The following is a 143,030-nucleotide window of genomic DNA, read 5'->3' as shown; positions in this document are numbered from 1 at the left end:
TAACCCCAGATCTGGGTCAAAATGGTGCATGTGTGTGAAACCCATCCTCTTTCTGTTGCAGCCGCGTCTGAAGGTGGCACTTCCAGAGTCCCCTCCCCAACCCTCCTCTTCCTCCAGGCCGCAGTTGACGGCGGCGCCTCTCTATCTGCGATGTCTATTTCTGTTTCCCCACCCCTGCCAACCCCCAAAGCGGCCCTCGGCCTCCCCTCTCCGCCTCCAGCTGTGTCTGGACATGCCCCCCTCCCTCTCCACGGCTTGGCCGACTGGAAGCAGCGGCGGCAGCAGGCGGCGCGCAGGGGGGAGAGGAGGAGGAGGAGGACACCCCAAAGCGGGGATGATTTCCCGGCGCCCAGCCCTTTTGGCAGGGGCACTCTTGTACAAAATTCAATCTCTCTTTTTTATGAGGAGTAAACCGCCTAAATAAATTTTATTAGGGGCAAGCAATATGTTCCCTGGTCGTTCCCTTTGTTCCAGTCCTACGTGTGTGTAACAATCTAAAACCTATTTATGGAGGGAAAATCGCCGGATCCGTCATAGAAAATCCTTTTACTTGGCTCTGAAGTGATTTTCTGAAGAACACTCTTGTCATGGTGGAGATTTTGGGGGCCATTGTGCTAAGCCGTGCCTTGTTAGGGACTTCACTTTGCCTGATCAGGTGGGAAATACCTTCCATTATCCAAGGAATGGGCCTGACTGGCACTTTTCTGGCTTGCTGGGGGGGGGGGGTGAGGAAGTAGAGAAGAGGGAGGGAGGTGGGCGGTGGTGGAGGGGGGAAAGATGACGAGGGGCTGGGAGATCTTTGTAAATACATCTCCGGCTCAGCCCAGGTGGAATCCAATTCTCCTCCAATACTCTTGGATCCAAGAGGCGGAGGAGATGAAACGTGTGTGTGTGGGCGCGCGTGTTTTACATAGAGAAAAATCAAGAATATTTTCACTCTGACAAGCGTCTAGTCCCGGTTTCCCCCTCCCCTCCTCCTCCTCCCTCCCGATTTCCATTCTTTTCTTCCCTTTTCTCCCTCTCACAGCCTCCTTCTCTCTCCCCTCCTCCCCTCCCATGAAGCCCCCCGCAAGCCCATCGCGCTTTGAAGCCTCGGAAGGAATGATTTAGTTTGTTTATCCTGCTATAAAAATCAAGAGCAATAGAAAAGTCATAAAAGGGAGCGCGCCATCCATCACGCCGCAGCCTTGTTTTCCCGCGGCTCCTAAGCGAGATGGATAAGCCGCGGGTCCCAGCCCCTTGTTAAGCGCGATGATGGGGCTGCCCATTAACTATTACGCCCTTTATTTATCGACTTGAAAGGCGCACGCCGAGCCAGCCGAGCTCAGGATCTGGTGGAAGTTGGCAGATTTTTTTGGGGGGGGGGGAACTGAAGGGCAGAGAGATATGGAGCACCCCCACTTCCCAAAAAGACAAGGAAGGGAAGCCACCCTTGGAAATGTGCTAGGCCACTAGAAACAGGGCGAGGCGAGGCAAGAGGGCACTGCGGGGTGTGTGAGTGTGTCTGAGATCAGCTGAGATCTTGGGGAGAGAGAGAGAGAGAGAAAGAGAGGGAGAGAATTGGGCAAAACTATTCCGGCTCGTGAGATGCGCTGTCCAAAAGGTGGAGTGTGTGCCGCCCAGCAAGACTGAGACTCCCGGGGGTTAGCTGCCCAAAGTGGCCACCTGCCCTTTCCACTAGGCAGGCAGGCAGGCCACTCGGTGGGGGTAGAGGGGGAGCGAGCCAAGATCATCGGCTGCCCCTTCCACAACCCTCCTGCAGGCTTACTCCCGCATCCCTTGTAAAGTGGGCATCGCGGGGAGCTTGGTCTGCTTCTTTTGTCTTTACCGGCTGGTGATGGTTAGCTACTTTTGGGAGATTGGAGCAGCAGGGCTTTCTCTCTCCCCCCCCCTCCCGCGCCCACCCCTTTGCTCTCGGGCTGGGCTTGCTGCTTCCAAGTCTTCCAAACAGGGCCGAGAGGCGGGCAGCCCTTCACGCTCTCCAGCCTGACAGCGACCCCTTGAATGGGATCATCGACGGGCTCGCCAGGCGCTCAACTGCCCCACAGCTCGCTCCGCCGCCTCCTTTGTCTCCCCTTTTCAGTGCCAGCCCGAAACCCACCACCCCTGCGTTGCCAGCAGGAAAGGAAAAGCGGGGAGGGAGGGTTAAGAAACCCCAAACACAAAGGCCGAGCAATGTGTTGTGGGTGTCCGTCGGGCGGCGAAGCAGCAGCAGCACCAACAATAATAATCAAAAAAGCCATTCGCCCGGTTATTACTGAGCAGAGAGAATCTCCCAGGTGAATTCCCCACCCCCACCCATCTTCGCTTGGTGTGTGTGTGTGTGTGTGTGTGTAAGCTTTATTTGCACTACATGAATAATCTTAATTGCATCACTCTCGAATTAAAAATCAATGTTAATCAAGCTGGAAGAAGGAAATATCAGTTTTCATTGTGCCTGGCCTAGATGGCAATTCCAGCCCCCCCCCCCTTTGGAGAATGGGGCGGGGAGAGAGAGAGAAAAAAAGAATCAAATAACTTTAAAAGGCCATTCTGTTCTGCTACAAATACAATTGAAACGGATTGTTTAGGAGCGGATCAGAAACGGTACAGAATTTTGCACTTAATTTCCTCCGTTATCATTTACAATAAGAACCTCTTGCCTTGACAGCCAAGTCTAAACAGTAGTAAATTAGTACAAATTTATACTGATTTTACTCTAATAATCGTAATAAAAGCTTATAGATTTGGCACTAATTACATAAATGCCTAATGATCTTGAAAATTACTCTGGTTAGAAATATATTACTAATCTAAACTTTGTTGTTGGCTGGCTTTGAAAAATCAGAACATTAGAAATGGTTCGCTTCCCTTGTGCAAAGCACTTGAAATTGTTGGGATAGTTTAACATATTCAAGAGGAAAATAATGTTTTGTTTTGTTTCTTTTTGAAAAAAAAAAGCATTCAGCTTTATTTACTGTCTTAAACTGAGTTTGGAGACAAGCTGAACTTAGAAACTTTCTCACACGCCCAGGTGAATGAAGGAGGCGCCTGGAGGCGCTGCCTTCTCCTTAAACCAAGTCAACTGCTGGAATTATTCCTGTTTTATACAAATATGTAATTCAGCGGATTGAGATCCTTGTGGGGATTTGGGGGGCGGGCGGGGAGGAGGAGGGATGAGGAGGAAAGACTGCTGCAAAGATCCATGTTACTACAGACGTTTCATTAGGGTCACACGCAGCTTTCCTCTCTGCTGCGTTTTCCAACCATCCCATATTAGTGGCTGCACTTAAGTTTATACCCCACATTAGAAATCCTTAAATAAAGCCATCCAACACAATTTATCCCCAGAACAGATACACCTCCGCCACTCCACAGCTGTGCAGAATCTCTGTGTCCTCTTTCCCTCCCGCAAACCCCAAAGCGACGGCAAAAGAACAGCAACAACACACCACAACGAAGACATTAAAAAGTGTCTGTGAGTGTAAGACGGTGCTGGCGATGGGGGAAAGGAACAGCACAACATACCAGCCATTCACTTCTGCCCCCCCCCCCCCCCAGCCACCTATATTCCTCTTTTTATTGGGTTGGCTTTGTCAGTCATTTTCAACTAATTTGATCAGGAGGTCACTTTTGTTAAAAAAAGAAAGAACGAAAAAATAAGAGGGGGGCGGGGGAGGCTGCCTCTCCGGCAATTCATCAGCGCGGGGCGGGAGAGAAGGCGAATGGCGACGGGGGCTTTAAAAGCCCAGCCCGCGCGGCTCGGCGCTGCTGCTGCTGCTGCTGCGGCTGGTGGTGCTGAGGCTGCGGGCGGGTGGAGCGGGGACTCTTTGGGTGCTGACATTTGCAGGCTGCCCTCCTGATTGGTCCCTTCGCTGAGCTGCTCACGGGTTCACTGAAGTGTTAAGCACCTCCCCGTCTCTCTAAAGGACATTATAATGCAAGAGACCCCCTTTTTAACCACACACCGAATTTTCTTTCATTTAGGCGATCTATATATAAATATATATCTATAAGCTTGAGAGAGAGCGAGATCCGGTGCAACTTTTTTTTTCCATAAAAAAACCCACCACCAACCGCTAAAATTTGGGGGGGTACAGCTTTCGCCCTGGAGCGGTGCGCGATGCTCTCTCACGCCGACCTCCTGGACGCCCGGCTCGGTGAGTTGCCCCCCAAAGCCTCTCTTCCCCCCCTCTTCCCTCCCTCTCCCTCGCCCCCAGCAGCACCTGCAGCCAAGGAAGAAGCCCCGGGCAGGAAATGGACAATTTGTGCCTGATTTTACCTTAATGCGACTAATTTCTTTAAAAGTAATTGTACTGTATTAAAGTTTGATTTGATTTAACGCCATCTTAAAAACAACAACAAACCACCTATGGAATATGTAGATCCAAAAGCAGCAGTAGCGGAACTGGGGGGCCATTTCGTTTTAGGTTGTGGCCCCTCTCCCTCTCCTTTGTCTTCTTCCTGTTTTGTTTTTTATTTTATTTAAGTCTCTCTTTTTTGGTCTTTTGAAATAATCCTGCATGCGTGTATCTAGTTTGCCTACCCTTAAGAAATAAATTGAGGCGCCCTTGGCTTTGGACAGGTGGATGTTCGGGAGCGTCTCCCGGCGAAGGCGCAAGGCGGCCCCCTCGGGCGAGGAGAGGGTGGCTGGGGGCCGTCCGGGGGCGACTATCCAAGCGGGATGGCTCCCAAGTTCTTGGGGGGTGGGAAGGAGGCAGGGTGGGCCGGCCCGGTTCCTCCCCGTCGGGGGCCGGGTTGGCCTAGGGCGCTGGTGGACACCGTCCGGGCCCGCCGGCCGGGGGTGGACCGTGGTGTGCGCCTGGCTGAATCGCGGCGGGCCGCTGCTTTGCCTCCGCAGGGATGAAAGACGCCGCCGAGCTGCTGGGCCACCGGGAGGCGGTGAAGTGCCGCTTGGGCGTCGGAGGCTCGGAACCCGGAGGCCACCCGGGCGACCTGGCTGCCAGCGCGGACTCGGTGGAAGGCTCCACGCTGCTGCCCGGCGACGACATCTCCGCCGTGGGCTCCACGCCCGGCGCGCTCTCGGTCGGCGCCAAGGACCCGGACAAGCAGCAGGGTCAGCCCGGCGGCGGCGGAGGCGGCGGAGGCGGCCAGAACCCCGGCCAGGCCGGCCAGCAGCAGGGCCAGCAGAAGCAGAAGAGGCACCGGACGCGCTTCACGCCCGCGCAGCTCAACGAGCTGGAGAGGAGCTTCGCCAAGACGCACTACCCGGACATCTTCATGCGCGAGGAGCTGGCCCTGCGCATCGGCCTCACCGAGTCCCGGGTCCAGGTAGGCGCTCGCCGTCTGTCCATCCACCGAGCGGCCAAGCCACCCACCTTCCTCCACTCTCCGACCCTCCATCGCCCACCCCGTCCAGGGACAGGGGGGGGGCTTTCCAGGCCAGGGGGCGCCCCCGTCCCCAGACCCAAAAGGAGGGTGGCGGGACTTAAACGTTACTACCCCGCGTTGGTTAATTAGGGTCATTGAGCTCCCCTGATTAGGGACCCGAGGGCTAGCTAATCAAATTCCTCAAGGAAAGGATTTTCAATCACGCAAGGGGGGCGGGAGTTCGAACTTGTGGTTTTCGTTTTGTTTTAAAGTTGTCTCAAAAGTGAGAAAGGGCTGCTGTTGTTTCTCCAGTCCAGAGACGCGAATGCAGCAGTTTCATAAAACGGCACCAACTAAAAGCAATTCTTTCGATGCCCCAAAGCGAAGCCTTCCCATTAAAAGAATAAAATAAAATAAATATCCTTCCCTCCGCTCCATCACAGCACTGAACAGCACAGACCCTGCGTTACAAAACTTAGTTTATTTGAAGCGGACTGGGAATTTCGCTGCTGTACATTCAGTGAACGCTACAACGCTTCGAGATCGATTTCTAAGGCAACAGACTGGCACTCCGATCCCAAACACATTGCTCGATTTCACTACCAAGGAAGGCGTTTGAGGCAGCAGTGCAAGAAATATTTTCAAAGAGCCTTAAAAACCCAAGGCCTTTGCTAGAAAGCCTTTGCTAGAAGTTTTAATTTTAATTTTATTAGAATTTTATGTTAAGGAGTATTAGCAAAAACAACCCTGTCTATGAACAAACGCATTGGACGCATTATAGAAAAGATGAAATAATTTAAGAAAAGTATAACAAATCTCTTTTTTTTGTGGTGAGGTAATATTCAATTTCAGCACACATTTGTCCCACTCTTTAAGAAAACAAATCATTTGTGTGTTATCTTCCTGTTTCGCATACTGGCAGGTTTAAATTTGTTTCAGTCCGATTAGTTAAAAGGACTCTGCGCTGTCCTCAGTCCTGAACTTTCCCTTTCCTTGGTTCTTTCTGTTTTGATTATTCTGATTGAAATCGCTGATATCGAAAAGGAAAAATGTATTCTTAAAAAAAAATCTTAAAGTGGAACCAAATTTATCTGGAGGCATTTGCATTTTAGATATTTTTTTAAAGGCACTAATTAAATGCTGCTGACTCCAATACCATCATTTTAGTTTGATATCATTAACAGGTTTATGAGGAACTTAATTACAGGGAAATCAATGAGATTTCTCTCTGTATAGAGAGAATAGATGTGTATGTACTTCGTGAGTTGAAATCCTCTCTAATTAATTTAGCCAGAACTAGAGAACGCCAAGCAGATAAATGCAGAGGAAATCTAGAAACAACACTTTTAAATCCCAAGGAGGACTTTTGTGTTTGCGTTCAACAGAGTTTCTGTCGCCATATACCTACCTATAAAAAGTGCATTAATATTATCTATTAGATTAGAAAACACTATAATGGGGAGTCTTCAAGAAAAATTGTTACGCATGCCCAAACCAATTTAAAAACAGTAACACCAATGCTAAAACCCGAAAGCTACCGCAATTCTTCTCTGAATTTATATATATATTAGATAAGTTATACAGATTTATTCAACCAGCGTAGAACGTTAATTAGTTTAAATTAAAAACGAAATCTGGTTCCACATAAAATATAATTGGACAACTAACTTGGAAGGAAGGCAGAAAATAAGAAAGAAAGAAAGGAAAAGAGCAGGAAGCCTATTAAACTCCACTGGGTTTCTCCAAAGGTTAATAAGCAATTTCATTATCTGGAATGTGATGAACGAAACAAAATGCATAATATAGAATGGAAATAGTGATTATTCACCCGCTTCCTCTCCCCAGTGGTGGAAATCCGTAGAACTAAATGATAATGGGATCCTGGCCCTACAACGATTTACAGATAGTAAACGAAATTACGGAGAATGAACAGATGCATACGATCTTATTTTGGGTTAATTAATTAATACAGAATAATTACCTCCCTTCATTTACAATTGCTAACGCAAAATAAAACCCTCCACTTCAACATAAACAAGTGCTTTTCAAAGACCCGAGTCGCGATTAAAACAGTGATAAGGATTGTTATTCCATTTTAAATCATATTGTTTCTTGCCTTTCCTTTGAAGGTAAGCGTGCGTCAGATGGCGACCCGAGGTCGCTTACAGCCTGAAACTATCCATATTTTTACCCCCGTGGTTTCCCAGCCTTACTTGTAAGTAAGTCGCGTTCACCTCAGTAGGACTCACCTCCAAGTGAAATGGGGGGGGGGGCATTTTAATGACCTCAGCATAATCCTACATGCTGCTAATAGCTACGGGCGGCTGAATAGAAACAATTTAATCGAGTGGCAATTTAAATATTCTTTACTATAATGTTCTGCAGTTTAAAAAGTAATCAAATCAACATAACCTTCTTAATTAACACTTCAGAATGATTAACATTGTGTAAGCTTGTGCAAAAATAAATTATGGGAAATGTATTTACTTCCCAGTTCATTGTATTCTTGCTACTTGACCAAATGGAAATGAAAGAGTAATGGATGGGTTTATGGTCTCGTTTACACAGCCTTTGCGGCGCGTAGGGGGCTCCACATTGATCCGGGAATGCTCCACACGCCCGCCTTTCGAGCTGCTCTCTATGCACCATTATATGCAAGAATAAATTATATTTTTTTCTCACTTTCCTGTCTTCTACATTTTAAAAACCTACCCCTGCTTTGTCGAAAAGGCCTATCCCACGCCTAAGCTACCACTTTGCGCTCTCTCTCTCTCTCTCCCCCCCCCCCCCCGCCTCTTTCCAGACCGGGTGTAATAAAACCATTCTTTTTATAGCATGCCATTATTAGAAACCAATTTCAGAATTATTTATAACCTGGAATGGCTTATTAAGCAGCAATGCGAGAATCATGCAAATGACAGCGATCCAATGCAATATAATAAGCATAATCATTAGTCTCTCGCGCTGATTAATTAACTTTCAATATTTTATTTACATAAAAAGCAAATCAGTGAAATAACTTCTGCACAGCCAGGCTTGCCTTTCAATATTTTACACCAACCTAAAAATAATGTGCTGAGACTCCATTGACCGTGTCCCCCCGCGCTGGCCGTGTCACCTGCCACATCTTAATAGGGGACAAGCTGAGAGTATTTTCTAGTTTTCTAATGGAATGAGAAATTGCATTTTCTTCCTCTCCCAGTAACTATTAAAGCGTAATGAATTCGGCCTAGAGTTCACGGCTGGCTGATCGAAATGAACCTGAAATCTGAGCTTTAATGCAGCTCCCCAGATTTCCTACCAAATCTTCGCATTAATCATCCGCTGGATTCCAATGAGATCTTCATAAAGCTTTGTGAAAGGAGGGGGTTGGGGTGGGGAGAGAAAGGAAAGTAATATCCTCTCCCCTTTTTTCTTCCCCATTTATAGCTGGGGAATTAAACGGGCTATATATTTCCAAATACATTTACAGTATGTCTATATTACTGTAGCAGCAGGTATCATGAAAGTAGAGTTTGAAATTGCAAACTCCATTAGACCCTCAGTGTTGTATTAATAATGTTGGGCGGTGGGGAAGCAGAGGGGGAGTCGCTGCGTTTTCTGATCGCAGCCGAAGTTGCCCAAATGCCTGTGGCTAATATATTTCCAGCTCCGAGTTGTCATGTGCGCCTTTTCAAAACCTCCCTCAGGTTCTCTCTCCCTTTTAATCTGTCATGCACCGGTTTCCAAGTGGATACGTTCACATTTTCAAAAGCATATGCGCCGTCGCTCTGAAGTGAGGCGATGACGACCTGATGGAGATTCTTTTACAACCCCAGTAAACCATGACACATAAAAAGATTTTGTGGCCACCATTTAACTATTAACCCTAAAACATAATTGAACACGACTTCTCTCCGTCTCTCTCTCCCCCTCTCATCTTTTTCTTCCTGCCTTCCTTCCTATTATTATTCCTATAACATTTAAGTCCTTAACAGCTGTTCCTTCTTGCTAATGGCCAATCGCATTTCCCTGTATAAATTGAAGGGTTTGAAAGAATGCGGCGGTGCTCCGGAGCCTCTCAAATCCGCAGAAGGCTTGTAGACTTGTCCCTAAAGCGGAGTAGGCACAAGAGCTCGGAGCGGCCCCATTCCAGAGTGGCGTGGCAACCCAGTACGCCCACCGCCCGCAAATAAGACAAGGATCTTTGTTACTAAAGCGCACACGGACGCTTCTTAAAACAAAAGGTTGGAATGGGACAATAAATACGGAATTGTTACGGAAATTCCCGGTTCCAAGATTGGAGTTTGCTTCCCTGGTTAAAAAAGCAAAGCAACCAAGTGGGGTGTACACCATGTACCCAGATTTGACTCTGGATAGGGCCCAGCCCAAATACGCATCTCCATTCTGCCCCCCTTTTGCGCGGCAAAAGTTCCTGCCCTTTCACGTATCCTTTTTATGAATCAACTTGTGGCGGCGGCAGCGCTGTGGCCGGGGTAAAAAAGCCCGAGCAGGGTAAGACAGTGCAAAGAGAGAAAGGGGTCGAGGCAGAAGGAGGCAATAAAGAACAGGTCAGATGTAGGCGGGGAGAGAGCTGGAGAGAACCACCAAGCTAAAGAATATTCCCACAGAGAAATAAATGAATACCAGGCCAAGTCACTTATTAAGAACCCGTAATATTTACATATACAGTACAAGCAAAATTGTGTATATTCGCGTGACATATACGTTCATGTAATTAACTCGACTAGAGTAAAACCAAAAATACTAACATTGTCTCACGATAGTTGTGCCGAGTGATCCTAAACATCTTTACTCGAAAGTAAGCCTCACTGAGTTAAATGGAGGCATTCTAAGGCTAGAAGGGGAGTGTGCGCCATTCAGTTCGGGGGGGGGGGGTACGTCCGAGGAAACCTGCATAGGATCGCGGTGCCCGCCACAGTTGGCTTTTCTATCCAGCCAAGTCCCGCTTGCTCATTTTCAAAAGCCTACTTACAGTGCAATACTAAGGATGTTTTTCAGAAGTTGAGACCCACTAATTTCTGAAAGTCTGATACCAGGTCAAGTATGCTTAGCGTTCGAGTCTTGTTTATTTATGCTTAGTATTTAGACACTTGGGAAAGGCCTATTTTTTTTTTTAAAGCCGAGTTGAATGGCTCAGTAGAAAATGAAAAGCTGCTGACACAGACGAGTTCAACGTTTGGTGGAGCTGACAGAAGCTCGGTTGATTAACTAAGGCATCAGAATGAATATCTAAAGCAAAATGCTCCACAATTATTGCAATGGCAGCTCACTTGAAGTAATGATTTAATGCATCTTTGTTGCATCTCCTTAATGAGGTACTTGAGCTTCACCACAACTCAACTGCAAAATAAAAACTTTAATATATATTTAAAGCTCAGCTTCTCAGTAAGCAGCAATCTTTTCCAAGTAGTCACTAATCTGGCTTTGTTTCCAATTACATTATATAAATTATTTCTTTTGGGGAAAAGTCTCCCTTATGTCTTATTTACATTTACAATATGAATATTCCTTGTGCCTTGAAGTAGGAAGAAAAACATACAAAAACACCAATTATTTCACTGGGAAGTATGGCATATTCAGTGCTTTCAACTTCTGGTACTCAGGTAGTAGGAATAACTCCTATAGGAAATCACTGCTAAGCACTAAAATAAAAATAAACATGTGTATGGGACCTCTACACATCTATCTGCAATGTATATTTAGAGTGCAAACACTTATTTGTTTGATCCCAGTAGAGAGATCAATACACAGCTTTCTCCTGTTCATCCATATTCCCTTGCTGATCTAGGCTCACATATGCAACAGATGCTATGTGTATGGATCCTGTGGTTGGATGCTTTAGGGCAGCAACAGTGGTTGCATGTGTGATTCCCAGCCATGGGTACCAAATGCAGGGTTCTCAATAACCAGCATAGATAAAATATGGATGCCAATTGTATATGAGTATGCATCTTCCATATTGTCTGTTGATGTATGCAAATCAGGATACAAAATATAAACATATCTAGCCTCACATAAACACACACACATACATACATGCATATGGGTAGCTAAAAATGTACTTCTATATGCAAAAGTCCTTGTAAAGATGGGCAAAGAATGCAATCCGTATTCTGATTTATATATTTGCTCTAGGTATATGGAACTAATGCAAATAAGATGTGGATACTTTTAAAACTATTATAAGAAACACAATCTTCTGGTGCATTAAATGAACATGCCTACAGATGCATCTCTTGCTCATAAATATTTTATAGCTTATATTAATGTACTTATCTTGATGATATTTCTTGGGTATCCTTCATAAGATATCCCATTAGATTATTTAAAAGTATAGATCTAGTGAACTCAAGTGGTTAGTGAATAACTTTTCTGCAATCTCAGTCAGAAACCAATTTAACCTGAACTTAAGTTAAATCACTGAAACTAAAGAGCCCACATGGCTTGTGAATTCAGCTACTACTGAACACCTAGTTCAAATGTGAGGAATGGAACTTGTGTGTAAGTCTGAAGGTAAATGTGCATATTTGAGAAAAAACACAATGACACCGTTCTCTAACTATGTTTTCTTTGAAATATTTCACCAATGATTTCGGTGCAAATCGCAAGAGTGCTTAGGATGAGGTACTATAAGAACCATGAAAGTCATGTCATTCACATTGTCTTAAACACAAGTTTTGCGCAACTTGTTTATACATCAGGGTATCAATTAGACTGCTAGCTCCAGAAATAAGAGGTACGATTGTAGCTTTATTTTTTTCTTTTGTGCCTATGCTCACAAAGTAGGCCTCCCAAACTAGATATGAGTCTAGACGCTTAATAAATTTGTTTATAAAATCTGAACATTACAAAAATAGTAACAGCTGTAGCAAACTCACAATAGTAAAATAACAGATTATTGGTACCAGAGTAACAACTTTAATTTCTACTGTTTTCCCTGGGTTCTATCAGGGGAAAAGGCAGGATATAAATAAATATATAATAATACTTTTTCAAAGGGCTAAAATCTAAGGATTGTAAATACAGCATGCCAGCTCTTTTATTTTATCCCTCAAGCCATCTGTGTCCAGAGTGGGGAAATGTTCCTCCTCCACCTCCACCACCACCACCTTTAAAAGAGTATTCTCCCTTTTGTCCCCAATGGAAATAGAATAGCTGCCCTTATTTTCTCTCTTCACTTATGCTCCCTTATTTGTCAATGGAATATTTGGGGTCGGTTTCGGAGGAACCGTGGCGAGGCTGAAGGAAACAAGGCAGCGAAAGTCCTTTGCCTTAAGAGCAATGATAAAATACCACTGCGTAAAAACCCATATTTTAGCCGGACAGCAGGACAGACACCAGACGTCTGTATCCACACACAGACGCCTTCTTCCTCTCCTCCTGACAACTCCATTTTCGCCTTTAGGGCCTCCAGAGGCGTGGGCCCTCACAGAGGCGGGTGGCGGAGGGACGCGGGGCCTGTTCAAGCGCTTTGCCCGGAGAGCCACGCTAACCGGCCTCTCTTTTCTCTGTCCTTCCCCCCACTTGTCCTTTCCTTCCCCGCCGGCGACGACGGGCGGCCAGGTGTGGTTCCAGAACCGGCGGGCCAAGTGGAAGAAGCGCAAGAAGACGACCAACGTGTTCCGCGCCCCCGGCACGCTGCTCCCCACGCCGGGCCTGCCCCAGTTCCCCTCCGCCGCCGCTGCCGCCGCCGCCGCCATGGGCGACAGCCTCTGCTCTTTCCACGCCAACGACACGCGCTGGGCCGCGGCAGGCATGCCGGGCGTGTCGCAGCTGCCCCTGCCGCCGGCGCTGGGCCGGCAGCAGGCCATGGCGCAGTCGCTGTCGCAGTGCAGCCTGGCGGCGGGGCCCCCGCCCAACTCCATGGGCTTGTCCAACAGCCTGGCGGGCTCCAACGGCGCCGGCCTGCAGTCGCACCTCTACCAGCCCGCCTTCCCCGGGATGGTCCCCGCCTCCCTGCCCGGCCCCAGCAACGTGACGGGCTCGCCGCAGCTCTGCAGCTCCCCGGACAGCAGCGACGTGTGGCGGGGAACCAGCATCGCCTCCCTCCGCCGAAAGGCGCTAGAGCACACAGTCTCCATGAGCTTCACCTAATGGCGTCTCCTTCCCGCCTTCCCAGCCAGCCAGCAGCCTGCCCCCAGCCGCGCCTCCCGCTTTCCCGCCCTTTTTGCTTCTTCTAATTCCTCCTCTTCTTCACCTCAGCCCTGCCCTCACTCCCCACTCCCGCCATTTTTTTGTACTTAAAAGAGGGAGGGGGAAACAAAACAAAACACTTACCAGGGAGTCTACTCAGGATCAGAAGTGAGTGGACTGGTTTGCGGGCAGAGTTTAAGAGTGGTCGTCCAAATAACACGACCCAGGCAAGCGCACGCACACACAAAAACATACAGGCAAGGAACACGCTCACCCCAACCGCCGCCTACTGTGCTCCAAGGGCGGAAACACAATCGACGTGTGTCTTAATAAGGATTTGAGAGATACTCAACCTGACAAAAGGACTCGTTGGATCTCCTCCTTTAATTTACCCCCACCAAGTTCCAAGCCCGCACAGCCAAATTCAGATCCAGGCATCTGTTGGGCTTTTATTTTTTTATACAAAACACCAAAACAAAAACCCACCTCATGTAGAAAGACAGTATACAATGTGTGCATGTGCGTGTACAAATAAAGATGAAAGTTGGTTGCAGGGGTTTTGATAGAAAGGTTTTCTTAAAGGGCAAGTTTGGCCCTCGGGTGGCTGCGAGGCAAGAATAGTGGTCAGGATGTGAAGCGTGAAGGGGAAATTGAACCGATTTTGATAAAAGCATTTTTAAGCGATTTTTTGGGGGGGCAGGGGAGGGATTCAAACGATTTTTAAAAAAGAACCCACTCCAACCACTTCCTATTACTCTTTTTTCTTTTTGTGGGCGTTTTGATTTCTTTGTTTCGGTTATTGCTGTCCCTCCAGTTTCTCTTGTTGCCCTCCCTCTCCGAGCAGCAGGCTGATAGATAGATAGATGCCTGGCGCACGTGGACTTGAGACATCTCCAACCTGGCAAAGACTTTGTACAGATAAAACAATCAGCTATTTTTTTCTCCCTTTCTGCATGTGCTGGTCCAATCCCAGAGAACAGAAGCTATTTCGAAGAATGAACAAACAACGTGAAATAGGATGTTTTGTGTAGATAAAGCATTCTTGTTACATACTGGTCGATTTGTGATATGTTAAAAGAAAAAAGAAAAGAAAACTTACTGTCTGTGCTTATTTATTATGGAATTTTGGGTTTCTTAATAAATGTTTGAGGCTACTATAAAGCATATGATTTGACTTTTGCCAACAAGTTTATATATCAAGTTAATGTAAATGGATAAATAAAATCATTTTCAATATGTGATAATGAGAACGATGGTGTGGCTTGAGATAAGAGGTGTTTTAAACGAGAGAAGAAATAAGATACTTGCTACCTTATTTTTAAATTTAGGATCCAGCGAGGTGAGGGGGGGAGGGTTGTCATACATTTGGAAATAGTTTGCTTGCTTGAACTTTGCGATGAAGCACTTCATTTATTACAATTTGGATACTTTATGTGAATAAACTTTTTAATTTCTCTGCGTAAATGACCTTTTAACTCACGAGCAAGGTTATGGTGACAATAGCAGCAGCAGCCGGAAGCAATTGAAGTTAAACCAAGGAACACACGATGTGTGTGTGCACGCGCCTGTGCTCGTGCCCGCACATCGAAGGACGGGAGAGAGTTACAGAGAAGGCAGCAAAAGTCTAGGGCCCTTTGTGTTGGCAACGTTTTGTAAGAAGTGACACCATTTAGTTGTTAAGCCAAAAGCAAAAATTTATCCGGCTTATTTCAAAGAAGCCCTTTCAGTTTCACAGAGAGAAGAGGCATGCACGGCTGACTGCAAGGAAAGTCCACAGATTTCTGACGGTAAAAATCTTTTTTGCCGAATACGAAGGCTGTGAGCTCCAAGAAGAAAAGAAATAAAAACGCAGAAGCCCCGGTGTCGAACTATATGAAGCCAAAAAGAATTGCTAATAAAAATCTGAAAGGGCGGGTTAAGATTAAAGCAGCGTCCGGGTGTTTTCTTTCATCTCAGTTGACTAAAGGTTGTAGGCAGGGCGAAATGAAATTGACATGTATTTGGAGAAAGCAGAAGGTGCATTTTGCAATCTATCTTTTCGCCGGCTTTCAAATGAGCCGCTGTTATTGTTGCTGTGACTCACTAGACATGATCTTACGGCAGAGAAGACATTCGCTTCCCTTCTCTTCGCTGTTTGCAAACTTGGGCTCTGCTAAAGGGCAGAAGGTTGTCAAGCACCAGGTAGAAAAGGATGCTTCGTTTTTTAATGCTTCACTCAGATCGTTTTTGTCTGCACATCAATTATAGATCTCTTAATTACACACAAGAGGGTGCCCAAGTCTGGAGCCTTTCACAGAAGGGCCCTTGGTTGCTCCCCAGTGAATTCCGCAGATGCTTCTTTAATTTAAAAATAAAATAAAAAAAGAAGTCAATGATTAAAGGTCCAGGATGAGAAGGAAATCACTTTGGTGTCCTGAAGAAGGAGCCCTTTGGATAACTTAGGCACCCCAAATGCCATTTAAATGAAGCTCTAATTTAAAAGTGGTCACTCTCCAGGGTTACACCACAATGGCAAGAGAAAGGTATCATTCTTTAATATCAGTTTTGAGATTCAGCATTCACACAGGAGGTAAACATAATCAAATATCATATACAGATTAACGGATGATAATGTGCAATCATATGGAGCCATTTTGAAAATAATTTTTGAAAGCTCCCTCTTCTTCAAGCAAAAATATTAATCCTTCCTCCTGATGACACTAGAGCTCCACTGGCCCAGGAAATGAATACTCTTGAAATTTTTATTATGCCCTTTTGTTTGCGTTTTTGTTAAACTAGACTAGAATCTAATTTTCCCCCAGACTGTGAACTGAATGTATATTCAGTAACTTTAATTAAACATGCTGCATCACATCTATTTTGGTCTTGGGGATACATTTAGAGACAAATTTTGATTCTCTCATTGACTTCTAAGGTCTGTAGAGCCAGTCCCCATCCACTGATGCACCCGACCTCTTTTATGTGTCTTCTATAATCTCAGTTGATATTAGAGATCCCAGATGGATCTATTTGATCCTTAATCTTAACATCCTTAACACCAGGGGCTTCAGAGAACATAACAGAGAGCCCTTATTTTAATACCCCCCCAATTCAGTATCAGTCCACATAGTTGTCATCTTTCCATTCTGCCTTTTGTCTTTCACTCTATATCATAGTTTCCTTATGATGTGCTTTATGCCTTTAATTGAAATACAGTAGGTCTTTTATCTGCTTTATAATGTATTTTTCAAATAAAATACAATTCCCTCCCTCTCCATTTCTTGTTTGTTTGATGTTACTGAGAGCAAGGAAGACCCTACTTCTGAGAATTTTTCTTCTCTTACAGAATTTTGATTAATACTATTTTTTTAAAAATAGGACACAGGGTGTGTGTGTGTGGAGAAATGCTCTGAAGGGCTAGTTGCTGCAGCGCTGGCCTCACATAGTGGCTCAGAGCAAGGTAGGATATGCCAACTCTAACCTCTGTCAGAACTGCACCAGGGCTGACCTTAGGCACATTACTGTTCTATATGGGCCCCTTCACACATTAGGTGGTGGCAGAATGGATCAATTCAACTGGGATCTGCAGCCAGCTCAGCTTTCTGACTAGCATATTTGTAAGAGTTCCCAAATGCAGCTGTGTACAGTGGTACCTTGGGTTACATATGCTTCAGGTTACAGACGCTTCAGGTTACAGACTCTGCTAACCCAGAAATAATACCTCGGGTTAAGAACTTTGCTTCAGGATGAGAACAGAAATCGTGCTCCGATGGCGCAGGGGCAGCAGGAGGCCCCATTAGCTAAAGTGGTGCTTCAGGTTAAGAACAGTTTCAGGTTAAGAACGGACCTCCAGAACGAATTAAATACTTAACTCGAGGTACCACTGTATTGTATTTTTAAGTGAGCAATTAAAATATTAGAATATACCCAAAAAGTGACCCAAATCTGCAATATATATGGGGATAATAATGACATTAACTTGCTTTACTAAGATAACAGATGAAGTGTTTGGATCCTAAAACCTCTTATTAACATATCTAATGTTTGGGTAGCCCAACTTGAAAACCAGTTAAGTCACATGTGTTGGGTTGAGCTTGAGGCAGAGCAAATTGTCTTCATAAGCAGATAGCAGTGAGATGCATGTATTTCCATCACTGAAGTAAACACATCCAATATTGGTTTAAATTCTAATGCTCCAATGCATCTAGGTTTTCGATGGACTTATTGAACCCCCAGGTGGCTTGCTCTAGTTGTAAAAGAGTACATGGACTGCCATCCTTAACTCAGGGGGGTAGCATGGGTGGTAGGTGCACAATTTTGAGGGGTGTGAACTAGGTGTCCCCATGGAGGCACAGCCTTTTGCAGGGATCCCTGTCCCACCCAAGCATATCCTGGCAGGCCCTGTCCCTGGCTTCCCATCCTTCCCTGCCTGTCACTGGGGGGTTTCAGGGAGCCCAGTCTGGCCTCACCACTGCATCCCCAACCCCCTCGTTGAATGGCCACCTGGCTCAGTGTGCTCCTCGGACAGTGAGTGGGTACAGATGGAGGGAGACAAGCAAGGGGCAACCCCAGTATGGCCTGGCCTGGTGCTCCTCTACATGGGTGTCAGGGGGATTTGCCCACCAAGGGTCATGTTGATTGGCTGGGCTCCCCCCGCCACAGGCGGGCAAGCTCTGGTGGGGAGGTGTCACTCTGGCAGCATTGGCATTGAGGGCTGGTCTGGTGTGGTGGGCTCAGTTCACCCTCCGGACCCCGCCTGGCGTGCCCGTGCGCACCCCAGGCACCAGCAAACCACGCTACGTCAGTGCCTTAACCTGCTGGTTCAAGAGTGTGTCCTATTATCTTAAACAGATACAATGTTAAGTAAGCTTAAAACTTAAGTGCTGCTCTTTTCATTCTTCTGAAATAAATCTGACTCCTCCATATCCTAAACCTTTCAGAGGCTGAGCCAATGGTCTCCAAGCAGTGATAGTGTAGAGAATTATAGAGAACTGAGCCACACCAGCATAAAGGGTTCTTATGTAGCCCGCTTTTGTCCTTCCATTTGTGCATAAGAGGCATGACTCACTTCACATTTAGGTGATCTCTGCAAATCTCCCACTGCTCCTTACCAAAGTGCAGCAAAGGTTGTTTACAAGCATGCTAATTTTACAGCCCTTTTATATAGCTTTAAGTGAGACAGGTTTATGATGTAGGCATGTAATAAAATATAGTCTACAAGAGGTTTTTTTTTTAAAAAAAAACAACAACTCCAACATCAACCATGTGTTTTAAAGTGTTAGGTGGAAATGGGCTCTTAGGCTGGGGAGGGGGGTACCAATCCAAAAGGTCCAACTCCATTCACTAATGGAAATGTGGTAAAGCATTGCAAAGACTTCCACTTAATTATTCTTCCCAAAATATGCATCATGTTCTCGAGGGTTTAATGAAAAATGTCCTGGTTCTGAACAAAGCTGCTTGGCTTCACTTATCCTCAATGTAACATTTGTTACCATGGCAATAGATGTTTGCCTTATATGAAGGCCTGGAAATTTGTGGAACCAGGTGGATCGGGGTGACCTGAAAAAGCTCTACATTTGCCTAGTATAGGGGAAGCGATGCACTTAGAACTGGGATGTGGTGAAAGAAAATAAGGCGAGTGCAACTTATGAGTAATAATTCCCAGAACAATTTTCCTTTACAAAGTGTTTACAAACTATATCATATATATTCACAACAGCCTTGTAAGTGTCTCGTCTGACTGGTCATTAACTTCACTTTGCAGAGGAAAACGGAGGCTGCAATTCTAAACATGCTTACTAGGGTGTTGTTGGCATCTGTCTGTCTCAAGGGACAATTGAGTGAGCCTGCAGGGGTGAAGTCAAACCTCTGGAGATACATTAGCAGTCCGGAAGTGACTTCTCTGGGGCGCAAGCCTGGGCAGTGTGTATGGAGGCCCTGGGCTGTCAAGACAATAAGACCCCTTCTTAGTCTCGTGGATGAGGTCCAAAGGCAAACAGAGGAATACAAATGGCACCAGCCTGGCTGCTGGAACTGCATGACGGAGGTGTACAAGATGCCATCCAACCGTCTTAGCGACTCCACTCTGGATTTGTCTAGGGTTTACTCCTTAGTCTTTTCTTCTCCTGAATATATCCCGCAAGGGAATGGGTACAGATTTTTCCTTGGGGTTTACACCCAAAGCCTTTCTCAAGAATGAGTATTGCCGCAAGGCAGAGGAGGTTTAGGATCAGAGTTTTCCTTCTTCTAGATGGGCTACCGTACTTTCCCATGTTAATGAGCCCCATCTGGGCGTACTAGGGTGTATGCCCTATTGATCATAACGAGGCTTACTTCTGAGTAAACAGAAATGGACTAGAACTGCATATCACAGAATCGGAATCTAGATCAAACTTCAGCAGTACAGTGGTACCTCAGGTTACATACGCTTCAGGTTACAGACTCCGCTAACCCAGCAATAGTACCTCAGGTTAAGAACTTCGCTTCAGGATGAGAACAGAAATCGTGCTCCGATGGCGCAGCGGCAGCAGGAGGCCCCATTAGCTAAAGTGGTGCTTCAGGTGAAGTACAGTTTCAGGTTAAGAACGGACCTCTGGAAAGAATTAAGTACTTAACCCGAGGTACCACTGTACAAACATTGGACTATGTGGAAGGTTACTTCACACTTGATTTGAATTCATTTAACTACTTGTGCTGTTTATTGTGATCATTTTTCTTTTTTATTCATCTTGTTGGTTTTATGGTTGTATCACGTGTTAATTAGCTACTCTGAAACGAAGGATGTAGATATTTTAAAAACACAGGTAAAGGCATTTTCATGTTGGAATATCTGCAAAACATATGTGTAGTAGATCATTCTGTGTGATAACCTCACCTGTGGGTTTGGTTTGTTTGCTTTTGTTTTGTTTATGATTAATCTCAGCAGACCTGAGGTTAAAGGCCTCAAGCATATTTCCATAGGCTGATTTGCTCACAAATGAGTGTCCTTTTCAAGTGGCTAACCATAAAAAAAAAACATTCTAACAATTATCAAATCACCAAAATAAACATAACAAATCACCAAAACAAACATATCAATAAGAGCTCACATATTAAGTGGAATCTTGGGAAGAACCCCATGGGCTTAATGGGTGGAAATGGGCAGGCTGCTTTCAGAGCTGGCAGAACACATTTTGATTTCTGAAATGATGGGTAACATGATGTCCCCTGCTAGAAACTAACCATACTGCCTGGTGTATCTTCCTTCAACATTGGTGATGGGGGATAGCGTCCTCTAACATGCCTGAGGGCAGGAAAGAAAAAGGAACATGAAGCCCTGTTGTCCAACAGAAGAGCATCACTGGCTTCCAGTACAATTCAGTTTCAAGGTGCTGGTTATTATCCATAAAGCCAAAAACAGTTTGGGACCAAGCTATTTAAATGGAATCTCTTGCATGAATCCACTTTCTCATGTTGTGCTTCTCTTGACCTGGTCCATTGGCCTTTTGAAACAAGGTTGGTAACAACACATGAGAAGGCATTTCCTGTGGTGGCTTCCATCCCGCAGAAGCTCCACCTCCATACCCCAAGAGCATGGGTAGGTAAACTAAGGCCTGGGGGCTGGATCCGGCACAATCACCTTCTAAATCCAGCTTGCGGACGGTCTGGGAATCAGCATGTTTTTACATGAGTAGAATGTGCCCTTTTATTTAAAATGCATCTCTGGGTTATTTGTGGGGTATAGGAATTCGTTCATTTTTTCTTCTTAAAAATATAGTCCGGTCCCCCACAAGGTCTGAGGTACAGTGGACCAGCCCCCTGCTGCAAAAGTTTGCTGACCCCTGCCCAAGAGGTTAGGTCTCACTGGATTTTTATTTTTGTTCTGTTGACAGTATAAAACTTTCCTTTTTAAGAAAGATTTTGATTCTGTTGCTAATTAGTGTATTGATGGTACTACTCCTGGTGGGCTTGGGGGGGGGGCTGTTGTTTTAATGGTTATTATTGTTTTCATGTTTACTACTTATGTGTATGCCACACTGAGCAACAGTTGAGGGGTAAAGCAGAATATGATTTTTTTTAAGGTAACCCAGAAAATATGCATCTAGATGCAAATGTATTTGCATCAGCATCACACATGGCTCCCCCCTGTTGGACTGGGCTGAAAGATTATAATGCAATAGATGATGATGTTTACTTATTGTTATTATTACTGATTTCTATCCCGCTTTTTAGGATGGGGTATCTAACCTCACAAGACAACAATAAGCCATTAACATTAAAAAATATTGGGTGATATCCCTTTATTTCAACAAGTCTATTCTAAGTATGACTATTCTAAGTATGACTAACACTGAATATCACTCATTAGCATCAGCTAATGAATATTTGATAAAACAGAGCTCCATTAAATACAGGCTGGAATAAAAATATTTTTAAAGGATCTCCTAATAACGAGAAAGGAGACTATTCATAACGACTCTATGGGAAGGGTTTGCCAAAAATGAATTCCTTCTATAAAACTGGAAAAATGCTATCAGTTTCTAAACATCAGCAAAAGTGTTTTTTAAGCAAGGATCAGTTATTAGATTCCAGCCCTGTACAATACTTTATTTATAAATATTTCAGGTGACAGTAGGCCAGGGTCACATTTCTGGCTACGTGCACAACTAAGGTGCCTGGGATATAGCCAACCTTGTTCATCTAATATTTTTCTGAAAGGCAGGAAAATGGAATAAACCGAATATCCTTTCAACAACTGCAACAAATACTGAATTGAAACAGGAAAGAGGAAACATTTCTCTCTCTCTCTCTCTCTCTCTCTCTCTCTCTCTCTCTCTCTCTCTCATACACACACACACACACACACACAGAGAGAGAGAGAGAGAGAGAGGAAATTTATATTTAGCCTACATTTAGCTTTCTCAAAGCTTTCAGCATTAATATAATATTTTACTGTTTGTCAGGACTTGCATATGCTGGACATATTTGCCTTCCTTAGTTTTAATATTTATAGAGCTTTAATAAGATTCAGTTATTAGCAAGTAGATATTGATTTATTTCCATGCCAACAGGCTTGCGAACATGTTTATTCCCCTTTAAATATTTCTGCCCCTTATACCTACAGATGGCTGTGTAATTAGGAAGAAGCTTTTATTTACTTCTATTAAAATGGTTTATCACTTCCCTCTCGTCTTCTTCCTCATGGGAATGCAAAATTCCATCACTTTGTAGACTGTAGCATTGGGCATGATTCATGTATAGCACTAGTGTAATGCCTTGTGGCTGAATCTTTTGCTCTCTGCTTGGTGAATGGCAATCCAGAGAATCTGAACTAACTTGGAAAGGCAGGGAAGGATTACACTAGAAGATGAACTCTTGTGCCACTTCCTGCTTTATGGTTCTCTAACTGCCTCTGGTGAGCAATAATTAACAGTTGCAGAAACTTTGGGAAAGGGATGCTACAGAATAGATTATGCTATTTTAGTATCACCAGCAATCATCCTTGCCACTGGCAACAAAAATGTGTATTAATTTGTGTTGTGCACTTTAAATTTTCATGTTCAGAATAAAAACCTCAGAACATGAAAATGTCTCTTGCAGTAATGGAGTGATGGCAGTTAACCTGTCAGATGAAAGTGCATAACCTTCCTTTTCTCCTTTTCATGACAAAGATAATCTTATCTGAGGACATTTATGTGAAGAAATAGAACCATGGCATGGGGAGACCCCTGGATCATTAATCCTGGCATCTACTTCCTTCGCAGTTCTTTGATTAGTTAGATTCATTCATTGGAGATTTCAGAGCAGGTTTTTCCTCCATTTGTCACTATTGGCTAGGTTCACTGAGTTCAGGCTGAGCTGAGGCAGAAGCAATGTTTACTAGTAATTTGGTAATACAGACTACCCTAATAATTCAGCATAAATATATCTTCCTAGGGGGTGGAGAGTAGGAGCCATTTGCTCCTACATACTAATACAGGTTGCACTCATGTTCAGAGAGAAATGAAAGAACACAACTGACTAGGAATGTGTTTTGTATATTATATGAGGATTAATAACTAGGCCATCTTTGTATCTAAGAAAGAATATTAATGGGTTGCCATAAAATAGTCGCCTTCAGTCTGGTATTAACACAGATCATGCCCATGTGGATCACTGCAGGAAATTATGCCTTTTTAGCATTTCATGAAAAAAACAATATAGAGGACAAAAGGCGTAAGTCACTGAGCCATTGAGCCAACCCATTCAAATGGCCCATGCAAGGGGACTTTAAATGGGACTTCACAGGAGAACACCAATACTCTCTGAAAATGGTTCCAATCTGTATCAGGATGTAAGATAAAATAGCTGGTGCTTTTTCAGATGAGATATTTGTGCTGAATAATTATTAGAACAGTCTATATTACCAAATTGCTAATAAACTTTTATTCTGAATCAGTTCAGCCCGAACCTAGCTAATAGTGACAAACAGAGAAGCAGGAAATTCTTTGCAATATCCAATGAGTGAATCTAACTAATTAAAAACAACAACCCTCTGTGGATTGTGCCCACAAGGAGGATTTTGGCTTTTTCTAACAGAGAGTGAAAAATGTAAAACACATATGTCATTATATAGCAAATAATTACAGCACACCCATCTATACTTATTCACAGTCAACATTCTCTCACAGTATTGGATTTAGGGCCTATAATTCATACATTAGGCAGCTGACACATGCTGAGAATAATATTAAGTTCCACTTCTGCATTACTCACACAATGTTTAATATACGGTATTCTCTGTTTCTTTTCATTTAAATAGCTAGCCTGGTACAATCAAGCAGTGTATAAATTTTATTAAATAAATAAATAAGGTAGGAAATAATATAAACACACCCTTCCTTAACTTCCCTTACTCCATTCTTTGTCAACTTGTTTCAGATTTGCTGCTGTCATTTCCCCACATTTCAAGTTGTTAAAGTTAAAGTTGTTACAGAGAGCTGTGATGTAAGGAAAGGACCTAACACATATTTTGTCTGGACCATGTGTCTAAATGCACAGAGAAGACCCATTTGGACAGAAGTTTTAGATCAGGTTGGAAGTTCCTGAAGGACTGTACACATGACAGTTTTGTAGAGGTGCTGAGAATGTATGCCATGACAGTCAAACAGGTTCATACGGATTCAAATTTGTATTGTAAATGTGGCTCTAGAATGTTCTGGGGATATGAGTGATATAAGGCCTTGCCACAAATCATGTTGCAGGAATTCATTCTGGTATCATGGACTTCAGAGTGTGCCAAAGCTGCCACCAGTCTCTTGAGTGAAAATATAACATAAGGCTATACTGCCTCCTTTAGTATTTTTTAGGACCAAGTGAAAAATGGACTCCCAAGATTTTTCATGTTATTTGTGGTTTGGTGGTGGGTTCACCGAATATTATTTCACCAAATATTATTGGGGACGAGGTAAAATTCTTCAACAGTTGTTATCAGAAAACACTTCTGATTAATTTCTGCTGACTTAATATTGAAGTAAACTTCATTGTTAGACCATATTGGTAGATAAAGGAAGCAACGGCCTAAGAGAAGAGGAAGTTAATTGAAGGAGTAGAGCTAGACCTATTATTTCTCTCCAGAATATTAATATAACATTGAAAGAATAATGATGCTGGATCAGCAATTTTACCTAAAATTCATAGATAAAGAAAGTGGGGATGCCATTTTCTGAATATTCTCCAGAGAAGTAAGAAAATTCCCCAACAGGTCAAAATAGAAAATGTTCAATGAAATTTCATAACGTTTTCTGAGAAATTTCAGCTCAATATTTTTCGACACCATACAGTGCTGCTGAATATTATCCTCATATTCATGATAGCAAAAGCTTCCAAGCTATTTGCTCCACAGCCATGTCCTCTCCCCACAAGGATCACAAATGACAACTAATCTATCGAGGAGAGGGCAAGAAAGAATGGAAGCATCTATCAAATACTGTATAGGAGGAGATAGCAGTGATTCAAATGTGACCCTTTCAGGCACTTTGCAGGTTTCAGGTTCCACACAGGCCCTCTGTGAAAGAGAAAACACTTAATGGTTGATCCCAGATCTCTTCAAACACAAAAAGCAACCATTACTTAGTTCTGCTTCCTTCCTCGGGGAAAAACTGATTTATGCTTTAGGTATTGTGTAACACCTCCTAAAATTAATCTATGCCTCTGTTTCTAGAAGAACTGCCTATTACTCCGCCTGCTAAAGGAACCTGTGTGTTTTGCATGAAACAACAACACAGTTCTTTGGATTTTGAGCTATGGTTGGATGCAACCTGTATGTTTTGCTGGGATGATATTTTTCCTTTGCTTATGATGAAACATTTTATTTTTTTCCATGTTAAGAATTATTAACAAATAAGCATCTTCACCTGAATTAGTCCTTTAATGTATTTGGAATAAGACTAAGGTTACAAACGCAGCTTGTTTGGGGGAGGCATTAAACTACAGATGGATATTAAAGTTACAAAGTTCAGAAGCTGTTCTCTTACCCAGTGTTTGGTATGGTAATTGCACATTCTGAACAATCATACAACTTCTTTAATAAAATGAGGTAATATGAAATTGGCTAGTTTTTCCCTCTCTCTCCATACTTTCAAGTTCAGTGAAAATACAATAATTAAACTCTCGGTACAATGATTTTCAAGCCTCCATGTACCTTTGCACCCACATACCCTCCCTTCGCCTCTGCTCTCTGGATAATAAATCCTTATGAAAGCTGCCACCACAACTAAGATGGGTTGTGAAATTGTTTAATAATGTTGGCTCAGGTGGTGACATCACTTTGGAGTTCCTATTTATTTATTATCACGCAATGCTTAAAATATGTTGGTAGGTAGGACGGTAGAAGCAAACCATGAGAGCAAAGAGGTACAATGTTGGGATCAGGAAGGGATCTTTATCCATGAGAAATTAACATCAGGGAGCAAACGAGCTGCATCTTCTTCCTCTCTAGGATAAAAAACCCATCCAAACTATAGTAGCTTTGAAAGTATCCATCTTTATGCTTCATGTCTACATGCCCGAACGCACTAGCACCATCGATTCCTCAGAGATCTGAATGAAATACGAAAAGCTCATACCAATAACAAACTTAGTTGGTATCTAAGGTGGTACTTACCTTACGTGGGTGGCGCTGGGGGTTAAACCACAGAGCCTAGGACTTGCCAATCAGAAGGTCAGCGGTTCAAATCCCCGCGATGGGGTGAGCTCCCGTTTCTCGGTTCCTGCTCCTGCCTAGCAGTTCGAAAGCACGTCAAAGTGCAAGTAGATAAATAGGTAGGAAGGTAGGAAGGTAAACTTCTGGTAGGAAGGTAAACGGCGTTTCCATGCGTTGCTCTGGTTCACCAGAAGTGGCTTAGTCATGCTGGCCACATGACCCAGAAGCTGGACGCCAGCTCCCTCGGCCAGTAAAGTGAGATGAGCGCCGCAATCCCAGAGTCGGCCACGAAGGGACCTAATGGTCAGGAGTCCCTTTACCTTTAAGGTGGTACTGGAAGGAATTTTTTCATTTTGGTTTGACTACAGCAGACCAACATGGCTACCTACCTGTAATCAGGATCTGGGTTTAAGTATATGGGAATGTAAGTTGCCTCACCTCAAAAAGGATATTGGAGAGTTAGAAAAGGTTCAGAAAAGGGCAACCCAAGTGATCGGGGGGTTGAAGAAACTCACCTATGAGGAAAGGTTGAAGCTTTTGGGGCTTTATAATTTAGAGAAAAGCTGATTAAGAGGTGACATGATAGAAGTTTATAAAGTTTTGCATGACATGGAGAAAGTGGATAGAGAAAAGTTTTTATCTCTCTCTCCTAAGACTAGAACTTGTGGACAACCAATGAAGCTAAATGTTGGAAGGTTCAGGACAGATAAAGTACTTCTTCACACAATGCATAGTTAAACCATAGAGGCAGTGATGACCAAAAACTCAGACTAGACCTACTGAAATTAATGGACTTAAACTTAGTCATGTTAATTGCACTGGTCCTACTCTGAGTAAAACAGCTGAATACCACCCATGGTATCTAATAATTCTGAACACATTTACTTGAAAGTAAGAGCAAAGCCATATATTACTTAGTGTGTGAAAACTGCTTCCCTTTGATTTCTTCCCATGCTGCTTCGCAGTAAACTTGTGGGCAGAATGGCTTTTTAAAATCATTATTGTTTCCTGGCTGGGATAGAGAACATTTTCAGGGAACTTGACTGGTTCGGGGACACCGGGTGCAGAGTCTTGAGGACACAGCAACTGTGATGTAGAATGGAAAGTGAGGGGCGGCGGCAGGTGAATTTTGGCATTGCACAGGGCGCCACTGAAATCTGAGACCCTAAGGTCTGCTACTGTTGTCATTTTAAAACTGATCATGCAAATCATTTTTAATCCATTGTTCCATTTGTGCTAAAGCGCTTTTAAATTTCGCTGTTACTGCACAATTGCATTCACAGTTGTTGTTTTTTTAAAAATGCAGTCTAAAATGTGTTTTAGAGTAATAGAACGGTAGAGGTGGTAGGGATTCCAAGGGTCATCTAGTCTAACCCCCTGAAATTCAGGAATCACAGCTAAAGAATCCCTGACAGATGGCCATCCAGCCAATGTTTAGAAACCTCCAATGATGGTCCACCACCTTCTGAGGTAGTCCATTCCACTATCAAACAGCTCCTACCATGCTTATCATCAATAAAAATATTTGGCAGTCTGACAGTGGCAGTCTGACAATGGCACCAACTGGAATGGTAGGAGATTTTAAGTTTTGCAATTTACATGATAACACTTCAATGTAAGCACAGCTCAGAAGGTGCTAGGAAGGAGCTGTGCTTGAGACATGGACAGATGTTGCCAGTCAGAGTGGAAAATACTGGGCAAGATAGACCAGTAGTATAAGGCAACATTGTCTGATTCTATGAATTATGCTTGCTGTGGGTGTGTTTAGACTTTAGAATTATACCTCTCTATCAAGTTGAATTCAAATAATTAAAGTGACAATATTGTTGAGAAGAAATCAAGATGTATGTTAAAAATCCTGCAAATGAAGCTACTTTACATCACAGGAGCTTTTGTAATATACCAGGATCTAACACAGCATTATACCATTTCCTCAGGTTAAAATTGTATTAAAAATAAATAAAGTATGAAACAAAAGTGGCACATGTCCTAGTTAAAAGCTCATATTGAAGCCATATCACAAAAATTTACTCCTAATTCTGAGAACAGTAGAAGGGGGGGGGGGGAATTACTACCACTAGTAACAGATGTGAAATTACATTAGATAAATATAATCATTAGTTTCAGTCTCACCCTGGTTAATTTGTTTGTGGAAATGTGCAACCCATTATTCATTAGGTAATTTTTCACACATTGATTAGAAAGCCATGTCGAATTGTGATCCCAGCACATTTGGGCCTACCTATCTCACAGTGAACTGTAGCGCTTACAATAGTGGAAATGGGGGACAAAATGTTTATCTCAGGCTGATTTTGTGCCAATAAATAAAGTAAATCAATAGCCAGTGAAGTGTGAACGACATTTCTCTGCTGTATAATATGGTTTTGGGGGCAATTTGACATGCTACAAGGGGAAACAAGGGTCTTGAACGGAAAGGTAATAAAAGCAAATCATGCTGGTAACTGTTATTGAAGTCCTGTGTTTTTCTATACTTGGACAGCTTTAGGATGTGAAAAATAATGCACATAAAATTATGAAAACAATGAGACAGTCCCAAAATTTATAAGCTTATTGGATCTTATTCAGACATTCCATATGCAGGTGCAATGAAAGGGATTTATGTCCACTGGGACCAATGTAGAATTCTTTTTTCAATGAATCTATTTCTTAAAGGGGTTATACTAAACCAATGATTTTTTATCTCCATAAGGTTTCACTTACCATATCCCATAATTTTAAATCGGGTCCGAAAACAAATGCTTGCTAGTTTGATCTTCCATAAATTCTGAGAAGAGGCTGTTTTGTCTTTCGAAATGTGCCATGTACAAAACCAAAAAGAAGACCTCCACCATCTATGCTGTATTGTCCATTCTATAGATGCAAACAAACAACACTCCTACAACTTCATCCTAGTTGAAGAGATTTATGCTATTGATGAGACAATGAACTAATATTGACAAAGGGAGTGGTTCATGGTAGACTTTTTGCCATATTTCTTTTATGTGTTACAAGCCAGGGACAAAAAGAGGGCCTTAGACCCTGAATATATTGTTAAGAAACTTATTTCTTCGTAATCCTTAGAAAAACTTTTCTGGATCCATCCAGTCCAGCGTCCAGTGACAAACCAGATGTCAACACGAAGCAGGATATGAATCACAACAGCACTCTCCCCACTTGCGATTCCTATCAACTAGTCTTCAGAGGCATTCTGCCTCCAGCAGAAGTTGAGCACCTCTAACATAGCTAGTAACCATTGATAATTGCCCATCAGATGTTTTTCTCCACAGATAAGTTGCTCACATGCCCCTGCCAAAAGTCATTCCTACAAAACCCTCAAGTTTCCTCTTTGTGGTAATCTGGATGATGATGTGAATCCAGCCAAAAAGAGAGTTTTTGTGTCAAAAATACAGAATTCTTTATTACAATAAAATAATTGTATGGTATAGGATATAGAACTGGTATTCAGAGGAATACTGCTTCCCACCGTGGAAAAGAGAACATAACCACCATGGCTAGTTGTCAAGGGTAGCCAAGAAGAGCTCTACTGGATCAGGCCAAAGGCCCATCTAGTGCAGCATCCTGTTTAATCTATGAGAAATCTGTAAGGAGGTCTGTGGAGAATCCTGTCTGAATGCTATTTCTCCTAGCTCCACAAACAAAAGAGACTAGAGACTTATTTTTTTTAAGTGTTGAAAATTCAGGGAAGTGGCCTGGAGCATCCTAGCTCTTTGGTTATAGCCCTGGACAAAGTAAATCCAAGTTGGGGTGGTGGTGGTCTAAAATCCCACTGAGAACGCTCCATCCTTGGATGTGCTTAAAGGAACCCCTTGGTATCCATCCGTTATAAACTCATTCCAGTTATGGCCTGAGGCCTCAGATGTTTTCTTTTTAATCCAGATTAAAATAATTTGAGCTTTCCACATAATGCAAGCTGCATTAAAGCAATTAACATTTAATTAAAAACAGGTTTTCCTCAGCAGGTCAGATTGTGAAGGGCTCAGAGCTTGTTGCTATAGAAAGGGGAAAGGAGGGGAGGGCTGAGCTGTTTGGTTTCCAGAGATGGAGCAGCTGCATTGTGGTTTTGACAGGTTGAAATCACTGTTGGAAGGACCTGTGGAGCCAAAGGATGAGAGGTTGTCCGTGTCACAGAGACCATTTAATGCTGCAGAAGAATGTCATATTTTTCACAAATGCATTGTTGTCAGAGGGCTTTTAATTGGCCTGTAACTGTATAGATTTAAAATTCATTCGAACACACAGAAAATTAATTTAACTCATTGATCTCTGCTGTCTGTTTAGATCTTAGATACCAAGGTGGTTTTGGGTTTGTTTGTTTTTAGTTTTTAGGGTTGTGTGTGGTTGTTTTTTTTTTTGTTTTTTTTTACAGAATCTTCTCTTTATCTTTTACTAGGTTTAAAAAGAATAATAACCAGCCATACATTTCCTGTCCTTTCTTAGTCTCACAGGCTATGAATATGATGAAGAAAGGAGCATCACCTTCAGTTGCTTATGCTACACTCATTCATTTATTATTATTATTTAGACTGGTTTTTCTTCAAATTGCGCGGAATCACATTACTTTACCTCACAAGAACCTCTGCTAAGGATAGGACTCCAGGGCTTGCATTTGGAACCTCAGGAACTGTGATTCTGTCAGATCTGGGCTGTAGGTGGATGTCAGAGGGGAGCCAGGGATTGTACCAGGAATCTGGAATGGAGATTTGAAACATAGGCATATAGGAAAGCCTTATACTCAGTCAGACCATTGGTCCATCTAACTTTGTAATGCTTTCAGTGACTGGCAGCAAGTCCCCAGTGTTTCAGGCAGGGGACTTTTCCTGCTCTACCTGGAGATGCCGGAGATTATTGAACCTGGGATCTTCTGCATGGAAAGCAGATGTTTTCACACTGAGCTAAGTCTGGAGTCAGAGCTGAAGAACAAACCACAACATGTTTGAGTAAGGGAGATCAGGCAGAGCAGGAAGCCCTTTCAGTCTTGGTTGGATAGGGCCAATCCAGAAATGAGAATAGTTTATTGTTTTATTATATATGGTGGATGACAAGTAATACAGTCATACCTTGGATCCCGAACGCCCTGGAACTCGGACGTCTTGGCTCCCGAATGCCGCAAACCTGGAAGTGATTGTTTCGGTTTGCGAACGTTCTTTTGGAACCCGAATGTCCAACAGGGCTTCCGTGCCTTCTGATTGGCTGCAGGAGCTTCCTGCAGCCAATTAAAAGCCACAATTTGGTTTTGGAAGTTGAACAGACTGCCGAAACGGATTCCGTTCGACTTCCAAGGTACGACTTTAATACAAAAAACATAAGCACAACTAGTAATAAAACAGTATTCTTAAAAATCCAATAAACTGTCTTGCTGACAGCAGCAAGATAATACATGCTATAATCTGTTCAGCATATCAGGATGTCGAAGATCTCCTTAGAACAACATCAGTTGGGTCTAAATGCCTGAGTAATAGACAAACCTCCTAAGACAGGGAGCTCCATAAAGAGGGTTGTCCACAATGTCCAGGGAGATTCTCAGTACTTCAGGTCTGGTAGCTTACTACCTTGCCTCAGGAGTGTCAGCTCATGGATTTTGATAGGCATCGTAAGCTACCATGAACTGTGCATGCTCAGCCTTTAGTGTCCACTTCAGCAAGGAGAAAAGGAACGCGTATGCAACATCATCTTCTGTGGTTGGCAGATAGTATGAAGCTGCTGGATTTGCCAGAACCAGTATGAATATATTACAGGACTAACTTGGGTTCATTAATTTCAGTGGGTCTACTCTGAGTAGAACTTGGTTGGCTGCAACCCTAGAAGTCTACTGGCATGATACTTCATGAGTTAACGAGAGAATAGGAAGGAGAGGTGGAGCTCAAGAAAGAAGGGGCTATCTCCTCAGGGAGAGGCACTTCACAAAGTTTCTGTTTCAACACAATTGCAGACCCTCCAAGTGTCCCTATATTCTAGGGACATCCCTGGTTTAAAGAAGCTGTCCTAGTTTCTGAAATGTCCTACATTTCCTTAGGGTGTCCCTATTTTCACTGGAGAAATGTTGGAGGGTATAGAGCTATCTGAACTCAGAGCTGTCTGAAGACAATCCTGTGTAGGGAAGTTTTTTAAATGTTTCATGATTTATTATGTTTTTATATATGTGGGAAGCTGCCCAGAGTGGCTGGGGCAACCCAGTAAAATGTGTGGGGTATAAATAGTAAAATTATCATTATGGAATGGAACGCCCCTATTTTCATCAGATAAATGTTGGAGGATATGCAATTGTTGGTCTTTCATACACACTAAAGCCTTTTTTTTTTTGTACTTGTCTGCTGCTCAGCAGAGCAGTACATCCTGCTTACTGTCCTTTAGGCCCCAGCTGCTCCTAATTCAAGTCAGAACCTTGAGCTGGAAAGCCACCAAGCCTGACTCTGCTTACAGCTGCCCATGGTCTTGCTCTGGCCTTGAGAAGCTGACAGACAAGGCCCCAGAGGACTCTGGGCCAATTAATAAGTTGCATTTTGAATGGCAAAAAAGTACACCAAAGAGTCTGTCAATTGTGGATGGCGTATTTGCATTTAAATGCTCAGGGAGACTTTAAACCAATTGACAGCCATCCATTAGATTGGAAGATGCTCAACTGCCACAACACACACACCATCCAACTCTTCTTTCACCAAAAGGATGAGATTAAAATAAAAAATACCGTTGATGAAAGCTGGTGAGTGATGGAGCCATTTGATGTCCAGCTTGTCAAGTGATGCCTGTGATCATCATGTGAAAAAAACACACCTGTGTGAATTTACCCACTGGCATAGAACAACATGTACTATATATTTGTCCTAGTGAGATCTATTTCAAAGACGTCAAGAGCGCCAGGACATTTAATGTTGCTTGTAAACTGACTATGCAAGGCCCATATGCTGTAAATTGGCTACCATAGCTTCCCATCCACACTTCCATTTTTCTTTTGTTTCAGCATTATTATAAAAAATTGGTAGACTGATAAGATTACAAGTCCAGGGCAAAACTAATCATACGTTTAGTGTAAGGACATTTAAATATTTAAACAGATGGTTCCCTGTGACCTTACACGTCTCCTTTATAAATGTATGTACTGCCTTATAGAACCATCTGCATCCTAATATGCGGGTCATATGTTTCCAAGTGTTTCCTCGTTAGCCAGCGGAAAACTCCAACTCCATCTCCTGCCTGCCACAGGTTTAAATATTACTCTCCATTATTTTGGTGTGACTTCGATTGACACCATGTGGAAATGGACACTGTAAATTATCGCAAAGTGTCATATAGCTCACACGTTTTATAGTGCTACTTACCCTTTATTTACCTGTGAGCTGGTGACTGGTAGACTTTCATGTGCATGGCTTTCTGAATTAAGGAGGGGGAAAGATTTAGCATGAGAATAGTTTTGAGAAGTCTCATTCTGAATCTGAGGAGAAAAGACACATAATGCTGAGATATGCCTTGTTGCCCAAAAATATATTAAATTATATCAAACACACATGTGTATGCCTCTGTGTGCATGTGCATAAATGTGTGTGGATGTTCCTGTGTGGATCTTATGCATGGGGGGGAGGGAGGTGAAAGAGAATGTGTCTGGGGTGACCCCGTCCACTTTTACACTGATCCCACCTACTACTGGTATATGGGCTCCACATGATTAGCTATGAGGGAATGCAGCTTTCAGACTACCCCTGGTTTCTGTCAAAAGGCAGCATGGTCCCAACCCTTGGCTGAAAGGAAATATCCATCAGTAGTTCAGAACTTGCCTTTCCTAGTTTTCTGCTGCTTCACATATTTCAGGGTCTTCTCTCTTAGAGTTCTTTCAACACATCAGTGATGTTGAGGGTGAATGACAATATGAAATTGCCATGAAGAACTGTCTATAAAATACATGCATCCTCTGCTCCCAGAAAGGAGCGGAGAATAGGTTGTATGGAAATTGGCACACCACTAATTTATATTTCAATTAGAAACAAAATGCCAGAAATGTATCATATGAGAAACTGCCAAGAGTTGTACAGAATATTGTGCTTTAAGAGTGACTGTAGATCTTTGCTGGTGTCTATGAGAGAGAGCATAATTAGCACCCATATTCTCAGTCATATCAGACTAAAGGTAATGGGGTGTAAGAAATGGTTCATTAGGCTTCCTCAAGTACTTTTACTGTGTCCATACTATTTATACCAGCGGGGGGTGGGGGGTGGGGAGGGAATCAGTGCCTTTAAATATCAAGTCAAAGCATTTGCTTCTGGTTTCTTTTGGTCCAAGACATAGCACTGAGTAATGATCTCTTAAAGACAAATGAGAGAAAATGCATTGTTGAAAACTTAAAAGTGTTTTTTTTAAAAAAAATAAACAGAATAGCACCGCCCACATAGCAAATATGAGCATGTCAGATGGCTCTTCTGTCTGTACATTTCATATGCACACATGAATTGGTGGACATTATAGGAAACCTGGTATATCAACAGTGCAAAATTATTATTGTTGTTGTTGTTGCTTCATTTTCTGGTGGGCTGTCTTTTATAGACAGTGAATCGGGAGGGAGGGAATAAGAAACTAAACGTAGGTCTCTGTTGTACCACCTCATATGGTGGTGGGGTGGAGGAGGCAGGCTAGGGCAGTTAAATAACTCAGAGCATAGTACCATGGCACATATGTGTATAAATTTACATATGTTAATGACTAAGTATAGCTACCACTGGCAAGTTAAGATGGCAGCTTAAAAATTGCAGGTGGGTAAGCTCTCACCAGCATTGGGTTTTGCAGGGTGCCCAGCTGCCCTATAAGCCAGGGATGAGGAACTCAAGGTGCTCCAGATGTTGCTAGACTCCAACTCTCATCAGCTCTAGCCACCATGACCAATGGTCAGGGATGATGGGACTTGTAGTCCAACAACTTGTGGAGGGTCACAGGTTCCCCAGCTTACCTATAAGCATAGTTAAAAAAAACTGGAAAGGGCAAAATATATGGGGCATGGCACAAAATACTCATGGTTTGGGCCTCTCCCATCAACAATACCCCTGGGGGCAGGGCTGTTCCTCACCTTAGGTAGTGTGAGGTATTTTCAGGGATGGACCTTGGTAGTATGGCATCCTGTTGAAGGCCAACATTTGACACCCCTCTCCCACCTTCTCAAAGCTGGGTAATGGAGGTACTGGACTTTGGGAAGGAGGCAGAAGGCTCTGGCTTCCTATTTCCCCCCTGGAGCTCTGGTGCGAACAAATTGACTCGGGTCACAGGATGGGACGAAAACACACCCATCTTTTGGTCCTATGCAGAAGCTGGGGCTTCTGTCAATCTGGGATGTCTCGCTTGAAACAGGACAGTTGCGCAGTATGATAACAAAGGAAGCAGTTTTGTGCCAGAGGAGCAGTATCAGGAAAGCACCACGTTGGCTATCCTTAGTCTAGGAGTGAGAATGTAATGCATCTGTGCAAAAGATCTGGATTTTGCCACCTCTATTCTTCTTGTAGCTTCATACCTTGTGTCACAGAAGTTTCCTGAACCCTGTGTGCAGCTTGCCATGCACTGGCTTTTGCCATTCTGTGGATTGGGCCCAACATGACTAGGGTTGAGATAAACCATAGAACCATAGAATTGTAGAGCTGGAAATAATATAGGATGGACTATGATCTGAAGCCGAGTTAGGTGAAAATATTTGGATTTAATATGAATGATATGAATGGCATTTATTTAATTTCTAACACATTACTTGGAGGTAAGTTCTATTGGTGTCTATGGGACCCAGATTCCAGTAAAAATGTTTAGGACTTCAGTATGAACCAGTTTAAAAGAGGGTGGTGCGGAGGACTGAGGTATTTGAACATAGCATAGTTGTGGATCAAAGTGTACTCCTGGGGAAAAAAGGTCTAAGTAGGAGTAATGGCATAAAATTAAGAAAAGGAAAATTTAGGTTAAACATCATGAAAAGCTTCCTGACAGTCAAATCTATACAACTGTGGAGCCATCTCTCAAGGGAAGGTGTGAAGCCTCATCACATAAGACGTTTAAAATGAGACTGGACAAAGCAGCTGAGGAAAAAAGAAGAAAGAAGAGGAAAATACAGTGCAGGCATTAGGGGAAACTAGATGGCTTTGTGCAGTTTAATATGTTTGCCTTAGCTTTTTGAGATTCTGCTTCAGCTATGATTTCTGGACAAGTAAACAGTCTGGACAAGTAAGCAAAATAAAGAACCACAGCATAAGCTAACGGAGGCACAAAAATAGCGCATAATAATGCCAGGCTTAATTTGAGAGAGGGCTTAGCTCTCAAACTAACTGGCTTTCAGTGCTAGGGTTCAGCCTGGAAATTATGCAAAGTTATAATTATTTAAGGTTTTATTTTAATATGTGAAGAGAATGTACGAACAGTGAGAAAACCCATAAGTCTAGTGTCTCAAACTCTGATGTACAGTGGTACCTCTGGTTACTAACTTAATTCGTTCCAGAGGTCCGTTTTTAACCTGAAACCGTTCTTAACCTGAGGTACCACTTTAGCTAATGGGGCCCCTGCGGCATGATTTCTGTTCTCATCCTGAGGTAAAGTTTTTAACCAGAGGTACTACTTCCCGTTTAGTGGAGTCTGTAACCCGAAGCGTTTGTAACTCAAGGTACCACTGTATAATGCAGTAAAAACTCAGATTTCACAGTCAAAGTGTCCAATTCTAAAAATAAATTAAAATACTTTTAAAAATTGAGAATCCTGTGATAGATATTGGACGCAAACTGACAGACAGACAGACAGACAAACAAACAAACAAACAAACAAACAAACAAACAAACAAGTATGCTTATGCAGCTATATGATCCCATATTTACAGAAGTACTTTTGTGAAGCTCCATCACCTAAGACTTCAATTTCCACTTGTGAACATTTTTACCCTGGTATAGGTCTCTCAGAAGAAAACAAAAAAGGATACACCTGCCATTCATAATGTGATGTACTATGTCAAGTGTACAAGGACAGGGAATATAGTACAGTACAATGTTATGCTATGAAAGACAGAACTTCAGAAGTGTGATTTTTTGGGGTCAAGGGAGGGACCTACATAAATAATTCAAATCTCCTCTAGGATAACCTGTTTTTCAATTGATCTGTCAAAGAGATTGGCCTGGTGGCCATACTCTATAAGGACAGGTAGGACAACCGGCTATTTAGCATACCGGCAATGAATATCCGCAAGCAAAATGAATACACAATTAAGGCATCCTGATTAATTTGATATTTCAGGTAATTGCAAATATGCATCTTCTAAAAGAAGCATGGTATGATTATCTAGTGAGACACAATATCTAAATCAGGTACGTCGCAATGCTCTTTTCAAAGTTACTCAACAATTAGCTTTTAACATGATCTTTGGGGTGCCTAGGGTTGCCAACTTTTAACTGATTCCTACTCACTTGCCTTTTACAGATGATTCATCTGCAAACATTAGCAAGAGGAAATACTAATCTCTGTACCATTTGCCCCATTGAGCTTCAAGTCTCCTGTTATGTTGCTGTACACACCAGAGTGGGGATGTCTTCACCCAATGCCCATTACCTGATTTGTTTCCCTGTGCCAAAATCCCATTCAATGAAGCTGCCAACTGTGCATGCACTGTCATCTGCACATGTGCAATGGCTGTCTCAAATGTACACACCTCAGCTTAACTGCGGGTTATGTTTTCAAATTGGATGAAAGCTGGTTTGAGAGAAAATGCATCTAGCAGCAGATACATATGGATTGTGGCTAACGTTATGTGGTGGGAGCACACTAGAGTCGGTAATGTGTACTCAGCCATGTTCTTGCACCAGAATGTATAATATGATTGCTGGTCTGGCCCAGTATGAACATTGTGTAATTGCATTAACACTGTAAACCAAAAGCTATCTGTGTCAGGCACACTGCTGTGCTGTGCACACGTGCACTATGTAACACAGAGATGGAGTAATGGGACGTACGACAGGAGTAGACCTTCTACTGAGGCAGACCTTTGGTCCATCAAGCTCATTATTGCTGGGCACTGACTGGCAGCATCTCTCCAGGATTTCAAATGGATTTTCTCCCAGAGATGACATGGATTGAACAGAGGACCTTCTTCGTATAAATTGAACGCTCCACTACTGAGCTACAACACTTTGCTTTAAGGTAAACTGGTGCTGGAAAGAAGAAATATCACTCCAGTACTTGCCTGATAGTAAGGTACCAGAAAGAAAATACTCCTGGAAGGGATTGAGTTGGAAGCCAGACCCTGTTTTCATTACAACTGCACATGCCATTGTTTGCGCCTCTGCAGCTGAAGTAGGTTAATAGGCTTATCCTGTCATACGGCTAGGATTTTCAGGGTGGGGAAATCTGGGGTACGTGCTGGCTTACGTCCTATGATTTCTGAGTGCAGTCCTACTCACTGACTGATGCCTAATTCTACTCCAGATTTTACCCCTTGCCTGCTTTTCAACGAGTACAGCCTACATTGCTATAGAGGAGCTATTCCAATTGCAAACCTTCTGATCACTTGACAAAAAATCCTAACAATTTTATGCAGTGCAGCTTGTGAATAAAGATCAATTTTATAAACTACTTCATAGCTGTCTCTAGCTATACTTTCCTCTCTCTTTTCATTCAAAATTCAGGGGAATTCCAACACATTTTGCAATTAGTTAAGGATTATATTTCCTTATTTTTATTAATTTTATGTAAAGTGGGATTTATCAGTGGAGCATTCATTGACACTGACTTCAATTTATTCTGATGAAACTGACTGACATCTGTGTGTGCTGTTCATCAGTCATAATTTAAACCATTCTTAATTGCATTAAATGTAAATTAAGACATTCAATTTCAGCCATTATTTTTCATAAAACACTGTGAACTGAATTTTAGTGGGTCATGAGATCTTGCGTTCAAGATAAATAGGGTAAATTCAAAACTTACCATTGATGTTCATATTTCACCCTTTGTCGACTGTATTTCTTTCGTAGCTTACTAGATTGGAACAATTAATTTTAGCTGTGATGGGAACATTATTGGATGAGAATGATGTAGCCGATTTTTTTCAAAACAAATGAATTTCTCATTCTTAGACCGTGTTTGTTACTGAATGGTATTAAATATTTTAAGAGCCAACAAAATTATTCTTTAGTTTAAAGAAAATATAAATTGAGTAGAAAGCATGAAGAGTCAGGAATCTGGTTTGGAAAGCCTAAAAACAGACTTTCCAGGTATAAACCAGTGTTACTGGGATAACTTGGGCAGGATAATGCTATATTTTAAAGTAACGGGTATTAATATGGAAAGGATCCAAAGAGGCTCATGATTTTCTCCTTTTTTTAACAATGAGAGCAAAGCAACTTTATGTACTGCACAGATATCTTCTCTACTCCTGCAGAAGAGTTCTGTGCAATCTGTAGGCCCTTTTTCACACTTTCACATCAGTTCACTAAGCATGCTGTGGCTTGTGCCCCTTTCTCGTATCACTGATGAATTGGGCAGGATGGGGAGAAACACTTCCAAAATCATATGGGAAGATGGATTTCTCCAGGACTCCAAAATTCCATTTTCTTGGAAAGAAGCATGGGTGTAGCAATCAGTCTCCTGAAAATGCGCAGGAAGAACTAGGTGCACAGAAGAGTGGTCTCAAGTAAAATGGAAGAACAATTTTAAAAGCTATGCAAAATGGGTTATTAAAATAGGAGACTGTGGATGAATATTAGTTCAGCATTTAACTTAGCCTGGCTGTGGGCCAAATATTCTAATGCGTCATTCACCAGGTCAATTTTTTTCATGGAAAATTTGACCTGAGAAAGGGCCCACAGTCCAATGTTCCATACCATAAAGAAAGTAAGCAGTATGCACAAGAACTGAGTCTTTCATGAAAACCCATGTTTGACATGTTCATACCTATAATATGTAGTTCATTAGAATCATAGAATCATAGAGTTGGAAGAGACCACAAGGGCCATTGAGTCCAACCCCCTGCCAAGCAGGAAACACCATCAGAGCACTCCTGACATATGGTTGTCAAGCCTCTGCTTAAAGACCTCCAAAGAAGGAGACTCCACCACACTCCTTGGCAGCAAATTCCACTGTTGAACAGCTCTTACTGTCAGGAAGTTCTTCCTAATGTTTAGGTGGAATCTTCTTTCTTGTAGTTTGGATCCATTGCTCCGTGTCCGCTTCTCTGGTATAGTATAGTTAATAGAGCAGATTGCAATAAAAGCGAGGGAAAAGCCACAGACTATAATACAATCAGGAACAGAAATTTATAGAACAACGTGGTACCCTAGCTTTCAACATATTTCTCATCATAAGCTCAAAGGGGATGTACAAAATGGAGGACCAACATAGACTTCATAACCTGATGGTAGGCGATGGTATAGCCATACAAAAATATCTGAGGACACTAGTCAAATATTATATTAGGGAAATCTCCCCCCCCCCCCATCTTAATCAAGCTAAACCATGGTACTGGTCCTCATCGCAAGCACCAGCTACCCCTTCCCCATCTCTTCCTAGGCCAATTTCACCTATTATACCATCTCTTTGCTCACTACGAGAGTTGCTAGATAATAACTAAAAGTTTTCCATAGGTTGGCTAGCTTTTTAACATTAGTTTCATATACTGTACATTGCCATTCTGTTTTCCCTTTGTGTCTCATCTTCTGATAACATCCTTCTTGCCTCTGGCTTTGGGGCTTTGTTCCTAGACTAACTGGTTGCCTAGGATGAAAGCAAGTTCCATGGAGACAACAAGGGGCTAGCTAGACGCAGTTAGTGGCTCATAGCTCTGGAATTCTTACCTGGCCAGAGCTAGAGGAAATAAGGGGAGGTGGTGGCACACCTCAGAACTCTGCTGATACAACTGGCCTCTGCTGGTACAAATGGTGGTGTGGTCAAGCAGGTATTACAATGCAAACTAAGGATAGTTAAGCAGATTCAACCCCCTACCCAGACTCTAAATAAGCCCTCAGAGAGATAATTGTTGGATGCCAATTAACTCATCGTCTTCATAGTATATTTTCTGTGTATTCCATACAGGGGCATCCATGGAAACTCTGGTGGCAACCCCTGTCACTTACTTGGAAGTAAGTTCCATAGAATGCAATAGAGCTTACTTCTGAGTAATCATGAGAAACGTCACACATCGCAAAATTCCATTGCAGAAGGTAGATAGCTCTATTTAGTGATCACACACCATATATTAGCTCTACATTTGCACTGTGTACATACAGTCTTCCTGTGCTGGGAAGAGCCACAGAAAATCACCATGCATGGGAAGAAAAGCCACATACACCCTGTTTTCATGTGTAAATGTTATATATGCAGGCATTTTGAAATGTGTGAAGTGGCCCTTATTCCCGTATAAGTGTGTGCGAGATGTGAGGGAGCCTTTGGGCTGAGATTAAATTGGGCCCTAAAGTGATGGAAATGGTGCATCTTGGCTCCTTTCCTCTCTGTAGTAAAATTTTTATCTGACTATTATATACGACATTTACATTCCCATGTCAGTTGAACTGATGGAGAATGAAGTGTTGCAATAAGTCTGGAGATGGGTAGTGATGCAATCATCCTCCCCGTTTCTTGCTATTAATATATGTCTCTTACTCATTTTTAAAGATAGCCTAAATGAGAGTACTGAATATAAATGGCTTTTGTAAGTCATTCAGGTCAGTGAAGCATGTCATTGTTTGCATCTAGAGTTCCACGAAGGCCCCGGCTGGATGATAGGCACACTATATATTTTTCTCATAGATAAAAAAAAACAACATAAACAATATTCAGCGTACTTAATGAAAATTAGAAGAGAATATCGTCTACAGTGAGTTTCCAAAGGCAGAACTAGTTGCAAATGTTTGCATGGTGTGACCTTACTAGATCATCTTTTGAAGAGGACGCGATGCCTATATGCCAGCAACGTATAAATTATTTCTCTGCCTATGCATTAGCAAATGTTTGATTATGATTTATTTTGGGGTTCCCTGAAAGATGAAGGAAGTTCTTTCTAATATTAGTATTACTAATGATTTTAATGAGCCATTAAAATGTTGCAGGATTCCAGGAACATTTTTCTTTTTAAATATTATTTCATTAATAGTTAACATGATCGTTTGTGCAGAATTGATTAAGAAACCTGAAAGAATGATCCACAAATTGCCGGTGCCCTTAATATGGTAGTCATCAAAATAGTAGTTGCATTAATAATAATAATAATAATAATAATAATAATAATAATAATAATAAATTTATAGAGGGATAGGCGCCTTAGTCTGTTACAGAAAGAGCAAAGGGTTCTGCCTATGGCATATTATAAACTAACAGTCCAATCTTCTGCCTTTCTGCCATGCTAAATTCAAGGAGGCTGACTCTCAGGTAAGTGTGGACAGGATTACAGCAATGCAGCACAATGCTAAACATCTAAACATGCTTACTCAGAAGGACATCCAATGGACTTCAACATGATTTACTTCCTAGGGAATAAGCCCCCTTGTTTATGAGTATGAACTTCCATTGGATTGGGGTAAACGAAAGGCCAGCAAATTTTGCTGTGGCACAAGCTTTCACAAGCTAGAGCCCCAATAATCAGGTGCATTTCTTAATAACATAAGTAAGCAGATAAACAAATACCTTTGTGAAGTACCTACAACATTAGGCACTGAAGTATCAGGACATGTGCTGGTTCTGATAAATATTACATTTTGGCAACCCTTTCCATAAGCAAAACTGTAAACAATTCAATAAAAAAACCTTCATTTAGAGCAGGATCCTGTGGCCCTCTGGGACGCGGGTGGAGCTGTGGGTTAAATCACAGAGCCTAGGGCTTGCCAATCAGAAGGTCGATGGTTCGAATCCCTGCGACGGGGTGAGCTCCCATTGCTCGGTCCCTGCTCCTGACAACCTAGCAGTTCGAAAGCACGTCAAAGTGCAAGTAGATGAATAGGTACCACTCTGGCGGGAAGGTAAATAGTGTTTCTGTGCACTGCTCTGGTTTGCCAGAAGCGGCTTAGTCATGCTGGCCGCATGACCCAGAAGCTGTACACCGGCTCCCTCGGCCAATAAAGCAAGATGAGCGCTACAACCCCAGAGTCGGCCACAACTGGACCTAATGGTCAGGGGTCCCTTTACCTTTACCTGTGACCCTCTAGACATTGCTGGACTACAGCTCACCAAACCCCTTCTGGGGAAAAGGGGTACTGCAACATCTTGAGGGCCAAAGATTCCCCAAGCCTGACTAAGAGCAAGGGTAAGGACCCTTTTTTGGCTAAAGTGTGGCACATTTACTCATGAGCGGACTTGGGGGATGAGTGGATCACATGTCAGTGATGGGCAGAGCCAGAAGCAAAAGTGGGCAGGGCAAAGGATGTGACCCTTTGATGAATAGGCTACATTCCAGTCACACAAGAGCAAGAAGTTCCTACACAACCACTGCTCTTTTTCTCTTCCATCCAGGCAAGCAAGAGGGATTATCACTGTTACTACAGTTTGAGCAAAAGCACTGGAGAAGGGCACAAAGCAGGGCTTGTGAGGAGTGTGGCTTATGGAGGACACAGGGAGAATCCCAAGGTCCTGATAGAAGCCTGGGAGGCCTTACACCCCGCTCCCATCCAACCGCATGGGCTAGAGAAGGGGTCAGCAAGGTTTAACTTGCCTGGGCCAGTTCACTCCAGTGGAGATCCCTCTGTGGGCCAGATTGTGTGTGTGCGTGAGAGCACGACTGCGATTTCCAGCATCTGTGTTGGTGCAGACACGATTTCCAGAGTCAGTGTTTGCACAGATGTGATTTTCGGCATCTGAGCATGCGCAGACATGATTTCCAGCACTGTGAAAGCGAGTCCCTGCACCGCACTGTGCCAGTTTAGCGCAGCACGTGGGGACCAAGTGGGTGGTTCAGTTCGGGGGTGGCTTGTGGGCCAGTTAAACGACCCCCATGGGCCACTTGTGGCCCATGGGCCTTAGGTTGCCTACCGCTGGGCTAGAGGTTCCCTACCCATGAAATAGAGCTTGTCAACTATGCTACTTACAACATGCAGTCCCAACCTCTGTATGTTTATTGAGAAGTAGGTCTTACTGAGTTCAATGGGACTTACTCCCAAGTAAGTATACCTAGTCTTGCGCCTTGCATAAAGGCCTGGCTGCTCATGCAAACAGTGGATGCCTCTGAACACTGTGTGTGTGTGTGTGTGTGTGTGTGTGTGTGTACCCAAAGAAGGAGAAGGTTATGCAAAAATGAGTTGGCTTTTGAGATATCACTGAATCTGAAGAGTGGAAGTTTGCACCACTGCAGAAATTACACACGGTCCCACACTGTTCCAATGGGATTTATCCATTCATTGTAAATACTTTCTGTGTTTTATAGGGAATTATTATTATTATTATTTGCGGGGTGTAGGTGTAACCAACTACCACCACCTCTAAAAGGCCGATTGAAACATTTCCCCTTTACTGATATTAAATGGGTATTTAAGCTATCAGGTTGCATTATTGCATGTAGGACTGCGGAGGGGAAGCCGCAGGGAGATATGCAACTGTGGAAAATTTGAAAGAGGAGTGCAGTGACAGACAGGCAGAAGAGGAGCTGACACAAATTTGCCCCGAGGTTCTACACCAATTCACAAATTTGAAAGGTGGAAATGTTTTCAGATACTTTGTCCCACAGCAGCTTTAACTTAAGCAACCGGCACTTATGTAGCAGATGAACCAAGGTCTGCCTGACCTTGGTGGCATTATGGAGGAGAAGTTAATGGGGAATAAATGAAATGCTCCTGAACAATTTCACCAACGTGCGCGAGGCAAGAAAAGTCTTGCGCTGTAAGCTTTGTGCATTCCTCACTTTTCTAATGAGAGCCCTTGGTAGGTAATGCTAGTAATCAAGCCCCCATTCTGCTGCCACCTCCATATGCTATTAGATGCTTAGGGACATTGGGAGCTGCCTTATACTGAACCAGGCCATTGGCCAATCTATCTCAGTAAGGTCTACAGGCAGCAACTCTTCGGGGTTTCAAACAGTGGTCTCTTCCATCATCTCTGACTGCGGGGGCTGATGGAAGTTGATTTAGAGGGCCACAGGTTCCCCATCCCCATATTAAATGGATGTCTGTACGCGGGTGGTGCTGTGGGTTAAACCACAGAGCCTAGGGCTTGCCGATCAGAAGGTCAGCAGTTCGAATCCCCGCGATGGGGTGAGCTCCCATTTATCGGTTCCTGCTCCTGCCTAGCAGTTCGAAAGCACGTCAAAGTGCAAGTAGATAAATAGGTACCGCTCTGGTAGGAAGGTAAATGGCGTTTCCACTTCTGGTTCACCAGAAGTGGCTTAGTCATGCTGGCCACATGACCTGGAAGCTGTTCACTGGCTCCCTTGGCCAATAAAGCAAGATGAGTGCCGCAACCCCAGAGTCGGCCACAACTGGACCTAACGTTCAGAGGTCCCTTTATCTTTATCTGCACTAGCCAAGCATAGCACAAATCTCTTTGCTTAAAAGGGGGTTGGTTTTTCACCTATTGCTAAAGCTGCTGTGGTGTATAAATACTGTTATGAGGGTTAAAACCAGATATTTACTCCTCACTGTGATTCTTTCCTGACTGAAGTCTCCCTCTAAATTCTGAAATGGAACCTGTAGCTCTTAATTTATTCCCTTTGAAGCCGGGAAGCAGTCCAAGCCAACTTCTGTTGATGCTAGGGGTCAAGCACAAGCTACACTTCCAGGTTCCCTTTCTTGACTACACATAAGTCAAACTGGATTGAATTATCCAACAGTGAAATCCTATAAATGTTGAGTTAGAAGTAGCTCCCATTGAGTTCAATATCAATACCTTGAGCCAATATCAAACATTAATTTATTTATTTTTATTTTATTTATAAAGTTTCTATACCTTCCTTCATCCGAAGAGCACAGGGTGCTTTGCAACATAAAACCACAAAAATACATAATACCGGTATAGTAACAAACAAAAACAATAAACAGTTTAAAAGGCCATAGATGGTTTAATTAGCCAAAGGCCTATGTATAAATCTATAGAATATATTCAGATTCTTTTAAATGCTGCAAATTGTGGGGGTTTTTTTGCATATTATTCTCTTTCTCTATGCAATTGGGTTAAAAATGCTGTATTTATGGGAAAGTATCCATTGACTGCCATGGAAGTATAATCTTTGTAAATAGCAATGCATTGATCATATTGCACATGAAATTTCACAACTAAGGTAAGACAATAAATATACTACCCTTCCTAATTTTGGCTTAGGGCAGCATGCAAAATATTCTGATGATTTCTTACAAGGCAAAATTTCTGGCTGAATTCATTCAGCTGAATATATCATTAAGTAACAAAATTTATTAGCAACTTTAGATGCATCGCTGGACACATAAGCACAAACCCATCCCCAGTGAGATTCCCTTCACTTGAATGGTGTTTAATACAGCGTCTTGAATGTACACTGTTATCCCTCTTGTATTAAATGAAGATATATTATCAGTATTTGTCTTAAGCATTCGGTTTTAACACTCTGCATATATATTCATTAGCACCTGGAACAAGAGCAGGTTTGCACTTTTACAATTGCAGTTATTTATTTTCCAGCAGCGATCTGGGTGCAAGAGCTCTGTGTTCCTTTCCATATGCAATTTCAGTGTCTGTCATTCACATGTAGAAAACTCAGCTCTCTATTTAACACATTGCTGGTGTGAGATAGACATTTACAGGGCCCCTCTGCCCTTGAGCTGTTCCATTAGTGCATGGAAAGCACCTTGCAGCCTGTGACAAGCGCAGCAGATCGGCACTAAATCAAAAATCAGTGCCAGCCAGGGATCTAAGCCACCATGAAGGTCACAGCCATCAACTGCATGCCATCTCAATCCAAACAAAACACATTGGATACAGGGGGATTTTCGCAACTCACAATAGGAGGCAAACATGTCATGTTAGTATAATCCCTGATAGCGGCAAAAGGGGTAAACTGACCCCTTTTTAAAGCACTTTGGAGTATTTAATCAAACTTTGAAGAAGGGTAGTTTGTAATTTTGGGGTAATTTTTATACTGCAGCTGAAGCTCCGACTTTCAGCTGCTCCAAGCCACATTTTGAACAAAGGATTTCCATTTTTATAATAATTGAGATCCAATGTTATTGTTGATATATAGAACTCCAACTAAAACCACAAATATAGCAGGGTACAAAATAATAATAATAATGCACGTATATTCTGTTCTTTATTAAGTAACAAAGCTAAGCATTATAATGATTTTTTAAAGGTGGTATATCTTGATTGTGTTTAGATATGCAGCCTAATCCATAATCCATTTAGGCGAGGTTATTTAGGCACAAATTTATTTACTGTTGCATGGCTGTGGTGGAGGTATAAGTGCATTGTGGAGGTAGGTACTCATTGTTCGTGTACAGGATATTTTGCTTGAAGGCAGGGGATTGAACTACATGACCCCACTGGCTTTCTTTCAGTTGTATGATTTTACACACATGTCTCCAAATGTGTAAACCTGGAAACCTTAGATATGTCCTAGGGATTGCTCTGCAGCTCCTTTGTAAAAACGGGTATACACTTCCCCCATGAAACAAACAGAGCCCGCACTGCCATGCAGCACAGTGAACCAACTGGCTTCAGTCATGGGGTGGGAGGAAGAGATGAAGGTGCGGAAAAGTCACCCAGCCCCCAACAGGCCCACAAGTGTCGGTAGGGATGGGGAGAATTTTCGTTCAGTTTGCATTTTAATGAGAGCCTATTTAATTTGCACCAAATGAAGCAACATGCATGCTGAAATTACGCTCTGCTTTGCAATTCACACTTCTCTCCAAAGTTTGCAGTTCCAGGGGAAAATGCTTGCAAAAATGTGTATGTTGGGGAAAACTGCATACCTAAATATCTGTATTCAGAGAATTGTGAAAGAAAATGGGCGTGATGGGCAGCTGGGGCAGCATTGTGCAGACACAATGTGTGGAATTTAAAAACATTTCTGAGATGGAAATGTGGAGAACTGGACATAAGATTGAAAAAATGAGAAACTGAGAGAACCCAAAACTGGCATATTCGTCCATTCCTAAGTGTTACCTGCTAGCAGCAGTGACATATTGGGACTCTGCTACAGGCAGTAAGATGCATTGGGCTGGTATTGCAAATACCAGCATAGACCCATAGACTGTGGAAAGCTAGGGGAAAGGAGAGCCCTTTGCATCCAGCATACTCAAAGTGATAGTCTTCTCTGCCCTGCCTCATCATAATCTCTGACCAAGAGGGCTCTTTTAACTAGAGCTGCAGTACCAGGAGGTACACAAAGACATGATTGCATCACCATAATGGTGATGCTCATCTTTTGGAGACCTATCAAAGCTCCAGCCTGAGAAAGTTTTAGAAATGTAGTTAAACATATTTGTTTGGGCTGCTGTTGTAGGTATAAATAGTACCAACTAGGGGTATATTCACAGGATTTCTGAACAAATGGGATCCTTTATGTTCTTCTGGTGCTGTTCTAATTGAGATAGGTAATCACAGTTGACTGTTGGGGCTTCTCTGAAATAGTTCTGACATTCTAGAGGAGGACTGAGGAACCTGTGGATCTCTAGCTGTTGCCAGACTAAAACTTCCTGGCCACTTGCCAAGCTTGATGGGGCTAATGAAAGTTGCAGTTCAGAATCTCCTTCATGAATCACTGCCTTGTCGTGGCAAAGGGGCTTGAATAACTCAGAGAAGCTATGAGCTATGCCGTGCAGGGCCACCCAAGATGGACAGGTCATAGTGGAGAGTTTTGACCAAATGTGATCCACCTGGAGCAGGAACCGGCAAACCACTCCAGCATCCCTGCCAAGAAAACTCCATGGACAAAGGCAACAGGCGTGCCCTGGTCCATGGGGTCACGAAGAGTCGGACATGGCTAAACGACTAAACAACAACAACAACATCTAGAATAGGACTGGGGGACCTTTTCTGGTCGGTGGGCCAGGTAACAATCTCCTCACCCCAGTGGGCCAAATTTAACAGGTGGGTAGGGGCTCATCCACGTGTTAGACATGGAACGTCATAGCAACACCAGGTGATGCTGTCCTTCTAAGCCCCAGTTGCTTAGAAAGTCTTGCACTGTAAGCTTTGTGCATTCCTCATTTTTCTAATGAGAGCCCTTGGTAGGTAATGTTAGTAATCAAGCCCTCATTCTGCTGCCACCTCTCCATATGCTATTAGATGCTTAGGGACATTGGGAGCTGCCTTATAGTGAACCAGGCCATTGGCCAATCTAGCTCAGTAATGTCTACAGGCAGCAACTCTTCAGGGTTTCAAACAGTGGTCTCTTCCATCATCCCTGACTGCAGGGGCTGATGGAATAGGTGTGCAGTACAGGGATGCTTTAAAGCTCGTTGCAGTCTCTTGCTGCTCTAGAAACATTGCTATTTGGACCAAAAGTGCAGGATTCCCACCAGTGGCAGTGGGGAGGAACTAAGCCAGCCTGAGATCGTCCAGATCCCAAGTTAGACCCGCTGCCATCGCTCACCAGCATTAGGCCTGATTGCTATGCCAGCACCAGGGTGGTGTAGCTCAAAGCAGTTTTACCTGTCTTCCGCCTGACCATTAACATTGCCGCATCATTCCTAGTCCTGAGATTTTGAGATGGAATAAGCTGTGCCTGCGGCCTTCCAGTTGTTGTTGCACTCCATCCCCCATCATCCCTGATCATTGGCCATGCTGCTGCAGCTGATGAAAATTGAACAATTTCCCCACCCTTCCATAGTGCCTGGATAGTGCATAAACAGATCCACTCCAGCTCTGCCCACCCACATCTGGTGCCATGACATGGGTTTGCTCAGAGTTGGCTGTTAGGCATGTGGTAATATCAACGACATGCTCTGGTCCATGGGGTCACGAAGAGTCGGACATGACTAAAAAACAGCAACAACAATATCAACGACCCACAGAATTGCCATAATGATACGACTGGTTGCAACAGCAACAAACCATAAATTATGATGCTATAATGGCATGGTGACTGGCTCATGCCCCATTCTGACCAGTAATTTTCTCAAGGAATTAGAGGATAAATCTAATTAAATCCAAGCACACCAGATTAATTAGTTTGTGGGCCTCGGTGTAGTTCAGCTGTTCTGCAAAAGCATAAGCCTGTTGGTTTGTACTCTTGTGTGTTTTACACACAGCTTCGTTGTGATGAATGGCTGTCTCTCCTATCGGTATATAGAAGTGCAATAAAGAGCTACAGCATTAAAATGGAAAAATGGCAGAGGGATGATGTGATAAAGGTGTTCAGGAGAGCAATTTTTTAGCCGAAGTTTAAAATGAGATGGGCGAGAGATAAAAATAGCAGCCTTTAATTTCATAGAGATGCATGGTTGTTGGCTTTTGGTAGATATGTTGAGGAAGACTGTATATATTACTCTGCTATTGTATAGTTAATATTCTGAAAGGGTAGGCCTAAATTCAGTGGGAGAGAACAGAGTCTTGTTGTTTAGGAAGATCCCCCTTTGCATTGCAAATAATTGGAGCAGAGGACTCCTAATGGTGTCCATGCAGAGGACTGACCTGCTGTCTTCTTGAGCTCTCTGAGCAAAGAAGACCAAGACCAAATAGCAAAAACAAAACATGTCTTGTTCTTTTTAGCAGCCAGCAGCAAATCTGCCAATAAGTTCAACTTTTATATTAATTTGGCTAAATGTCTGCTAGACCTGTTGTTGGAACAAATCTGTACTTGCTTAGTTACTCCATTTCACCTACTCTGTCAAGGATCCTCAACCCTTTTGGGCTCAGGCACACATTGGGAAATCTAAGATACTTGTGGCCACTTCCAAACACCCATTTCACAGAAGGAAAACGTGATAATGCTAGGAATTCAGAACAATCCAAACACCTACATGCCCACAAACAAATAAAACACAGACAAAAGAGGGGGAAAAGCAGGTAACCCCCCACAAAGGCAACACCCCAAATTGGTTTTACAAAAGTTCATCATTTTACTACATAAATAAATGGAAGGTGCAATGCAATGCTGTTTTTCTAGAAAAAGAAGGGAGAGGAGGGCCTCAGATTCCCCACCTCTGCCCTAAGGCTTCACAACATAGCCAGTAGGAGAGCACATGAGGATTTGGATTCTGTTTGTCCCTAACAGGCATAGGCAACCTTCGGCCCTCCAGATGTTTTGGACTACAGTTCCCATCATCCCTGGGCACTGGTCCTGTTAGCTAGGGATCATGGGAGTTGTAGGACAAAACATCTGGAGGGCCGAAGGTTGCCTATGCCTGGTCCATACCATCAAGTGGAGTGTCAAGGATGTCAGGGGATGGGTAATACCTCTGCTGGGAGACATGTCATGCTTCTTCTGGTAGTTTGTCCACCTTTGGTCCCCAGCCTGCACTCAGCTCTCACCTGTGGCTCCTAGAAACTGTCAGCATGTGACACCAGCCACATCCTGACAGATTGAGCAGATGAGACCAATAGTGGGTCCAATGCTCAAGAAGGTGGTTCCTGCATGTGCTGTAGAGGGAAATGAGGGGCAGATGGGGCTCATCAACCCATCAAAAAGAAGGAAAACTCTGATCCTAAACCTTTGGTGCCTTGCTGGATATCTTCGGGAGAAGAAAAGGCCACAAATCCAGAGTGGAGTCCCTAAAACGCCTGGATGGCGGCTTCTATGGATCCTTTCGACAACTCCTGCAGCCAAGCTGATGCCAAGCGTATTGCTCTGCTTTCTTGGACCACATCAGCAAGGCTGAGAGGGCTGAGTCTTGTCAGCTGGGCAGGCCAGGACCACCCTAGACTCTCGAGGAGGTCACTTTGGTGCTGCTAACACAGAGGTTTGACTTTACTACTGGAGGCCAGCAGCAATATTAGTTAAAGTAGCCTTCTCCAACATGCTGAATGGTGGCTGGGATTTGTAGTCCAAAATATCTAGAGGGCACCAGACTGGGGAAGGCTGTGTTAAAGGGCCTCTGGTTCCAGGAACCTAGAGTTTCCTCAGCTCCATCTCCTGGAAATCTAGATGAGAAACGTGTTGCTGTCTATCAGGTCTGACAGTAGCAAGCTAGGTAGGACTGTTAGCGTGGGTTTGATGTAACTTGGCTGCTTATAAAATTGCTTATCCCTCGTGTAAAATCTGCTGCCTGAAAGAAGTCATCCAGGTCAGTTTATGAGTTCTGCTGTCCTTGAATACCTGCAGAAAACAAATGGGTGCTGCACATATATGTGAAGAATCTGGTTGGTTGGTCACCATGAGAAGGAGATGCTGAACTAGATGAGCCTTTTGTTCTGATCCAGCAGGACTCCTCTTTTGTTCTTATAACAAAAGCTTTAATTACTGGTTGCATCCGTTTAAAATCAGTGCACCCCTGTTTTGATTGGCTTGCGAAAGGTCCCCCAAAAGTTGGCAAGATGACAATCTTGGTTGGTGAAGAAGAACCAGCTCTACAGATTTGAGAAGGAAGTGGGTGAAGATAGTGTATCTTATAGTACAGTGCCATCTAGTGGTAGGCCTGTATACCACGACAAGGCAAAAGACCAGGGAAATCGCATTGGAAAGAGGAGGTAAGAAGTTTGTCAGATTTATCCCTCCCTTTCTCTCTCCCTCCCACCCACCTACACTACTCGGTTCTTAGACTGCGATCTGCTTCTGCTGTCAGGATTTTGTCGTTTATCTGTGCTACAGCTTTCATTAAAGTGAAGCACACCTTTGAGCTACATTATTCATTTTAAATTAACTTTATTACCAGCTTCATGGAACCATTAGCAAGGAAAGCACTTGAAAAAGAAAGCAGTGCTCCAAAGGCCTTTCCCCTCCTACTCCCCCTGTCAATTAACAAACTTTTTGTATTCATCAGTCATCAGTCGTCAGCCAGTGAGTCTGTTCTATTTAAATGTGCTGGCTTTTTTTTTTTTTTCACTTAATGCATCCCATCTGTTTCTGAAATAAATTGCAATAATCCGTGTTTAATGTTAATCAATGTATTACTAAATATGCAAATTATATTAAAAGACGTGGTTTGGAAAAGCTTTCATTTGTAAATATGGTAGCTCAAAAGAAGAAGCATATCTAAAAGCCATTTAGCTACAGTAGCCTAACTCTAACACTGTGGCGGATTTACAAAGCGGTTCGCAAGTTGATCTTTCTCCCACAAGGGGATATGTAAAACTGTTGCATATCAGATGTTGTTAACATCTGATGGGCTAGTGCTAACAGTGTAAGAGCTTAATTTCCATTGGCATGTCTTTTATATTTAAATTAATCTTATTCCAGCTTTCTAGTTTTTTAAATTTTATTTAAAGAGAACATTTTGGTGCTCATTCCAACATCAGAATATACATGGGGAGATTATGAGTCACTGTGACAGCAATTTGGGTTAAGTGTTTAAGTGAGATATATAGAGAGAGAGAGAGAGAGAGAGAGAGAGTGGTTCAGCTCATTCCCCAATGGACGGTTCTTATAGACTCCTCCTCTATGGATGATCATTCACCCATATAGGTATGGAGGATCAGAGTATTCTTGCGAAAGTGTTCATGCCAGAAAGTGGTGCTTCAAAGATGATTTGGATTAGCACCCCCCTTCCTACCTAAACATCAGAGTGGAGGTGAAAGGAAAGGCCTCCTAGAGGGTAGGATTTGGAGATGAGAGTGGTTTCTACTGGAAAGAAGTAGAGGGCAATGAAATTGGAGCTAGGCCTCTTTCTGGTTATATATAATTCCTCCTGCCTCCAATGTTTAGAGGTGAGTTTCAATGCTTACGTAGCCATAATTGAGCTATCTCCAGTAGGATTGCAAAATAGGGAAAGCTTTAAAGAAGGCGGTGCGGGGGGAGAGGAAATGCCAAACTAACCCAATGAGAACTGAGCAGGCTCAGGAACTATGGAATGGTGAGTTGCTGGTGTGTGTGCTTGTGTCAAAACAGGTGGGAATGTAAATGGTGTATCCTAAGCAGCAGCACTCCACGCTGCAACATTTTTTTGTAGGTCCCACATTCTATCCTAAACTACTTCTAGGGTTGATAAGGTCTGGTTCACTATTCCAGGCATTGGTGCCTCGCCCCTTGCTATGTGTTACTTCTTAGAGACATTACTGGCTACAAGACAAAAGGGAAAGAATGGAGATCCGTCTAGAGCGGAGATGGAGAATCTGTGAACTTCCAGATGTTCCAGACTGCGACTTCCAGCAGTCCTAGTTAGCATGGCCAATTATAAGGGATGATGGGAGATGGAGTCCATTGACAGCTGGGCAGCCAAAGGTGCCCTACCCCTGATCTAAGATGCTTTGTGAGAACATTTGCTAAGGCCCTAGGAATGCAGATTATATATGTCTAGGCAATAACTTCCTGGTAATCTTACTAGCAGTGTAAACACACTCATTTCCTTTTCTGATGTTGCAAGGTTTGTAAACTCCAGTTCTACGAAGAAATATATGTGCACATGTGATTGTCCCCCCCAATAGTTACTATTCTTTCACATACGTGAGACACACCATACACCACATAGGAAAAAGCACAATTGTTTCAAATTCTGTTAATAGGCCAAGCACAATATAGCTCACAAATTTCAAAGTGCATGTGAACTTGCTACATTTAGTTCTGTGGTTTTAGGCAGAATAAAGGGACTAGATGAGTAATGAGGCAGGCTTTACATCTATACCTCAAAGGATTTGCTGGTAGAGAGCCGGAGAAACTAGACATGAATTTGAGCTCAAAGCATTAGGGTGAAGAGTTAGAACTATATTGCTTGTGCCACTTAAAAACACTTTTGAACTACTCTGTTGCTGTTGGTGGGCATGTGGGAAAGACAGAAATACAGTTTTAAGCAGTGATGCACAAGTCCTAGGTCTTTTGTGTTGGACATTCCTAGATCTCATGCCCCTTGCCCCTACCTTTTAAAAAACTTCTTTTTTTCTTAAATGATGGCTTGGCACACTGCAAAGCACAGCCAGTGAAACTCCAGCCACCCACTACCTTAATTTGCCTTCCAGCTGTGGCACAGATTGTATTTCTCTGTGGTTGCTGGATACCAGGAGCAGCTGAGCAGTTAATGCGTAACAACCAACCATTGTGCACATTCACCTGGCCTTATGTATGGAGAATATGCACTTAAGCAATCCATGAAGAGGGAATTATGCAAATTTCCTGGTCAATATACATAATCTGCAACAGGCCTTGGAAAATGTGCATATATTGACTACATTTTGTACATTCTCCAGTCATTGTGCATAATCTCCAATAGGCCTGGAGTACTCTAATTACGGGTACTTAAATTACGGGTAATTAAAGGGACGGGTGGCGCTGTGGGTAAAAGCCTCAGCGCCTAGGGCTTGCCGATCGAAAGGTCGGCGGTTCGAATCCCCGCGGCGGGGTGCGCTCCTGTTGTTCGGTCCCAGCGCCTGCCAACCTAGCAGTTCGAAAGCACTCCCGGGTGCAAGTAGATAAATAGGGACCGCTTACTCGCGGGAAGGTAAACGGCGTTTCTGTGTGCGGCTCTGGCTCGCCAGAGCAGCGATGTCACGCTGGCCACGTGACCCGGAAGTGTCTCCGGACAGCGCTGGCCCTTGGCCTCTTGAGTGAGATGGGCGCACAACCCTAGAGTCTGTCAAGACTGGCCCGTACGGGCAGGGGTACCTTTACCTTTACTCTAATTGCTTGGATGCTGATGATAGTGTGGATACTTGCCACCAGTTGCTACACAGACAGTTCATAGGATGAGGATTAGGAGTTCAGATACCGGCATGAGGCTCCTATAACTGGCTGGCACCCATCTGTCTCAGGAGAAAATGTAGGAGTACACTTTTGGGGGTGAAGTCAAACTGTTGGAGAGTTACAGCGCCTGCTGTGGCTGTAGAGACTGATACGGGAGAGAGATGTTTTGTTGCAGCTGGGGCAGATGAAGGCACCCAGTTGTGCTGCTGCAGATTCACCATTGTGTTTCTTCTCTCTTTGCTCCTCCAAGTGCTCATTCTTCCCCTGGTCCCTGCCCTGCTATGGTTGCATGACCACATACAGGATCTATGTTATGAAAAGATTCTGGCAGGCTTCATCCATAGCAACCATGTTCCATCTGCTTATATCCTCAGCTCACAAGATATTGGATCCACTCCTGATTCACTGAATGCTCAAGGGGTTTTGAAATAGGGGTCGATAACATTTTTTTCAGCTGGAGGGCTGTATTCCTTCATGGGCAACCTTCTGGGAGCAACACATTAATGTTGTGCAGGGCCTGAGGCAAAAGGTGAGCAGAGCTTCCAATGTGACTCTTACATGTGTATAGTAGACTTTGTTTCAGCCACACACAAGTCAGAGATTTCTATACACCCCTCCCCCTCCATCTTGAATCCAGGCAATCAAGAGGCCTTATCAAAGGCACATTCAAGTCAGGCAAAAGCACTCAAGGACAAAATGGAGCAGAGTTGTTAAGCAGCATGACCTGGGGATAGGTTTTGTGACCTAGGGAGAGAGATCCCTGAGGGCCAGAAAGACAGAGGTTCCCTGAGATCCCCCACCTCTGCTTAAAAATTTAAAAAGCTGCCAGTCCTAAGCTGTAGCGGTGATGCAGACTTCAGATAGTCAGCTTTTCTGACTGGGTTGCTGTCATGCCATCTCTGTTTGCCTTATTCGAATCATGGAGGATGAAAGCTCTTCAGGCTTGCCTGCTTCTCAAGTACTAACAGCCACATACCCAGGGTTGTTTGAGAATCTCAAGAAACAAACAAAAACAGTCGGCGCGGTTTTGAAATCAGGGGTTAAAATCAGTGCCGTTTTTGAAAGTTTCAGTCTGCCATCTTGATTGGGATCCATACATAAGTGAAAACCTGCTCCTCACAACCCACAACCACAATGCAAAATTTTGTTATGACATCACCTTGCCAACAAAGGTCCGTATGGTTAAAGCTATGGTTTTCCCAGTAGTGATGTATGGAAGTGAGAGCTGGACCATCAAGAAGGCTGATCGCCAAAGAATGGATGTTTTTGAATTATGGTGCTGGAGGAGACTCTTGAGAGTCCCATGGACTGCAAGAAGATCAAACCTCTCCATTCTTAAGGAAATCAGCCCTGAGTGCTCACTGGAAGGACAGATCCTGAAGCTGAGGCTCCATACTTTGGCCACCTCATGAGAAGAGAAGACTCCCCAGAAAAGACCCTGATGTTGGGAAAGATGGAGGGCACAAGGAGAAGGGGAGGACAGAGGATGAGATGGTTGGACAGTGTTTTTGAAGCTACCAGCATGAGTTTGACCAAACTGCGGGAGGCAGTGGAAGACAGGAGTGCCTGGCGTGCTCTGGTCCATGGAGTCATGAAGAGTCGGACACGACTAAATGACTAAACAACAACAACAACAACAACAACAACAAGAGGCCTCCAAACTGCATAGAGAACAATCAGCCTTCTAAAATGAATAGCAGAAGAGATATACAAGAGATATTCATCTGTGAGTTCATTAAACAGCTTGGGGCATGCTAAACAATAACATAACAGTGCCTTTGGGCTCCTTCTCTCCCCCCCAACCGAACTGTTGGCTACAGCAAAGAGAGAGATGGGACACAGAGGCTAGGCAGAACTTGCTGACATTTAGCTCCTACTGTACCATCTCCAGTCAAGCTGATCGTCATAAGAACAATTACACAACTTTAAGGATTCAGTGCTTAAGTTTGCCTGCTACCTCTCCACCTCTCTCCTTTTGTGTTATGTTTGTTAAACAGTACTGTAAGCCTACAGCAGCCTTTGCAAAGCTGGTGCCATTATCAAAATGTTTTGGCCTACAACTCCCATCAGCCTCAGCTAGTCCCGGTAACGTTTTCTTTCTCCAATTCACACCACAGAATTCAAGCATCTTTAAGGAAACTGATCCTTGTAGACTAGGCTATTTGGACTAACGGCAGCAAATCTTCAGAGTCTCAGGTGGAGATCTCACCTGAGCTATCTCTTCTCCCAAAGAGCCCGTCTTCTCTGAGGGTAGGCAGCATACATTGAACCCAAGGATCTTCTAAGTGAAAACCACCCACTCTGCCATAATCCAGAAAGCAGACTACAAATAGTAGCAAAAAGGGAAAGTGGTTTTGCTTTTAAAACAATTAACATGTGTTCCATGACAACATGCCCTCCCCCCCCACCCCCTTCAGTGTCCAACTGCCCACTGCTACAATAATCCTATATGGATTCTGCTATAATGTGGCATCAGTTTAATAGCCATGTGTAATAAAACCTTAGTCATAATTGAATTCACACTTTTCTCATAAAGCTGTTGGAATGTAACTAATTTGGCTATAGTTATGATCTTTAAAATCTGAATGGTGCTTTTTACTGAAGAGTTGCTGCAGGACCTCGTTATCCCGTGGACTTTAATATGCTGAACACAGTTAACGGACATGATTTCATCTCTCATGGATGAGTTCACAGCCATTGCACTCGAGTACCTGGATGTGTACAAACTGGATTCTTTAAAAATAAACAGAAGAGAGTGTGGCTGTGATTCCTTTGTTCAAATCCACCATAAGGATGAGGGAAAATTGGGGGTAAATTGAAGATTGCGACTCCTCCAATATGAAAACAAACACATTAGAAAAACAAGGCTATAATGCCATCTGGGGGTTCATGGAAATATCACAGCTACTCTGCTTTGGAAATTTCTCACTTAGAACCCTGATCCGACAGCCTGTCTGACAGCCAAACTAACCTGCTCTGAACTCCATTAATCAAATTGCAGATGAATATGTGAACAGCGTCATATTATTAATCATTGTTTTCCAAATAACATGGTGGGAAAATAAAATGCAACACTCAGGAATAAACAGTGAACCTTTTTATGGTTCATTGTTGACTGTGTGCGGTTGATGCCTACAAGCCATTAGCTAAAAAGCCTGCATCAGAATGAGGCAATGGATAATATATGGTATATTTCTGTCATCACCAAAACACTCATTAGAAATACTGTAATTATGAATGAAAAGCTATTAGGGATGCTGTGGGAGAGATCAGTTGAATTTTATTCTACACCACGTCTCTCGGCTCCCATTAAGCAATCTACAAGTTCTTCCTTGAATACAAAAATGACAAAAAGAAGGGCTCAATTAAGTCAGCAAGTCATATGCCAGCAAAAGCTCCTTTTAGCTCATTTGCATTAAGAGCTCTCCCATCAATAGCAATTTTCTTTAAACACAGGGGATGGAACTGAGGCTTTGCCTGCCAGCCTACCTTTCAGTTCCTTATTCTGCTTTTTATTTTGCACTAAAGTGGGCCTTGGTCCTTTGGGATGTAGGTTGAGAACTGGGCTTGTCAATTTTAATATTTAAAAAAATCAGGGCAGCGTGACTCTGAGCAGGTACTAAATTCCAATACAAATATCTGAAGGGGGTCTGTGGGCAGAAGGTGGCTCTGGATGATCAACTGGTAGGTCCCCCAATGATTTGCAAAATCATTTGCCCCACAAGCAAAATTATATTCCTGAAATGAATAAATCTTGGGGGAACCAGGAATGGGATTTTATGTGTGAAATGACCATGACATTCTAAACAAACTCCTGAACTCAGAATTATTTAATTCTAAGTCTCAAAGAAAGATGTGCTCTCTCAAGCCCACATTCCCAGCATGCTTGCACTCCTGTCTCAGCAACATCTACATTGGCTTGGTCATGTTCACAGAGTGGAAGATGGCAGGATCCCCAGGGACATGCTGTACAGGGTGCTGGCTTCAGGCACCAGGCCCATTGGCAGACCAACTCTGCATTACAAAGAATTCTGCAAATGTGACATGAAGGCTGACAATATTAACCCTGCTGTGTGAGAATCCCTTGCAGACAACTGCAGTGGATAGAGACAATCAGGTCATTTATGCACAGCAGTGCCCAGAGGAGAAATGACTGCTGGGAGGAGCACAAAAAGAAGAAATGCCATGGTACACCTGCATCAGCACATCTGGGCGCCTTCATCTGCCCTACCTGCAACAAAACATGTCTCTCCTGTATCAGTCTCTACAGTTACAGCAGGACCAATTGCTCTTCAAGGGTTTGACATCACCCCAAAAGCACACTCTTTCATTGTCTCCCAAGATGGACAGATGCCAAAAACATCAGTACTTGTTTTACAGCAGGCTCTGGTTGGTGGAAATTCTAATAACCCAACCAAGCAGCTCTTGCAAGTCTGCCCACCCTAGATCACATAGGAAAATAGGAAACTGCCTTATACTGAGCCTGGCCATTCCCCACACCCCATGTGCACTGACCTGAGATACCAGCAGTGAACGGTTTCAAGAGAATTTACCCCTTCATTGTCTGACACAGAGTAGAAGGGGCTTTTGTCCCATATAGAACTCCAGGTGTTGGGATACAGGGTTTTCCCCAAATCTGTTTTTCATGGGTTTTTTTAAAGACCATTAAAATTATCCATGGTGGAACTGAGCAAAAATGATCAAGCAGGGATTTAGTCCCAGTTTTGGACCAAAATCTGTAACAGCCAAGTCTGTACAAAAGTAGTCTCAAAGAGCAAACTGTGACACCCTTCCTGATTATTTTTTATCCTCCTGAGATGATAATACCATGTAGTATCCATTGTTTATGGCTCTCCATACAAAGGTATCTGAAGAAGTGTGCATGCACACAAAAGCTTATACCTAAAACTATTCAGTTGGTCTCTAAGGTGCTACATTTTAATTTTTAAATTCTTTTGGAAGGATTCTTTTAAAGACTTTCTTAGATCATATAATTTTTTTGAAGACTTGATTCTTTTAAGGGAGTTTTTAGGTTTTTAAGAAGAGTCTTTTTAACTATCCTTTTAAAGAATTGTTTTAATTTATTTTGACTTCAGCAGACCAACACGGCTACCTACTTGAATCTCATACAAAGGTTGTTATGGAGAAGTCTGTTTGCACTTTCTTTCAGTTTTCAGTAGATGCACAGTCCATAAATCTGGTAAATCTTCATACCACCCATGTTCTGCACTGGTTGGTTGGGTTTTCTGTCCCACTTTTGTTGCGCTATAGCTCAGGTGTGCCCCTCGAGACAGCAAACTCTGGGGGAGCATCACAGAACTAATAAAGCAGAATGAGGTGTGGACAGTCCAAAATATAACCTCCCTGCTCATGCATTATTATTCCATCAATGACATTTTGCAGAAGACTCCCGCAAAAGAACCCACCACTCTGGCGAGGACTGCTCCACGTGAGGGCATAAACCATTCTGCTATAAATATACAGTATACACAAATAAATCGAAATTTATTACAGCTGTATGGCACTGAACCCGGGACTCCCACCTTTTAAACGGTTTTTTTACAGACTTTAACAGCTGTATTTCAGGCAGAAAACCAACACGAGCTTCTCCTGGCACGAAGATACATTGGGGAGGAAAACTGCTCCTGGTGATGATGTTGATGAACTTGTAATTGTACTTGTTATTACTCTGTCCGTATAAAAAGTGGCAACCCTAAACTGGAACACCGGCGCCTTACGCCTCTCGTACATTTACACATACAGAATAGGGGATCTTCGTGGGCGTGTTTAAAAGCATGCGCGCCGCAGGGAGGGGATCGATGATTCGGTACTCGCACCCCTTCGCCTAGCTCGCGAGCGCGCGGCGGTCAATCCTAAGGGCGGAAAGCGGCGGAAGACGCGTCCCTGCTTCGTTTTGTGTTGTTCACCGAAGATTCGGGGATCGATTAAGTCGCCGACGCTTTACTTCAGATTAAGCTCGCGCTAGCGAGTCCCTTTCCGAAGGAAAACAGCCCCGCGTCCTATTCGGCCGGCGGCGCGCGCAGTCCAACGGCGACTACGTCGTGCGGCGCAGGGCGGACGGAAGCGAGGGACGAGTCCTCACAGCAAGAGCGTCAGCTGACTGACTGGAGCCGCGCGCGGGGCGAGGGCTGCGGCTTCAACCCGAGGCGAGGGCGCGTCCGCGAGGGCCGCCCGGACCCCACCTCTCGCGATGCTGCGGTGGCTCATAGGAGGGGGACGCGAGCCGCAGGGATTGGCCGAGGTAAAAGGGGCGGTTGGTGTGGGCGCTTGTGAGGGACTCTCGAGTCTCATTTCGGAGCCCTGCGCCTCGCGAAGGCAGCAACCAGCTCTTGCTCAGTGTGTTGCTGGGTGGAGAAAGGGTCGCTTCCTCAAATGACGCGTTCAAAACACGAACGCTTGACAATACTGCGTGGGCGCTTGTTGTTTTCCTCCGATAGTCTTTTTGCCGTGATGATAATAATTAATTTGGTGATGCCTATATTATTAGTGTGCATAGATTAAGACCAGTCTTGGTGGGTTCAGATTACCAACAGTATATTAGAATTTAAGCTATTATAAAAGAATTGCTTCCAGTATTGCCTCCCACAGTGGCCAGTCAGCGATGCCTGTGATGTTCACAAGTAGCACATGGTAAATGTAGTCATTTAGTGTTTGCTCTCTGGCAATTAGGCATACTTTCTCTAGACGTGGAATTTTCCTTTTAGCTATGATAGATAAGTCATTTGTAGAGTACTGTAATTCTCCATGAAGCGAAGCCTGCTTCTTAAAAGAATCCATCTGTGCTAATTTGCATCACAACATTCTGAGGTAATGTTCCTTTACTCAAGTCAGCCTTGTAAAATCAAAGCATTTACTAGCTGCCTCCACCCCACCCCAATGTATTAGTCTGCTGAGGACTAGCAGAGGAGGGATTTTGCTGGCAGCCCATTTGGTTTCTATACTGATCACAGAGGAGGGATGGAGCACTTCATTCCTTTCTTACTGCACAGAATTTTAGGTACTTGTCCACATACAGTGCCTTAATGCCTATCACTGGACAGCAATAAGTGTGCTTATTATTGCTGGTGCTTAAATACAAGACTGAGTTAAGTATGTGTTCTGGTGGGGGCACTTCGTTTTGTTTATAACCTATCACTAATCAAATGAATTGATGGCCTGAGCTCTATTGGAAAAGATACAGAAAATAAAGACATTTATATATTGATACCATTTCTAATAAATCTTAATGTATTTCTGAAGAAATTATGTTATGTTTTTTCTTTGTCCTTCCCCAACTAAAAACCACTGATTTGTTAAACTTTTCTTCCTAAAGAAGATGCTTCTCACCCCTTGATCATTTTAGTTACCATGTTCTGTAATTTACCGTACCTAAATGTGATAACCTTTCTGAGACTGAGCAACTGGAACTGCATTCCAAATGTGGGTATATATATAATGACAATATTTCATAGAATCGTAGAATTGTAGAGTTGGATGGGGCCCCAAGGGTCATCTAGTCCAACCCCTGCAATGTACGAATCTCACTTAAGGCGTCCATGACAGATGGCCATCCAACCTTTGCTTAAAACCTCCATGGAATCATTATATTTATATATAATTATTGCATGCATATGTAATGGCAAACCATGACTTGGCATCATGAGCATAACGTGTGAGGGGAGATCAGAAACTCTTGATTTCAGTTTGCAGCAAACCATAGTTTGCAGTTATGTCTAAGCCTGGCAAACATGGATCTCAAAGCCATGATTGAGTAACAGTTTTCTGGGTTTGGCCAAAATGACAACTGATTTTCTACAGAGAAAGGGTAAAGGGTCAGTGGAAGTCTGATGCTGCTTGTGATCATAATGTCAAACCACTGTATCAAGATACTGGCTGCATTTGGATTGGCATTAAGATATTGAGCTGGTTTGCATGTAAAGCTAAGCCAAACTTAGTGTGAACAGATGTATTCATGGAGAGGAGACTGACTGTTTTGCTCCTCCAGGCCTGCTGCTGCTGCAACACTGCTGTGAGCAAATACATGGTTTGGTTTAGTGTGTTGTCTGAATCCAGGCTTGTGGTTTATCACAACAGTTGTGATCTCTCTGAGAACCGTCATGCTCATGCATTCATGCTAAGCTATGGTTTGGCTAGCAGTATGTGAAAACCAGTTCAGTGGCCACGTTTGGGTGATCAGATAATATGAAAATTGAACAAGTTTCATGTGCCTGCATTCAGCTGCTTTGTATGGTAAGTGAACAAAACTATAAAGTTTGCTGTGTCCCCGCTACCAGTTCCCCTTTTTAATCATATTTGGTACAGTATAAGACCCCTTACCTCATCCAGCAGTAACACATGGCATATTGGTTCCTTCCTCCAGGATAAAATGCTGGAGGGATAGCTGCTTTATAGTTAGCACCATAGTTAGAATTTTAAAGCTGTCACACTGTGGAGGATTATTGAGGAATAAGTCATATTGCAAAAAAGAAAACAAGTAATTAGAAACATCTGTTGATGAGCTAGAGAGATTAAGATAACAAATTTGTTGATTTACAGTTTTATTTTTCTGACTTTGTGGATTTCTAGAAATCTGTACAGACCATTGGCGAAGAACAAACACAAAATCCCTACACTGAGCTGCTTGTGCTGAAAGGTCATCATGATATAGTGCGGTTTCTAGTGCCAATAGATGATTACAGGTAATACATTACTTTCATAACCTCCTTTTGCACCATAGGGATGATTTCGCTGAAAGTCTTAAAAATAGAATCCTCTGTTTCTTTTCCTCAGAACTGAAGAATATATGACAGGTAGCTTAGATCTAGGGTGTACATTGGGAAGGGGAATCTTTGCAAAACTTTTAGGTGAAATCTAATTAAAATATGCCCCCCCACTGATTTTGACTTAAATAGTGTTTTTTGCCAAAGTATTGGCAGTTTACATACTAAAGCTTAATGCGTGAATGAGCCATTTATTACAGAAATTACATTACATATTTTCTCTCAGTGCAGTACTGAGCCAGTTTTTAGGCGCTCAATCATCAGTGATTTTCCTGCCTTTGGTTGCAACTTCTTTATACTTCATGTGACACAGTAATTTCAGAAAAAATTATCCCATAACCGCCATAAATATTGTTGGAGTTTGGTGCCTTTTAGTGCATTCCCTTTAATATAAAGTTTTACACTGAGAAAACTATCTTCATTATTATATATTTTTATTAATATATCGCTTGTATGCCAAAATGGCTACTAAGTAGTTACATCTTCGCGTTCAGATGTAAAGCTACACGCACAAGCAAACATGAGAAGAGCTGAGCCTTAGGCTTGTGTACTTCCTTTTCTCTCTCTTTCCCACTTCCTTCTCCTTGCACTTCATGGCTTCTAAGCTGACTTCCCGTTGTCACCAAGCAGCTTGAAATATATCTAAAAATATGGGGGAAATGCAAAGCTGGTTCAAAATACTGGGTGTTTTATAGTCAGATTAACAAAATGTTGTATATGTACCGAGAAAAAAATAATGCATTTATTTAATATAAGCAGTAAAATAATTCTTATTCTTTGACTAGTTTAATTTGGTAGGTATTCCAACTTTTTTAATCTTTTGCGTGCATATAGTCATTAAGAGCATTGTTTTAACCAGGCACCACCACCTTGTTTGATTCTTTCCAATAGCATTAGCATTGTTACTTGGTTTCTGAAATGGTTTTATTTAGTTTTCATAGTTTTTTCATTGCATTTTTGTCGACTGTTGTAAGCCAGGTTTCACGCTTCAGCTCTTTAGATAATATCATCTTATTGAGAATTTTGCAGAAGGATTTTCTTGTTTTCTCGGTGGCTCAGCTAAAACCAGTGAGTGGAAAATTTTCTCAGATTGGTTTCTGAAGATACTAAATAAATCCTGTATCAACCTAACCGACAGCTGCTTTTCACTTCTTTTCTTTTGTGTTTTTGAACATGAAGAGAGGGTCATATTGATTGCAAGATCACTAAAGAAGGCTAAGCCTCAGCAAGAGTCTTCCAAAAAATGGAATGAGATAAAATTGCAAGTAATACTCTAGCATTTGACACATTAAACTAGACTGAATTCATAACACACTTTAAGAATAGCTTTTTCTGTTGCTCGTTTGACCATTTCTTGCTCCTCCAGGAAGCAGACAAGGTTATAGAGGATGGTGATCATGACTGGAAAAGAATCAGGTGACCCATGAAACACCAGCTTGGTGAAAAGAATCCATTTGTTGGATTGGTAGTTCAGCTATGAGCCCTCCATGTGAAATCCTGGGCTTCATATTTCAGACTATTTTAAAGACTGTGGTTCATTTTTGAATTGAGATATTAATAATAATAATAAAAAAAAACAAAAACAACAACAATAACTTATTACCGTATTTTTCGCCCTATAAGACGCACTATTTTCCCTCCAAAAATGAAGGGGAAATGTATGTGCGTCTTATGGGGCGAATGCAGGCGCCTTGGCTTCAGCGAGAGCAACGCGAAGCTTCCGAAGCCTGCGCTCCAGAGGCTTCGCGTTGCTTCCACTGAAGCCAGGAGAGTCTGCTCTTTGAGGCTGGCGGTGGGGGAAAGCAACGCTTCCCCCATCGTCAGCCCCAGAGGATGGGGGGCAGTGGGAAGGTGCACGACACCTTTCCGCTAGTCTTCAACCCGGCTTTGAGGCTGGCGGTGGGGGAAAGCAGGCTTTTCCCCAAGGAGGCAGAAGGGACAGACTGGCGGAGTCCGTCCCTTCTCGCTCCTGTGGGCTTTTGCGGGAGATGGGGGAATTCCCCCAACTCCCCCAAAAGCAGGCAAAAGCCGTGCACTCTTTAAAGGGGCTGCGTGGCTTCTGCTGGCTTTTCTAGGAGGTGGGGGAATTCCCCCACCTCGTAGAAAAGCCTGTAGGAGCCGCGCAGCCTTTAAAGAGCGCACCACTCTTGGGGGCTTTTCCCCAAGGAGGGAGAAGGGACTGACTGGCCGTTTCAGTCCCTTCTCCCTCCTGGTTGAAAAGCCCGCAGGAGTCACGCGCGGCTTCTGTGGGCTTTTGCGGGAGGTGGGGGAATTCCGCCACCTCCCGCAAAAGCAGGAAGAAGGTCTTGGAGTAGCGCACAGGCTGCGTGCAGCCTGTCCGCTGCTCCCAGAGCTGCGGGGGGGGGGGATCATATTTTTTTCCTTGATTTCCCCCCCTGAAAACTAGGTGCGTCCTATGGGCCGGTGCGTCCTACAGGGCGAAAAATACGGTATTTATACCCCAGCTACTCTGGGCGGCTTCCAACAAAATATTAAAATACAGTGGTCTGTTAAACATTAAAAGCTTCTCTAAACAGGGCTGCCTTCATGCCTTCAGATGACTTCTAAAAGTTCTTCTCTTTGACATCTGGTGGGAGGGCATCCCACAGAGTGGGTGCCACTAGCAAGAACGCCTTCTGCCTGGTTCCCTGTAACTTGGCTTCTCGCAGTGAGGGAACCGCCAGAAGGCTCTCAGAGCTGGACCTCAGTGTCCGGGCAGAACGATGGGGGTGGAGATCCTCCTTCAGGTATACTGGACCGAGGCCATTTGGGGCTTTAAAGGTCAGCACCAACACTTTGAATTGTGCTTGGAAACGTAATGGGAGCCAATGTAGCTCTTTCAAGACCGGTGTTATGTGGTCTCGGCGGCCGCTCCCAGTCACCAGTCTAGCTGCCGCATTCTGGATTAGTTGTAGTTTCCAGGTCACCTTCAAAGGTAGCCCCACATAGAGCGCATTGCAGTAAAATCCAAGCAAGAGATAACTAGAGTATGCACCACTCTGGCAGTTAGGGTCTCAGCCTGCGTACCAGATAGAGCTGGTAAACAGCTGCCCTGGACACAGAATTGACCTGCACCTCCATGGACAGCTGTGAGTCCAAAATTAGTCCTAGGCAGCGCACCTGGTCCTTCAGGGGCACAGTTACCCCATTCAGGACCAGGGAGTCCTTCACACTTGCCCACCTCCTGTCCCCCCAAAACAGTACTTCTGTCTTGTCAGGATTCAACCTCAATCCATTAGCCGCCATCCATCCTCCAACTGCCTCCACAGGACGTCACACAGGACATTCACCGCCTTCACTGCATAATTGAAAACTGTTTTTAATTTTGAAGATTTAGACATTTTTAGGAACAGCTTCCACTAAAATCATGTTTTTATGTGTTTTTGCCCTGTGTTTATCTGTGAGATATTTTAAAGAACGGTTAGTGGTAACATTTTCTGTTCTTTTTGTTTCTATATAAATGTAGCATTTCCTTTATATATATGTATCTAATTTTTGAATTGTTGTTTCCCAGGTTTGCATCTGCTGGTGATGATGGGATTGTATGTTTGTGGAATGCTCAGGTTTGTTTATGTTCAGAAATGCATTGCATACAGATGAAAATTAGGTGAAGTTTAAATTGGAGCTATTCCATTACACATGAGCTATCTAAATATAAAGTTAGTTATTAAAGATAATTGGATAATAAAAAAGGTCACAGAAGCAGTTGTTCAAACTTAAAAACTCCATTTTGTAAATAATCTTGAATGACCCTACTGAGTTTTTTATCTAATTCTCATTAGAAAAGTTGGAGACAAAATTGACTTTCAAATTTTCAGTTTATATTTTGACATCTTCCTTTGAAACTAAGGTAATGTCCCTGCAATAATAGTATAATTGCATGTTTTGTGACATTATCCTGACAGAATTGCGTATATTATGTGCTAAGCATTTATTTCCTGACTTAGCAGTTATCTAGGTTGCTCTATAACTATCTGAAAGATAAAGGATAAAGTAAATGTGTGTGTAAGAGAGAGAAATGTTTTAAAGCTTTTAGTACTTGTGATATGTTTCCTTAATACTGGACTGTTCACTAACACAGAAAATGTCTAGAAGGATGCTGAATTTTATAAAAATTGAGATTTTGAATTATGTACATGCTAGGGCTGGGCAATTTAGCGATATATCATCCAAATCTGGTTTGAAGTTCACATCATGATAATTGATTCTTAATATTTGAGCTAGCAATAAATGGCGAATCACAATGTGTGCAATGGCAGCGGCACAAACAGTGGCGGCCTGCGAGGCCTTGTGGTGGTGATAGCGATGGCAGTAGCAGCAGTGACCTGCGAGGACTCAATGGCAGTGATGGGAGCCAGCGGCAGCAGTGGTGGCGGCCTTTGAGGCCTTGCAGTGGCAACAGAAGATGGTGGCAATAGTAGAGGCAGCCTGCGAGACCATGTGGCGACACAAGCAGTGGGGCTTGCAAAACCTTGCCGTGGTAGAAAGAAGTGGCAGCAGCCTGCAAGTCCTCCTGGTGGTAGTGGGAGGCAGTGGCAGTCTGCCTCAGCAAGGCCTTGAAGGCCACCTATTCTTCTGCTACCATCTCCAGCTGCCACTGCTACTGCCACCACCACGACAAGGCCTCGCAGGCTGATGCTGCTTCTGCCACCTAGCAGGCCTGCTGGCAGTCTTGAGAGTCCCAAATTATTTGTATTCACTATGACTCATCACTGTTCTTTGGATTGTCATGAATACCACCATTTGGTAGCCAAGCCCCGAACCAAAGTCTCATTTGAATTCATTTTGGCTTGCCTACTGCTGAAAGTGACCATAAAGTGATTGATAATCTCATCATTTATCAGTTTTAGACCCATAAAGTTGCCAGGACATTGTTCTGTTCGCCTCTGCATAGTTTCTTCCTTATTTCAGATATCGTGATACATCAATATATCACAATGTTTAGCTGGTGATATATTGTGACATTGAAAACCAGTTATCGCCCAGCCCTAGTACATGCTTCAGTCCATAATTCCATGCCAAGTTCTTGACCTTGTTTCAATGAAGAAGTTTTAGTGTCAGTTAGGACTGTTACCTTCTTGAAATCTTTTATTTATTTATTTAAAATGTTTATAAGCCACGTAATACTTTAAAAATCTCTAAGCAGCCTGCAACATAAAAACAGTAAGTGGTACAAAAATGAAGAAAATACAACATAAAACCAGTAAAAGCAGTATTTCCAGTTACACATTGCTCCATTAAATCACATCCCAGTGGATTATGCTGTTATGTGCATTGGTCTATAACATTTTATTTCATTCAGATCATTAAGATGTCTTTTTTGTTTTCCAGACTGGAGAAAAGCTATTTGAGCTACATGCACATACACAAAAGATTACTGCTCTTGCATCTTTTCCTCTATCAGATACTTGTGAAGAAAAATGTCACTTGATCTTGACAGCAGGTGCTGATAGAACTGTTATTGTATCCTTTAATCTGACCCAGACCCCAACTCTTTGTGGGAGGGAGATGTGCTGCTGGTACTCCTTTCCCTCCAACATTTGTGTGGCGGGTGACAGTGGTGGACCTTGGGGCCTCAAATTTGAGTGGCACCCTATGCTACATCCCTATCTGGACTGGGATAGCCTAACTTCTGTTGTCTATGCTCTGGTAACCTCAAGGTTAGATTCCTTCCAGTGCATTATATGTAGGGCTGCCTCTGAAAATGGTCCGGAAACTTCAGCTAGTGCAAAATTCAGCGGCCAGGTTGCTCACCGGAGCAAGACTGTTTGAGCATATTACACTGCTCCTAGTCCTACTACAATGGCTACCAATTAGTTTCCAGGCCCAGTTCAAAGTGCTGGTTTTGACCTATAAAGTGACTCAGGACCACAATACCTCAAGAACCACCTCTTTCCATATGAACCTACCTGGACCCTGACTCTTCTGAGGCCCTTCTTCATGTGTCGCCTCCTCAAGCGGTCCGGAGGGTGGCAACAGGAGAACGAGCCTTCTCTGCAGTGGCTCCCTGTCTGTGGAATGCTCTAGGCAAAAACATTCCTTTTTAACCAGGACTTTGGTTGATCTGATTGACATCCTATGCCCTTTTTAAAATGTGGCTCTTTTGGGGGGGTGTTATTGGGTTGTTGTTTTTATTTTGAATATTTGTATTGTGGTTTTTATGTAGATCCACCCTGAGACTTCTGGGCATAGGCCGGTATATTAATAATAATAATAATAGTAGTAGTAGTAATAATAATAATAATAATAATAATAATAATAATAATAATAATAATATAATACACTTGTGCATCTCCATTTCTATAGTTCTGCCTTTGAATATGGATACATGCCTTAAACTTGTTGTAGTCTTGAGATCCTTAATGAATGAAACCAGGTTTGGGATTGTGACAATGGTAGGCAAGTTCATAAAGTATCCTGCTTTCATTCCACAGTAAAGGTAAGAAAAATGAAACTGGCTTTGATTTGTGTGTACTGATTGTGGCAGTTAAGGGGCAATTCATGTGATTTGCAAATCTGAGGTATTTTTATTTATTTCAAAGCATGCACCCTGCTAGGGCTGAGCAATGTCGGGTTTTCAACATTGTGATATATTACCAGCTTAACATTGCAATATATCTATATCATGATGTCTGAAATAAGGATGGAACTATGTAGAGGTAAAGCCCTGGCAACTGCTACTACTTATGGTTCTAAAACTGATACACTTTACTTACCTTTAACATATGGTGTTACAACTGTTATTTTATAGTACAGAGCAACAGGGGTGGCAGGAATCATGAGACAAGGGATGACTGGCTTCACAGTTTTCCCCACATTACAATTCTTTTACATAGTACACACATTGTACAGTGGTACCTTTGGTTACAAACACCTTGGGTTACAAACACTTCGGGTTACAGACTCCACTAACCCGGAAGTAGTACCTCAGGTTAAGAACTTTGTCCCAGGATGAGAGCAGAAATCGCACAATGGTGGCACAGCAGCAGTAGGAGGCCCCATTAGCTAAAGTGGTACCTCAGGTTAAGAACAGTTTCAGGTTAAGAATGGAAACAAATTAAGTTCATAAGCAGAGGTACCACTCTGATTTCCCATGTCAAATATTATGAAACCATTACCACAATGTGGACTTAACAGATTTCGGATGATGTATCGATACATCACCCAGCCTACACCCTGCTTGACTTAGTAAAATAAACTCCAAGTAGCTTACAAGAAAAAACTAATATAAAATGAGTTGTATCCAGTGATGTAGCTCAGCTGACAGTAAAGCTTCCATCAGTGGAAAACGTAGGGAATTTTTTGTTGTTCCATCTGCCCTCTTCTTGTCTTCATGTCACAGAGCTATGTTCAAGTATCATGGCCTTTATGACTAGCTACTTCTGCGAATCATGAAAAGTTAATTTTATACCTCTGAAAAGCTGGAGAATTTCATTGGTCTTTGAATTCACACCACTAGAGACCTTCTCTTGATATAACGTGTATCTTTTTAACAAAACATCTCATGGAAAAGCTTGTTGTATATACAGTATTTGACATAAAAAATATTTTAAAAGATTTGAACATAAGTTTAGTAATAAGATGACAGGTTTTGTGTCTGCCTCATATCCTCCTTTGTATGATCTTGCAGTATCAAGCACCATGGTCCATCAACTTTTCTTTGTAGTTTATAAGCACAAGAAATGTTGCTGGGAAATAGAATTTCAGGTTGATTCTGTAATAGTCAAACCCTTACTGAAAAAGCTGGTGGAAATCTTACTGAAAATTTTTCCTAAAGAGCTTTGTTATGAGACATGATATGATTATTTGACTTGGTTCTACAGTGTTTGACAGTTCTTCAAAGGCTGGATGTATGGCTGTCTGGAGGGAGTGATCTGTGTGTTTGGAACCGAAAATTAGATCTCTTGTGTAAGACAAGTCATCTTATTGATGCAGGTAAAAATGTAAATGACTCATTATAGCAGCTAAAGTTAAGTAAAATGGATCTATATAACAAAATCAAATTGGCAAAGTCCCTTTAATTCTAAAGATAACATATATTGAAGCTGACCTCTATTTTTAAAATGTCAGTGTAATCATTTTTGAATTAAGAGCACTTGGAGCCTCATGTGTCCTATGAATTGTAGAATATGTCAAACTTCAGTAACTGTATGTTAACTTAACTTAACTGAGCTGGGTCGGTATATATAAATCACTAAATGAATATATATTCCTTTAGAAATTAAATTAGGTTCTTCCACTGCCATCTACTGTAGGCATTAGATAAATGCTGTAAGATTCCACCCAACCTTATAAGCAAAATACAGAAATGTAAGTGGAATATAATAAAGAAATGTGATGCTTAGAATAATGTAGGAATGTGCTGCAAAATGTTTTTGGTTTGCAGCTGTACAAAGGTGTTTTAAAAGTTTGCACACCATAATCTGCTCTGTAGTTTTCAATGAGGACAGACTTGCTGAATTGCATGTCCTAAAAACAGAGGGAAAAGGCCTTTATGAAAATATAAGGGAGATTTGTATAGCTTATCCCCTCCCTCCATTTTTTCTTAGGAAAAACTTTATGGAAATTCATGATTTGAGTAACCTTCCTGTGAGAAAGTCAGATAGTGTTTTATAATTTTGTGAAATAATTATAATAGATTGAGTGTGCATTCACTTTTTACTTGTAATAAAATATCTTGCTGTCTATTCCCCCCCCCCCATCTTCTTAATAAAGATATCAGTGCTATGATAGAATTGCCTAAAAATTGTGTGGCGGCAGCAGTTGGCAAAGAACTGAGTGAGTATTGCTATATACTGTATAATAAATATTTGAATGTTATTAGCTGTGTGTTCTGTATGTTTTAAAATGTGGAGGAACATGCATTGTGTCTACAGGGGTTAAGATCCAAGCACCTGTGCACTAATTCCACTTAATCCTGGAGCCTTTGTGTTTGTATTACTGTCCCTTGATATAACGCTGTTGTATATTTTAATGATTTCATGCAATGTTTGAAATTAAGGAGGGCAATCAATATTTATTTGGTACGTTGGTACAGCAGTACATTGCACATGGAAAGCAGCAGTCCTTGAGGGAGCTGCAACAAGAAGGCAGAGTAGGTTTTAAAAAAACATTTATTTCTTTATTTCATTTTCTTAGTATACAAAACCAAATAAAATATTGAGATCTTAAAAGTCTCCAACAGATAGTTTTTGTAAATACATACCATGCCAACAGCTTTGGTCTTAGATTTCCAAACACTTGTCTCTTAAATATCTATCCTGTAATACCCTCTTTGTGTTTGAAAGGACTTAAATGTTGCAGGAGCAAGCAGTGTACCACCCGCCCCATTAGTCAGGTGACCAGTGCTTTCAGAAGTGACAGGGCTGCTTATCTGTTCAGCACACAAGGATCTCCATATCAGAATTGTGGTCGCCTCTGCTTGTAGCGAAATAATTCTTTCTGAAGAAAACTGAGGCTGTGAGTGCTGACGGAAGTGGAGCCAAATTGGCAGGACCACAGAGAACCCAGAAACATTATCATGCTCAGGGGAACCCTAAAATTGGCAGTAGTTTTTTGTTTTTTAATTTTTAAAGCCCAAAATTTTAATGAGTGTGCTCTTATGCTGTTTTGGGAGGACTTGTGTGTTTAAATTTTATTTTATTTTAATTAAAAAAAAACCTACTGTCAACTTTAGGGTTCCCCTGAGCTTGATAAATAGCCACTGCATGCTCAATAGCCACAAAATGTTGAGTGTCCTTAGGAAAAAAAGAAAGAAAATGAGGTGTGTGGGCAGTAGAGTATTCTGGAGGAAAATGTGCCAGCCTTCCTGGAACTCTGAAAAGTAACATTCCTGTTAGGTGAGGCTACACTGCAACATTTTGTTGCAGGTCCTAATTATATGTATTCTCATAAATGTCAAGATGTTGCCTGCCTTTCTCTTTGAAGTCATTCTTAGACTGAAAGCTTCCAGAGATGGAACTGAATGGGATGTCATCGAAGTGAAGCGCCTTCTTGACCATGAGGACAATATTGTATCGTTGGTCAGTGTCAGTGGTAAGACTGTTACTAAGTTAATTGCTAGTAACTCATGACACATTTTTAAATTACAAAGTTTCTTATGTTGCTTCCCAAATGTAACTAAATGTTTATCTGAAGTTTTTATTATTTGAGATGCAGCTGAGTTGATTTGTGTTAAACCTTTTTCTTTTTTCAAACATCTCTGCACAATAGATTTGCCTGTACCTAAATCAACATGAAGTTGCTTGTCTGTTTATTGAGATAGCAATCAAAATACAGTTAAGCTTAACTGATTTCAATTAACTTACATGTACAGTGACTTCTTTTTTATTTGGAATGAAATGCATAATGTTTTTATTGGTCTTAAAATAAGTGTGTGGTTATATTTTGGTCACATCCTTCTTCTGGACAAGGGTGCAAAGCTCTTCCCTGCCCATTTTATCCTTGAAATAAGCATGAGGTGGGTTTGGCTGAGAGACGGTAACTGGCTCAAGGTCACTCAGCAAGCTGCATGGCTGAGTAAGGATTAGAACCTGGGCCTCATCAGTTCTAATCTAACCGCTACACCATATTGGCTCTCTTAGTGTTAAAGTCTTTACAGTACAATTAATAATCTTAATCCAGAAGAGTCAATTTAAATGTGAAAGCAGTGTCTTGTGTTTAGCTTCATCTCCAGTGTGAAACATTGCTGTGGAATCAACAACATTCACCATACTTATCCAGGGTATATATGAGATGTCCCTGCAAAACTGTAATTATTCTGATATTCTCAGGGTGGGGGTGCAGGGCTGGTGGATTAAAAACAAAACAAAAACCACTTCTGGACTCAGAGTTGTCTTTTTTCCCCTCTCCCCCCATCAGCTCCCTGCAGTGCAAAAGTGAGTGTGCAGCCTTCTGCTGCGCTTGAATTTTGTGCAATTGCTTGTTCGACATGATAAGAGTAGTTTTACAATTTTTGTTTAGATTGTATTTTTCTCTTTAATTTTTATTGCATTTCTTATTTTGTGTGCAAAGGGTGTTTCCACGTTTGGCTTTCTCCTCCAGCTACCGGCTAGAGTTTTACTTAGGCTTGCAAATAGTTGTCCCATGTGGCCAGTGAAATTTACCGGTACCTCCAGGTGACCAGGCATTACAGCCACTAATGTCTATTGTAGGTTTGTGTAGGTGGGAAAGCAGGCTGGTAAACATTTTGGTAGTCTAGTAACCTTGGCTGGCTTTGTTGCTAAAGTCTGTCAGAGTCCTGTTCTCCCAAGTCAGTTGGAAATGGGCCAGGCAGAGCCCGATTTGCATTGACTTTGCTTGTTATCTGATTAGCTTGTGAGCCTCTGTGTAAATAGATGTTTATTTATGCAAACTCTAATATTTTTGGTGCCTAGATCTGACTTTTGCAACAGGCTCTCATGTTGGTGAGCTGATAGTCTGGGATGCATTGGACTGGACCATGCATGCATATGAACGCAGATGGGATGCTTCTCTTCACGTTGACCCACAGCAAGAAATAAAATTATCGCACAGTCAAAATGAAGTTTCAATTCAACATTTAGCTTCTGATGAGGAGGTGAACGTTTTAAACAGTATTAAAAAAATGAGACTTACAATTGTTTTTCTGTGCCTGGTTAAAAAAATGCTGATTTAATATGTACTTATGCTTTATTTATTTTCACATCCCAACAAGAAATGCAGATTGAGAGTCCTGAGCGAAAGGTTAATTTTAGAACTTGTCTTAGCTTTGTAAATTTCAGTGAACTCCTACAGGCTCAATCCAATGAAACTACTCCTGTGAGAATCCCATTAAATGATTGCAGAATTTCAGTCATTTCAGACTTGAAATGGAGTGTGTTTTGGGGTTTGGGCACTGAACAGAATAGGACAAGGAACACAGCATGGCTGCCAGATTTGCAATGCGTGCTGTATTCTTCACAAAAATAATGTGCATTTTCATTAAGTTAGCAATTATTAGATTAGTAGAAATCAAGTAGATATCTTCTTTCAGATGCAATTTTATCAAATGGCATTTCTGAGCATGGTCAATTTTTGCTTCTTGTTCTTCTTAGCCCCACAGCGCCAAGATCAGAAGTGAGAGATGCTGTCAAAGACCTATATCTGGTCTTTGTGCTGTGGTGTTCACCCTTAACTCCAATCTTAATCCTTAGTGCTTAGTCTAGAAATAACAGATCTCTGCACCTGATAGCGTATGACATCAGCTGACTGATGGGTGGGTGTGGTTTGCCCAAAGTGGTCCAGCAGGCCTAATTAGGATTGTGGGATTCCCTACCCATGTTAGCAGCTGGGACAATACAGCAATGTTTTGTTGCAGGTTTACTAACTTACTTTAGAGCACATTGTGTTAGGCATTTTTTAATGCTTGTTGGTTGTGGTTCTGCCATAAAAGCAATAACATAAAATATACACATTATACTGTCATAAAACGCAAAGGAACACAGTGGCCCTGTTCAAATGATTAAATCTCATCTTAAAAAGCTGAGATATGAACAAGCATAATGTACGCATGGTAGCCTCTTTGCTGCTCCCTTGTTTGAGCAGGGAAACAAGCCAGGAAGCCTCACTTAACTACCATTTTTGTTTAACTGCGTTTAGCTTTTTATTTGAATGGTTATGTTTTTAAGTTTTTATTGGTTTTAATATGTCACTTTGAGTAACGCAATAAGAAAAGCAACTAACAAATAAATAATAATAATAATAATAATAATAATAATAATAATAAATTAATCACAGTTTCCTGATAATTTCCAAATGGTGAAACTGTGGTTAATGGCTGCCAAACAAGTCGTAATACAAAGTTATAGTTTAACATTGGCTTTTAATTTCCTTTCTTACTTGAAAGCCATAAATCATAGCTACTGGTTCAGTTGTAATGGCAAGCTATGGCTAAACGAGACTTCCTGGTTTGTTTTCCTGCTTGCACAAAGGGAGAAACAAAGTGGTCATGTGTGGCTTCTTCATATCTCAGCTTATTAAGCTGAGATTTCTTTGACCAAATGCACCCAGTCAGTAGTAAATCTGTTAAATTGTAGTCAGCAGCAGGGGGCTAGAAAGAAGCTGAACACATAGGCCAGCAAAGGTCTGGCAGAACAAGGTTTTTACAAACCTTCGGGCCTTGAAAAGGGTTATGGATGGAAATAGCTGGCTGTGCTTTAGAGTTTATTAGATGCCACCGACAGCAATAGGATTGTAGTATTTATATGAATTGAGGCATAATGCAAAAACTATTTTAGTAATTATAGTGGTAATTACAGTTTAAGGAGCTACGCACCTCTTGCCTTCTGAGCTATTTGGTTTAGATTGAAAGGTAACAGTGTCACAGTCCTCCTGGAAATCCATTACACAACGTAATATGTCTGCTTTGTTAAGATGTTCTATTGAATTTTCTTTCCAGTGTGTGTTCGCTGCTGTTGGAAAGGGCATATACGTGTATAACCTTCAAATGAAGCGTGTGATTGCCTTCCAGAAGACTGCTCATGACTCCACTGTCCTGCACATTACAAAAGTTCCAAACAGGTGCAAGTTACACTAAATTTTTCATACGCTGGAAATGTAAGCACCAGAAAGATGAAGAGGGCCACACTTGATGTTTGTTCATTTCACCCAACCCCCACAACCTTTCATTATAAAATATTTGAGCAACCATTGACCTGTTATATTTTCCTTCCCTGGCTGCATGATAATCCTGGTCTTTAGCCTGAATTGCTCACTTATTTATTTTTAAATTGCAGTACTGAAATTCTGATGTACAATTAACAAAAAGAAACCCATTCATGCTCATTAAACACATTATTGCTAACATTGGATGCCATGCTGCAGGTGGTGCCACAACAATGCCGTAGAATGGAGGTTGGGAGGCGGAGGTGGGAGGGATTTTAGGGTTGCACAGGGCACTGCTGAGATTTGAGAGCCCAGACTCCACCACTGACCAAAGATCTCTCCCAGCAGCAGCACATAGTTATTAAATAGCACCAGGACAAGAGCGGTCTTTGTGGCAATGGATTTACTCCACACTCAAGACAGGCAATATCTCCTGCCTTCCTTCTCTGACAGGGACTACCAGAATCACCTCTGTTGTCGATGTTAGTTGAAACTGGGCTGATAGCAAGGTATCCTTCAGAAAGCAGGCCCACTGGGAACATTAATTCTAAACATTAGGTCACAATTACAGAGTCTTTGTTTTGTGAAATTCTGCTAATGTGGTTCTGCATGACACTCCAGTAATAAGTCACATTTGCTTTACAGGCAAATAATCTCCTGTTCAGAAGATGGCAGTGTTCGCATATGGGAATTACGAGAAAAACAGCAGCTTACAGCTGAACCTGTTCCTTCAGGTCTGTATCCAGAATGAGGATTGTTTACACAATATCTGAGATAGAAGGAATATGCTGGTGAATGCCAGTAGAGTGACCAGGTCTGCACAAAATTAAAATGTTATTTAGTCACTCTGCTAAATTTGTTTGTGTGAAAGTTGCTCAGAAAGCAAGAGAGACATTTTAATGTGAATGTACATGTAGCCATTTCTACACAGCTGTTCTCATATAGAAGCTTGTAAGATAATGACCATTGAGTTGGCTGGATAGAAGTATATTTATGTTTGCCAAATATATTTAGTTCGACAGCATCCCATTTTATATGCCTTGGTTAGCTTAAGGGCCATCATTTGACAGCCACTAGTTTGTGGTAACAAAACATCCCATGGCCCTTCTGATAAGTTCATGGAGTTTGGTCATCCTCTTGGTTTGAATGCCTGGATTCTGGCAGGAAGCAAACGAATGAAGAAGTAGAAACCTGATGTAGTCTGCAGGAAACTCATTTACTTCAACCAACTGTCTATTTTCCAGGTTTTTTCAGTATGTGGGGATTTGGAAGGACAAGTAAACAAGCCAGTCATACAGCTAAAAAGCCACCAGAGAGCACCACTGTTTTCTCCTTGGATCTCATTGGGGATTTGATTGGGCACTCTTTAGCTGTTCAGGTTTGTTGGAATTATTGCTGCCATTGTTCCTGTAACTATAAGGGTTATTTCTCTTAAACAGCTCCATAGGGACTAGATTTATTTGAGACTGTATAAGGAGTCAGAGCTTCTTCCCTAATTGGATCTTGAGACATGCAAGTACAGTAGTCTGTGAAAATTGAAGTCTCAGCCTAGAAGGCATTCATTGTGTTCTTTTTGTGTTCTATTATGACACAATCCAGGGAAGAAAACTCTTACCTTGACTCTCAGGTGCCTCATACTTTGAGTGGTATGTTAGTTACAGTTCTAATAAACTAGAGGAACTAGAAATAGCAAACTACTTCATTCAACATTGTCTTTACTACATATGAAAATACTTCCTGTGCTGTTCTCTACATGCTTACCCAGAAGTAGGTCCCACTAAATTCCATGAGACTTATCCCTAGGTAAGGGTGTATAGAACTGCAACTATAATTATGTATTTGTGCTGTTTGCACCAGTATTTTGGCATGTAAAATGAATCATGCAACTTGCTCAACATGCCCCAAAGTTGGGCTTGTTCATAAAAACTGCTTCTTATTGAGGTAACTTTCAGAAGCAGGCATAATATTCTTTTCTTTTCTTTTGTTTTTTAAAAAAGTTTAAAACTGCTAGGCGTGCCTGTGCCCTTGAACATTCCTAAAATAGTTCATTGGGCCCTGGTTTTTCCTCTCACTTCTTGAATTTGTTTTAGGGGCACAGAATTGGCTCCATACTTCCTGCTGCTCTAGTTCTGTTGCTTTTATGTTCTTGAGGCATTACCATTTTGGGCAAGTGTGTTACTTTATTTGACTTTATTTTGTGAATGTTGATAAAAAAAGTCTTATAGTTGAGTATATTGTATTGATGATACAGTTTTTGTTGCAGATGTTCCTGTACTTCAGTGAACATGGCCTGGCAACATGCTCTGCTGATCACCTTGTTATTTTGTGGAAAGATGGAGAACGAGAGTCGAGATTGCGCAGCTTACTGTTATTTCATAAGTTAGAACAAAGTGAAGATTTGCAGCTTAGGATCTAAAAGGACGTAAATATATGGGATAAAGGTATGGAATATGAATAATAGAAATAAGCTATTTAAAGTCTTAAGTATTTTTTAAAAAAACTTGTGTGTATTTTTTTTTCTGGAACCTTTTTTAAGAACACCCACAAGACTACCAAGTTTTCCTCTATGACACTGCCAAAGAGGGTGGACTGTGAGGTGCAGAAAGAGCTTACCTTACCCTCACAGAAACCACTCCTTTATATCAACAGCTAACTTACATAGCATCTTGTAGGGTTGAACTAAAGTGGACTGATAACTTTGGGAGAGGCCCCTCTTACCAGTGGATTCTGAAAGGGTTGTCTAGAGCAGTTGGGATAGTTTGTCAAATATAAGTTGACTCATGTATTAACAGAAAACATGCAATCAATAGGGGCATGCCCAAACAAAAAGGTACTAAAACTGCTCTGAGGGAGGCATTGAATGAGATGAGCTTCGATAACGTAGTCTTACACTGGTGCATTTTGTATAATTGTAAGTTATATACCTTGAACCCCAGGATTTTTGTTGCATCTGTCTCAATTACTGTGTATTCTGCTGATGATGAAAAAATTGGATTGAATGAGAGCATGAAGAGAAGGCACACACGTTTAACTGTAACAGAACTGGAGCTAAGGCTATGTGAATAAAAATGAATTAAAATTTAATCAGATATAGGCTTTGCTATTAGTACATAATGGAACTTATGAATACTGCAGTGAACACACCATTCTTTAAACAACACAATCTAGCATTATAATACATAGCAACGGAAGTTAGGTGCTGTTAGAGTTCTAACAAAAATATAGCTTCTATACATTTCTCTGCATGGAAAGTATATGAATGTTTTACAGTATTTTACATAACTTGATACAAAACATTGAAAAAATGTTGGCACATTATGTAAGCTACAATCATTTTTCATCAGTAGTAACACTATTGTTTACTTCACCTGGTTTTCCTCCTTGGACTCAGCACAAAAATATGGAGATGGCCAAAGTTTTTTTTCTTTTGGTAGGGCAGTGTAATACTTTATATCAGATCATATGCATTTCAGCATTAGAAGAGTCCCTTGTAATGAGCAGTGTTAAGTAATAGTTGACTAATTTGAAGGACCTTGTGTCACTGATAGTTCTTGTACTGGCTTAGAAAATCATCGAATTGGCTGACTACTGGTCAAAAACTATAAATCATATTCTTTCTTTTGATAAGATTTTATTAAGGCTTTTCATGCTACAGTACAAAAACAGAAAAAGAGGAGGGGAAATGTGAATTCCTCTCTCAAAGGTAGATCTCAATCCTTGTCTCACACAGAAAGAGGTGGCCCCTCCCAACTCTCACCTGAAAGCTTCCTAATCTTCTCCCACCCTGGGAAATCTTCCCTGCTTCTCACACAGGGACTTTCACCTGCCATCCTCCACCTTCATTTGCATAAAATCCCCTCACTGACATTAAAAAACAAACAAACCAGAAGCAGGAGCAAAGTAGAAAAGGGAAATAAAAAGTAACAGAAAGATAAAAATAATAAATGAAAAGAGAGAAAATGATAAGGAAAGATAAATAAATAAATAGAGCTTCCCATTCTCTGTCTGTCAGTTGTATATTTAAAAATTATTCAAAGTGTTCACTCCAGGGGGGTATCCTGAAACTTGAAATCATTTTCCATCGTACTCTGGAAAATAGCACAACTCACTAGGATTCACTCCTACAGGAGCCCTAGTGAAATGAATGGTAGGTGGGTAAGAATGCAACTTCAATCCATTTTTATGGGGCTTGCCCAAGAAGACCTCCCTATCCGTAATTTAAAAATGAATCTTATTAGGTCTATATTACTTTTTATTTATTTTTTAAAAAATACATCATTCTTAACTGGGGCTTTTGAAGCAGCTTGCATCAAATAGCAATACAACCTGAACCTTGTGTTTTTGTTCTGTTCTTAACGTTATAGACTATATTTAGCGTATACATTGTCTTGGGTCCTTGATATTAAGGTCACTGTCTTAAGAGTAATTACTATGGCTGCAGTCCAGGACACTATAAAGGCACAGGGGCTTTCCTGTCCTCTATGAGGGAAATACAATGTATGAGCAGCCATTTCCCTTTTCATAGAAAGATTATAGGATGCCTCTGTACAAGTGTAGATTCTGGAGACCTTTTTGAATATGGCTTGAGGGGGTGCATATCTATCTAAGCAGGGTTTCTTTTCCTTATGGCTCATGTAAATAAGCATCTGTTACACACTGCTCCCCATTCTAGCAGGCAGATGTAAAACTGGAACTGTACAACATCACAAAGCATGATTGTGCTATTGAAGCAACAGATGCAACAAGTGCCAGTCCCTGACTTTAGTTGCGTGTTTGGACTTTCACAATATGGCTCACTGTCACCTGTTTAGAAGGCAGAGAAGAGAACAGATTGGCTCAAATTTATGGGCTTAATTACTGCCTACTAAAATTTTATACAAAATTGGTTTGATAAGTAAAGCAGCTCCCAGGTCTCCTTGTGTATCTAGAAACCACAGTGTGTAGAGTCCCCACATTACTGTGCAACTTTAGTAATGGAGCTACTTCTGTGGCTGCATTCCTATTGTGCATGCAAATGGCCTCCTAACATTTAAGTCCGCAGGAAAGCCAGCATAAGGAGGGAAGTAGTATGCACAGACAGGTTTAGATCACAGAAATTGTACCATATACAAAAGAGAACAAAGTTGATAGTTAATTAACTAACTTTGCTATTAAAATAATTATTTTTTTCTAAGAAAGGACAGTTAAATTTGCTGTTTACCCCCTCAAATTTCTTTCTCCAATCGCTTTTTGTTTTGTTTTAAAGTTCTTGTAAACCAGGCTTCCCCAAAATGCTTATGTCTATCAAATGTTATTGATAGTTATTCCAGAGAAGCTAGCTTTTTGTAGAATTCTGCCCTCTTACATGGAGTTCATGTGTATAATTGATCCTGGCCTGCGAACAACTTACACCAATCATATAATTTGACAAATTATAACAATTTGTTTTATATAAAATTACATTTAAAAGGATCCATTGTGCCACAAAAAGAGAATAGCTCTATAAAGCATATATTGGTTTCTCGATTATCATTTTTATATATAAAAAAACAAAGTTGTGTAGAATTTAGAACAATTTAAAATTGAGAAACAATAGTCTTCTCCATGCTGCCCTGTTGGTTACTTCATTGTGAAGGAAATTGCCCCCTCTTGGGTTCATACCAGTAAGTGGTTCACAGTGTGAGTGGTAGGCTATGATGTTCCATATCCTCCCTTCAGCTTCCGTTATTGTTCTCTGAAGGAAGCCGGAGGCTCCTACACTTTAGCTCATCTAGTGTTTTCCAGTGTTTGTAGTTATTTGCCAAGTGTTGCATCAGAACAGGTAGATGTGCAAATGCTGAGAGAGGAAGAAAAAAGAAATGCTTTACTGTCAAAGCCCAACAAATGAAAAAACATAGTGTCAACTTCAGGGAAGTGTTCTCACAGTGAATAGTCTTCAGCCTTTGTACTGAATTATTTAGTCAACTGCTGGTACTAAACAAAGAATAGTATATACAAAAAATTATACCTAGTTTTCTTAGTGGCTAACTTTCTCCAAAAGCACAAGTGGGACCTGCAACAAAATGCTGCAGCATGGAATATGCTCCTGTTCAGGGTGCCAGTCAACCAGGCATGCTGTTTTTCAGGTTACTCAGCATACACCCCCCCCCCTCAAGTTTCCATTCCTGCATTGTCATGCTCAGTTTTTATTGGGCTGTTTTCCCAATCCTGCTGATGGCTTGTGAGTTGACAGTGTCATTTTGGCTACATAATTAGATCATTAGTTAGGAAACTGGAAAATAAAATTGTGCTCTGCGCTCAAACAGTTGCTGTAGAATATAGTTTCTATTTATTTCTGAACAGCAACCATTTAAAAATTATTGAAAAATAATCCAAAGCAATTTTGTAGTGCTTACTGAGCTGCCATAAAACATAGTAATCCCTAAAATCAGTACATTAGGGGAGGCTCTTTTTCAACTGCATTCACCATTAAAAGTACACATTGACCAGCAGAGTGCAATTTCCAAGCACCCCAGCCTGAGAGGTTGTGCTATCTGCACTAGCACAGATTTCCCATGGGTGCTGGGTAACCCAGAACTTGGGCTTATTCTGTGATGCACAGTCCCTGGCCATATGGATTTAGACTTTCATATCCTACCACCTTTGGAGTGAAACAGTAAGAAATTTGTTCTTCCACAGAGAAAAAAGAAAATGCAACTTCTCACCATCCCAAGCATCAAACATGTCCATTATGAAGTAATCAATGAAGGATATCTGAGACTTGGGGATGCTACAGGTGTTTCGATCGAAAACTGGCATAACAACTGGCAGACCCTGTCTCTTTTCTTCATCCGTCTGTAGAAAACAAAATAATTGTAGTCAGTTTGTGCAGCCAAAGCAAAGATTACACAATTTTTGGGGGGGTGTATGTGTGTATACCATATATGATCTTAACAGTACAGAGCAATAGCTCAGGAAAACAAACCCTACTTGCAGTTGCAATTAAAAATATTCTACCTGGAGCAGGAGCACAGAACTGCTATCCCCAAAATTATGAGAGAAAAAAATCCATGGGACCTGAAGATTAGTTTCTGCTTCAAACTATCCCAGAAGATGAACAGGCATTTTGCACATCATGGGCACATGTATGTAGAAAAGGAGGGTACAAATTGAAATAATCAATAATATCTCTTAAGTCCAGTTTAGGATTTTGCTGCTGCTGTTCCCATACAGGAAAATGAGCCAGAGGAAAAGAATGAACACTCAGCCTCAAGTGCTAAAACCAGTTGGACAGGGCAAGGTGAGCAGATGCAGTTCCCGAATGGTTTGCTTCAAAGGTGGCCGATTGAACCACTGGACTAGGGAATAGCTGTACACCAGGAAGCAGCTATGATGTTGTAGAGGCATGGAGAACTTCACTCTCACTCAAAAAAAATTCCATCCTATTGCATCAGTGCAGCCTTCTCCGGGCTATAAAGTCTCATGTATACTGCTTAGAAATGATAATGATTAAGTGGTATATAAATGCCTTCAATAAAAAATAAGTAAAGTGTCAATTCACAAATTGGTTCCTTCCATTTTCTCTACTTGTTCAGTGCACTGCATTGCCTTTCTTGGCTGTTCAAATAATCTACCCAGGCCGCCACCCCCACCCCCAATAGCACTTCACATAACAGATTTCACAATTTGAGATTCTTTGACTGCATCACAATCATCCAAGTCTGATTTCATTATTTTCATGCTTTTTTTCAGTTACATAACACATTCTAATCAAAGATTTTCAGCAGAATCTTCAAATCTTTGCCGAATTGAGGTTGGTTGGTTGTTTTTTTGCTGCAATGTTCAAAGTGCTTCTGAATCACTCCAGTGTCTTTTTTAAAAGAGTGTGCACTTGCTTAGCATCTGCTAGCTTAAACTGATCAATTATACTTAATGAATTCTGTCATGGCATATGAAGCTGTTATTGATGGTAGAAGATGAGGCGGGAAATACAGATAGCATGTGCTTTCTAGTCACCTGAAAACACAAGAGCATTTTAGAAGTAAAATTATTTTTCTCGTGCTAAAAGCTATGTTAGTATTCAGATTTAAAAATTATAAAGCCATACCTGTGCAAAATATTCTTCTGAAATCCTCCCAGCCCATTCAATACACAGTTCTAGAGGGCGACATGGATTTGCAACATCTGCACATTTGATCATCATGCGCTTAATCAACGTCTGGTTATCTGGAATGTTCTTGAGATTGGTTGTACATTCACAGTCACTACCCTCATTCTGAAATGCAGATACATAGTTAAATGTGGGAGTTAGCATAACTGCTCACAACTGCTATGAAAACACCATCATAACGCTTTTAAACTACACCTTAATATAAGAAACAACCTTGCACAAACCTGGTTGTTTTAGGAAGCAGTACAAGAGAGCGTACCGTGTTATATGTCCCTTTTATTGTATCGTACAGATGTGGATTTATTGTATGACAATGTGATGCATTATGTGACATTTGGTTCATGCAATCCAGTTACTGTATTTTTTGCTCTATATGCCTTCCATCAGCGGAAGAGAAACAATGCACATTGTGTAATATATTATTATGAGATTGAGCACCTGGACATTGTTTGCACCTAATAGCATAAAACACAGATCTTGGTTGTGGATGTATGAATTCTGGTAATATGAAAAGAAAGTGCCACTGAAATGCACATAATATACATCTACTTAAAATACCTGTGCTTCTTCCAAGGACATGGGCTTGGTGATGCTGTTCACAAACTTGTTCACATGCTCAAAATGCTTTGTCATTTCTGTTGCCAAAACCATGTCGATAATTGCCTGACGAAGCGTTCGGTAATGATTTCTGGGGAAAGGGAAAAGAAGAGTGTTTCAGAACTAGGAACATTTGGATCCCCACGGGAAGCAGGAAGGTTCAAGAGAAAGGATTATAAAAGGGGATAGAGCAGGAGTGGGCTAAAATTGCTCTAAAGAAAGTTATCAAATACTGTTAAAAAAGAGGAATCTTGGCTAAGCAGTAGTGTGGCTCACCATCTGCAACCATTCACTATTTCCCAGGTATGGTATCAGGCCTCCAAATTCACATTTAACATTCCAGCCAAAGAATCACATTATGAACACATCCCTTATAATCACTTTCACATATTCATACAAAGTGAGTAAGTATTCATCTATGTAATCCCAAGGTACAGGCCCAACTATTTCCCCTAAAAAATAGCAAATATCCCAAATTTCTGGAGAAGAAATACATTTTCATAGCACTTCAACTTGGAATATAATTGGTACACACTGCACAGATATGGAAGATAGAGGTGCTTGGGTTGTGTGTGTGTTTTTAACTATATGTATGTTACAATAAGTGTCCAAAATTTGGAGAAAGGCAACATTCCCATGAGAATGCTGACCATAGCAGATAAATGTGTGGAAAAGAAAAGAAAAACCCAAGTTTTGGACATATGCTGATGAATGCTAGCAATCTCATATAGGCCAACCCTCTGCATTCTGGAGCACTGATGTGATTGTTGACACAAAATTCCAGACATCCATCTATAAACAGAATTTTTTTTTGGGTGGGGGGAGGCAGATCTCGCACACAACCACAAAAAAATGTATCTTCATGTACTCAAAACAAAGAGAACTGTGAGGAAGCTAACCTATTGAGACTTTTGAAAATGTTGCACTTGTTGTCTTTTACGGTGAGCTGGAACGCCAGAGCTGTGTGATGGCTTTCCAACACAGCCGTGTCGTTGTAGAGTACAGCAAGCTCACTGCTTGCGTTGCACAGGAAAGAATTGGTCCGTCCTGGGTGGTCCACATCATGAACTGTTGCAGCTATTAATGCAGCCACTTCATCTAAATGATCAAGGCTTGCCTACAAGAAAGAATTAAGTCTTGTTCACCTATACAGTATTTATCAAAATAAAAATGTAACAGTAATCACCAGTAGAGTCACTGATATGCAAGTCTGGGTGAGTTTGTAGAATCTAGAGGCAGGAGTTTCTTGTAATTTTCCTGATGGGAAATTTACCCATCCAGTGTAATCCACCCATAACTATGGGGAATGCAGCATTATTTTCAATGGCTACATAGATGCAGCTCATTTTCATCTTCTGAAGATCCATTTACAACAGAGCTGGGGGGTTGGATCTGGCCAGCAGACCAGATTCTTATTCCTTCCACCTGTCCAATCACCTGACATCACAACAATGTCAAGTAATCTGTTTTTGTATAGCATTATGAATAAAGCTATGTAAGCACTGACCATTAGCTGATTGTCAATGCTTTGTGTGCCCCATGCACAGTTCCCTGATAATCAGCTGCATTTCATGCCCCACACCTCATATATGACATCAAGTGTAGGGCATGTGGGCATGGCTTGGCCAAAATGGGGAGCCCGGTGTGTCTACTTAGACTCATGGCCAAAGGTTCCCCACTGCTGATTTATAAATATCAATAACTATAAATCAATAAATATCAACTATAAATCAATAAATATCAAGATATCAATCACAGAAAAATGATTGGGAGATGCCACCACATAGTGACATTTTTCCATATAAAAATGATTGTATAACTACTCTCAGATAGTAAGCAGCGCAGTGAGGGACTTCAAATAAATACCATGGAAACACCCGGTCATAACTTGTTGAACATAAGTATAGGAAATCTCAGCAAAAATTGTACCTTAACTCTCTCTTTCCCCAGAAAGAAAGCTGTGGCATGCAAGACATCAGCTGCATGAGTAGAGTTATGATAGGAATTGGAGGAGTGGTAGTTGGCTTCAATCACCTGGAACCAGGCTCGCAGTGTGGCTTCGGGACAGTTTAAAAATTCGCAGACACCAAAGCGGGCAAAAGTTTTCAGACCCAGGTAAACCAGTGGTCTGAAACATAATTGGAAAGGGAGATGGTAAAACAAGGCAGGAAAGGCACTCGTTATCAGTCTTCTTGCTCTTGCAGACTTTGGTTAGCAACAGCTTCCATTTACTGGATACATTTCACCACTATCCCTGTGTGTGCTTGCTTGCCATGTGAAGTTGACAATCAGCATTTTGACAGTGGGGAGACTTATATAAAAGGAAGGAATGAAAGGAAGAGCCAAATTACATGACGTGAAATGCACAGCTTGGCATTGTGCAGTCCTTTTTTAAAAACAGCAGCCACATGGGGGCAATTAGGATCAGGACCATGGCGCAAAGGCATGAAGGGTTACCACTGTCTTCCAGTGCTGTAGTTCTAATTAAGAGCTCCCTCTCCCAGTTGCTGTTTGGCACAGATGAGAAGCTGTCATCGATGTCAATGGCAGTTACTTTTCTGTGCCAAACAGCAGCTGAGCAGCATTTTAGGAGGGCTGACAGCTTGGGGGGGGGGAGCTTTAACACCTCAAACTGTATTTAATGTATTCTGGCCTGAAGAGGCAAGGGGTCATAGGGGCATAATAGATTTAACATGCAGTTGCATGTTCTTAAGCTTAATTTCAATGGGAAGTGGAGAGAGAGAGAGAGAGAGAGAGAGAGAGAGAAAGAAAGAAAGAAAGAAAGAAAGAAAGAAAGAAAAAGAAAGAAAGAAAGAAAAGAAAGAAAGATTGGTGCACCATGTAGTAGCTCTTGAAGGGAGTCGCAAGACAGAAAGGATGGAGCTGCATATAGATCTATCCTGCTGTTGCTAAACTAACCTCAACAAATGTAACATAAAGTAAAAAGGGTATTATTCTGGCAGCTTTGGGAATCATGCCCACTCCACACATCCACCAGGAAGCACAGGAGGAGGAATCACAAGTTACTCCTGGCTTCCTGTATCAACGTCTGCCAGAGACAGGCAGCTACAACTAAGCAAGTCATAGATGACACAAGCTTAATTTGTGCCACAGCTTGTTCAGCAACACCTTCCACTTCTATACCTCTATCTAACACAATGCAGAGAGAAGGCTTGCCTTTTATTTGTAACAGCTTCCAGTTCAAAAATGTTGAAGTCCCAGCTCTCTTCATTATCCAGTAAGCGTGCAATACTGGGTGGAACGTCATTGATAGTAATTGGCACAGAGAGGTGACCATGGCTCTGGTTCGTGGTATCTGTCGAAATGATAAATTTATTTATTTCAATTATATTTCTGCCTTTTCCTCTAAGGAGCTCAATGTGGGGCACATGGTTCTCCTCTTCCTCCTCAGTTAATCCACATAACAACCCTACAAGTTAGGCAGAGGGGCAGCGACCGGCCCACAGCCACCCAATGAGTTTCATGCCCAAGTGGGGATGTGAACCCTGGTCTCCCAGGTCCTAGTTCACCACTCTAACCACTACACCACACTGAAGAATCCTTAGTAGAAATTAAGTATTTGGACCAAGGTAGACACGACGGGATGAATCCAGGCTTAGTAACTGAAATCAGTGGGACTTGTTTGTTGTGATTCATTGATTTCAATGGGTCTAATCTTAGCATAACTATATCAGGATCCAATCCAGAGGCTACAATCTCATGTGTATGTAAATGGAACTGCCCTGATGTGGAGTGGGGAGGTGCATATGCAAAGGTGGCATGCATGGTGGTAAGGCACTGCCCTCACCTGTAGTTTACCTCCCTGCAGTTTTTATGCCCAGGCACCCTCTTTCTATGTTACTGGGGCAATTCTCTGTTTAACACACTCCTATTGCCCAGCTTGTGTTTTCCAACACTGTCTTCTCTGGTCCTGATACACCTCTAGTTGCAGGCAGCAAATCACATGTAACAACTGGTGACCCTGAATGGGGATGTATAAGCCCATCAAGAAGATGCAATGAGCCAGTTTAACGGGGTCAAGTTGAACATATGACACAGCTGGATATACCCACCAAGATAAGCCTCAACATCTTCCATACATAGATATTCCTTACTGAATCAAGTAACTGCTGTGTAAGAACTGGACCTTTTATTGTGTGTTTGAAGGATTCTCTGCACCAGTGATTTTCAGCAAGACTTAATTGCTTTGCAACAACAGCAACAAATAAAACAGGCATGTGTTAAAGAGAGTTGGACGTGGGAACTTACTTTTGGAAAATACATACTCATTTCCTGACAGCCTTCTCAAGCCATCCTGAAATAAAACAAAAAATATTTGCACACTGCCGGATTCCACACACCAAGGAAAAAAGGAGAAGGGTGCACTCTTAAAAGACATTGTGATCAAGCCGCAAAAGGTTAGGGAAGATTAGGATTAGGGTATCATTATGTTTATGCACTAAGCAATATAAATTATGCTCCAAATAATTAGAAAAGCACATACAATGAATGTGTGAATGCTTGCTTAAATAAATACGCTATAAAACTTGCACCACCACTGAGAATTCAATCTGACATTAAAGCTGCATGCTATCCTCCTTCATGGCTGCTTATCTGGAGCAGTTTACAGAGGCAATTTTGGTGAACCAGGGCAAAGTTCAATATATTCCTTCTACTGTGCGTTCCATATGCTGCTTACATCAATCTTAACAGTTTTTCCCACAACAAGCACCAGCAACAGAAGGCTGACGGAATGTTATGGTTTGTAGTATTATCAATGTAATGAGGCAATTGAGAAGCCACAGGAATTTTGCTTAGAACATCAGCTCAGCTGAAACACCCCACAACAGTGAGTGAAATTGGTTGTTTGATATGTGTCTTCTTACTCACAGTCATCAGACCTCCAACAAGATCACTAGTGTGAGGATCCTCATCTTTGGTACCTAACTGAGGAGAGTAAAGTTCTGTTGTCCGTAAGATTTCCAAAACCCGATCCAAGGCCTCTGCTACAGTTACAGGGCTGTTTTCTTGAGCGGAATTGATTATATTAATGACCTACGGGGTTACAAACAGAAAGGAAAAACATATAACAGAGCTATTGCTCATTTTTAGTCTACATGAAACCATTAAGGAATTAGTATGTAAAATGAACATCAGATGAATAAAGCAGTTGATTAATCATCTTATTTAAATGATTAACAAATTAATTTACCATTTAGATTAATGTATTGCTAAAAATTCAAAATAGGTGCCTTTTTGAGAATATTGAAAGTACTATGATAATTTAAAACTTATAAGCAAAAGCTATCACTTACTGTCATAGGGACAGACTGTATTTTATATTTTCAAGCCCTGTTACAATGAGTGCAAAATAGACACTAAACAGTAACAAATGTACCATTAACAACTGATTACAATTTGCCTACATGAGAGATTTTCAAACTTTTTGAATCCACGGCTCCCTTAACCAACTACATTCTTTCTGCGGCACCCCTGTGGGGCTCAGGAGCCCAGTTATGTTACCCCTTGCCTGCAGCGCTGGCAGCTTCTCACCCTTTTTTGAACACCTTCCCTTGTGGAATGTTCCCTCGGCTTGTTCTCCTCTCCCCTCTCCTTGTGAGTTCTCCAGGGAGTGCCCCCCCCCCCGCCCCAAAGAGAGGTGCCTGCCAGAGGCACCATTTGCCTGTGGAGCTTATAGCCTGGGCGGCTGCAATAAACAGCTATGCAAGCCTTTGGGAGGCAGAGACATGAGAGGGCATCAGAAGAGGGAGGGAAGAAAAGAGGGAGAGAGGGCAGTGTTGCCTGCAGCAACCCTGACTGTTTGGACTACTGCAATGCCCTCTAGGTGGGGCTGCCTTTGAAGGTGACTCAGAAACTGCAATTAATCCAGAATGCAGCAGCTAGACTGCTGACCGTATAACAACGGTCCTGAAAGACCTACATTGGCTCCCAGTACGTTTCTGAGCACAATTCAAAGTGTTGGTGAGGTTACAGGGAACCAGGCAGAGGGCCTTCTTGGTAGTGGCGCCCGCCCTGTGGAATGCCCTCCCACCAGATGTCAAAGAAATAAACAATTATCTGACTTTTAGAAGACATCCAAAGGTAGCCCTGTTTAGGCAAGTTTTTTATGTTTGATGTTTTATGTGTTTTTAATATTCTGTTGGAAGCTGCCCAGAGTGGCTGGGGAGGCCCGGCCAGATGTGCAGGGTATAAGTAATAAATTATAATATTATTATTATCTTTCAAGTTACTGTAGGGTGCCATGGCACACTGGTTGAAAACCACTTGCCTACAATGATTAAAATTGGCATCACTGAGTAAGCAATTAAAGTTCGTGCCTGTAATCCTATTCCTATTTTCCTGGGAGTAAACCCTACTGAACTCAGTGGTACTTGCTTCTAAGTGAACATGTACAGGAGTGCGCTCTTAGTTGATTACTAAGTTCTATTATGTAATAATAGTTCATAAAGATAAAGTATTAGTTACTATTTGAGAAAAAACATCCTTGGTCCATTTCTTGTGAGTTTACAAGGACATGTTTACAATAAGTTATTAGAGGCATCTGAATGAATAAATAGCATGGTCTCCATTCATGTGTTTGATAAGCAACATCTTAAAATTAGCTTGGCTTTAAGTTGCCGCACCTTTTATTTATCTGCTATAGTAGAAACTACATAGTTATTGGTCCAGTATGCATGCATGGTTTGTATATCCAAGACAAACCATGAGTAGTAAGCGAAAAACAAATAGTGGCTACAACTCATAGTTTGCCTAGAGCAATATAATGCCAGGCCAAACCATGACATAATTCCAGGTAGCATAACAGCTGGATAACTGGAGGGGGAGTGAAGCCGTTATGATTTTAACTGAGAGTACATGCACACTATCATGCTCACACTTAGCCATGGTTTGGCTTAGTGTTACATGCAAACCAGGTCATTGGGGTGATGTGAAACGTACTGTGTTGGCTGAGCGCATCATAAGATATCTGAATGCCTTGAAAAAGCCTTGCTGTATCCGTCCCGATTGCTGATGTGTGTGAAATTTTATCAGAAAGTTGTTGACTCTTACCTTTGTGATTGGGGCTTCTATCGTCATGGAGTGGATTCTTGCCATTGATGAATACCGACGATTCTGTAAACTTGGGGCTGCCATTAAACAGAAACATTTTGGCATTTAAAACAAACAAAAGTAAAAATCTGCATCCTCGTACATTGCATTATTTTAGATATGTGGGTCTATCTTGAGTTCCATGTTGAAAGAAAGGCAGGATATAAAGGTAATAAAATAAATAAAGAAGCTATGGCCCCATCATATGTCCTTAGAGAGTAATAAATTATTTGCCAGTAAGAGATGGAGACACCTCTACTCCCCAAATACTTTCCACTGTTCTAAATTGTCCTATTATTGTTGCTCAACAGCCCAGACAATAGGGAGCTACTTTTAACAAAAACCTTGAAGACAAATCAAGTGCCTCTCTCTCAAATCTTCAAAAATGAACAGTGGCAGTAGCAGCAGCAATCTAATCCAGGATGCTGAACTGCTAGAAATATTCTCCACACATTGGTGTCCTTACCATCGCTGCTTCGAGAAGTTATTGATTTGACATCAATAGATTCTTTTCTCCTGTTCTTGCATCTGAAGGAGTGAGAGTCTAGAAATATTACAGGAAGGTATTTTAAAAGTGGCCAGAATTTCTTTTCACATACACATTTGTTTTAACTAATTTCTTATTTACAGATAAATATATTTAAGAAAATTTATTTTCTTGATCAGGTTGTTAAGCTAGCCAAAATGTTTCTCAATAATTTTGCCCTTGAACCACCATATAAAGCACATTTCAATACATAATGGATTACATTCTCTACCTGCAAATCTGTTGAGATAGGCATCTCTTTGCATCTACCATCCAACATGGCAGAAGGCATAATCTGTAGGCATAATTCTAGGAAAGCCCTCGGGGGGGAAAGTACCAGTTCTGCTAGATCCTTGATGGTACTTAAATATATATACATACACACACACTGCTGAAAGAATTTAGATGGTTATAAAACGATGCTATTTGAAGAAAGATTATTCTCTAACCTGACTGAAACTGGTCTCCTGCACACTTTTCATCACGATGGGTCTTGTAGGTCTGGTGTCATGTGAAAAAAATAAAAGGAAATAGACACATAAACTTCTGATTTAGCTAAACCTTAGCTGCACAGACAACCTTGTGGTATGCAGGTGTGTGCTGCCTTTTCTTCTGACAACTCTATTTGCACCTGTAAACAATTTAGCTTTCCCAAGGACCAAATTCTGCTACATGATGTATTCTGTGTAACTTGAAAGACTGCATAATTCTCTCCCCAAAATCTGGCCCAGTCATTTTTCTTGGTCAAATAAACTTGCATGCTGCCTGGTGAAGTCTTCCAGATAGTATGTTTTGACACTCATATTTTAAATATTACATAATGTACTGGCTGCGTGAAGAAAAACAGTTATTACTATGGGATGATATCAAGCAAAGCAGTTGTATACAACAAAGAAAACACAGTACCTGTTTGTTGCTGTCATTGGTGCAACATAGCTTCTTGATGGATACAAAATGACGGATTTTCCTACCGATATTAACAAAAACAACAAAAGCACTGTTACTAAATAAAATAATTTTGGCACAACTGGTGATTAAATTGTTACCATTTACTTTAAATCAAAAATTCAGATCTGATTAATTAAAAGAAGCCTGTTAATTAACTACTCCATCACTGTCAGAAAGGTTTGAGAAAAGCTAATGTCTAAATTAACATATTGCAGAAGAGCAAATGATGAATAACGGAAACATTTTTTAGAGTGATTTTTTTTATATCTGTGATGTTTTGGAATGATAAGTATCAGGACCATATTCAGTCATACGATGCTGTTGACTTATTATAATTATACAGATTGCATAAAATTACTGTATTTTCAATATTTTTTTCCAAATTAAAAAAATCCTATCATTATTATTGTCACTTGTTTACTGATCTCATCCTACAGAATAGGTCAATTATGTTCACATTTTAATGAATGAGACTGAGAGATGAGACCTTTTTAAAGGACAACTATGAGTCTAACTATGTGCAACATGGGAATTCCATGACTAGCAGTGGAATCCTATGTGAGTAGCTCTCCTAAATTCAGGGGAACTTACTCTTTAGTAAAGGTGCACAAGATTGCAGTCTGAAACTCCTCACAGATTTTTCTATGAAAATGTATGGAGAGTAGTTTGAATTAGAGATGCATGGGGGAATTCAACTATTTGCCCCTATTTTAACTATTTGCCCCTAACCCCAAGGCTGCTTTTCGTAACAGAAAAAGAAGATGGGTGTTCCAGTCGTGGAATTTCCACATCACATGTAATCCACATGGAATTTCCACATCACTCTCAGGTAATCCAGGTAACACAAGGCTTGTGCCTTGTACAAATGCACAAGCATTTGGTGAGAGTCACAGGTGAAGTACAATTGAGGATTAGCAGCTGGTGGGAGGGAGACAGGAACAATATTTATTTTATCTTAAAGCATTTATACAAGTGGTGTACAGTTATTTTAATATTGTTAAAAAACACAACGTAAAACAAGCAAACAGAAAACCCAGCTTATAGGACAGAGATTCAGGGGAATCAAACACATAAAACTGGGCCCAATCTGCAGAAAACCTAATTGCCATTTACTCTGATTCGGCGGTGAAACTCGGGTTTTCCTAGGGAAAGCACTGAGAGAGAAGAAATACACACTCAGACACAGAGCTTTAAAGCCCAGACCCGTGCCAAGAAACATGGCACTATTATATGGAATTATTATATTTGATAGAAATATAATTATGCATATAGGTGTATATATTCACAGTCAAACCTGATTCCATCTATTTGTATACATATGTATAACAGAGAAAACCATTACAACAGAGTGCACTTTTAATTAACAAACTTACCCTCCTTGGCCGGTTACAGGCGTTATCTTCACATGCTGTTGGATACTGTCTCCTGATTTCCTCCGTGCATAATAAACTCCTTGCCATTCCTAAACAAGTTGAGTGAAAACAACATTCTAGGAAGCTCAGATCACAAACCCCTTTCTTAAAATAAAAATTTCTAAGCTGGTAGCATTTTGTGACACCACAGTCTCAGACACCTTTTACGTGAGAGAATCATAGATGCACTGACAGCAAGCTACAAGCAGAGAATCCACAGAATCTCCACATGGCAATAAACTCTGCACAAAAGCAGATTTTATGCAGGCACACACAAAATTATTTCCCTCTTACATTTTTGTTACAGGGTTACCCAATTGCACATGTTCTCCAATAAAGTTAAGGTGTCTTAGAACTGTAATTTACCAACAGAGGAAAATGATCTCAAAGGTCTGTTCAGTTTAGGGAGGTTTAAGGAGGCAGGAGATAGAATTCAGCTAGTCACCTACCTTTCCTTTTTTTATACAAGTGTTGATCGTGTCCAATAGGTCCACACGGTTTTTGTCACTCTTTGGAAGCTCAGTGAGTTCCTTTCCTATTAGCTCTCCCTTTTGATAGCCCATCATCCGTTCAAAGGCTGGATTGACATACTGTAAACCAAAGAAACCGCGTGAGCACCAAGGAAAGCGTGAACTTAAAGATGCATTCCGCATGCCCATGCTACATTCAGTCCCCAGTAAGAATACTGTTAGATACGTTTCCATTGTAGAACACCCTCCCCCAACAGATATTTAAGAAGGAGAGGAAGGATATGGCACAAACTTTTACATACAACCACAGAAGCCAATGGTGTTCAATCAACTGATATATCGATACACAGGTTTCTGAAGAGGAAGAAAAATGTGCCTTTTCCATACCTGAATTACATGATCCTCGCTAGTTATTTCTATGGCTTCATGACAGTGTTCCAGTGCTGTGAACACTGAATTGCAAGCCCTGAAATTAACAAGTACACCATTAATACCTGCAAGTGTAACAGGTCAGAATTACATCAGTGCATGAACTGAACACAAAGAATGATTTTAAAAACATTGCAAGATGTATTGCATTTGGATGCTTTCATTTCTACCAGGATTTTCAATGCATTTTTCTACACTACAACTATGGAGAGGATTGTTAGGTAATATGTAATGTATTCACAGTGTAGATATTGCAAAGAAAATACTGATTGCCTGCATTTCTCCTGTCTTTTATTCTCTCTCTGTAAATGCTCCCTTTAGCCAGAGCAATGAATAAGCTTAAGTGAGGGGAAATGGGAAGAGGGGAAGATTTTCAAGTGAAGGAGGGGATAAGCACTCCTCCTCTGTAAGTCACCCCCATGACTCCCTCATTCCTGTTACAATGTGGAATGTGCGCTTGCTGAGAGAATGTCTAGTATCACATAGGGGTCAAATTTATTTTAATTTATTGGGTAGGCCCTTGACTTGTGTATGACAAATACTGGTGGTACATTTTGGGGCAGAGGGGCCAGCAGAATTTTCTGGACCCAGTAAACTTACCTCATTTATGCAGGGGTTATGTTCTGAGGTGCTGTATGTTGAAGTGAAATCACATACATTTGAAACACCATTGGAAAAGCTTGTAAACACACTGCCCCACCCATTTTTGTGACATTTTGGGGTCACTTCCAGTTTCGGCACAATACGCACACATGCAATCACACACATATTGGACGTGCCTAAAGCAGTCACTGCCTATATGTAGATTGGAGCCTCAGCTCCACTTGCAAAAGAGGGCACACATTTGTATACACTTTGGGTGGGATTGACATAACGAATCGTGTTAGTGGAAGCCCTGCACAAGTTCTTCTGCTTAAGCAACAGGACTTTCCCTCCTCTCTTCCCACTGTGTGCCCCCCCTCCAGAATTGACTCTGGGGTGGGGAACGGCAGACCCCCCCCCCAGGGCAAAATGCAAAGGGAGAAGAGTGGGAATCGTTCCATCTGACCAACACCTTAAACTCAGATAGCGTGTGGGTATAAGTTCCCTGAAGCCATGTGGAAGAACAGCAGCTGGGAGGGGGGGAACCCGGATGTAGAAAAATGAAAGAAATGTTTGCTTCTTATAGTGATACCAACTACAGTGGTACCTCAGGTTACAGACGCTTCAGGTTACAGACTCCGCTAACCCAGAAATATTACCTCAGGTTAAGAACTTTGCTTCAGGATGAGAACAGAAATCGCACGGCGGTAGTGGGAGGCCCCATTAGCTGAAGTGGTGCTTCAGGTTAAGAACAGTTCCAGGTTAAGTACGGACCTCCAGAATGAATTAAGTTCTTAACCCGAGGTACCACTGTATATACAAAATGCTCTACTTAGGTGAACATATTCTGATTAGGAAAAACTAAAGCCCAATGGAAGAAAGCAGGAGGTGAATACTTGGAATTTAAGAAATAAGGAGTCTGACTGAGGCAAGTGACTAGAAGCTGAGTCCCTGTGCAAGCCCCAAACAGCACTTACTCCTGATGAATGGTTAATTATTTGGTCTGCACTTCCCAAATCCTGGAACTACCATATTTTTTCGTGTATAAGACAAGGTTATTTTGCTTAAAAAAAAAAAAAAGTAAAAAATTGGGGGTTGTCTTGTACACGCAACATGGGCACCCGGGGGATTTTTTAAATATTTAAGCATATGTCTGGGATTTTGGCTTGGGTGGGCTGAGGCGGTTCCTCCTGCTGCCCCTCCCCTTTCTCCTCCCCCTCCGGGCTGCATGCTAGTGACTGGCTCGCCTCCTTTCTGCCAAGGACACTTTCTGTCAAGAACATGAACAGTTTTCGCACATATTTTTACGTACCGTAGTTTGAACTGTGATCGCACCTCGCTATGTTCTATTTGAATCAGTTCATTGTAACAAGCCGTGATGCTACTATTTTCCAAAAATCTCTAGGGGATAGAAAAAAAAAAGCCTTATATGCAATTAAGATACCATATATTTATGATCAACACAGGAAACATATGAAGTTGTCAGACCACTGGTCCATCTAGCCTGCTAATTGTTTATTCCAGGGTACTCAAAATGGTGCCTTCCGGGTGTTGTTGAACTGCGACTCCCATCAGTTCCACACAGAATGAGCCAAAAGTGAAATTGTTATTTTTTATACTGGTAGTATTGCAATTTTTAATGTCTGCATCCTACTATGTTCTGTCCACACCAATGGGCATAAATAATGTCTCAATGAATCTCTTTTCCCAGCCCCTTACACAGTTTCGACGAGCTTTTTGCAAGCATATTGCATTGTGATATGGAGAATGGATTTTTTTTCATGCCTGAAGGAGGCAATCACAAAACTGGAGAAAAGAGGTATGGCCATTTAGTGCTGAAAGCATGAATCCTACCCCACAAAAGAGAATGTGTCTTCACCCTAAAATTGTTCAGCATGATGAAGCATTCAGTCATGAAATCATAAGAATCACGAAGTCATAAGAGGTGCGATTTAAAAGATGGAAGAGTGGGGGAGGCTCTAACATTTTACCCTATCCCTAGTAATGAAGGTATTGAGTGACAGCAACTGCTCAAGGTTAAGGTGCTTGAAAGGTCACTGGCAATGCTGAGTAAAAACAGGAGGAGAAAAATAATTTGCGCCATACAGGAGCCACAACATTTGGTGTCTTATTTCTGTTCCCACTGACGATTATAGATTTTTGCCAGTGAAACTGTATTGCATTGTTAACTGAAGATGGGGGGGGGGGGGCCTTTTTTAAGAGCACATGGAGACTTTGATGGCTATCTCAGCAGATGGTACTTTCGGATGTTACTTGCCCTATAAATGAACAAACGTTTCTATGGCCAGCAAACAAACCTTTGAAGAAACTTCAAAGGCTTTTGCTGAAAGAATTATAGCAGTAAGAATATGCCACACAGGTCTCCCCTTCCCCTCCCCACTGGAAAAGTAGCAGTGTCACTGTCACCATTGTAGGCGCAAAATCACTTTCACATATTTTAACGTATTGGTTATTGTGATGCTACATTTTCTTGCATAAGGAAAACATGACCCATAATATCCTGTCCCCACTTTTCTAAAATTACAAGTGTTGACCCAGTAGGAGATTCATTAATGAGTCATAAAGCAGGCTTTGCTTCAGTTTGTTTTTATTAATACAAAATCTGCCCTGGCCAAATAACATCCATATTACAACTGCATCTCTTTGGCCTTCTCTTTCACATGAATCAGATGTCAACATAAATAATTTCTAAAAGGCAACTTAAGCCTCATGTGTGCAAATGCCTGTAGTTTAGATTTTTACTTTCTCCCTAGGAAGGAAAAGAAGGGGAGCATTGGTTTGTGCCTTGTACATTGCAAATTGTAGTGTGTAAGGGAACAGTTTGGTTTTTGCTTCTGGATGCTTATCTTAATGTTTTCCATGTTCTGACTTAAGTTTTTATTTATGTTTTTATTGGGTTGAACCCAACAGGGTTCCACTTACCAAGTTTGGGCAATTCCCCTCTTCTACTATAGGCTCCACAAGACAGACACATTGTTTAGGTGGCCCCATATGCATACTGAACCCCTAAAATGGCATGCATATGTGATTGTAAATTACAATCCTGTGGCACCAACAGACAGGAGAACAGAATGGATGTGGCTTTTGCAACTACAACTGAACTGTATAGCAGGGTAAGTAAATCCCTGAGTGGAAGGACTAGAGATGAAATGGACCTTTGAGAAGTTGGCTGTCAGATAAAAATTATGTCATTTTAATAGCACAGAATGGTACAGAGCAGAGGTAGCCAATGTGTTGCCTTCCAGGTGTTGTACTACAAGTTCCACCATCTCTGACGATTGTTGATGCTGGCTGGGGGTCAGCGTTGGAGCAAGCCAATCGGGCGCCTGGGGCGGCGCACGTGCCCTGCACACAGGGGCGGGGCCAGTCACCTGCGGGGCGGGGCCAGCCAGGGCAGGATGTTCCCCGGGGCCTCCAATGAGTCTGCCTGCCTCCTCCCACTCAGCCGCCCTACAGCTGAAGTCCTGCGCTGCCCCAAATGGTCTGCCTGCCACCCTACAGCTGAGGGGAGGCGGCGGGTGGACCATTTGGGGCAGCGCAGAGCCTGCGGACACCCAAGCTACCGCATCACTCCCAGGAGAGGCGCGTGGCTCAGGCGTGCTGTAGGCCCCGCGGTGAGTGCCGCCCGGCATTTTGTCACTCCCCTCAGTGTTGACACCTGGGGCAGCTGGCCCCACCGCATCCCACTTCCTCCGCCCCTGCTGGGGCTGATGGGAATTGGAGTCCTGGAATATCTGGAAGGCTTCACATTGGCTGTTCCTGTTATAGAGTAAGTCCCTCTCAGGTAATTTAGGCTACATATATGAAAAAGCAGGTCTGGCAAATGCAACGAGCAGCAAAAGTATAATCTGACAAACAGTTTTCTACTGAGATGAGGAATGGCAGAGTTGGGAGGGGGGAACTTGAAGAACAAACGGCAGCATCTAATATGCTGTAGTTCCCTATAATGTTTGTTTACATTTTCCTTATTCTTTGACCAGTTACTTTGAAGTCCTAATGAAAAAAGCAGGCTACTATGAATAATATACATTTATTCTTATTGTACACACAAACCCTAAACCTCTGAAATGGCTACAGCAATCCTAACCCCTGATCCATACTGCTAGAGGGAGTTAGGATATAGCAGAGATTTCCTTCTGCCCAACTCTGCTGGTGAAGATGCAGAGTTCACTGCCCCTGGTGTGGACTGTGGATAGGATACTTGTTAAGTTATGGGTGAACATATCAGACGACACAGCAATTCTTCAAACAGCTCTTGTTTATTCACAGGCCAGAACAGAACTGAACTGAAGGGTTCAGCCAGCCTGTTTATATAGAGCTCCACTACAACGCAACAGTAACCACTTTCTGTAACTATCCAATCACTGAACGTCACTTTCAATCCCTTATTTGCATTTGTGGACCTGAGTGAAAACTATCTACAGTATCCCCCTGCTGGCCCAGGGTGAGAACTTCAGTACATAACAGTACTGTCAGTGAAGTTCGCACTAGTAGTACCTGCTGTAGGGCCTGAAACTGGATCTACTGGATCCTAAACCATTATAGCTGCCAGAGAGGGTTGAGAGCTGGCCTCTTTGTTGTGCCAGCTTCGAGTTGGCTCAACAAAAAATTGTTCCTTAGTGTAAGTTGTGTAGCTTTGGATGTGGTGGTGGCTCTGCTGCTCCTTTCAACCCCACTGCTCCCCCACTGGGAGTTAGGATTGCTCCCTTGGCCTCATCAATACTAATGAAGTTGCTTCCAGGTGACTGTGCTTTGAATCAGAGGCTCAGCCTCTGGCTGCTTTTCCTGTGAACGAACGGCAGCCCTGAAGGCAACCAGTGAAGTATAGAAAGTGTCTGTCCACCCACTCAGTATTATTTTAAAGCCTATTCTTTGGTATGTTAATCCTTTTTCTGTTACTTGACAACAAGGACAACAAGAATGAGCTATAATACACAACCTAAAGATGGCATGGAGATATTCAATGGGATCCTGTCTGAACAAGTTGGTTGTAATTATTGCAGCAAATACATGAGAGAGAGAAAGATAAGAAAGACAACAGAATTCTCACCGAGAGATTATTAGACTGGGTCATTCGTGCTGATTCACAAGACCAAACTGATCTGTCCATAAGGGAGCTGATGGATCAGTGGCGGGTTCAAAATAAGCCCATCTTAAAACCAAGCTGCATTTACAGCACCATGACACAGCTTACAAATGTGGGTTGGTGATGTCTGATCATTTTCCACCTGGATGCATGCTAATGTCACCAGATTCGTGAGGTGGCCAGCTATAACACAGATCAATTCAGCCTGCAAATGAGCATGCCATTTTTGTGACTCAGTGCTAAATTGCATCATCAGAGCATTAAGCTCATATCCATTGAAATAATTCAGAAACAAATGCTGAACTTTGGGTTTAGCAAGAACCTGCATCATACTCAGGTCTTCACACACACCCACACACACACCCACACACACACCTCCTCTGACGTGGTCATGAGGACATAGGAAGTATCTACATCTGCTTTTAACCAGCCTTTCTCAACCTTGGGTCCCCAGATGTTGTTGGACTACAACTCCCATCATTCCTAACCAGCATGACCAGTGGTCAGGGATGATGGGAGTTGTAGTTCAATAAACTAATCAGTTTATTGTTTAATAAACTAACCAGGGTCCTCATTATGTGTGAACTTGGATAACCCTGGTTAGCTTAAAAGCAGGAGTCAAGTCTAATTCCATGTGAGCCTTGGCTTAATTTCATGTGGATGTCATAAAAGTGGGGAGGAAGAAAAAAGGAGGTGGCAAAAGAACAGAAAAGGGGATGCCCCCCACACTGCTGGCTCTGAACAAATCAGCACCATAAGTCATTTCTGATCCTGGCTTCTCTGAAATGACAATAGCTTGAACTAACCAGAATTCAGAAATAACACAGAAGTCTGATTAGTTTAAAAGTAGAACTTTTCAATCTTTTGTTGCGGCTGCACCAAAGAAACACACACAACTCTATGCTTAGACTGAGCTCACAAAGACAAGAATTATGATGTTGAAGATGGAATTTTGAATACATTAGATAGTAAGTATAAACACAATAGTACTATTAGTAAATAGAACTAAAGAAGCCATGGGGGGGGGTCAAAAGGGTACATGGGGAAAGGGAAAGGTGTAACAATAGTTGGTAAAATGTGGATATACAACTGCAATGTTAAAGGCGAAGAATACATGACTTGTTTTATTTACAGTATTTGAACATTCAAAGTTTATGTGTCTTATCTATAGAATTTGAAATGTAAATAAATAAATAAATAAGGGGGGGAACACACCAACACACACCAAACAGTTGGTCCCTCTTTGTTTTTTTAAAAAAATCATCTAAAAATGCAGTTCTCCAGTGTAACCAGGTCTTTATTGGGAAGTTCAGGTGGTTGCTTGTGGAGTCTGACCTTACACCCAGACTCATTTTGTGTTTACATAAGGATCTTAAAGGCAAAGAAAGCAGCAGCCAGCTTTCCAGTCCTCTTCTGCTCAGTGCTGACCGCAGAGGACCAGGCAGTCGCAGGTGCTTACTAAGATACCCTTAGAGATCCTGTATTTTCAATTTTTATGAGAATTTCTACCTCATCATTCTGATGCGTATGCACCATCACTGAGGGTGGCTGATGAACAGGTGCCTGACAACATCTGCATCAAATCTTTGAGAAAAAAATAACTGGAGACTGAAAAATTAGTTATCACTTAAAGAAAGTGAAAATAACTTCTACATACCCTGTTAAAACCTGCGTGGAGAAGGGGTAGGACCGACGTTTCTTCTTGGTTACCAGACCTACAGAATTGTAGAAAATGTTGTCAGCCAAGAGATCTGAAAAATTCTGATAATTCCCTCAAGTATGTGTATTTATGTATGTGTAAGCTTATGTCACAATCAATTTGTTAATCTTTAAAGTGCCTGTTGTTTTTGCTGCAACACAGATTACCATAGCTACCCATTTGGGAACTAGTGCAATAATATTCATACATATAGAAGTCATAAAGCACAAAATATATATTTACTCTAGCACATTCAGTTTTCCTCTTAATATCAGTTTTGCAGATATTACCTTTCCTTATTTGTTATGTTATGCCAACATGAGCTTGGTACGAGTCAGAAATCTAGACTGCACAATGTATGTTGGCTAAGTAGCTAAACTCATCATCATACCCCCACAAGGCAAATAGCTTTGGTGTGCTATCGGTCACAATGTGCTTTAATTGCATTTTGGCCTGAGAACAAAAATCCTGCAAGTATTAAATCCTGAAGGAACCTCAGAACACTCTTGCAGATTTGTGATAGGAATTCCCATGGAGGCAGCTGATGACTTTCTGTATGTATTATTTATAATTTTATTGTTTTCTTGTAACCCCCATTGAGGTTTTTGTACAATCAAGCAGTGTATAAATTTAATGGTGGTGGTGGCAGCGGCGGCAGCAGCAGCAGCGGGGGAGTCCTTTTTCAATGGCAACAGCACCATATCCTAAGTGCAGGAGTTTTGGGAAATCTATGAATTTTCAATAAAGTGCCAAACCATATTCTGAAGTGAATAGACATTCTTGTCTGAATAAAGAGTTTGATCTAAGGTTTTAATGAGAGACTTGTATTGTCCTTCTCTGAGTAAAGAGTCAATTAAGACACCTATCACTCGCATATTTATGGATGTGAAGTCCAACCACTGCTAAGATATTGTGTTCATTAGTTAACCTTACCCATTAAAAAAGGGTCATTTGGAAAACATTCTTGCCAAAAAATACTTACATTTGTGGAACAACAGCTAAAATTACAGTGTGTTCAGCAGGCTTTGTAGCACGGATTGACCTGAAATTAGGAAAGTCAATGTCATAATCATTGAAACCATCTTTAACAACAAAAATTAATACACCAAACACCATATTTCAACCTATGAGTGGATTCTACTTATGCAGGCAAATTGCACACAAAACCAAAGTTAAATTTGTTTCCTCTGAAGCAGTTAATATTACTGAAGAGATAAGCTATTTTATAAGCAAAACGGTGTTTGTTTCTTCAGCAGCAAAAACATCTTCAGAGGAAATAATTTAAAAAGCTATGGCTACATCTGTGTTTCTCCGTGTGTGTGTGTGTGTGTGTGTGTGTGTGTAATCTGCAACTTTTAGAAGCTGAAATAAAGAAAGAAACTATCAGTTTCATTCATCTTTCAACATACACCCGATCTTTACATATTTCTCAGACCTGGGTAAGATAGCTTAGTTGGTTAGAGCATGGTGTCGTTAACACCAAGGTTGCAGGTTCAATTCTCATATGGGACAGCTACATATTACTGAATTGCAGGGGGTTGGACTAGATGATCCTCAGGGTCCCTTCCAACTCTAAAGCTCTATGATTCTATTGATGGACTTTTAGAGGAGGTCATGTGATTGTTCCACCATGCAACCAGGGCTCTGCAACACCCACACAATCTTAAATTAGCTCAAGCACAAGGTTACTAAGTCAGCTCTGAGTTTAGTTGCCTACAACCTTTTTATTTTCAGAAGTGAAAACAAAATATGGTACTGCTTTTGGCTTGATTTGCAGAGAACTATCTTGCTGTATTCAACCTCACATGTATGCCTTTTATTCCTGGTGTTGAGGGTCTAGTTTGATGTTGAGGTGGTAAACCTCAATGTATGTCACATCAGACTGCAGGTAGGGGTCACCTAACTGAATGCTCCTCCATACAAAAAAATCATAGATATAGATATAGATATAGATATAGATATAGATATAGATATAGATATAGATATAGATATAGATATAGATAGATATTGTCTGTTGAAACATTGGTGAGATGCTGCCAGTCAGTGCAGGCAACACAGAGCTAAATGGACCAACAGTCTGTTCAATATCAGGCAGCTTCCTATGTTCCTATTCTCTTTGACAGGAGTTCAGCTCTTCTATGGAATCATAGAATAATCATAAGAACAAGAGCATATATGTGCTTATCAAGTCCTTTACAGTGCATTTTCAAGGCCTTTATAGTCTGGCATGCATAGTTGTCAACCAAATCCTTATATAAGCCTAAAATCTGGTTAAATCCTCCATAGCACACGTGTGATCTTCAGTAACTGCTATTCAGACACATACTGCCTTTGATTCCGGAGGAAACACATTGCTGTCTTAGCTAACGGCCATTGGCAGTCTTCTCCAGAAACAGTCCAAATTGGTGGCTATCACCACATTTTGTGGAAGCAAATAGTTTTAACTATGCTCTGTGATCTCTCCTACTGTGCAGCCTGAAGTGGCACGGTCCAGGCACTGATTTGCCTTACAAATAGAGTTCCCATATTTCAAAAGGTGAAAATGCAGACAAAAAAGTTGTTGATATTTTTTTTTTAGTATTGCCCAAAGTTTGAGCTTTTAGTGGGTGTGCAAAATCTCAAAAAAGTTTTGAACTATTTTTAAAGAGAAATCACAAAAAACGACACTGCCAACATGGGTTGCCATACATCTGGATTTTTGCTGACATTTCAGAGATTTCCACCTGGACACTGTTTCTGACGGCCAAATCCTGGCTATGTCCAGGAAATTCTGGATGTACAGCAACACTAAATAAAGTGACCATAGTACTATTGTGGAACAGTTAACTCACACTCCAAGTTTCATATGAAAAACAAGGGCAATTAATTACCTACAGATGGCTTCTGCATCAAAGTATCTGGAGTTTCTATGATCTATGACAATTATTTCATGGTGTTTATCAAGAAAGCATTCAAGCGCTGACTCGGGCGTCCGAGCTATGTTACATCTGTATCCAGCTCTGTCACAAGCCCACCAAAATCCATCACTCTGTTTGTCTTCTTTCACAAAGATCAGCAACACCTATAAAATATAGAAGGCAAGCTACTGTCGTCACACTTAAAACACCTTCCTATACTGTGGATTTAAACCTAATAATGTTTGCGGTTAAAATTACACTATTTGTTTTTAAAATTACTGCAACACTGCTCCCACTCACTTTACAAAAGTTGACAGCATTTAAAACACACACTTTTGAATGATGAAATTTATGGATGTGCTTGCCATAAAAGCCAATGTAAAACACTGTTAAATGATGAGAATAGTAACTAAAATCAGAAGCGATATTTCCTAAATTTGGGAAGAGACTCATAGAGCTGACTAACTGGCCTATTAGTAATGAAAGTGCAAGAAATCAGACCCACAATACAAGTCTAAGTAATTCAAAACTAGGTATGGAAACATATCATGTTGTCTTGTATTAAAACTGAACTCTGATTATAAAATCCTGCCTTCAATATTAGCAAAAAGTCTTAATATAATGGGGAAATTATTTTTTAAGCAAACTAAGAAGCATGGTTAGTAATGCTTAGACTGCTGCTCATCTTATAGAGACCATGCAAACATTTTGAAGTTTCCCACAGTTACTATTCTGGAATGCAGCCAAGGCCTTTGATCGTATGGAATGGCTTTATTTACCAGAAGTATTTAACACCTTCAATGTTCAACTCAGAAATTGGCTGGGCAATATATTCATCCATGGTAGCTACAGTTTCGTTTAATTCAGAATTGACAAACACTACTCAAGAGACAAAGGGAATGAGTCAGGGGCTGATAAAGTATATGGCGGGGAAGACCTGGGCTTCACCCTAACCTCTCCCATTCTACTTTTAATAATGTCCTCATCATTCTAGGAGGTAATACTCCCTATCATGTCACCACATCTCCCATTCAGGACTGTACATACAGTGCCCAAATGGCCATATTATAGATACTTTTGTGGATTTTCTGCTTCCAAGGGTTGTCACTCATGCATCTTTAAAGAATTATGTGCGCTCAAATGTCTGCACATTTCTGTAGTGTCTCTGTGGTAGATCTGCCAATCTCAAGGCAGGGACAAGATGAGAACTGCTTTCTGATGTGCTGAGTGAGAAAGCAACACTGTAAATAATTCATGATTTTTCACGAGAGCACTTTAAGAAGGAAATATGTTGTCATCTTTGTGACATTTACTAGTCGTTTTCAAATTTATATAGCCAGCAACATAGGAAATTGAACTGCTCTGTTTTGAAATATACACAAATTATTAAATCACAGCAATTGCCAGGGCCGATACAGCCATTAGGTGGGGTTAGACCGTCATCTCAGGTAGTGGGAGCCCCTGATGCGGTGTTCCTGCGGCTACCCCCCACCCCCATTGGCACTAATTTTAGACAACATCTGACCAAAATTGCATAAGATCTCACTTGAAATCCACAAGATCTGTGCCTGAAACGAGTGCCAATGCTGGCACTGATGCTCCAACAGTGGCAGATCTAGTGGGTCATGCAGAATGTTTGCTTTAGAATAAATATAATACAAGAAAGAAAAGATTCGCTGTTTATAAAAAATTGACAAGAACTATTCAAAGTACCCAGCTAGAACTCTTTTAGCATAAAATGTACAGAGTTTCAAAGTTCAGTTTATTTCATATGAATAGAATGTCCTGTTAGTATCCTTGGGACACCCTGTGTATAGGTGTATAGGAAAGAAAGTTTTGTTCTCTTTAGCTGGTTTCTGACGACTGTGCTTTGCCATGGCGTCACCATATGAAAGTCAATGCATTTAATCTGCAGGTTGGCAAGGTGACCTTGATTTTGTGTTATCTAAAGCTATCTGAAGTGCTGACTTCCCAACAATAAGTGAGATGATGATTAATACGACTGTTGCACCACCACAAACGTCAGTGTATGACTAATCTGTTAAGAAAGCTGAGTGCTTGTGGCTGTAGACTATTAATGTACTTCAAAAAGTTCTAAGACAAGCCAGTATGGCATATGAAACTTAAGTAGGCAGAAAAGTTCTATCTTTTTTAAACTTTGCTATAACTGATTCTTTCTGTACAGACCAGTCACACCTAGTAAATAGCTCTTGAATCTGTGGAACTAAAGAATTCCTCTAGAAAGCATTAGAACCATGTGCGATTCAATGTCTTGGTACCAAATGCTCAGGCTTCAGGGCCAAAACCTGTTCTAGCCTTCTTATCCCCGGGGTCGGGGAGATATCCAAACATGCCACTTGCCACCTGTATTCCGAAACTAAATTGTCCCAGACAGACTCTCCCACTCCGTGCCCTGACTATGTGGATTGACTCTCAGGGAGATTAATTAAAACAGAAATCTGGCAGCTCTGCTTGAGAGATGGCAAGCAAGTAAAAAAGTTAATTCCTTCTCTCAGAATACAAAACCTCAGCACTCGCCATTAAAATTGAAAGCCAGAGGTTTTAAGAACTTTTCTATACCCAGTGAAATTTGTTGCTGCAGAATATTATGGCCTATAATGAAAAGGATACTTTGGCTACTTGTCCTGACAGCCAGAAGTACAACTTCCACATTTTGAGAGAGAGCCTGACTCTGGGATGATGCTGGAGACTAAGAACTGAAGATGGAAAGTACAAATTTGCAGTTGTTTTAATGCTAATGCCGGAGGTGGTATCCACTAAAGTAGTTCAGTGTCCACAAAATCTGTGCCACAGAACTCCCTTCTCCTCTCCTTGCACGCTCCATAAGTCTGTTCTGGGGATAATATCCAATCAATGCAGAGCAGATTTGGAGAGGGCATAGAGGCATCATTGCACTAGCAGAACCTCATTGGATACCACTCAATATTCCCAGAAAATGATACCATCAGATATTGCTTTTTTATTTATAATTCTCAAGTAAGGCAAGCTGGTTCAGAATTTGAATATCACACAATTTACTGAATCTTTGTAACTGGTTTCAAATGATCTATTAGCTCCGCAGTCATCCTAAGAATAAAGTTTAAAATGTACAGGTCTTTTTTTACATATACAGAAAGTGTATGGTTTAACCTGTGTATTTTCCTGAGCTGAAGGATTGTAGCAGTTAGTTGAACCTTAATACTGAATTTAATAGTTATTACTAAAATGAAAAAATGTCCTACCTGAATAGGATCTTGTGTCAGCCTCATGGGCCCAATTTCTGTCTCTGTTGCTGAAGCCTGCTAAATGAAAACAGTGTTTAAGATTTCTGCCCCAGTGTCAGACCATGTTAACAGCATTTATCTGAATATATTACACAAAAATAAAATAGGGAGTATAATTAATACAAAACAAACATTAACATGACAAGTTTTACACGAGGGCTTGGTTCACACGTGGCCTGGGTGACCAGGTTATGTATGTGGCAGGGTACCAGAATGACCCTTGGGATTCTGCACATTTATCCCACAGCATCCATGTGCAGACTCTAATGCTTATTACAGTGGTGGAGCAGGAATTCAAGCTCAAAGTTCACAGCAAAGGACTGTAAACCAGTCCCCAATGTCAGTCCGAACAAGGCTACAGAGGCATATGATCCCAACAAATGACTAACTTTTAATGCCCTAGCAAGCTGCGCCTTCTTGAAAAGCCTAAATTTCCAATCTACAGTAGTTTCATTATGACCCTAAATGCCTTTTAGAATGAATTAATTTTTAAATATGAGTGACATAGCCACATGGCAGACTAGCATTGTCCTGTAAGTAAGGAGTAAGTCCAATTGACATCAGTGAGACTTATTTCCAAAGAAAAATGCGTAAGATTGAGTTGTGTATAATGTATATTAATTCCAAGCTGGGATGTATTTCTGTTCCAACCCATGTTCTACCCATACACCACTGTTTTGTTACGCTATGGATGCAATGCAGCTGCAAACTGCTAGCTTGAAAACAAAACATGATGGGAATGTTGGGACTGTCTGTGGGAAACAGTGGGACAGTCAGTTCACAGGGCAATGCACCGGAATTAGCTCAGAGTGTAATATGAGCTCTTCCTCTTGCGTATGTACAGGAAGTACAGGAAGTCTTTGTCACTTGACTGCTGGAGTTTGAAGAGTACAGACATGTTTTCTGTAATGCTGCAAAGACAGAAATAAAGGCATGTAAATACATTTCTGTCTATCTCCTTTCCCTGCCGGGGGAGCAGGAGGGAGGGGGTGTGTTCTTCCCACGTTTGGGAAGAATCGCCTATCGAGACCTAGCCTGTGCTTGCTGGGGAATGCAGCCAGGGAGGTCAACAGGAGACCAAGCCGGGTGCCTGGGAGAGTTGCCAGTTTCTCCCAATAAAGGCTTGATTTCCGACATGTTTATCTTCCGATGCAGTTTGGTGTCCAATAAAAACCACACTATTTCTCTCACTGTCCACTATGGTGGAATTTTACATAATTATGTAATTAAGTACATTATCGACACTATTCATTTCAATGCAAAGATAATTCATTTCAGTACAAAGAAAACACAATACAAATAGGTGGGAAAGTAATCAACAACATATCATTGGTAGGCTGAAAACAACAACAGCCGCAGCAGCAGCAGCAAATACTGATTGTATTTGATTTCTGCTCTGGACATAGGGCAAATAAGCAATTAGCAATTTCTTACCTTCATAGGATCTCCTTTGGAAAATGAATTTAATCGGGTAGCTTTCGGTGGACTGCACCTGTGTCTATATACCAGTAGTTCATTATTTTTAGTATGCATACCTGAGCCACTACTGCAATGTGGTTCAGGTTGGCCTACATAGTGGATGATGGTTGTGAAAATGATGGTTACATTCACCTTCAGTGAATGGAAGTTAATATTAAAAATGTTTGTGAAAGTTATGAAAGTGGGTATCTGTGAGAGTCAAACTTCTCCAGCTTTTGCTCAGAGTCAGAGATGCCCCCTACTTCAGTTTCCAAAGGGGGAAGTAAAGTGCTTCATACTCCTAGCATAATATATCCTTCCTGAAACAGCTTTCAAGCAAATCTAGTATGAATACTCAATATTTGACTCATAATCTGACACCTAATCTGCCTTCAGCTCTGCTCTCTTAGTGGAATCCAGATGCAAGTTACATTCTTTATTTATTCTAATATTAATGATACCCTCAACTCTGGCTCTCAAAGTGAGTTACAGAAAAAGCACGATACTGTTGCACCCCACCCCAATCACAGAGCGCTGCGAGATTCCAGGCGATTACCCAGGGTTCGTGTTTCCTTTTGGGAAAGAGGCACAGCGGAGACTGTGGTGTCTTTATGAAATATGGTTCATTTACACATAAATACAACCTGGGCCTACTATGAAGGGGTTCACAGCATTAATACCCCAAAAGGGTCATGCTTCTCCCATAGCCACAGCCTTGGATCAAACAAAAACCAAACTTTGCTCTCCCTCTCTTTCTCCAACTTGCTGCTTTCCTTCCTAGGTCCCATCACCACCACCTCTGCTCCAAACTCTGGCTTTATCTCCTGAGGAAGAGGGGCCTGCCCATTTGCTGCCTTGCATCCAGCACCTTAATCCCCTTTAATGGCTCATCACCCAAGCTATCACCTCACCAGGAGGCTAGCTTGGCTTTTCCAAGAATTAGAAACCTTGATTACATTCTAACACTTGCTGGATCCAGGGATTAGAGGAGTTCTGGCACCCAGTTTACCACCCCAAACTCATAAAAATACAGCTAATTTCCGTGGGAATTAGGTGCACTTCACTGATACTGTCCACAGTACCCAGCAAAGTATTTACAATCGCTACAGTTTACTCGAACAGTACTTCAAAGGGCTGGGGCTGTACAACACACAGCAATAATACAAAATTATCACACTGCGAAATTTCTGTTGACTTTTGCCCAGCCTTTTAAATTAATATTACTGTGAGATAAACTGCACCAAGCTTTTCTCACAATGGCAGACTTTACTTACCTGCTGCTTCCTGAGTGGAACACAGAAAGCTGCCTTATGCAAAGTCAAATGAATGGTCCTTCTAACTAAGGAATGCCTACACTAACTGGCAGCAGCTTGTCAGGGGTCTCCCCCAGCACTAGTTGGAGGTGTCAAAGATTCAGCCTGGGACTTTTTGCTGTTCTTAACCTGAAGCTCCACTTTAGCTAATGGGGCCTCCTGCTGCTGCTGCGCCGCTGAAGCACGATTTCTGTTCTCATCCTGAAGCAAAGTTCTTAACCCGAGGTACTATTTCTGGGTTAGCGGAGTCTGTAACCTGAAGCGTATGTAACCTGAGGTACCACTGTATGTGCTCTATCATTGAGCTACAGTCCTTGTGTTTTGTCATTCTGAAAGCTTCCCTTACTTCTCTGTTTGGTTCTTCCCAGTCCTTTCTCTTTGAAATCTGTAGACATGGTTTGAGCACCTAAAGCCTTTGGTTTGCTGTGATCACACACACCGTTCCATCATAATATATGGCTGGGAATCTCCCTATGCTTAGGGCAAGAGGAAGGAAGGAGGCCGTATCTGGGTTTGGCCCTGGAAGATTACACCAGGGGCCTTCCTCCTGCCTGCTCTTGTGGCTGTGTGGTTAAGAGTGTTTTGCTCTGTGGAGTGGAGGGGCTGGGTTCCCTACATTTCCCCATCTGATGTCATTTCCCTTTGCATGAGTGCTCCTTCCTTCTTTGGCAGCACTTAAATGCTCAGATGAGCTCTAATCAGTGCTGGAGCACCATCCCTGCTGACTTAGTGGCTGGAAGAGCCTAGTCTATGTGTGCCTGGAATGGACTTTCCTTCTGGCACTAGCCTTCAGACGTTCCTCTGCACCTTTCAGTTCCTTATGCACCTCTGTACCTTTTGCTGTGACTCAGCTCTGTTTCATTTGTAGCCACAGCTGTGTGACAAGTCCGAGGACAGCTCAATGGACTGGCTCCCATGTTGCTTCAGCAATGTGCAAAGGAGGCACAGATGACTGTGTTACCTCTTACCACCTGGCAGTTCACACTGGCATGGGAAGCAACAAAACGATTAGGGCAACTTCTAATCTAATCCTTATCTCCACTTAAAATGACCAGGAGCCTTGACAGTCACTGCCAGTCAGAGTAGGCAATACTAGCCTATATGGACAAATTGTTACTTGCAGGATTGCCTGACCTTATATGTCCCCACTGAACCAGAACTGGCACTGTTACAGGTACCACGTGATATTCACTCTGCACCTGTAAGAAATTGATATTTTCGTGCGGCAGTATCCACACTTTGCAACCCCTTGCCTATTGACATCAGGCAATACTCTTTTTGCTGTACTCTTTTTGGCACTTTTGTTTAGGCAAGCCTATCCAGATATGTAGAACATTATACATGTTCTAGTTACAGGTAGGTGTTGGTCTGCCGTAGTCGAAACAAAATAAAAAAATTCCTTCCAGTAGCACCTTAGAGACCAACTAAGTTTATTATTGGTATGAGCTTTTGTGTGCATGCACACTTCTTCAGATACCATATACATGTTTTAATCACTCTTTAACTTAGTGCTGATTTCAATTATCTTTTGAATGTTTTTAAATACCTGTTTCAACTGCCTTTTCTTAATAAATGTAATGGTGGGTTGTTGTTGTTTTGGTAAAACATTTATAGGTTTGCATCACATGGCAGGATGGAATCTCAAACAAAGATGTACTTTCCCAACCCTACATTTACAGCATGTTTGCACTCCTGTCTCAGGGATGTCTATGCTGGCTTTGTCATGTCCACAAAATGGAGGAATGGCAGGATCCCCAAGGATGTGCTGTATGGGGAACTGCCTTCAGGCACCAGGCCAATGGCAGACCAACTCAGCGTTACAAAGATATGACAAGACATGAAGGCTGGAAACATCAACCCCACTGTTATGTACTGAAGTTCTCACCCTGGGCCAGCAGGGGGATACTGTAGATAGTTATGCAAATAAGGGATCGAAAAGTGACGTTCAGTGATTGGATAGTTTTAGAAAGTTGTTACAGTTACGCTGTACTGGAGCTCTATATAAGCAGGCTGACTGAACCCTTCAGTTCAGTTCTGTCCTGGCCCGTGAATAAACAAGAGCTGGTGAAGAATCGCTGTGTCATCTGATATGTTCACCCACAACTTAACACCCACCATCTGGGGACCCTCTGCAGACAACCTCAGTGCCTGGAGACAAATAGCCAGATCATGTATCCACCAGAGGAGGAATGGCCAAGGGGAGGAGCACAGAGAAAATAAATGGTGCATCTGCAGCAGCACAACCGGACACCCTCATCTGCCCCAGCTGCAACAAAACATGTCTCTCCTGTATCCATCTCTACAGACGCACTGTAACTCTGCAACTGTAACTCTCCCCCAAAGACACACTCCTTCATTGTGTCCCAAGACAGACAGATGCCAACAACTTATAGGTTTTATTACAATAAAGTGGCACATAAATTTTGTGAAATAAAATAAGCGTCTACACATTACTAACATCAAACCAGGCCATGGAGATTTTACTAAGCCAGTTCTGCTTCTTTAAAAAGTGCAAAAGAGAAGCAAGCCCCTGTACCTATCCCCCACTATTTTATGAATATTTTATGCTCCAATTTTTCTTTCTTTTTATTCCATGGTGTGCTCATCCTCCCCTCTGCTCAAGGATGCATCAACCCACCCACCCACATTTTAAAACCCTGTCTAAAATGAAAAGGAATTTAGAGCAGGCAAGGAACATTGGCACTAAATTGCTAGCAATTTAAGGCAAAACCCTAAAATAGCAAGCTAATATCTGTAAGACAGCTTTAATGGAATTGATGTGCTCCTTTTCTACATCTGGCATGAAATGACAGAAGAAAGAGCACAGAGCCTTGCATTAAGGGCTAATTATTAAACAGGAGGTAAAACTTACTAGAAGTGCATTATCATAATAGTGTCTCGACATCTCACAGTGGAAAAGTGCTCATGTGATTGAGATTTATTTTTCTAGGTTAGGAATGGGCACAAATTCTGGACAGAATCTGACTACTACCTTGGCTGAAACAAGAGGCCATTATATATATTTTTAAAAACTACTTTCTCCACAGAGAGAGAGATTTAATCCATTAATAATTACTCATAAAATCTAAATGCACAAGAGCCCAAATCTGATCACTGTCCATAACTGAGAATGAATCTAAATAAAATGAAGGGGGGGTGCTCATCATCTTAATCTTAAAATTTAATTTAGGAACAACCCCACCAAATGTGTTCATAAGTTCCTTTTTCTTTTTGCATTGCATTGCATTCTTTCCAATAATTGCTTTGAGCTATATTTGTATTTTTTAAAAAATCAATCAAACCCCAAAGCATATGGTATCATCTACCAGTTTATATTATAGGGCAAATCATACATATTTATCTTCATAACAACTCTCTGACCTGGTAGGGTGACACAGGTTAGGAGTCCATGACTGCCTCCAATGTTTTCCAGTAGGCTTCATAGTTGAATTGGAAATTGATCTGTGGTTTCTCAAGTCAAAGTCCAACACCCTAGCCACACTGTGGGTTGCTTTACTTTAAATTTACAACTACTCTGAAAGTAGATGAGACTTCTGGTTGTTGTTTAGTCGTTTAGTCGTGTCCGACTCTTCATGACCCCATGGACCAGAGCACGCCAGGCACTCCTGTCTTCCACTGCCTCCCACAGTTTGTTCAGACTCATGTTTGTAGCTTCGAGAACACTCGAGATGAGACTAAGAGAGTACAACTGGCCCAAGTTCACCTGATCAATTTGCATTATCAATGTATCTTTCTAAAGCTATCAGCCTATAGGTACTATTTTATATGGCTAATTTAACAAAAGTCGCACATTAATCTTAGGGATTATCCACACCTCCATTTGCCCCGCCACTTTCTCCCGGGGAAGCCCAGTCTTTACTGCTGGATCAGAACAAATGGCAATCAGCTTTTCCACAGATTGACATTTGTTCCGACTTGGCGCTAGTGGGGTTTTCTGCAGGGAAAGTGTTGGGGCAAAGGCAAAACCACTCGGACCCATGCCTAGAAAGCGTAGGTCAAGCAGAAAGCCACCTGGACCCATGCTTTCTAGGCATAGGAGAAAAAGTATTGTGGACAAGTCCTTAGTCTTAAAATTCTAAGGTATTCTGCTACTCTGCATTGCTTATCTCACTGTGGCAGCAGAAGACCCAAGCCAATGCCAGTGGTACCATAAGCCCACTGCCTTCACCCCAGCTCTATTCTAACATCTGAAGAGTTCAGCCAATCACGAGCAGCATCCACTACCTATGTGTTGTGTGAACAAGCAAGGGTAGAATACAATTAGCCAGCAGGAAGAGAAAAACACATTTCTCAAGGGTTGGACTTGATGACGCTCAAGAATCCCTTCCAACTCTACAGTTGTATAATTCTGTTTCTTGATTCATTTTATACCTTCTCTTTGATGAAATACTTGCCTGGGTAGAATTCCTGCTGAAAGAATATTTGTCTTTTCTATTCCTGTTAATTTTTAATTGCTTTATCAAAGCTCACTGCAGCACAGACCATGTGCTATTTGTTTTTAAAGACCTTTTATAATTGGATGTGCCACACAGAGCCAGTTTTCAGGAAGCCAAGAAATATTTCCTAATAATAATAATAATAAAACTTTCATAGTGCTTATTGGCTAGTTTGTGCCCTTACAACGCAACTTGTTTTAATTCATATGGAAATCCTATAGTACTTTCATTGGACTGATGCAGCAACTGGTAGTATTTATATATGCTACTATTTCCTATAACAAAATTTTTTGTATGGTATGCATTGTGTCAGGAAACTACAAAATGCAGTATGAAGCATTTAAGGTAGCCTTCTTAATCCAGAAATCTCTCAGTTCTGTGCTGCCCCTGTTGTAGCACAGCATGGCAAATAGGTGTTGTTATTGATTCCTTCTAGCTCTTCCTATGTTATAATATTGCATGGTGAATTTTCAGACTTTATTATAAAAGAAGAGAGGTGAACACATCTTTCTACTTCTCAAGAATACTAAAAAAGTTATAATAGAGTTATATAACTGGTTCATAATGATGATAACTGCTGCCAGCACCTCATCATTTAACTAGTACCCCTATTTATAGAAATCCTACACAAAGCCTTCTAAGCTATCTGCAAAGCAAATTGACATAATTAAGAACTTACTTTCACTTCTGAGTTCAAAACCCATTCAACATACCTGTTTTAATCTGCCCTGACTATAAAAGATGGGGCTGTAATTAAACTTTAGCTGAACAGGAAAAACAAATCACCATAATGTATATATGCTGCTAAGGTTGCTGACACACCACTGTGATTTATAAGATTGTACCGGAATGGGACTATTTGTCCAGGTACTGTAGTTATGATTTACTTGCAGCATGAGAGCCAGATGGCATTGCAGCTGTAAGCCTGCCTATCCCACCGAAGGATAAACCTCCCAGTGAAATTCCTGGCAGAGTGGCACATTTTCTCTCTACATGAATTGGAGGTAAGAGGAGAATGGTGTCACTGAAGACTCTTCCTGTTCTTTACCATTCCTTTTAAATGTGGTGCTAAGACGCGGGTGGTGCTGTGGGTTAAACCCCCTGTGCCGCTTGGGCTTGCCAATCAAAAGGTTGGCGGTTCAAGTCCCCGTGATGGGGTGAGCTCCTGTTGTTCGGTCCCAGCTCCTGCCAACCTAGCAGTTCAAAAACATGTCAAAGTGCAAGTAGATAAACAGGTACCACTCCGGTGGGAAGGTAAATGGTGTTTCCATGCGCTGCTCTGGTTTCGCCAGAAGCAGCTTAGTCATGCTGGCCACATGACCCGGAAAAACTGTGGACAAACGTCGGCTCCCTCGGCCTTTAAAGCGAGATGAGCGCCATAACCCCAGAGTCGTTCGCGACTGGACTTAATTGTCAGGGGTCCCTTTACCTTTAAGCAATTTACAAAGTCCTTCCCTCAAACATTTGCAGAAAGTGGTAGCAACAAATGCAGATTACAATGCCCAGCCAAGGCCAAACTGGTGGCAAGTTGACAGCATGAGTTTTTCATGTGTTTATGTTTATATCTATCTGTTTTCATATCTGCAAAATGTGATCCAGATTAAGTCACTGGCCAGTTGCATCCCCAACTACAAAGGTTTCCTGCCAGCATGCTCTGTGTGACCGGAGACCTGGACAGCCCTTTGCACTCACTTACCTACACAGTAGAGGAAACACCATGTCTCCAAATACATACAGAGACCCAAGTGTGTATGTTAGGACATCAGATAACGGAATAGTCCCATTTAATCTGAAGGCATTATGAATGTGTTATTTTCATGAGTCCAGAACAGGGTTGGGGAATATGCAGCACTTCAAGATGTTGTTGGAATATCCCATCATCCCTGACTATTGGCCATGCTTGCTGGGGCTGTTGTGAGCTGGAGTCCAAAAACATCTGGGCTAGTTGAGTTTCCCCATCCCTTTTCTAGCTGTCATAGCCGGATCTTTAACTTGCTCTTTGCCAAGCATAATCGACTTAGACTGACTGTATGCAGCCAGGGTGAGGACCCGTGCTCTTCCAGATGTTAATGGCAATGGTCTTCCAGCCAGTACTGGAAATGGTCCAGAATGATGGGAACATCTGCAGTGCAATAGGTTTACCATCTGTTATACTGCTGTTAATTCTGAGGTCTTAATTCACAGGTACCAGGAATGGTATTTCAGACTATATTGTGGTTCCACTGAGAAAGCTGAACAGCGTCACTGTTTGAACAGTATGTAATTCCCCACCCTAAGCTAATGACTGTAGCTTTATCTATCCTACAGCCCTGTTCCTGGTCCTTGCCTCATTCTGTTTCTCTAGCCCTTCCTCCAGACCTCAGTACCGTCTTCTACACACTGGCCCAGTTTGTGTCCTTAGTGTGGATGAGCAAACATGCAGGTGCCTGGAGACTGCACACCTCCTCTGGTCGTGCTGCTGCTGCTGCTGCCCTATTGAAAGCTAAGCCATGATTTGGCTTAGTATTATGTCTGACTAAGCCCCAGGTTTTGACTGCAGCTATGATCTTTTGCCCAGGAATCCATGTTTGCTCACTCACACATATTCATGGTTTAATGTAGCATTGCATGTGAACCAGGACACTGTCTAGTTGGTGCTGATCTTTCACTCTGGCCATTAGTCTCTACCTCTTTCCTATCCTTTTTTTTCCTAATTCTGACATCTGTTTTTAAATGTTGATGTTAGCCTTGATTTCATGAATCTGAGATACTGTAGCTAGAAACTCAATATCCCTTACCCATAGTGACTGGCTCCTGCCTTATTTATTCTTCAAGAAGAAGAAGAAGAAGAAGAGTTTGGATTTGATATCCCGCCTTTCACTCCCTTTAAGGAGTCTCAAAGCGGCTAACATTCTCCTTTCCCTTCCTCCCCCACAACAAACACTCTGTGAGGTGAGTGGGGCTGAGAGACTGTGACTGGCCCAAGGTCACCCAGCAGCTGCATGTGGAGGAGCGGAGACGCGAACCCGGTTACCCAGATTACGTGACTACCGCTCTTAACCACTACACCACACTGGCTCTCACCATTGTATCCCAACTTTCCTCCAAAGAGTTCAGGCTAACATGCATTTATCCAATTTTATCTACAGAATTCTATGTAGTACATTGGGGTGAGAGATGATAACTAACTCCAAGTTTGCCTACTGGACTTCACTGCGAACAAGGATATGTCTCTGGTCTCCCTTTTATAAGTTGAATGCCCCAATCATTACACCACCCTGGCTGTGTATATGTTTGATCTTGCTAAATTCTATGGGCTCCCAGTCCCAGGAACTCAGAATACTTCTGGCTGCTAACAGCCTAGTCACCCATTACTGTAAACAAAAATCAGTCAGGTTCCCAGAAACAGTCTAAGTTTTACACATTGTTTATCCAGAATATTAAAAAGCTGTGGGGCGGGGTGGATAGACACACAGTATTCCACGCCCTTCATCTCCCACTCATATTACAAGGTCTTGCAGCATCTTACCGTAAAGATTAACATTTATTATGGCATAAGCATTTATAACCTATAGTCCACTCCATCAGTTGTAGTTCATGAATATGGCATAATAAATCTGTTGATCATTTAAGGTCCCATGGCTTGTTTTTACTGCAACAGACAAATTAACATGGCTACCACTCTGGAAACTGTCACATTTAAATTAATTCATGCTTTTGTCCTTTCGGGATACATCTTTGCATTAACCCATCTTTCTGCTGCCACATCTTAGAATACTATATTTGAATAAATGCAGGCACACTTTTCATGAGTGAGGCAAACGGCCTGACAAAAGCTAAATGCACAGAAGCCTTCGGGATCTGCTGTAACTTTGACCCTGAGCTGCCTGCCAATACTGTACGTGAGTGTGGTCACCTATGTGCATGTACCAGAACTTGGCCAGAATGGGAGGGACCTGTAGCAGGAGTGAGTCACTGGGGTGCCATGGCAACAGCTCCTTTCAGCTGCATCCCATGTGCATCCGCAGCAGCATCTCTGCCCAGCACAAGCTGCAGCTTTTCAGCACTGTGCTCCCTTCTCTTCCGTTCAGAGCAGGAGAGGCTTTTTGCCACTGCCAGTGAAAACAGCACCATGTAGGAGACAAAAACATAGAGCGCACTTGATGCTGCCATTTCCTTACCCCTCCTCTCTTTGTGGCTCTTGCTGCTCATCTCCTGGGAAACAAGTAAAGAGACACCCATCTAAAAGCCACTTTTTGGGGGGAAGTCACCCACCCCAAGTTCAAGTTGCCCTTTAGCAGTCAGGCAGTCGGTCAGAAAGGGAATAAGGTGGTAAACTTGGCACAGGCTAAAGTTTCAAAAACACACACTCACACTCCAGTGGGACACCTCCCATAGCCCAAGGCCCTCCTTGGGTGGCCACCTCAAATTAATAGCCATTGAGGGTGTCCCACGGGGAAAAGATTTGCCAGTCAAAAGTTTCTGCCTTCCAGTGCATAGGCCCCACTGGGGTGGATTTTAAAAATGACAATATTCGTCCAAGCCTGCTTAGGGTAGTTCCTTCAAGCGGTCGCCTTGACCCCTGGTGAGGCAACGGGACACACACACACACACCCTTTTCTTCACCTCATGCCCCCCACCCCAGCTGAGTCTCCCACCTTCTCGCCCCCCAAGGCTGTCCTGCGCGGTGCTGGCACCAACCCGCCCCTCGCCTCCTTTACCTTGACGTCGGTCTGGCTGGTCTGAGTCTCCGCCTCGACGCCACAGCAGTGGTGCACCCCGCTCCTGCCTTCTCGGCCGGGGGGCTTCCTGCGCCTGTGGGCCGGGCAGTTTGGTGGTGGCGGCGGTGGCGGCGGCGGCTGCCGGCTCTGGTAGGCGAGGACCGACGGGATGGAGTCGGCCGCGTCGGTCTTGACGAAGAGGCCGTGCACGGTGGCGGCGGTGCCCTGAGAGATGGTGGTGGTCTGGTGCGGGGAGTTGGACTCGTCCGAGTCCCGGCAGTAAATCACGCCGCTCTGCGAGACGTGGATGCTGGGAGCGCAGCCCATCCCTCCGCTGCCGCCTCGCCGCCCAGCAAGCCAGCGGGGCCCGCGAAGCTCCCCGGGAGGCGCTGCCCAGGCGGCCGAGAGAGGCCCCCTCAGAGCTCCCAGCGCTGCTCAGCCCAGCCTAGGGAGCCGCCGCCGGCCTGGTGCTGCTGAACATCGCCTCGCCTCTCACTCGGCGCAAGCGGCGCGCGCCGCCCGCCTCAGGGCGCCAAGCGGTGTTTGCTTCGCGGTCTCTCTACGGCGCCCCATCGGCTCCCCGCGACGCTGCTGCCTGCTTGGCGAGGCGGGAGCCGCCGGCCGCAGAGGGGCAGCTGGAGCCCGCCGCTGCGCTCCATCAGGGCATCCTTTCATACCCCGCTCCGGGAGGCGGGAGAGGAACCCGGAAGGCTGCCCTCCTGGGGGAACTTTGCGCGCTGCTGCCCGGAGCAGAGCCTGCCTACAGCTGCGCCGCCGCCGCCGCCTCGCTCACCTTTCGCGGCTGCCGCAATCCCGGCTGCTCCGGTCTCTAGTGGCAGCCTCATCTCTCCTCGCCCTCATCTCTCTCTCTCTCTCTCTCTCTCTCTCTCTCTCTGTACCCGCACGCAGCCCTGCGCGCCTCTCGCGCCTACGTCTGAGGTCTGGCCACAGGCAGAGCGCCGGGCTGTTTGGCTCTGGCAACCTGTTGTTGTTCTTTGGACTCCAGCTCCCATCATCCCTGGCCATTGGCCGTGCTGGCTGAGGCTGATGGGAATTGGAGTCCCACCTTCATCCGGAGGGCCACAATTTGCCCCAGCTCAATGGGTCGGCAAAAGGAAATGACGAGCTGGTAAACAGGGATGTGTGAGGAGCGCTGCTGCTTCACTTTCTCCATAGGAATGAATGGGAACCATTTGCTTATCCTATGCGAAAACACTAAGGTGCAATCCAGGGAATGGAATTTCTCTGGATACTACTGACCCCTTAGACATTCATTTAAGTAATATGCCCATGAGTGGCATAGTGGTTCTGTCTGGGCAGGGTGCATTTGCAGTATTATAATGTGAAGAGTGACCCCACACCTATAGCTGTACATGCAAAGGGGAAGGCTCTCTCTGTGCAGGGTTCCTGATCATGAAGATAGTGAATCATGAACACAGTGATGATCATGAACACAGTGAATGAGCATAGTTCAGGGGCTGAGTCTTCTGTTGTGGTGCTGCCTCCCCCCCCCCCAGATCTACAGGTGTTGTTGTTGTTTAGTCGTTTAGTCGTGTCCGACTCTTCATGACCCCATGGACCAGAGCATGCCAGGCACTCCTGTCTTCCACTGCCTCCTGCAGTTTGGTCAAACTCATGCTGGTAGCTTCGAAAACACTGTCCAACCATCTCGTCCTCTGTGGTCCCTTTCTCCTTGTGCCCTCCATTTTCCCAACATCAGGGTATTTTCCAGGGAGTCTTCTCTTCTCATGAGGTGGCCAAAGTATTGGAGCCTCAGCTTCAGGATCTGTCCTTCCAGTGAGCACTCAGGGCTGATTTCCTTCAGAATGGATAGGTTTGATCTTCTTGCAGTCCATGGGACTCTCAAGAGTCTCCTCCAGCCAGTGGCGTAGCATGGGTTGTCAGCACCCGGGGCAAGGCAAGTAATTTGCGCCCCCTAACCCGTGGATTTGCACCCCCTAACCTGTGGATTTGCACCCCCTAACCCTAACCCCCAGATGTTGCGCCCGGTGTGGCCGGCCCCCCCTGCACCCCCCACGCTACGCCACTGTCTCCAGCACCATAATTCTAAAGCATCCATTCTTCAGCGATCAGCCTTCTTTATGGTCCAGCTCTCACTTCCATACATCACTACTGGGAAAACCATAGCTTTTACTATACGGACCTTTGTTGGCAAGGTGATTTTTCTGCTTTTTAAGATGCTGTCTACATTTGTCATTGCTTTTCTCCCAGGAAGCAGGCATCTTTTAATTTAGTGGCTGCTGTCACCATCTGCAGTGATCATGGAGCCCAAGAATGTAAAATCTCTCACTGCCTCCATTTCTTCCCCTTCTATTTGCCAGGAGGTGATGGGACCAGTGGCCATGATCTTCGTTTTTTTGATGTTGAGCTTCAGACCATATTTTGCACTCTCCTCTTTCACCCTCATTAAAAGGTTCTTTAATTCCTCCTCACTTTCTGCCATCATGGTTGTGTCATCTGCATATTGAGGTTCTCAATATTTCTTCCGGCAATCTTAATTCCGGAATTAAGGTCTACAGGTATAGGGCAGTATACAAATTAAATTAATAATAATTATTATTCCTCCTGATGGAATGCCTATCTGAAGAAGGCTGATGGTGGGGTGGGGGAAAGCTGCCTCATCCCCACCTTTTCCATAGCTTTCCATGTTTGGGTCAGTAGAAAGAAAAGTTGGTCCTTCTACATAGCAGGATTTGAGATCTCAGGTAAACAGATCTGCTGTGTTTGCTCCATACCACTAAATGTAGAGAGGTAATGCTGGGACAAATAATTCACAGGAGACCACATGGTGGGTGTGATGCACACCCAGTGATTCCTGTGAGTGCGATGGCATAAAAGGATGCAAATCTAGCAACAACACTTTCTGGTGCCCTTTTTCATGGTTCCTTTCACTTAGCTCTGCATAAGAGGCACATCTTAGTTCTTACTTTTGCACACATTTTAAAAGCACTTAGATAAAAGTGCTACAAAAGTACATTGTGTTCCTAATAAATGATTTAAGAAGATTCCAGACATACAATACAAATCTAATAATGATGGTATGTCAACAGCTATTCCGAGAAAGAGGTAGGTGTCATAATTTCCAGAAAAGTAGTCATATTCGGCTGTTGTAGCAGAAACAACAAAGAACCTTGTAGAAGCTTAAAAGCCAAGGTATAAGTTTTCATAGACTACAGTCCACTTCATCAGATGCATAAACTGGAATCTTTAATTGTGTCTATGCTTGCTAATTCAGGATAATGTTTCATGCATCTGATGAAGACCACGAGCCACAAAAGCTTATGCTGTGTTAGGCTTTCAGGTGCCACAAGAATTTATGTTGAATGCACTATATTGGATAACAAATTGAAGATCACGTAAACAAGTATCAACCCTATTACACCCTATGACTGGCAGGGGAGACTTTGTCAGTAGTGCTGCCGCTGGGAGCTGCCTGGTTGGTGACAGGGTATTATCGGTGGTGGTTCTCTATTTGTGGAATGCTGTCCCTGGTGAGGTGTGTCTGTCTCCAATATTGCTAACTTTCAGGACAATTTTTAAAATGTTTCTGTTCACCCAGGCGTTTGATGGCTAAAATATACTGTTTGTGACATCCAGAATCACTGGTTGACATTATGTTTTTATAACTGTATTTAAAATGCTTTTTTATTGTTGATGTGTTTGCCATGCTGTATTTCTTTGAGAAGAAGAGGTGAACATAAACTGAATAAACAAAGAAAGTGAAATTTCTCAAAACTCCAGCTATGGTATAGCAGTGCTCTGGGAGATGGAAGATGGAGTTGTCTCATCTTAGTCTGTGTTCATATGATTGCTACAGTTATTTCCCAAGACTTGGAAGACAATAGCAGAGCACTGCTACACCACAACTGGAGTTTTGTGATCTGTTTAAGACGTATATTGACAAGATGGAAATAATGCAGAAGGAAGCTACTGAGATACTAATGCAGATAGAATGTGTGATTTATGAGAAGGTATTGAAAGAATTTTCAAGGTGTGGAATAGTGAAAGAACAAGTGAGATTTGTGGATGGATTCAGATATTTAAAAGATGGGAGCAATTGTCTACACTATGAACAGTGAGTTCAAAGAAAACAGGCATGGCCAGGTCAGGCATCAACCAGGTCAGGCATACACACAGGATAGCTCAGTTGGTTAGTGTATGGTGCTGACAATGCCAAGGTTGCAGGTTTGATCCTCGTAAGGGACACCTGCATATTCCTGCATTGCAGGGGGTTGGACTAGATCCTCAAGGTCCTTTCCAGCTCTGTGAGTCTATGAGTCTATATGGCTCCTGTCCGCAATGGTTGCCTGCTGTTTAAGTTACCCAAAATGTGAGTTGAGACTGCTGTGATTTGGCTGAAGGCAAAGCACCTAGGACTGCAGGGGTCCCTATCTGGGGATATGATGTAGAATAGTAGATCTGCTACCTTCTAGGGAGAGTCTGTATGCATCCACTTACGCTGTGCTTGCCTATTTGTCAACAAAACATATCTTGCTAAGTTTCTGTAAGTTTCCTTGCTCTCTTGCTCCCTAGGAAACAAAATCTGGTAATACTGCCCCTGGATTTTCCCATCACTCGGGGGAGTGAGAAGCATTTAACAATAGTTTCTGGGAGGATTTCCCTTACAATGGTGAGATTAAAAGCATGTCTTTACAGAAACAGAAAGACAGCAATCAGTTAAAGGATCTGCATGGGCAAAATCCCAATACTGTGCAGTAAACAAAGCTCTCAGCAAGAGAAGCTTTAAAACAGTGTCTTTGTTGTTTTTAAGAGGTTATGTTGAATGTTAGTTTTGCAGCCAGAAGCTGTAAGTGCACCACACACAACAGATTAAATGGCAGTAGCAAAATAATAATTAGAAGGACAACAATGGGTTATATGCCATAGTGGATTTACGCTAGCAGAAAGGTGAATTCACTTATACAACGTAGGGCATCCAATTTTCCCTATCTATGGCAGTCTTCTAGGCCATGTCCCCTACTGTTCCACAGGGTCCCCCAAGCCACAGGAGCAGCTTTTGAGGGGTGTGGATAGAGCACAAAGGAACCATAATCTATGTCACAATCATAGCAAGTAACATAAATATATCAGATTCACATGCAACACTTAATGCCATTTATTGAGAGGTGGGGAAATCCACCAACACTTGGGCAATGTTATTGCTAGGCATATTCTTGTTGACAACTGTCAGATTTTAATAGCCCAAGGAGGCAGATAATAGCTACCCATGTTAGCTTTCAAAGTACGTAAAACGCATAATGCCAACTTATATTTGAGCAATAGATAAAACAAACCCTGAATACAGCACCTGCAGGCCATTGATAACACTATTCATTTGTCCCTTCTGCTCAGCTATTTAGAAAAAAAGCATTAGTATTGATATATTTACCATCAGAACTCTGGATTTAACGGTGTTCTATGTTAGATCTCTCTGCCAACATTCCCAATCGTCTGTCACTTTAGTTTTCCTTGCTCCTTAGCAAATCTCTAGCAGCTCTGTGCCATTTTCTCGTTACCTTCCTCTGAGGCAAGTCTGTCTCCTGGTGTCTACTTCCATTCATATTAGAAGGGATTCCTATGGCAATGTAGCACTCCAAGCAAAATCAGAAGACTGATGGAAATGGTTTGGCACTAGCTTTTCTTTCAATGCCTATTTAATTTAGAGTTGGTTTGAGCAACCCGATGTAACAGCATTTCATCTCAGGTGACTGAAGATAACTTTCTATTATATGCTTCCAGTCATGGTCGGTTATCTCTGCCCCTCCTACTCCCACCCTCCCTAACAGTCCTCCCCTCCAATGGAACGACTGGTTCTCAAAGCATCTCCCATTTACGCTCGAGCTATAGTAAGAGGAACCAGTGCCCTTTCACATGGTCACTGTTTCCTAGAGATACAACGGCACACAGCAACATTTTATCCAACAATAGTACAGGCCAGTTCCAGATTACTATCTTCATGAATTAAAAACCCAGCAGGAAAAACAGTCCACTCTGGGTCATGCTTCACAAAGATCCCCATATAAGGAGTTTGTGAGAATACGCAGTGGCGTAGCGTGGGGGGTGCAGGGGGGGCAGGCCGCACCGGGCGCAACATCTGGGGGTTAGGGTTAAGGGGCGCAAATCCATGGGTTAGGGGGCGCAAATCCACGGGTTAGGGGGCACAAATTACTTGCCTTGCCCCGGGTGCTGACAACCCACGCTACGCCACTGAGAATACGTGTTACGATTGAGGGTGCTCCAACTACGGCATGGTGGCTGCTTTTCCACAACTGCATCCTAAGTTGTTCTGGTAACATGAAATAGCAATATCACATAGGAAAAGCAGATTTCATAGGATTTGATTTGTAGCTGGATCCACCCCAAAGACTCCTGGTGGTTAATTATTGCCCGCTTTTGGATGTAATGCAGCTAAACATGATCAGGACAAGGCCCTGGCATGAATGTTCTTCTCTCTGTCTCACTCAGCTATGAGAAGTATGGAAACTTTTACTCCTGAGTTAGATTAACCATAGCTTCTTGTGCTGCCCAAACTCAACAATCTGTGGGTCAAATATAATTTGTTTGAAAGAAGTCAGCTTCAGACATGGGTTACGAAGCTGGCATGCTTAAACAAATGATAGCTAACATTAATCACAGTTTAGGGTTGGGACAACATGCTAAACTTTGGTTAATGGAAATTGAAATTGAATGCTTCCAAACTCCTCCTTGCCGCCATGCTGGGGTCCAGTTCATTGTCATCACACTAAAAAACAGTTTAACATAACATCTGAGCACAACCTATATGTGTAAGGCACAAAACACCACCACCTTACATATATTAAAACTTTACGCTCCTGCAAAATAAAGGAATTATTCTGCCTGCTGCAAGTGTTAAGATGATTTGGTTTTTACTGAGTCTGTTTCAGAAGCATAATGAAGTTAGTTATGTCCAACTGACTGCAGCATTAACATTGTAAGAGTCCTTTTGCATCCGGACAAGCATCCTTCTAGTCCAGAATCCTGATCCACATACCATTTCGCCAGGTGCTCCTGTGAAGTTTACAGCACCCCTCTCTGTTCATCCCCAGCATCTGGCAGGGCCATCCCAAACAATTTTGCTGCTTGAGATGAAGAATAAGGTTGTGTTCCCCTACCCTCCCATTCCATGCTGACTGGACTGACTTGTACTTCAACATAGGTGATGAGACATCATCCTCCATCACATGTACAGGCAGCAGACTAGCTTAGAGGCACACAGAAACCAAAAGGGAACAAAGGCACTCTTAGCCACCACAAAGGCCTCCAGGAGCAAGCTTGGGGTGAAGAACACTCCCTGATCCTTCAAGCAGAATGCAACCTAATCCACTCAGACAGCAACCCTTTCTAAGGTGCCACTATGAGACTGTCTGCTGCAACAGACTAACAGGGTTATTCCTATAGCAGTTGTTTCAGGTAATGGATTTTATTTACCTACTTGAGATCTTTTCCAATACAAACATTTGGGAGGTTTGCTTTTCACATTTGGAACTGACTTAGGGTTGTTGTTTTTCTCTGTTTTTAACTTCAGTTTCCAACTTGCCCAGTGCCCAAAGTAGTACTTACGTGTGGGCATGCAAAAAGTTTCTATGGGAGGCCATGCATAACCTATTAATCTGCTTTTGTTAAACAATAGCATTTGTATCCTGATTCTGTAACCATGCATGGGGGGAAAAATGTACCTGGGTCAACACAGAGCAATCAACAGAAACGGTATGTGTAATAAGTCATTAATAATAATAAAACTCAGAGATCACGGAAGTGTGGGGAGAGCAAAACACAACTGCCAGGGATTGTTGTTCACAAAACCTGCAACTGAAATTCTGTGTATTGGAAAAGTCAATAAATCAAAGTTGTTTGCATTCACTGGTGGTGTTTTCAAAATCTGACCATTCCTGTAATGCTGACAGACCAATACACATCTCCACCTGTGTGTGTGTGTGTGTGTGTGTGTGTGTGTGTGTGTGTGTAGTTTGGGAAGAGTTTTGCAAAAGTCCATCAAATCAAGTGAAGTGTGCAGAGTTGCAGGAACACCTACAGAGCAGCCCCCTTTGCAGAACAAGCCCCACAATTCAGGCCACACCTTCTTGGTGCTTGTGCAACGGAGATCCAAGGTGAAATCTAGACACATATAAAAAAAACACGAAAATGCTTTTTTTTTAAAAAGCAAAATATTTTCAAAAATATTTTGGAAAAAATATATATTGAATTTGCCATAGCTCACCATTGCCATCTAGTGTCACATTTGTATAATGAACTTTTCACTTAAAAACGTTTTATTTGCAGCTGAATAGCTGAGTCCCAAGAGAGACGTACCCACTAGTACGGAGGATGTAAACAAACAGGAAGCAACAGAAAGGCAGCCCTTTAAAATATAGTGGTACCTCAGGTTAAGAACTTAATTTGTTCTGGAGGTCCGTTCTTAACCTGAAACTGTTCTTAACCTGAGGTACCACTTTAGTTAATGGAGCCTCCTGCTGCTGTTGCGCCGCTGGAGCAAGATTTCTGTTCTTATCCTGAAGCAAAGTTCTTAACCTGAAGCACTATTTCTGGGTTAGCGGAATCTGTAACCTGAAGCGTATGTAACCTGAAGCGCATGTAACCTGAGGTACCACTGTAGAATTACCTACTGTTGCAGTAAAGTAACAGGAAGGGAAGCAGCTCAGTGGCAGAACATTTATTTTTATTAAAAAATATATATATGGTGATGTCATGAAAAATATATCAAAGCGACTTACAACAATAAAAAATAAAAAGCACCCTCCCAAATGAAGGAGATATTCAACCTAGCCCAAATAAGAAGGACAAAACTGGGTTTTCTAGCAACTAATATGCTCTCCAACTTCCAATAGTGGGATTGTCTAGTGTCCCATTCCAAAACAGATACTGGTGTTGTGGAAATCATTCTTCCCCATTTGCCCTTATTTGTTGGCAAACGTGACTCAAGCAAGCAAGCCAAGTCACATATTACATGGAAAGGCAACCAGCCTTACTCCCAAAGTCACCAGCCAATCTAACCTGGGGGGGGGGGGGGAAATCTCTCACTACCAACTATGGCACTGAACATACCCATACACTGGGTCTTTTTAAAATAAATGTTGCTGGAGGTGGCCCTGTATCCAATCACCTTTAATGCTCTTAAAACTCTTCCCAGTGAGAGATGAGGCAAACAAGACTTCAGAGGCCAGAAAAACAAGTGGAAGCTGGTAAGAGACAATACTTGGCCATGAAGCAATGTAAGTGGTTAGTCATTGTGCTCTGAAACAAAGATGAGGTCATTTGAGAAGTGCCAGTTGGTGACAAAAGGGCCAAACTGCCTCCAGATGTAAATGTCAACAAGTAACAGCCATGGGTGCCTCTAGTAAAAACCAAAGTCTGGTTACAAACAAAGTGCAATTATTTCCGGGTGCCTGGGGTGGGGTGGGGGTGGGGGTTGTGGTTCACAAATAGCACCAAGCCCCCTTTTAACATCACAGATGGCTTTGGAAACTGAGGAGATTCTCAAATGGAGTTTTTGATGTGGCATGGAAGTATGCTCCCTAATTAAAAGCAAAGCAATTGGGTGTAAAGGTAAAGGTACTCCTGCCCATACGGGCCAGTCTTGACAGACTCTAGGGTTGTGCGCCCATCTCACTCAAGAGGCCGGGGGCCAGCGCTGTCCGAAGACACTTTCGGGTCACGTGGCCAGCGTGACATCGCTGCTCTGGCAAGCCAGAGCCGCACACGGAAACACTGTTTACCTTCCCTCTAGTAAGCGGTCCCTATTTATCTACTTGCACCTGGGAGTGCTTTCGAACTGCTAGGTTGGCAGGCGCTGGGACCGAACAACGGGAGTGCATCCCGCCACGGGAATTCGAACCGCCGACCTTTCAATCGGCAAGCCCTAGGCGCTGAGGCTTTTACCCACAGCGCCTCCTGCGTCCAATTGGGTGTGTGCCAGTACAAATCAGCCTAGTTACTTCATCTTCATATTTTCTCAGGTGACTTCAGTTGTCTGGAATTAAACCCTCTGTATTGTTACAGCAATACAAAGGTCCTTGCCAACAAAGGTCTGTATAGTTCAAGCTATGGTTTTCCCCGGCATGATGTATGGAAGTGAGAGCTGGACCATAAAGAAGGCTGATCGCCGAAGAATTGATGCTTTTGAATTATGGTGCTGGAGGAGACTCTTGAGAGTCCCATGGACTGCAAGAAGATCAAACCTATCCATTCTTAAGGAAATCAGCCCTGAGTGCTCACTGGAAGGACAGATCCTGAAGCTGAGGCTCCAATACTTTGGCCACCTCATGAGAAGAGAAGACTCCCTGGAAAAGACCCTGATGTTGGGAAAGATGGAGGGCACAAGGAGAAGGGGACCACAGAGGACGAGATGGTTGGACAGTGTTTTCGAAGCTACCAGCATGAGTTTGACCAAACTGCGGGAGGCAGTGGAAGACAGGAGTGCCTGGCGTGCTCTGGTCCATGGGGTCACGAAGAGTCGGACACGACTAAACGGCTAAACAGCAACAACAACATTGCTTTTGCTATTGTTGTTCATATTCTTTAGAGATCACTTGAGATCTGCAAAGAGGGAAGGTGTGAAGGTATTACTTAGAAGCATTGTGACAATCAGGTTCCATCAAACAGGGCAAGGATCCTGTTGCATATGCATTACCAAGATGTGGATCTGGCAGAAGAATGGCAGGTGCGCAAAGCAGCAGAGGGACCAAAAAGAAGAGAGAGAAATTTAGGAGCACTGGTTACCTAGTGAATGAGGACAGACTCCTAAGGAGCATAGGGCTGTGAGCTTGGGATGTTAAACTGTGTGCCAGGCTCCTCTAACCCCTGGATCCAACAAGTGTTAGAATTTGATCAAAGCTTCTAATTCTTTGAATAGCCAGCCCAGCCTCCTGGCGAGGTGATAACCATTAAGGTGATGGTGATGAGCCATTAAGAGGGATTAAGGGGCTCAGTGCAAGGTGGCAAATGGGTGGGAACTGCTCCCTCAACAAATAAAGCCAGAGTTTAAAGTAGAGAGTTGAAGAGGGGGCAGTGATGTGACGTAGAAGCAAAATAGCAAGCAGAGAGAGAGCGCCATGCCAGAATCCAAGCCTGCAACTATGGGAGAAACAAGGCCCTTTTGAGGTGTGAATGCTGTGAACGCCTCCATCGTAGGCTCAGGTTGTATATACAGTGGTACCTCGGGTTAAGAACTTAATTCGTTCTGGAGGTCCGTTCTCAACCCGAAACTGTTCTTAACCTGAGGTACCACTTTAGCTAATGGGGCCTCCCGCTGCCGCTGTGCCGCCGCCACACAATTTCTGCTCTCATCCTGAAGCAAAGTTCTTAACCCGAGGTACTATTTCTGGGTTAGCGGAGTCTGTAACCTGAAGTGTCTGTAACCTGAAGCGTCTGTAACCCGAGGTACCACTGTATGTGTTAAATACTGTAAACAATATATCATAAAGACACCACAGTCTCCGTTGTGCTTCATTCCAAAAGGAAACACAAACCCTGGGTAAGCACCCAGAACCCCTGGAATCTTGCACCGCTCAGAGATTGGGGTGGCGTTCAACAATATATATACCGGTACTTGCTTAATGTGATTCTGCTAACACTGCAGTCCAGGCACCCTCTAGTGGGAAGATGCATCAATGAACTCATCCACACTACAGTATTGCTCCAGAGAGTTACAGCTGAATGTAACAAAAGTCACAGTACTTTTATGAGGACCAGTCAATATTCACAATGCCAGCTACACTGCATGCTTCCTTAGGGCGAGGAAGCAAGAGAGAAAAAAGTGCGGAGATGTCAGACTTTAAATAAGGGCATAGTTCTATGCCAGGGCCCTTAGGTTGTTTTTGCAAATAAACATTCAGTTTTCAATACTGAATTTATAGCTAAGCCATGGCAGGAGAAAGTTCCTCCCCATTAACTTCAGTGGGAGGGAAGGAATTAGGACTGGTCATTCTGTCAATGACCTTCGCAACCCACATTATCTTGACAGAGCATGGGATATGGTGTAACTCAGCACACCACTATCACTGGGACATAAAGCCCACATATGTAGACCACAACTCAGATGACAGGACATGGCACAGGGCTGCATCTCTTCTGCGCAAAAGAGGAAATGTTGGCAACTGGGAAACATGGAGGAAAGGCATTTTGAAAACAAAAGGGGTATGTGAGGTGTGCAGAAACTTGCCTACTGTGTGAAGGTGACATTCACATTCATTGCTCTCTCCATTTTTGCCCCTGGCATGTGGTGCCTGGAAAGTTCCCTAGAAGGGAATGTGGCCCTCACCTCTGGTGCAGAACAAGCTGTCACCACATACACAGAGTTCCACTGAAACCTCAAAGATGCAAGGACCATGCAGACTCTCTCTAGCCTCTTCCTCCCCCATAAAGGAGAAGTCTGTGGTATGTGGCACTCCCTCACAAACACCTGCTGAGCATCCAGGTTTAGGGCCTATGTGCCCTACCTGCTGGCTATTGCTCTACAGTGGTACCTCAGGTTACATATGCTTCCACTAACCCAGAAATAATACCTCGGGTTAAGAACTTTGCTTCAGGATGAGAACAGAAATCGTGCTCCAGCAGTGCAGCGGCAGCGGCAGGCCCCATTAGCTAAAGTGGTGCTTCAGGTTAAGAACAGTTTCAGGTTAAGAACGGACCTCTGGAACAAATTAAATACGTAACCAGAGGTACCACTGTATATATCTTCCCTTGACTCTAACAGGTCAGTCTCCCAAAGAACAGGATTGTTCCCACACCCTCTCCTTGCAGGCTAGGAGACAGGGGTGCCATCTTGAATAAAATATTGTGGGGGCCCAGGTAAGCCCCGCCACACATAATCAATCACATGACACAGTGCATACACACCATTTGAATGGGAATGCCCATAAACTTTGTGGGGTCCCAGCCCCCTCAAACAGAGGCGTAGCTAGGGAGGTGGGGGATACTGGGCTCCACACTTACCGCACCCAAGCCACACATCTTTCCTGTGCCTGCAGGCTCCGCGCTGCCTGAAAAAGCAATGCGGTCCTGCAGGGTACCGGAGTGGAACAGGGCTTGGGCATTAGGATTCTGGTGCACCCTGCCCTGTCCCATCTCAAGGGCACCTCTCCCCACCCCCCGTGCAGGGCACACACAAAGCCCCAGGCACCCAAGCGGTTAGCTACGCTGCTGCCCTCAAATATTTTTTTTTGTGGTGGCCGAAGCACCCACGGCCTCTAGGAGTTGGCTCCTATGCTAGGAGGGAAGCCCACCTCTTGACCACTAGCAGTGACTGGGATGCTCCCAGCAGTGAGTGCTTCTGTGGGATTGTTAGCCCCCACCTTTACAACATGTGAAAGTGCTCTTACCATGGAGCTGGAAGACACCACACCTGCTACCCTGCTACCTGTCAAGCCAGTGCCAATTCATTGGCTGCCTCTGTGTCTGGGTAGTATATGGCCATTGTTGCCTGATCAATGGGCTGTGGCAATTCTTCCGGTGCTGTAGCTTCTAGGCCAACTTTAATGGCAACACAGAGTGCATTGCACGCCGTTCGATACAGAGGACTGCATTTGCCCACCAGGCCTGATATTCCTCGTTTGTGATATAGGCAAAGAAATAGGCCTAAGGATGACTTATAGAGAAGGTGGCCATAAAAAATCCCAAGAAATAATTTGATATAGCTGCAGCTTAGCATCAAAACCGAACCAAGCTAAATTAAAAACAGCTTCACGCTGTCATTCTTTCCAGCTATAAATTAGCCATTCTGTGTTTGTGCAAGAATTATAAGCGAAACAAGACAAAACCCTGGGAGCATTTAACAGCTGTTCCCTAATGAAAATGTGATGAGCGAGGCTGGGAACAAAGGGGTAAATTGATGAATGCACAGATGTGGAGGCCTATCCCCCCCCACAAGTATTTTGGAAATCAAATGATATGTTGTGTAGGCACAGCTAGCTGCTAAAGACAAAAACATCTCTCTCTCTCTCTTTTAAGAAAACAAAGACAACCAACTGCTTGTTTGCCTAGACTCAGCAAGTATCCTGCCACCTGGGAGCACCTGTCTTTTCAGAGAGGCAGAAGAAGCACAAAAGAAGCACCCACAGCCATACCAAACATAAAAGGACATTCAACCTACATTTAAATCACATGACTCCCCCGCCAAAGAATCCTGGGATGTGTGGTTGGTTAAGGTTGCTGGGAATAGTAGCCCAGTGAAGTGCAACGTACGGTTCCCAGGATACTTTGGGGGAATGTCACATGCTTTCAAAGTAGTGTGTGGCTGTGAAGGCAAGGGTGTGTTTAGGGCTGTGTGAGCAGTGCCTATGCTCTAGGTCAGGGGTCAGCAACCTTTTTCAGCTGTGGGCCGGTCCACCGTCCCTCAGACCATGTGGTTGGCCGGACTATATTTTTTGGAAAAAACTGAATGAATTCCTATGCTCCACAAATAACCCAGAGATGCACTTTAAATAAAAGCACATATTCTCCTCATGTAAAAAACACCAGGCAGGCCCCACAAATAACCCAGAGATGCATTTTAAATAAAAGGACATATTCCACTCATGTAAAAACACGCTGATTCCCAGACCGTCCGAGGGCTGGATTTAGAAGGCGATTGGGCCACATTCGGCCCACGGGCCTTAGGTTGCCTACCCCTGCTCTAGGTGCTGAGCCAAGCGGGGGCACCTTCTCAAAGCCCGGTAAACAAGGCACTGGGTTTGGAGAAGGACACAGGAGGCTCTGACAGGGTCTTCGAATCCTCCCACCTCCTTCTCAAAGCCTAGTTAATGCTTTCCAAGCTTTGGGAAAGAGATGGAAGGGCTGCCAGAGCCTCCCACCTCCTTCGCCAAACCCCACGCCTCTCTTGGTCTATGAAGTTCATTGCTATCTAGCCTGTCTCCTCCAGCACTGCTACCTGCTTGAGACCTTGGTGCCGTAGAGGACTTCTGTCTATAGCCAAGCTAGACAGTACTAAGCTACATAAACCAATGGTCCAATGCGTTATAAAGCAGTGTCTGGAGATGTTGGGGATTGACCTCTAACATATTAATAAATGCAAAGCAAGTGCTGTAGCACTGACCTAGAGCATCTTTTAATCATGTTTAGTTCCATTAAGAATTAGTTGCCCTAGTTCATTATTATTATTATTATTATTATTATTATTATTATTATTATTATTTTACAATGTGAAGGAGGGCAGATGTAGTTATGTTGAATTTTACAATTCTCTGTGAGGCTTTCTGTTTCCTTGAGGGTGCTTAGAATCCTTCCTGGATCTCTATTTAATAATCAAATAAATTTTGTGAAGTGTGAACTGCAGGGATGGTTTCATCAGGTGGAAGGTAACAGTGTTAATATATGTAGCTCTAGCAACCCAGGCAGATAGGAATACAAAACATTTCTATTGTACCTTAACTGTGATAAAATGATTTACAATTCCGCACGTCCTGATTCCGTAAGGCTGAGCAGCAAATATCCGCATGCTACAAATGGGAAACAGAGTCCTAGGCAGAACAGCCAGTGATTTCATGAGTGAACAAGTTTTTGTACGCCAAGGTCTAAAAGCATTTTGCAATTTGTGCACACATTATGCAAATTGTGTTGTTACAGCCAGAACAGGATTTTTTTTTGCAGTAAGCAGGTAAGTCTGTATGCATCCATTTCTAAAGACTTGAGGAGACTTACAGGAGAGATCTAATTGGCTATGGTTCCCTAACATGTGCATGTTCAGGGACACTCTCTTGAAGTAATTGATTTAAATATTTATAAACCACATTTTCATAAAATATCAGAACACAGTAGACTAAAAACACAGTAATACAAAAAATAAAAATAAAAAGTCAACTGAATCAGTATAAGCTAGCTGACAAAGAACCTCAGGTTTGAAAGCCTGTCTGAATAATAGTCTTTAGATGACATCTTAAAACGATCCATGATGGCTCCTATTGGCAAGGAGTTCTATTGGCAAGGAGAACTTCTATTGGCAAGGAGTTCCACAGAGCAGGGCCTGCCATACTAGAGGTTTGGTGTCATGAACTGGTAGGATGACGGGGAGGAGGAAGAGAATCCCAGCGAGGGACTGGGACACACTGGGACAAGCAGGGGAAGGGGAAGGAAGTACTCACCAGGTGCCAGAGGATGGTGAAGGGATGGAAGTCAATGCACAGGAATCAGAACACCAGAGCCAGAGGGGCCCCTGTCCTCAGAAAGATGGCAGCTCTGAGGCCTAGGGAGCAGCAGGAGATACACTCTAGGAGGCTGAGGGAGGCAAGGGTCCACAGCCCAGCTCCCTAGCTGGCCAGGTGGGGTTCACTAGCTTTGGGAGGAGGGATGTGATTCTTCAGCTGGAGCAGGCTCATAACAGGTGAGAGTCATAAGCCTCATCAAGCCCAGATGCTGCAATTAGCATGCAAGGTATAAAAGGGAATCAGAGCTGAGATGCTGTGTTCAACTGGCCATGTTGATGGACCTTGGCTTGGATGCTCCTGGACCTCTATAGCATGTGCTTTGGGTTTGACTCTGGACTGGCTATTCTGGTTGCTGGACTTCAGACTTGGCTACTTGGATTGACTCCTGAGCTTTGGACTTTGCTTGTGTGACTTGACCCCCAGACTTTATATACTGATTTGCTGCCAGGTAGACCAGGGGTTCAAGGCACACAGCCCCTCCTAAAGGCCACCTGAACCTTAGGTACATGCAGCATACAAGTCTGCCCTTCACCTATTCAATCCCCAGGTTCAATTCCTGACATCTGGTAGAGGAGCTGTTGCCAGTCAGTGTTGACAATACTGAGTTAGGTTCAACACAGTATTGGGCAGCTTCTGTTGGAGTGGTGGTGGTGGTGCAGCAGAGAGGATCATAGCTCAGTGGCAGAGTATCTGCCTTGCATGCCAATGGTTTCAGGTTCGATCCCTGATATCTCCAGACAGGGCTGGAAAACTATGAGACGTTGCAGAGCCATTTGTGATATATGGGTTTGAAGACTGCAAAAAGGTTGGCTTGTGGAAAGCAAAAGAGTTGGCTGTTATTCTGGAGCATAAGTCTATTTTGCATAAGTCTATATATAGATGGGACGCGGGTGGCGCTGTGGGTTAAACCACAGAGCCTAGGACTTGCCTATCAGAAGGTCGGCGGTTCGAATCCCCACCAAGGGGTGAGCTCCCATTGCTCGGTCCCTGATCCTGCCCACCTAGAAGTTCGAAAGTGCAAGTAGATAAACAGGTACCGCTCCGGAGCGAAGGTAAACGGTGTTTCTGTGCGCTGCTCTGGTTCGCCAGAAGCGGCTTAGTCATGCTGGCCACATGACCCGGAAGCTGTACGCCGGCTCCCTCGGCCAATAAAGCGAGATGAGCGTTGCAACCCCAGAGTCAGCCACGACTGAACCTAATGGTCAGGGGTCCCTTTACCTTTATATATAGATGAAAGAAAATCTGAAGTCTTCCTCTTTTCTTCATTTTTTCTTTTTCAGTTTTATGTTTAATAAAATGCTTGGTATTTGATGTTAACTTTTCATTTTTCTTCCTTTTCCAAGCTTCAATAAAAAACTTTCATCTTACAAAAGTTAGAAGGACCTAGCCAGAGTTTAGAGTGAGGTTGCAGAGATGTGAGCTAGAGGAAAAGCAGCAAGCTGGAGAGAGAGTCGTCGGAGTACAGGTTGATTTCTGTTTGAATCCAAGGAGAAACAAGAGCTTTTTGGGGTGTTAATGCTGCGAAGCCCTCCATCATAAGTGCCTGGATCCCCTGGAATCTCACACCACGCAGAGGTGGAGGTGGCATGCAGCAGTATCTTTGCCATTATTGCTGTTGCTCCAGGAGAAGCATCCTGGCATGCAGCGGTTAGCAGCACTCGGTGGGGGGGGAAAGTGGAAATCAAGAGCATGGAGGGATGTGAAATTGGAAAGGAATTGGAAAACATGATCAGAGAAGCTAAATTAGAATAAATCATTCTCTTTTAAAGATTCAATTTCATAGCAAGTTGTCTTTAGTTTCGCAGAATGCACCAAAGTGCATGGAAAACAAGGAGCCTGAATCAATCTATGGGCAAGTACGACACTGTATGGAAGTCGCTGAAATTGGACTAACATATTTAATTACAAAATGCTGAGTTCTCCCAACTATCTGAGAGTGTCAGGTATGACAGTCAGATTCTAAAACAATGGGAACAGTGAAGGGGAAATGAAAATATAATTTATTTACACATCCTGCTTTTGGCTGCGCTGTGATACCAACTAAGAAGCGGAGGATTCTCTGCAAAATTGGCTATGTATGAATTGGCCTAGGAAGATTGAAACTTTTGCCCTTTGTTGACAAAGGTTTACTGCAGGGGTGAAAGTAATGCAGTACAAACTCACCATACAAATTATGACCCTGGTCTGCTGGTTGTAGCGATGCAAAACTATTTTATTCAGTATGCGGTAGGCTTTGTGAAAGACTTGACATTTTCAACATGTGCAGTTTTTCACTGATTGTAAGTCTTTCTGAACCAGCAGAACCAACACGTTATTGTATTGCTTCTTAATTGTGAATTGGAAAATTAGGGCAATTTGAAATTGGAAAATTGTCTGAAGTCCTAGAGTCTAATTGCCTGAAGTCTGCAATTAATCCAGAATGCGGCAGCTAGACTGGTGACTGGCAGTGGCCGCCGGGACCACATAACACCGTTTCTGAGAGAGCTGCATTGGCTCCCAGTACGTTTCCGAGCACGATTCAAAGTGTTGGTGCTAACCTTTAAAGCCCTAAACGGCCTCGGTCTTGTATACCTGAAGGAGCGTCTCCACCCCCATCGTTCAGCCCAGACACTGAGATCCAGCGCTGAGGGCCTTCTGGCAGTTCCCTCATTGCGAGAAGTGAGGCTACAGGGAACCAGACAGAGGGCCTTCTCGGTAGTGGCGCCCACCCTGTGGAACGCCCTCCCATCAGATGTCAAAGAGATAAACAACTACCTGACATTTAGAAGACATCTTAAGGCAGCCCTGTTCAGGGAAGTTTTTAATATTTAACGCTGTACTGTTTTTAACACTTGATTGGGAGCTGCCCAGAGTGGCTGGGGAAACTCAGCCAGATGGGCGGGGTATAAATAATACATTATTATTATTATTATTATTATTATTATTATTATAGAGTAATCTCTTTTTGCATGTTCATTTCCCTTGTATTTAGTAAACAAAGCTAGAAACTTTGAAACTGGCAAGTTTAATCATTATTAATAATAATTTTTATTATTCTTACCCTGCCCATGTTGCTAAAGATTGTTAAAGGG

General features: G+C 42.5%; 3 protein-coding genes and 2 long non-coding RNA genes across 12 annotated transcripts in view; 3 read left to right on the top strand and 2 right to left on the bottom strand.

The window, feature by feature from the left end:
* Window positions 1-14,540, top strand: part of OTP (orthopedia homeobox) — a 22,558-nt gene extending 8,018 nt beyond the window's left edge. Inside the window, exons 1-3 of one of the 2 annotated variants that reach the window (XM_083404314.1) lie at window positions 3,807-4,139; window positions 4,841-5,271; window positions 12,877-14,540. In XM_083404314.1, coding sequence (XP_083260440.1) covers window positions 4,103-4,139; window positions 4,841-5,271; window positions 12,877-13,407 — 999 coding nt within the window. In that variant the 5' untranslated portion in view covers window positions 3,807-4,102 and the 3' untranslated portion in view covers window positions 13,408-14,540. Of the gene's footprint in view, window positions 1-3,806; window positions 4,140-4,840; window positions 5,272-12,876 lie in introns of those variants that run through there. The other variant, XM_083404315.1, reaches the window with a different exon arrangement.
* LOC310660095 overlaps window positions 1-15,238 on the bottom strand; it is a 35,369-nt gene extending 20,131 nt beyond the window's left edge. Inside the window, exon 1 of the long non-coding RNA XR_014503177.1 lies at window positions 13,591-15,238. This is a non-coding gene — a long non-coding RNA (uncharacterized lncRNA). The remainder of the gene's footprint in view (window positions 1-13,590) is intronic.
* A 46,541-nt stretch (window positions 15,239-61,779) lies between these two features.
* Window positions 61,780-86,165, top strand: WDR41 (WD repeat domain 41). Of its 6 annotated transcripts, none has more exons than XM_083404161.1 (14): window positions 61,780-62,523; window positions 64,848-64,960; window positions 68,556-68,604; window positions 70,373-70,504; window positions 71,418-71,480; window positions 72,865-72,976; window positions 73,757-73,819; window positions 74,969-75,076; window positions 76,417-76,598; window positions 78,438-78,559; window positions 79,289-79,377; window positions 79,888-80,021; window positions 80,907-81,084; window positions 85,808-86,165. In XM_083404161.1, the coding sequence occupies exons 1-13, from the start codon at window positions 62,473-62,475 to the stop codon at window positions 81,057-81,059; spliced, it is 1,371 nt and encodes a 456-aa protein (XP_083260287.1). In that variant the 5' UTR covers window positions 61,780-62,472; the 3' UTR covers window positions 81,060-81,084; window positions 85,808-86,165. The 6 variants fall into 6 exon arrangements, with proteins under 6 accessions (XP_083260287.1, XP_083260286.1, XP_083260285.1 ...); XM_083404160.1 differs by having other exon boundaries at window positions 85,798-86,165; XM_083404159.1 differs by having other exon boundaries at window positions 61,781-62,523; window positions 85,835-86,165.
* Window positions 81,703-124,860, bottom strand: PDE8B (phosphodiesterase 8B). Of its 2 annotated transcripts, none has more exons than XM_083403853.1 (22): window positions 123,761-124,860; window positions 111,791-111,850; window positions 108,522-108,712; window positions 106,634-106,693; window positions 105,610-105,667; window positions 100,158-100,246; window positions 98,222-98,300; window positions 97,814-97,954; window positions 97,326-97,414; window positions 95,911-95,971; window positions 95,454-95,505; window positions 94,945-95,022; window positions 94,440-94,516; window positions 92,259-92,423; window positions 91,638-91,683; window positions 90,546-90,684; window positions 89,298-89,496; window positions 88,268-88,485; window positions 87,330-87,459; window positions 86,709-86,876; window positions 85,327-85,456; window positions 81,703-84,458 (listed from the first exon to the last, which is right to left on the bottom strand). In XM_083403853.1, the coding sequence occupies exons 1-22, from the start codon at window positions 124,085-124,087 to the stop codon at window positions 84,337-84,339; spliced, it is 2,679 nt and encodes an 892-aa protein (XP_083259979.1). In that variant the 5' UTR covers window positions 124,088-124,860; the 3' UTR covers window positions 81,703-84,336. The 2 variants fall into 2 exon arrangements, with proteins under 2 accessions (XP_083259979.1, XP_083259980.1); XM_083403854.1 differs by having other exon boundaries at window positions 111,791-111,847.
* LOC310660172 lies at window positions 89,319-91,618 on the top strand. Its single transcript, XR_014503270.1, has 2 exons — window positions 89,319-89,483; window positions 91,315-91,618. It is a non-coding gene; the product is annotated as an uncharacterized lncRNA (long non-coding RNA).
* Window positions 124,861-143,030: the final 18,170 nt, after the last annotated feature.

The sequence above is a fragment of the Podarcis tiliguerta genome, assembly GCF_965153285.1.
Source record: "Podarcis tiliguerta genome assembly, chromosome: 11".
Classification (NCBI taxonomy): Eukaryota; Metazoa; Chordata; class Lepidosauria; order Squamata; family Lacertidae; genus Podarcis; species Podarcis tiliguerta.
This window is presented reverse-complemented; position numbering and strand designations above follow the sequence as displayed.

Bases quoted from the DNA above. Each gene is read 5' to 3' on its own strand.
- WDR41 (XM_083404161.1), top strand. From the start codon at position 62,473: ATGCTGCGGTGGCTCATAGGAGGGGGACGCGAGCCGCAGGGATTGGCC. The intron at 71,481-72,864 runs GTAAGAAAAATG...TTGGTTCTACAG, and splicing joins GCTTTCATTCCACAGTAAAG to TGTTTGACAGTTCTTCAAAG. The intron at 73,820-74,968 runs GTGAGTATTGCT...TTCTCTTTGAAG, and splicing joins AGCAGTTGGCAAAGAACTGA to TCATTCTTAGACTGAAAGCT.
- PDE8B (XM_083403853.1), bottom strand. From the start codon at position 124,087: ATGGGCTGCGCTCCCAGCATCCACGTCTCGCAGAGCGGCGTGATTTAC. The intron at 90,685-91,637 runs GTAAGTTCCCAC...TCATTTCGACAG, and splicing joins TGAGTATGTATTTTCCAAAA to ATACCACGAACCAGAGCCAT. The intron at 87,460-88,267 runs GTTAGCTTCCTC...CCCTTTCCCCAG, and splicing joins ATTTTCAAAAGTCTCAATAG to AAATCATTACCGAACGCTTC.